Below are 144,179 nucleotides of genomic sequence, written 5' to 3'. Positions count from 1 at the left end.
ATGAAACATTTTGATATCTTCAGTTTTAGTTTTTCTAGTAGAAGAAGTGTGTGTATTTAATACATAATTAACATAATGATAAAAGGATTGGTCATCACCTATACCTTGCTAAGATGGATTATCTCCTGTAAATATAAGAATTTTACCTGTATTATTGGTATGACGCATGCTGTTTGCTCATCATATGGTTTCTGTACTATTTGTACCTTGAAATCTTAAAAAAGAACTTCGATAAATAGTATAAAAATATTGATTACTAGTTATACTCTCTGTATCATCGTCTTGTTGATGATCAAAAGCAATAGTAGGGGGTAAAACCAGATTTGGATTAAAATTTATTGATGCATGAGGATTTTTAAAGTAAATTTTTTTTTCTAATGAGAAAAATTATAAACTTGGTACTTTTTGTTTTTCAAAAGTAATAGAAATATCTTCGAGACACCATTCTTTTGGGATAGATAAATCTTCGAGATTGACCAATTTTGGTTTGATTTCTGAATCAAAACTATTTGGTTCAAAAATTTTGATAATATTGGAATCTATCGGTTTGATAGAAGTATTTGTGGTGTTAGTAAATTCATATACTGCTAACCAGTTGATTGAAAGGTCATGCGAATTGGATTCAATATCAGAATTGGTTATTTTAATACGAAGACATAAACATTTTTCAATGTTTTCATCAAAAATAGAAATAAAATAGTTTGGTTTAACTTCAAATAAAATTATGCCTGCTGCTAAATTGGATTGGATTCCACCAATTACAACATTAGTAGGGTTTTTAAAATGGTTATCCATTAAAACGGCTATGATGGGAATATCTTTTGTAGACAAAAATAACGATTTAATGGTGATCAAAATCATTCCTATATGGATATATTTGACTTTTGGATATCTAAAAAAAATGGTTTATTTTTTTTTTAGTAAAAAGAAGAATTTCTATCGATCCTTATTTAAAATCGTTAGCAATTGTATCACTAGATAGTTTTTCTATATGGTGTTTATACCAAAGTTGGAATTTTTTAAAACAAATTGTTTTGTAAATCTCCTCTGGTTTGATGAACTGTAATTCTTTAATTTTTTCTTCAGAAATAGAATGAGTTTTTCTCATAATATTTTTTAGTTTAAGCATACTTTCTCCTTCAATAGTTGTTGTACCTGCTGAAGAGGCAACTAAAACATTATCTTGTTTAGATTCAGTATTCAGCATAAAAATGAAATCAGATTCATCGTCAGAAGAACTATAATCGGTTTTTGAAAAAACTTCATAATAAATTTTTTCGTCGGATAATTCATCTGCATAACAAATTTGAAAAAAATTTTCATCAAGTTTTTTATCATTTTCTTGGCACTTTTCCCTTTATTAGGGCAACTGTTTGCATAGTGACCTTCTTAATCACAAAGAAAACATTTGCATGTTTGTTTGGAAGATTTTTTCTTCTTTTTAACAACAAATTTACCTTTTTTAGGCTTAAAACTTATAGTGGGTTTCCACTTTTTTCAAAGATATTTTCGTTTTTTCTTAAAACAATTTTTCTTTGAAAAAGATTGTTTATTACAACCAAATTCAAATTTCATTTTCCAAAATCTTTGTACATTGTTTATACGAAAATTTAGATTTTATATACTTAGTAGCTTTTTGCTTGAGATAGTATTCTGTGATCTGAGACTGAACGTTGTGTATTCTACATTCAAGAGTATCGTAGAGTTCGATAATGGAATTGGTAGGATGAACTGTTTGAGTTTTAACTCTAAATAAATAGGGTAATTTTGTGAGCATAATTCATCCCATGGTGAGGGAAGTTTGAGAAATATTGTTGTAACCAAAATTTTGAATGTTTTTCATCCAATTTTTTATATTCAGAAAGATATTTTTTTAGAGAAATCATCAAGATTTTGAATATTACATAATTTTAATTTTGATACAATAAATTAGGTTTCTTAAGTGGGATCCAAAGATTTTGTACTACCACAAACTCATTTTTCAAGATTTGGGTTAAATCTTTCAGTAGTTGAGGAATATTTCATGCGACTAACAACGTTGATTTTTGCTATTCTTCGAGGGTTGTGGTTTCCTATTTTTTGAGAAATCGTAAGACATCACCTTGTCATGTGCCACAAAAATAGTTGAGGAATCATTCTTTATTCCACTGCTCCTTGTAACCTATGACAACAATAGACATGGATTGTGCCCAATTGTCTATTGCTTTTCCATAGTCTTTAAGAGGGACTTTGGTTAGATCCAAATAAGTACCACTTTGTGAAATCGTTCGTTTGTTTAATGAATCGATAACAAGGGTTTCAATCTTAACCTGACTTATTTAGCCAGATTCAGATGTTTGTTTTATCTCATCCTCGTTTAGGTGAGAATATTTTTCTTTTAGATAAGGAAGATATTGATCCATTATATCAAGATCTAGCAAATCTAAAAATCTTAAAGTATCATCAATATCTGGGTTAGATATTGCAAATGCTTTTATCTTCTCATACTCTTCTATTTGAGGGATAAGAATTTATTCTAGATTTGATTGATCATCAAAACTATCAGTATCTTCTGATGTGATTTCATCTAATGAAACTGGTTCATCTTTGACTACTATGTTAGTAACAAGAATTTCAAAGTTATCAGTTACTAAATCATTATTTGCTTCTTTATCATAGATACTAGTTGTGCCATAATTAAGCATATAATGATAATTATACTTAATAAAGAGTCATTTATATTCTTCATAAAGAGTCTCTATAGCTTGAAGATAATCAATCCATTGTTGTGGATCTTCAATTTTTTTCATTTTATACTTAAAATTTTCAATAATATATTTATAAGAGTTAAAATCAAGTTTTTCTTGTTTCTCCTTTGCTAAGGAAGATGAAGGTTTTTCATCGTTCATCATAACATTACCATAGTAAAAAGGTCCAAAGTCTGTAGATGTGTATGGAGAAACATGTCTTTGGTCCATCTTTTCAATAAGCATAACTACTATATCTTCTATAGTATCTATTTTTACAAAAAGTTTATGAAAAAAAGAAGAAGTTAAATCTATTAAATCATTTACAATTCTACTTATGCTAATATTACTAAATTCATACTTATGATCTATATGTAAATCATGATTATAAGACTTATCTTTGCAAATACATGAATTTTTTTCATAAGTTTCCATGTTTCTGGTGCTTAAAACCGGTGTGCTATTCTGAAAACGCTAGCAAACAAGGCAACTCAAGTTTGTACAAAGGTTTGATGGCAAGCTAAGTCGCTAATGAAGAAAAAAAAAAAGAAAGCTAGAAAAAGGGCCAGCAAAAATTGGTAAATAATTCTTGATTTTTTTTTTTTTTTTTGCATCTTTCATGTTTTAGTTTTCTATTATCTTTGATTCTTTTTTTGCCAATTTCTCTTTAGATTTAATTTTTTTTTATTTACAAATTTGTTGCAAAAAAAAAGCTTGACAAGTTTTTTTATAATTCCTCATTAAGTTTTTATATTTTATGATTTTCTATTATTTTGGGTTTTTAAATAATTTTGTTTCCATTCGATTTTTTTTTTGTATTTACATATTTAGATTTCATTTTGATGATTTTTTTTTTACCTTAATCAGGTAATATATTTGATTTTTTATTATTTAAATTATCTTTTTTATTATTTCTTGGGTAATATGTGAAAATTACACAAAGAATATTTGTAATTTTTTATTTTGTATTTATAGATTTTGATTTTATTTTGATGATTTTTTTAATTTTAATAAGACAATATATTTGATTTTTTACTATTTAAATTATCTTTTTTTATTATTTCTTGGGTAACATGTGAAAATTACACAAAATATTTGCAATTTTTTATTTTGTATTTACAAATTTTGATTTCATTTTGATGATTTTTTTATTTTAATCAGACAATATATTTGATTTTTTACTATTTAAATTATCTTTTTTTATTATTTCTTGGGTAACATGTGAAAATTACACAAAATATTTGTAATTTTTTATTTTGTATTTACAAATTTTGATTTCATTTTGATGATTTTTTTTATTTTAATCAGACAATATATTTGATTTTTTACTATTTAAATTATCTTTTTTATTATTTCTTAGGTAATATGTGAAAATTGCATTAAGAATATTTGTGCTTATTTTCTATGAGTATAATTCAATTATTTAATTACTTAATTTTATTTGTTATACTTATAATTTTTTTCTTCTATGTTGTTTTGAGATATTCTTACTGGTTGGTGATTTTTTGTTAGCTTTCTCATTGTGGTTTCATTTTCAATTTGTTCTTGATTGAAGTAAACTTTACAACCTATTTAATGATAGGCTTAAATAGAAATGTCTTCTGGGTATTCCTTCATTTCACAATTGTGTTGGATTTTCATTGATTAGGAACTTTTTAATTTTATACCAAGTGCTTAATTATGATATCATCTTTTGTTTTAAAGATGGAAATATGCCACTAACTAAGTAGGTTAGCTAAGAACTTAAAAAAAAAGGCTATAAACCAAAATCCAAAAATGTCCATCTTGGCTAATTGCTAAGCTATCTTATGTTAAAAATATCAGTACATATTAGCTTAAGCTTACATATGATACTAAGACAAAAAAAAATTAGAGACAACCAAAAAAATAGATGATCATGTTACTAAGTCTGAGAAATTGCTTTAGCAAGTTCGTTAGAAAGGTAAATGTCATGGCAATAGTTGGTTGATCATAAATTAATTGAAAAAAGGTATACTTAAAATGATAGCAATACATTAACTCCAAACTAAAAAAAATTTAAACTTGAAAGTTGAATAAGAAGAAAAGTAATAAGTTTATATGAACTTCAGTTCATGTTGCAATGCAGATTACGTCCCTAAGCTATTAAGTATCTCCAATAAAAAGGTCAAATAATTTATTTGATAAGATATCAATCAATTCAAAAAATTTTATGTAAGAAAAATATATGTTACAAATGCTTTTACCTATTTTAAGAACATGTCATAAGGTTTCACTCACCTAAAATGTTATTGTTAAAACATATATATAAGAAAATTACTACACTGAACAAATATTATTTCACCCTTAAGTTGCACTCCTTTCGTTCTTATAAGAATAACTTCAATAGATTAGTATATGTAATAGCATGGTTGATCGTGAGAATTATGCCAAGCAAAACTTTAGGCTTTGCCTTACTTGAAGAATGTTTTTTCCCTTTATTCTTGATATAATACTGATGCATTTGAGTTGAAACTAGGAATAAGAAATAAAAAAAAAAATCTAAGCCAAATTTTACTAACCAAATTTGAGTAGCTACTAAATGAAAATAATAGTTAAAATAAATAAAAGTTTAAGATATCATAAATTATGTCATTTGGAATTAGGAGTAAGTTGATTTGATAGGATGATCAACCACAATGCAAAGTTGATGACATGATGTATATATTAATTCAATGAACTAGGATGTATGTCTTATACCTCATCACTAGTTTTAGGAATGATTAATTCTCTTTTGGGGAGCATCATTATCTTACAAAAATTATATATGTTAGACAAATCCGTTTGAGAATTTTTAATTAGATTGGGAGGCTAACGTATACAAAAGTTAATTTAATGGTTCAAGAATAGCTATGGTACTCCAAAACAAAAATGTCTTAACATTAAAACAAACTAATGGTTCAAGAATAGCTATAGTATTTAGTTTGATATCCTATCATCATTGATATCAACTAATGAAAATATTCAAATATTTTCAATAGTATAAATTGGCATATTATTATTTTTCTCCTCATCATAATTTAATATTTAAATTAATATCTATAAAATACATATATAGTAGTCTCAGGCATTTTAAATCGATTTTGACATTTTTTTTGGCTTAATTGGGTGACAATTGTCACTTAATTATAAGCCACAATAATTTTTTTTTACTTAATATTATTAATGATAAAATCATCTTTTAAATCTCAATATATTTTGCAAAAAACAATTGTTGAAAGGTAAAAAATTATAATGTGCTAGAGGTTGAAGCTTTAAGTTTATATCCTAAATGCTTTGCGATTTAAAAAAATAAAAAGAGAAAAAAGAATGAAAATTGGAGAGAAGTGGGATAGAAAAAGAAAAAAAAAAAGCCAAAGTCTGCAATCGATGGCCACTAACTTCGATAGGCAAAGTAAGTCTATGATGGCTAGAATTGAGACAGAAATAGTGGAAAGAATAACAATGGGAAAGATGAAAAAAATAAAAATATATAAAAGAAAGCTGAAAGTATTTTTTATGTTTTTTAGTTTTCTTAAGTTTATTTTTTATTTTTATTTAGCTTTTTTTCATAATTAATTTGATTTTTTCTTTCAATATTTACTTATTTCTTTTAATGCTTAATATGTTAGAAGAAAGCAATGGGTTCCTCTTTTTTTTTTAAATTAACTCAAGCGTTACGGCATGAGTACAAATCTAGTTTTATATGTGAAAAGAATCCCTTACGCTATGTTTGGATAAATATTAATAAAGAAAAGGAAAGGAAAGGCTAAGAAAGTTTTTTAAAGGAAACGAAATGATATATGTAATCCTTGTTTGAATAATTAAAATTAATAAAGGAAAGGAAAGGAAAAAAATTTTAACAACCATAAAGAGTGAAAAAAAAAAAGAAATGATTCATTGTAATGATTTTTTTCAATTATAATCTTTCATTGCCTGTGATTTTAGAACACTCCTAAATCATGATATATTTGTTATCTTATCTGATCACACAATTTCTATTATATCAGTGGTTTTTATATTGAAAGAGACATGTGAAACTTACTTGAAAAAATAAATGGCTTTGAAAAAATTATAAAATGATTGTGATATGTTTAAGTTTTTTTATTAGGTTTTTAGTATTAATAAAAAGATGGATATAATAGTCTTTTTACAAAAACAAAAAATTCAACTTTCCTTTCCCTTGCTTTTCCTCTAAATTGAAATATTAAAAAAATTAAGTTTACAAGGAAAATCAAAGGTTATTTGGTTTATAAAGGAAACCATCTCTTTCCCTTTATTTAAATTAATAATTTATCTAAACAAGAGGAAGGGGGTTTTGTTTTCTTTACTTTCCTCTATTTTACTTTTCTTTCCTTCCTTTCTCTTTAATCAAAACACATTGTTAATGATTCTATACTTGACAAATGTCCATTATGCAAATTACTATTTTACCTTGAAGAAATTGAGTAAAGAATAATAAAAAATATAGTTAAAATCACAAAAAGCCTCACCATTGAACTGTCGTCACCAATGCACTGTCAAAGCCCATCACCATATCACTAACACCCATATCACAACCTATTCTCATTAAAAAAAAAAAGAAAAAAACCTCCCACAATTAACGTACAAGAAAAAACCTTCCATTATCACAATCACTTAAAAAGTAACAAAAAAAACACACTAAAAAATTCAGTCTCATCCCCAATAAAAGAAACCATAAAAATAAAAAACAAAAACAGATCTCATACAATTTTGATTTAAAACATTTAAAATGTTTTGGACTTTGGTTTTTAAAGGAGAAGAAAACAACATAATGAGAGATAGAAGCATTTTGAGTGATAGAGGAGTTTTTAAAGGTGACAACTACAAGTTTAAACTTAAATTGAGGTTAATTTTTAAGTTTTTGAAAAAAAAATGATTTGAGAAAAGAATAGAGAAGATCAAAAGGATTTTTTTATGATTTTTTATGATTTTTTATGTTTACAAATAGTGGTACACAACAATGATCATTTGAATTTTGAAATAGAATTATGGTTTTTTGTTTGTTTTGTTAAAAAAAATGTGTTTGAGAGAAAAGACGGTTTAAAAAAATTATAATAAATTTTTTTATCAAACTAAAAAAATAATGTGAATTTATGCGATGATTATCGAATCCCCAAATCCAACCATAAATATTTTCTTTCTTTTTTTGTTATTTGTATTTTTATTTATTTTAAATGTTTGTCTAATGATTTTATTTTTAAAAAATTCACTCGATAAAATAGGTGAAACTTGCTAATGAACATGAAAGGATGGTTTACAACAAATCTTTGAATTTGATGCCTTTTATTGTAAATGAATGGAAAAATTAAATCATGATTCTAGATTTTTTATTCATCAATGGTTATACTTTAATTTAATTTACAATTAAAAAAAAAGTATATTAATATTTAAAAAAAAAATTAGTTCCATTTTAGAATTTTATGTAAATTGGTTACTATTAAATGATGATTTTAATTTAATAAAATTGATTGATAGATTTAGTCTTAATACGAGACAAGCATAAGAACCCAATTAATTTAATATGATCACTTAAGTGTAGGCTTTGTGCATCTTACAAGGTCAGGTATGGTAGTAAGCTTTTGATAAGAAAGTTTCTAAAGTTATTTAATTAATAAGGTTAAAGTCTCATTTTTACTTATTATATACGGTAACTACCTATTGAGAAATCATTAATGAAAGAAGTGTGAAAAGGATGATTATAGTCATTTTAGGGACTATTTCGCCTTCACGATTTCATGATGACTACCCAAACAGGTATGTCTAATCTCTTCGATTCATGTATGGTGTTCTAATTTTCACACAATGAAATTGGGATAATGCTTACATGTGATGTTAGAACATGATTGTGTGAAATTAGAATCCTAATTTCAAGTTAATTTAACTAATTTTTGGTGGATTGTTTGTTTGGGGTCAAATCTTATGATTGCCGTAATCCAACTTTGAATTCTTGTTTTCCTAAAATTGATTTGGCTTTTTATTCTCCTCTCCAATAGGACTAAAACCATGTATGGATTGTTTTTTAATTCAACCTATAGACAGAGAAATCAAGGTTTAAGGTTTAAAGTTTTTGGTTCAAGATTTGAATCAAATTCAAAATTTTATTAAAACCTTGATATTTTATGTGTTTTAATCTAAATTGACACGTGATTATTGTTATCCATGTGTTTTAAGATTGAAACATTTGTTTTAATTGCATGAAATTTGAATTTTAATTAATAAATTGAGAAGAAACCATAAACAAGTTATGTATGGGTTTTCCATCCAAAAAATTTGGCTCAAATTATGTTGATTCATGGTGTTTTGATGCAATTTGAAGCCTGGGCTTGGTAAATATATATACATTAATTAAAGTTTGGAAGATTCAATTGCATAAAAATCAAAGAAAACCATGAAATTTTGACAAAAGGCTTAAAACGGGTAAAATATGGGTTTAGCAATCAAGTTTCTTTTGGTCAATTGATTTTATTTTTATAGTTTTTGATACGATTTTTCACATGGATTTAATGACATGATGGCTTCATTGAGTTTCAAAAACTACAATTTCATGAAAAACATAAGAAAAAGTATCAAAATCAAGCTTAAAACAAGAAACAGACCTAAACGGGTCAAAACAAGATCCAAATAAGTTGGCTAACTCAATTAGAGAGAAAAAAAACTACCTTCCAACATATACAAACACTACCCACTTGCGGATGGTAAAGCATATAGAGGGTATCGCTTATCCCGGTGATAATTTTTGCTCCGGTTACTTTTGTTTTGCTTGAAATTTTATTTTTAATTTTTTTATTATTTTTCAAAAAATTTTTGAATTTATGAAATATTTATTGTTTTATGTTCATGCATAATTCATAATTATTATATGTATGCACATATTTCTGAAAAATTATTTCATGATTAAATATTTTAGCATACCGTGACTTATTGAAGGTACATACTCTCTTTATATATTATTTAAAATTTTTGTACTCTCGACCTAAAGTTATGTGTATAATTGAATAAATTTAATAAAATTTGTTTTTATAAATTTTTCGCTATCCATTTAAAATGCAACATGCATTATTTTAAAATGCAAGTTAGGTTTAAACTTTTTAAGGTTTTGGTATAATTTGTACAAACTAATAATTTTATTGGGTAGTTTCATTTAATGAGTAAAAAATTTTTTGAATAGTTATTCATTTGGAAAAATTATAGTTTATAATATTGCCTACACTAATTTATATTTTTCATGACTATGTTAACATTATGTATCATTGTTAATTTGTAAAATTTTTTATACATGATATATAAGAATAAAGTATTAATTGGTAATATTAAATTATCCATAAAATTTAAGACATTCAGTTTGAATACAATAAATTAATTTTGATATAATGAGACAAATTTGGTTAAGTATCTCACAAGAAATATCATATTTATAATAATTCATCGATATACACTTTAATTATTAGTGTCTCACATAGGAATGATTAGCTCTTTAAATATTTAATTATCTAAAAAGACACGTTTAGTTTAAGTATCTCATAAGGAGCAATCATATCTATAATGATTCATGAAGATATGATTTAGTTACTAATGTCTCACATGGAGTGATCAACTCTTTAAGAAATATATCATAGTTAAATATCTCACAAAGAGTGATCAAAATGCATACACTTAATTAAGTATGCAAAACTATAGTTATGAGCAATTTAAGTTTCTCAGTGTGAGAATAAATAATTGGTTAATTTGGATGTTTGACTGCCAAAATAGCTCATTCATTAAGACTTGTAAGATTTTCTAATACACAAGAATGAAAATATTTTCAAATTGCCTTACACAATTGCTTGCTCAAAAAGGGTTATTATGTTTGGTAATTTAAAGTGGACATAAAGTATCATGGTAGAGAGTATACTAGTCTAAAAAGTAATCTACCCAGAAAGAATAAACTTTTTGAAAATTAAGATATTTTCATATTAACTTCTTGTGAAAAATGCTAACAACATATTACATTCTCTACCCGAAAGGGGGTTTGTAATGATGCATTTGAATTTTCAATTATGTTACAAATAACTTATCATAGGCTAGAGCTATTTGTATGAATTATTATTCATATAAGAAAAGTTGTAATTTTTTTCTTGAATATTAAACTTGATTTAGTGAAAAAATTAAGTAACTCTAACTAAAAGTGATAAAAGTGATTTAGAGCTTAACTAAGTCATGGGTATTTTCTTGGACAAAATTGTTAAATATTAAACATTTTGTTGATTATTGTTTAATTATTGAAATGTTACATTTTATGATTATAAAATATTGTCTAAGTCATATGAATCTATGAAAATAATTATCTTATGCATGATTAGTAAGTATGTTATATTACTTTGTTTCATTATATCATTGTTTGATAAAGTAATTTTATGAATGATCATGCTTATGTAAATTGTGACATATGAAATTGAGTTAAGGTTCTTTTAAAAGCATATGTTATATGTTATAAATATGTTTAGTATACTTACAATGTTTTAATTTTGTATATATCACATAATTATAATTTGAAATTTTAGGCATTAAGTTTAAAGCCTAATAAAGTGTATATTGTGATATACATACATATATATATATATTTAAGAAACTCACATTTTACATGAAAATATGAAACATATTATTGGCTATAATGATTTATGAAAAATATTTAAATTTTATACTAGTATGTTGAAATAACGGGAGAGTGTTGTTGTTAAGGTTATGCAATTATGTTATGAGAGTAATAACATATATTAAATAATTGTGTAATAAATTTATTTCACATAAATTGTTATATTAGCTTTTAAAATATTTAACTTTTATAAAATACTTACTAAATTAAGTATACTCTTATAAGATATTAATTTTTTTATAATATTGATATTATAATATGTTGAGAGAGCAACAAGTAAAAGGTTATTTTTTTCGTAAATATTTGAAGCATGCTTTAGGTATCATAAAATTTAGTAAATATTACTATAAAGATTTTGGGTAATAAAAACAAATAAGTTGTGAAAGTAAATGGATATGAGTAAAAGTTTCGATCAATAAGAATAGGGAAAATTAGTTTTACAAATTTCAAAGTATTAAAGATTTTAACTGAATGTGTTGTTGTTAAGGCTTGTTGGGTTAATTAGCCTAATGTTTTTATCACAACTTGCATTTAGTAATATTGAAAATATTATATTCCTTACATGATTATGATATTGATTTATACTATAGTCATTATTTGTATATACATGATTATGATATTGATTTATACTATAGTCATTATTTGTATATAATTATCTAGAAAATATGCATTGTTGATATTCATCATATACTGTATGTTAAGATTTATGGTATAAAAATTATAGACTTTATTGAATCTCACATATAAAGTATCTACATTGGAAGATATTCTTTGTAGTCAATCAATTTTTTTATTTTGAAATTTCTTATAGTCACACTTGAAAGATTGAAATATCATAATAAAATATTATTAATTGTTAAGATAATTTACTTGGTAATCTAGCATACTAAGTATTAATATTGATTAAAAGTATGATTTTGGAGTATGACTTGAAAATTTTAAGATGCATAAAATGATAATGGGTATTTTAAGTTTTAACTTTTTAGTGTCTATAGAGATACATTTAAATTAGTATTTCGCTTGAAATGATCACATGTATAAATAGACATAAAAACTATAATGATAATAAAATTTCTTATATTGTTGTGAATTGTCTCTGCATTACTACAAGTGATTACTTGCACAAATTGGGTGATTATATAGTTTTAATTTACAAATAATTGTGAAACATTTTATGAAGTGAAAATATACATAGACCTAGGAAATTTATTTGCCCAAAGTGGATATATTTTCAAAAGTATTTTTATTTTTCATTATTTTAAAATGTGATCTGTAAACACTAAATTTGTCCGAGTTCTTTGAATTGGGCCTCGATTTTAAATTCATAAGCTTAAGTTTTTATGACCAAGGTCCAATTTCAATTTTTGTGACCCATAGCCCAAGGCAAAGCCTATAAGAGTGCCTTTTTTGTTATTTATATATTTAACCTGTTTTAATTTTATTTTTTAAAATTTTATTAAAATTAATAAAAATAATTTAATAATAATTAAAGTAATTAATTTTTTTTTTTTAAAAAAAAAGAGAAAACGAGAGTATAGTAGTAATGGGTGTCATGCACGACAATGACAACCTACTTGCCCAAGCCATTACCTACCCCCTGAAACACCTACCATACCATCACCTAACAATCACACTTGGCCACTACCAGCCACAACCACCACCATCACCCTTGCAACCTAGATCCTTGTCGGGAAATGTTAGGATTTGTCCAAAATTAAGTTTAATATATGGCACCTTAATTATTTTGATAAAACTAGTAAAGATATTAACTTGATTAAAGTCTTATCTGTTTAGATTATTTATTGGCCTTTGTTCTTAATTTCAATATGTTGAAAAAAATATCATCATAAGTTAATGTCTACTATGAGTGATAAGTTCTTGGATGTTATATACAACATAATAAACGTATAAATTTTAGTCACTTTAATTTATCACATTTGGGTATATACATTTGCTGTATAATATTTTATAATAGCCAAGAAGGTAAATTTCCACACGAGAAAGTTTTAAACTTGTTATGACATTTTAATTTCTTTTAAGTAAAATTGAAAGTTGTTGAAATATAATTTTATTTTGATAAATATTTATTTTGGTTGTTTAACTCTCAATTGAGATATTGGTTTGATTATCTTAGTTACTAGTATCAAACCTAACAATTATCAATTTTAAATGGCATATTGTTGTCATTTGTTGATAATATATTTTTTAAAAAAATTAATATTTTTTTTTAAAGAACTCATACGTGAGATGGAGAATATTATTTTACACTTATTACACGTGTTAAAGTTTTGAAGAATGGAGTATTATTCAAATAAGTAAACTATTTGTTTTGTTTTTAATTGGTTCAGTTCCTTTCTTGATAATCTTCCTCAAATTTTGTTGGCTTAATTTTGAGAAAGTATAAGAATTTTAAAATCTTCTTTCATTTCATTTCCCTTGTTTTGAATTATATATGAATTAATTTTGAGAGTTATTTTCAAAGAATGATAATATAAAAGTTTTGACATTTTTGCCAAAACTATTCTTTGAAAAGAAGTGAAAAATAGCGAAAAATAGTAAGAACTCATAAATGCCCTAAAGTTATTGTTTTGAAAATATCATATGTGTTAAGGTTAGTGAGAGTTAATAAGCTATTGATTAAGACATGTTTTAGATACAAAAGATTGATAATTCAATGAATTCCAAATTTATTGAAAATGATCCCATGTTAAAACATTGAGATTTTGTGCTATATGAACATATGAATATGAAATTTTGTTTATAATATGTTAGTAATTTGTAAGTGATTTATTAAAATGTTATCATGGAAGTCCAAAAATAATAATGGTTATCACATTTGGCATGATGACAGATAATAAATAATTTTATTATGACTCCATTTATTAAAATACTCCTTATTATTATTCAAAGTTTGAATGTATCATGTTTATGATTAGTTGGATCAATGGGAATCATTGTGATTTGATTACATTATAACCTATTTTCTCTATCCGAGGATAATAGGATTACCAAGCTCATAATATGGATATCTATAGGTATAAAAAATAGAACCAGTTAAGGTATTAGGTTGATTATGGCAATTGATGCATTTTAAATTTACTTGTGAAACCCTTACTGTTTTGGGTTTCTTTATTTTATTAAATGCATCACATGTAATTGCTAATTACTTATAAGATATAATTTGAAATGAATAAGTCCATAAGATACCATCAAATTAAGTTGACACAATTGTTTTATATATACATCATAGTTATTATTTGTATATATATTTATTATTGCATGTGCATATCTTATAGTGATATGTCAAATTATAAAATCTTGAAACTTGGTATCTATCTTAAGTATGACTTTAATATCATTTGGGTATGTCTCATAAATGATACTAACAAGTAACTTTGATGATAAAGAGGAGAATATAGGTACATTTCGATGCCATGGAAATTTCTCAGCAAGTTTTAAGAAATACAAGAGGACTAATAATGAAAATAATACATTGAAATCACATTTAGGTGTTATTTTTTTTACTATACAATCACATTGAGATCTATTGTTGATAGTGTCTTTAGTATTTGTAACAATGGATTAGCCTTGTGTCGATAAGGGGCATAATTGCTACCATGATTCGGTATTATAAAGTTTCATTGGACATGATCATTAAGATGTTGTCTCAAGGGCTAAATTATTTTTAAAATTGTGGCCTCATCAAAATAAAATAAATCATTCCGGAGTTTTTTTTTCAAGTCAAGTTTCTTAAAATCAAATGATCCAATTAATATTGCCAAATTAGGATAATGTTAGAATTTTTCATTAATGGGCTACTATTAATTGACGATTTTAATTAAATAAAATTGATTGATGGATTTAGTCTTAAAACAAGACAAGCATGAGAACCCAATTAATTTAATGTGATCATTTAAGTATGAATTTTCACATCTTACTAGATCGATGTGGTATAGCGGTTATGTAGGTCTTTAGCCTAGTAAGCTTTTAATGAGGAGGTTATTAGGGCTATTTAATTAATAAGGCTAAGGTCCCATCTTCACTTCTTATATAGGGTAACTACCCATTGAGAAACCGATAATGAAGGAAAAGTGAAGGGAAAAACTATAGTCACTTCGGGGATCGTTTCAATTCCATAATTTCATGATAACTATCCAAACAGGTATGCTTAATCTCTTCGATTCATATATTGTGTTCTAATTTTCACACAATAATCTTAGATTAATGCTTACATTCTAATCTTCTTAGATTGTGTTTATTAGCATGATTTTGAACCTGAAATGGATCAGGTTAAACCTAATTTCAAGAATTAAAAATAACCACCCAAAGTTAGAAGAAAAGGTCACTCGGGGCAAAACATTAAAATATTTTTTGATAATAGAAATGTTAATATACTTATGTTAATTATTAATGAAAAATATATCAATTACACACATAAATATATTCATAACATAAATTATGTAATTTATGAATACTTTCAATATTTTTAACTTTTATTTTTAATTTTATTTCATTATTAGAACTATCATTATTGGTAATATCATTGTTATAATTACATTTGATTTTTGCATATTTAAAATTTCTTGAATAATTTAATATTTTTCAAAATTATTTTAGATAAATAACATTTATCATAAATGGGATAATATCTCATTTGACTCATGAACTATTGTATTTTTTTTCTAATGTGATATTTAAACAAAAATAATTTATAATTAAGTACTTAAATTATATTTTCATGTGTTAATTTGTCTCAATAGTCAATACTATTAACCATAACATTAACGCAACATAAACATCCAATAAGATACACATGTCAAAAAATACAATCAACATCACATCATAAACATCCAATATGATAAACGTGTCAAAAAATACAATCAACACCACATCATTAATGCCAAATTAGCATTAAAAATTTTTTTTAAAATTCTAAAAAAATTGTTTTTTTTTTTTCATTTTTGCTTTTCTCTTTTTCTCTTTTTTCTCTCAAACATAAAGCCCCAAAATTTGAAAATTGAAGAACAAAGCTACCATATTTTCCCATTTTTCAGAAACTAATCACTAGCTATCGTCGTCACCATTATCGGCTGATTGTCATTGATCGACCTTTGTTGACACCCAAATTTTACCACAAACTTTTTTTCGACCCCCTCATTCTAAATCTGGACTCAGAATTTTTACAAATCAATCTCCAATGTCCCAAATCTAGAGCTAAAGCTGTAGCCTTTCCACTATCGTTTGAGCTTTTGTCCACGTTCGATCTTCGCGAGTTTTCAGTATGTCATTTCCTTCATCACTCTTTTCCTTTCCATCATTCGGATCTTCAAGCACTCAAGTTGCAGCTAGCCCTATCCCCGCATGTAAAAGTGTTCCTTCATCAGACAGCCTATGGATCCAGTAAAGTAAAATGATTTGCTCATCTGAAATTGTAAAATCCATACCTCGCCTTCCAAAAACCACCTCTAACACAACAATCCCAAAACTGAAGACATCAGCTTTAGCAATAGCCACATTTCTTTTTTAGAAGCTATCTCGTGGCGGATACCCAATTATGCCACCAATGTTTGTTGTGTCAGCCAAACGAAACTAGTGCCTTTTTGTTGCTAGTGTCTTGAGTTGGTACTTGAGTTCATGTTCAAGCCACCGTGCCAAACCAAAGTCACCTAGTCGTGCATTATATTATGAGTCAAGCATCATGTTGCTTGTCTTAACATCCCGGTGTATAATCCAAGTTTCCAATTGTTCATGGAAAGAGAACAATGCCGTTGCCAGGCCTCCAACAATTTTCCTCCTGCGCTTCCAGTTCAAAAGAGCTACACCCATGTTTTTAGGCCTTCTAAAGAGTACTCTTTCAAGGCTCCGATTGGGTAGTCATAAACCAAGAGCAACTAGTCTTCATGTACATACCAACCCCTTAACCAAACAAGATTTCTATGGCGCAAACCAGCCACAGCCACCAATTCTGCTACAAAGGTCTTCTTAAACCTCTCCCCTGTCTCTGTCAAACATTTAACAGCAACCACTGTTCCATCACTGGTAAAACTGCTTTATACACTTCCCAAAACCCCCCACTTCCAAGAATTTCATCTTGGAAACTGTTTTATAGATTTTTTTTAATTTAAAAAACTTTTTTTGAATATTTTAAATTTTTTTAGAATTTTTTTAGAATTTTTAAATGTTTTTATAATTTTAACTTTTTGGAATAATTTTTTTTTACTTTTTGAAATTTTTTTATATTTTTATGAATTTTTTAATCTTGATATGACTTTAATTATGTGATATTAATTAAAATTTTTTGTACATGTAATATTTTATTAAATATTTATATTACGTTTAAGATTAGTGGTATTAAATATTGAAATAATTTAATACATAAAAATATAATTTATGTTACCGATTGAAGTTTCTTTTATTTAATTACCATATTACAAAAATAAAATAATTCAGAAACCAAATGAAATATTATCCCATCATAAATTAAATTTTATTTAAATAAAAGAATTGACTCTCACCGTTACTTTACTAATTACCAAAAAATTTTAAAATAGGTTTTTCGATCCTTTTTTCCTTCCGCAGCATCACTTCCAAGTTTCAACAAAACATACTTTTGCTCCCACAGTACCATCACCACCGCTGGCCGCTCCGTCGCCACTCTCCTTCATCGCGTTCGGTCGCTTATATTCATTTTTCTGTCGCTTCTATTCGCTTCGGAGTCCCGAGAACCACCGGTTGTTCGTTGCTCCCATTCTCACCGATCTCTCCATTGATTTATTCCCTTCAGGTTTGTTTTCTTTGAGCTCCTGAAGTCCTCCTTTTTGTTAATTTTCCTCATTTTGATTTCTTCTATGAGTTCTTCATCGATCCTTGTCACTTGTATCGTAAGACATTTCTCTGCTTAATCCTATTAGATATATTTGGAGAGAGAGAGAGAGAGAGAAAGATTGTTGCTTTGTAATGCTTGTGTCTTTCTTCAATTTCTCATTTTCAAGGTTTGAACATCAGCTCTCACTCTCAGGTTCACGGCTTTCCTTCAAGATTTGTTGTAGATTTGGTCTCTTTTAATTGATTTAAGAAAAAGATTGATCTTCGAACTCATGGTTAAATTGAGAAATTCAGCAACAAGATCTGAAAGTTTAGAGTATATAATATTCGTAGGAGTATTCCTATTTATTTATTTGCTTTTATGATGTTTCATGACATGTTTTAGTTAGCTTCCATTGGTCATGCTCTAGGCCTTTACAGCAAGATTTTCATTATGATAAAGATGAGGCAACAAGATGCATGAGAATGAATGAATGTAAAAACAAAAAAAAAAAAAAATCCATCATCCATTTTCAGTTTACTAAAAACAAAGCGCAATGACATGAGCAATGTGATTGCACATGGCCCTCCAACTCAAGATAATTACAAAAGCTTATTATGAACTTCTTCAATAATCTTAACAAGTTTATATATATCCAGTTTAATAGGTCCGAATTCCCCATTATTTTAGCGTTGGCCCATATGTATGAGAAGTCTTAAGTGAATGATTTTGTGTTAAAATATATGAAATGGATGGACACACAGAAATGGGAATACAATGTATAAATATAAAAATAAAGAACTATGAGGCAAATAAATTCTATCCTTGAGACATGAGAAGAGAGTGACTACTTTCGTTCTTAATTAGGGATATCAAACTTGAAATCACGTAAGTTAGTGGAAAGCTAGCTAAGTGTTTCTAATTTATGTTATAGTGATTTGACATTTCTTTGTAAGAAGGAAACAACAGTTCTTAATTGCATTATTTTTGCATCCGATAGATGGTGAGTCAATTTATTGTGGATATTTGTATTTCTTCTATAGCTTAAGATTTTGTGTTTTTTTTTTTTTTTTTGGAGGGGGGGGGAATAATTTACGTCCTGCAGTCATTTTTTTTGCTGATTACACCAAGAATCATGGCTTAATGATTACATTGCATGTAAAAATTCAGAACCTCAATATAGAGCCCATTTGTTTGCCATTTAACCCTAGCTATGGATCAAGGTTTTCCACTATCTTTAATTATTCTCTTATTCTTGCTTTATTAATTAATTTTCTGTTCTTTCTTTCCTGTTCGACATAGTATTTTTCTTCCTTTTCACCATAGTATTTCCTTATTCTTCTTTCTTTAATTACATCCTTTTCAACAATTCTTATTATTGGTGATATTCTTTTTAAATGTGTCAGCAACCTCCTCCGCCTCTACCCTTCAACTTATTGCTTCTTCACAACCCAAAGGTAGATGGACTACTTCATAAACCCAAGTTTGTACATTGCTTTTCTGTGGGTTTCACTCAATCCTAGTTGCTGATTAAATTAAAGCTACAATATATTTATCATCAGATATCAATTTTAGTACCATAATCACTTAACTGTAAGGAGGATAATGAATCATGTTTGTCTCCAACTATGTAACATTTTTGTATTAAATGGTGGCCTCCATAACTTGAACTTCTGCTTCTACTCTTGTCAGCTCAAGACTTCTACCATTTCATTGGATAACAGTTCTTTCTGTAGATTGATAGCAATCCAACAAGATATTTTATGTATTTATTTTACTAACAAAACGGATTTGTTTGGTTGTGAATGAGTCTGATTGTTATTTTTGGACACAAAATGGTTGCTCAACATGTTGATATCTTTCCTTTCTGGTCCAGTGTTTCCTTCTAAAATAGAGCTAATGTTTTATTTCTGTTGACTTTACAGCACAACTGGAGAAAAATATCACATTTTGTGTGTCTTAATCTTGCGGCCAAGATGGTAATCACAATATAATGTACTTGGTCAATTCTTTTAAATTTTTAATTTCACATAATTGTAGTCGACTTTTGAATGTTCAACGAAAAGTTTTCTCCCTTCCTCTGCAGCAGGTTCAGTAGGCAAAGGAGGGGGGGGGGGGTTTATAATGTACAGGGCCTCGCATACACATGTGTAGACAATACACCCTTGCTAATAGCTAGACATGGTAATAACATTGTGTTTTTTATTCTTGTTAGATGTCTAAGGATGTGGAGCGTCCTATATTCAATGGTCCCAAAGACTCTGCTCTGTCTGGTGAAGCACAAGTAACATGGTATGGTAGTTTACTCAAGCAAGTATCTGTCTATGGAATAGCAGCAGGATACTGCATCTCAGCTTCTCTTCTCTCCATCATCAACAAATGGGCTGTCATGAAATTTCCTTACCCAGGGGCACTAACTGCTTTGCAGTACCTGACAAGTGCAGCTGGTGTATTCCTCTGTGGATGGTTCAAGGTCATAGAGCCTGATCCACTTGACCTTCTGACAATGTGGCGATTCCTACCTGCAGCCATTATATTTTATCTGTCTCTCTTCACCAATAGTGAGCTCCTCCTACATGCTAATGTTGACACTTTCATTGTCTTCCGTTCAGTAGTTCCCATGTTTGTTGCTATGGGAGAGACCCTTTTCTTGCACCAGCCATGGCCTTCCATGAAGACATGGATCTCATTAGGCACCACCTTTGGTGGCAGTGTGCTTTACGTTCTTACTGATTACCAGTTCACATTAACTGCCTATACTTGGGCTGTTGCATACTTGGTAAGCATGTCTATAGATTTTGTCTACATAAAGCATGTGGTTATGACTATCGGTCTAAATACATGGGGTCTTGTACTGTACAATAATCTTGAGGCTCTCCTATTGTTTCCTCTTGAGCTACTTATAATGGGGGAGTTGAAGAAAATAAAGCATGAAATCTCAGATGAGTCTGACTGGTACTCTTTTCAAGTGATTTTTCCTGTGGGTTTATCATGTTTATTTGGGTTGGCCATCTCTTTCTTTGGGTTCTCATGCCGAAGGGCAATTTCTGCTACAGGGTTCACTGTTCTTGGTATAGTTAACAAGCTATTGACAGTTGTGATTAATTTGGTTATTTGGGACAAACATTCGACTTTCATGGGGACCATGGGGCTCTTGATTTGTATGCTAGGTGGGGTTATGTATCAGCAGTCTACAACCAATAAGCCCAAAGCTGTTAATGAAGCTGCAGTACAAGAGAGAGAGGAGGAACAACTGAATTTACTTGAAATGCAAGGCAACACAGAGGGCAATAACAATGAAAAGGAAGTCATTGAGATAGAAGAGAAGTGAAAGGGTTTAAAATAGGAGCATTCTGGGCCTTCTTCCATCTGCACATGAAAACCATTCTGCAATTCAACATGGCTGATGAATTCTTGGGGGAATTTGTCATCCAAACAACAATCTCTGTATGCACAGATACTTGAATCGAAGATTCAGGCTCAGGTCTAATGCATATATGGCGTTTAATCTGGTCAGTCTTTTGTCACCCTAACTCAAAACTTGACCTTTTCAAATTGATACATGATTTCTATTTCTCATCCAACAAACTAGGATGGGAGGGAGTTTTGCATTCTTTTGTTTATATTACTATCATGAACATTTATTAACCCAAGCAACCCTCACCATCTTACTGGTGCCTAAGATTATTAATGCCTTTATTGTATGAAGGGGAAGTCAGGCCCTTTCCTTTTACCGCATGTCATTGGCATATTGGATGGTTTCCTTTGGAAGAGTATATGGGCTGGTGTGTTGGGTGGATTCTTAAGGGATATTACCTGGGATAAAAACGACACCGTCCGGCTTTATTGATTCTTTATCAGGTATGGTGGTTTCGTTTTATCGGCTAAGGGGGTTGAGGGTATGGTGCCATTCCCATTTTCAGATTTCAAGCATTCACAATCACAAGGGTCATTGAGGGCAGAGGATTTACAAATTATATGGTCCGTTTTATTGGGCGTGACCTTTACCAGGAAAAACCTAACTTCATCTTCATGACATTAATGTAAAGGCTTAAATAAATATATAAAAAAAATTTAAATAAAAATTAAATAATTATCTGAGAATTTATCATTTTATTATAATTAATTCAATCTTTAAATATTTATTTTTGTTTAATTAAATTTTTAAATATTTATTTTTATTTAATTGAATATTCAATTAGATGAAAATTGGCTTTGATGGTTAATCAATTTTCATTTAATAAAGACTTAATTTAATGAAAATAAATGTTTAAAAGATTGAAAATAAATATTTAAGAGTTCAAGTTTTAATTGTAATAAAATGATAAAAATAAGCAGCAGCAGTACAGGTATTCAAAACATGCACTTTCACTAGTCAATATTCAGTCATCGTCGGTATAAAGTTATGTTCTAAAAATAAAAAAGAAGTCGTTGGTAAAAATCACTTTTCTTTATAAAAAATAAATGGTCCTGCAGTGAAAAAGAAAAAGAAGTCGTTGGTAAAATTATTTTCCTTTACAAAAAATTGTATTACTTCACCGCTAAGTGGATGACCTGTCTTGTCATTCCCATCGAGTAAAAGTTAGTTTTGTTCTGCTCTTTTTCAAGATCTTTCTTGACTTCTGTTACATATAATAAGGGATGATGAAATTGCATCACCAATATGATGATAGCAGTTTACAAGTACAAATACTTGAAAGCCATAAATTTTTTTAATACTAAATAAAATAAATGAGTAAAAATTCTCCCTCTCCCAAAAAAAAAAAAAAAAAAAAAAACCAAAGTAGATTCAATAACACCAATATAACTTCAAACATCATAATTTTGGGAAAATTAAAATGTTTCTTGAAAAAAGTGAGAAAAATTCTAAATCCAGATATAATACCATCCGTCCCATTAAAAATGTCACATATTGATTTTTTTTGTTGAAATGTTTTAAACTTTTACCTCTTATTATTTTATATTTATTACAAATAAAATATAAAAAATACATTTTTAAAACTTTGAATGAAGTAATTATATGTTTTGTAAAATTTAATTAATTAAAATCTATAAAATAATAGCAATCAAAGTTAAAATATTTTAACAAAAAAAAATGTGACAATTTAAATGAGACAGAGATATGCAACGTAAATATTACTAAATTTTATAAACCAAAGTGAAAAAGCCATAAAAAATATTAACTGTGTAACCGCAGGGAGTAATTAAACCACCTAATCCAAAAGAATTGGACATTAACACAAATGGTTGATTAGCAAATGCAAATGGAATTAACAGACGTGACTATCACTCCTACTTGCAATATACGTGATCTCATGAGTATATTGATATATCAATAAATTTATATATATTTATTTTTAAATTATAAGATAAAATTTTATATTTATGAACAATTCAAAATTTATATACTTAGAATTATGTAACGTGAAATATAATAAAATAAAATAAAATATTTTTTTTAAATATAACATAAACCTTAAGCTCCTTAACATATAAAATAAAATTAAAATATTAAAACATACATTTAATATCTTATACTCAAGTTACACAAAAAAACAATTATATATATGTGAGGAGATAAGCCTTAAAATAAAAAAATTATAATAGAAGTATAGGAAATAAGAAGAAAACAATTAAATTTTAGAATAATTTTATTCTTTGAGACTTTTTTTTTGTAAAATGGAGAATCTGAGAGAACAAATCGAAACTCATATGCTAATTTCAAAAATGAAGAACATGGGAGAATCAATCCAACTCAGATACTAGAAACAACGTAGATACTTCTGTGGAGCATGACTAAATATTATTGTTTTTTAAGTTGAACCATATTAGATAATATTTGTAATGTTAAAGGTCAAATAATAAATAGTAAATAAAATTAATTAAGAGAGATATAAGCTATTAAAAATAAATTTGATTAATTTAAGCAAAATTAAAATTAAAATTAATTAAAAGAAATTTAATCTATTAAAAGTAAATATAATTAATTTGATTAGAATCAAATTAATTAAAATTTAAAATTAATTGAGAGAGAAATGTAAGTTATTAAATATAAATGCAATTAATTTGATCAGAATCAAATAAAATTAATTTAAATTGAAGATATTAAGTAATAGATACATGATAATTATTCAAGCCTATCTACCTGTCAAAAAATTATACTGTCACATAAGGTAATTATCTTTTCTTTTTCCAAAAACTTTGGTATTTATATATTTACATAAGATTAGAATAGTTTGTTAAACCCTTGGGTTTCGTTCCTTTCATTACTTTTCTTTTGGTTATTGTATTTTGCATTTATTTCGATTATTGGGTTTCATCAACAACCATGGATTTTGCTGTAGTAAAAGGAGTAGCAGAGAATGGTTTAACTATGGAGTGGATCAAACGTAAGACTCTTGGCCTGGGTTCCTATGGAGTTGTTCATTTAGTGAAACCGATAAACTAGGTTTATGATGACGATCAAGTTTTTGCTGTGAAATCTTGTCTTCACCAAGATTCTTCTTCACTTCAAAAGGAACTAGAAATCCTTGAGCAATTTGCTGGTTGCGGTACAATTGTTGAATTCTATGGGGATATGTTGAGCATTGATCAAGGGATGTTGGTTTACAACTTGTTCCTTGAATATGCTCCTGGTGGTAGTCTTTTGGATTTGATGATCGAGAAATATGGGGGCTACATACCCGAATGCGAAGCCAAGTGCTACGCAAGAATGCTGATCAGTATGGTTCCATTAACAGTCTAAAGATTGCCGATTTTGGCCTGGCTAGGCTACCTGGAGACAGAGATATGGCAGAGGTAGGAACTTTTCCAGGTACTCCAGTTTACATGCCACCAGAAACTGTTTTTGATGGGAAAATCAGTGCTGCTTTAGATATATGGTCCTTAGGATGTATTGTTCTTGAGATGATCACCGGAAAAACTACCATGGGAATTTCAGGACCCCAGGAATTTGGCGATCAAGATTGCATTTTCGAGATATCCACCAAAAGACCCAAACCATGTCAAGCACAGGGAAAGATTTATTGATGAAATGTTTTGCAAGGGATCCTAGTGAAAGGTGGACTGCTGATATGCTGTTAAGCCATCCTTTTACCCTTCCAGAATACCCTTTGTGGCCATCTCCAACAAAATCTCTTCACCATGCTCAAGTTGATAGTTGTCTTCCTTCCATGATGGAACTTGACGATATGTGCCTAGCTATTTTTTGATAATTGAATTTTTATTATCCAAAAACAATAGTCCGGAGGGTACCATCAATCTCCTTAGCATTTTCCAATCTTTCATTTCCACCATTAATGTCATCCTTTATATCATTAAATTCACGATCTGTTGCAGACAATTTCTTTGGAGATTTGGTTTCATTACATGTGTCCTTGACCTCTGTATAAATGTATACTTTTTCCTAGTCTTAACCAAGCAGTTTCCTATCACAGTTGTAGTTTCTTTATTGAATGCTAAACCCCATTATCTTTAGACGGCTAGATAAATGGTTAATATTACGAATGACTTATGAATTATAATAAAATATTTAATATGATATTTAAATTTTAAAAATTTATAATGTGATATTTGAAATATAAATTTGTTAATTAATATAATATTTACTTTTAATATAATTAACTCCAAGTAATGACACATAAAGTATAAATAATTCTTTAAGTATCATATTAATTAATAAATTTATAATTCAAGTATCACATTAAAAAAATTTTAAATTTAAATATCATATTAAACATTTCACTTTAGATTAAGATCATTCTTAATATTATCTCATAAACAAATAAAAATACATTATTGTTGCAGCTGCTCCACATGGAAAGTTTATCAATATATAATTTACTGGCCAACTGAAGAAATCTGAAATGGGAGAGAAAGTAATGAACTGATATTAGTTGCTATTACTATGTTGCATTTCATATTTATTTTTTCTGATGCATGGAAAATGGAGTTCCCTGTAAGTTTAAGAACGTCATGATTTTTTTTTTCTTTTGTAACAATATACATATATATATATATATATATATATTCAAACTAACAGTTATTTATTGGTAACATATTTAATTATCATAAATAAAAATATATGCGTGTAAAAAATCGCTAGAAAAGGAATTACATTAATTGGTTTTCAAATTCCACCGATAAATTAGAGAATTATCATATATTCATTAGATTATATTTAGATATAATAAATAAATAATAATATTTTAATTTTATTTGTGAAATTTAAAAATTCAGACAACATTATTTAAAATAATAATTCAAAAAAAAAAAAAGACAATAAACCCAAATCAAACTATCTGGATCTTTGCTGAAAAGCAGGCTATATTCTGTTTTTAAGACAATACAATATCATTTCACAAATTGGCAAAAATCTTTTTACAACACCGAGACGGTTAGCTGAATTTTTCACTGAGGTTTCTTGTGGGAAATTCATTAACTTCAAACTGTACTACATACAGGGCCTCAATGGAAAGTGTTTCCAAACAAAGGAGAAATGTAGGCAGACTTCATAGCATCATGGATTAGAAGATTTAGTTCACAAAACCTCCTTGTCATAAAATGCAAGAAGTTGCTTTACATGAGTATGCCAAGCAGCAACATTTTGTCCATCAACTGTAACCCATTCTACAACGGTTGATGCAGGTTGCTCCCACCACTCGTCAAGCTGTGGCAGAATGTTCAATCCACAGGGTATATTAAAAGAAAATTAAAAGATCAATGCAGGGGAAAAGATGGAATTCTTGGCAGTAAAAGTTGATGGTTCAATAACCTTACCCTATTATCATCAACACTAGTTCAAACCCCAACACCCCCCCCCCCCCCCCCGGGCACCTCTGGCTTTTCTCCTCCTCTCTCCAAAAATAAATATAACTAAATAGAACTATAAACAAACAAAAAGGCCGTAATTGTGGCCAAAGCCCAGAAACATACTCCCCAATCAAACTATCAGTCTATTCCAGCTCCCTACCCCACCACCCACCTTATGATCTCACACTCTTAAATACGGGCAAATCAACCATTTCCTTCTTTTTTACATGAATAATACAGATGGATTGCATATAAACTGAAGAAAAAAGGTAGAATGTAGTGAGAGAGGTATGAATATGGTCAGCAAAATGATACAAGTTACTTACCAAACCACTCACATATTTGCAGTCCTCCAAGCACTTCTGAGCATTCAAAACTGCAGTTTTAAGTTCAGGTAGCCATTTCTTGATGACAATTTTCTCTTGCTCAGCAGCCAAATTCAAACAATAATTTGTTGTCCTGCATCATGTGGCAGGAAAGTGCACAACAAATCATAATAAGCAAATTCTACAAGAATAGTCCATGAAGTACAAAAATATGCATCTTTCTATATATATTCTGTCCAAAAATGCATCACAATCATCAAAATTTCAAGGTACTACTTATTCTCACTCCCATATACATTACAGTGCAAAAACTTTGGGACAGCTGAAGCTAGATATAAGATTCGTTGACATACTAATTGCTTCTTAAAAGTTAAGGCTCCGTCTCCCTCTTCCTTCTTTGCTTCTAAAAGCAAAGAGTAAGTTTGTTTGTTATGATATTAAAGCATAATATTTTCTAAAATTTAAAAGAATAAAAATTGTATTACATGGATAAGAAATCATGATTTTTTTCCATGTCCAAAAATAAATGCATAAATTGGTTTTACTTTTAGCTATGTCTTCATTTTAAACAAATTGGTTCTGCCTTTTACTATTTGCTACAGCATTATGGCTAAAGCTAAGCCTTCGTTGCCTGTTGCATTTACTATTTGTATTTTTCTATTTACATTTTGCTTCTTAAAAAGGCCACTTAAAGTAAGCAAACAATAAAAAGCAAAATCATAATTAATTAAAAAATGAAAAAAAAAATGACTAAAATGTAACAGAAATTCTAATGTAATATGAAAGTAAACTAATACATTTTGCTATTTAAAAAAATTACATTTTTTAATTCTTTAAAAAAAATTCTGCTTTTGTATCCAAATGCACTTTAATTTTTCGCTTTGAAAAACAAAAGGCAACTATAAAAGCAACAACCATATGATACCTAGGAAAGAAAATAGGAAAAAGCAAGATCAAAAGTGACAGCCAAATGGATTGGAAACTTTTTCAAATGGAGCACTATCTGTCTATACAAATGAAGAAGAGAGGTAAAAAGATAAATGGCTTTTAGATGGACATAACTTGGAAGAAGACAGAAATAGAAATTCATTACCTTGCATATTCTTGTTGAGCATGGTAAGCAAGGTTCAATAATGAATGACCACTTTCAACAAGATCCTGCCGAATATGGACCAAATTTATTGCCTTTGCCAGTTCCTCCAAGACACCAGCCTCAGAACCACGAAGCTTCAAACAAAAATCCAGAGACTCTAACACTGACGCTAAACCAGCATCAGAGCCCTCTAAACCTAACCAGACATTACATGTCATTAGCTTGAGAAACACAACTTCAACTGGGCTTCAAGATCATCCAAGTCATCCTCAAGCAAGCAAATAATCAAACTTCTGAGCACTAGAAGGTGTTTAGAAAAGGGGAACTAATTGAGTAATAACCAAAACACTACCTTTTTTGTTTTTGGTACAAACCAAAAATGAATGTTATTTAACATTTTATTCAACCTCACACTCAAACATCCATCAGCACAGTATTCAAGTCTACTCAAAATCAGAACCATTCCTAATAGAATCTAGCCTGCTTCATTGGAGAACAAAACTCACCAGCAGGGTATTGAAGAGCAGCAGAAACACGGCATATGGATGGAATTGCTGATGGATCCCTGGCACCAGCCCTTGCAGTCAGCAAGGCAGCATGCTTCTCTGCTGCGGCCACAGCTTCAGGTCCTGTAGATCCATTAGCACCCATGGACTCCAGAAGAGACTGATGTGGAAGTAATAAAATGAAACAACTGAGACATGAAATTGGAATTTGCACAATATTACATATAAGATACAGGATGCAATTTTATCTAAACCAAATTTTTACAATGTCTCCACAATTTTCATCAGATCCAGCCACACAAATAAGGAATAAAAAAGAACATAAAGTCCTTCCACTTGAGTCATAAACCATGCAAAAGCTTTAAAAGATGGACTGAAGAAGTCTAAATATCTAATAATTACATTATACAAACAAACAAGAGTCTTAATTTTAATGAAAAGACTGCAAACACAATTTTCTAGGGGCTTCAAAGATACTTTATATTTTAAAAATCACATCTAAATAATATATATAGCTGCAGAAACAGGTAGGGGTTAAAAAAACCATGATATCTCCCTTAACATGAAACATAGGATCAAAAGTTCCCAGATCCATCAGATCAGATATAAGAATATCTGCATAACTAAAATCCACCGAAACAACTGCCACCTGTTTAATATCAAGTGACATGCAATTGATCAGGAAGTAAAAAATTTGGCAAAATCATAATTATAGGTGACAACTCGGACTTCATTTCTGGTCACCAAAACCACCCATCCGCACTATGTTCTCATCCAGAAAAGGGCATGTTGCTGCCTATTTCATCATGGCATATTGCATCCGAGACAACACAAACAAACAACTTATTCAGAACAAAAAGAAAAATTGTATAGCACTAACTGGTCTATTTTTATTACATTTGTAATTGAAAATATGCATGCTGTCTCAGTCTTACAAACCTGTGGGCTAGAGGGAAGCATGTAGAGGGTATTATCAGGACTTCTATAAAATGCAGAAACTTCTTTATCAATAAAATCTTTTGCACTGTTTGAAATGTCTGCAACAATATTGCAAGCTGGAATAATGGTGCTGGAAGCATACTCCCTCGCAGCTAATGGCTGTTGATTCCAGAATGCAGCTGCATCCTTTAAAGCAAAAGAAATTAGAATGAATACTGTTAGACAATTTTAGGCGAATTCAATAAATGCTAAAACCAAAACCGAACTAATAAAGTGACAAAGCATCCAAGTCAAGAAAACAAAACAAAATACATCCACCACTTAAATCCATTGTTATGAAACATAAATGAGATTGTCTACACTGTCAATACTAATTCTATCATTTAATTGGAGATATAAATGATTATTATAACAGGTATAATCCTCAATATCCAGTAGAACATCCAAGTCCATTTTTTTCCCTCTGTTTCTTCTTGAGAAGCTGGACACAGATAAGAAACAGGGTATATGCTCCGATATTTATGACAAAAAGAATGAAACAAGATATACGTACAGGGAATTAAGTAATCATTAGACAGAAGAAAATGCCTTTTTTTATTTCTTTTAAAAGATATTTCAATAGAACACGGATATCTCCTAAAGAAAATGCTTTTTTTGTCTTTTCTCACAAAGAAGAGAAGTAATCCAAGAGAACATTGATAAAGGCAGGTTATTAACTTATTTGCTAAAATTAACAATATTATGCGGTGCAAAGTTGATATAAATTAATAATTGATATCTAATAGCACCATAGATGCACCAACATGCACCATGATCCTATTGTTGAGTTTTACAATGAATATGAAGGACAGAACACCTTACCATATTAGCCTTCAGTAGAGCAGTATATATGGTTTCAAGTTCAGATCTACGAGAATCAAACTCTTCAATCTTCTTCCACTTCTTTCTTAATGAATCTTCAGCCTCTTTTCTCTCTGCACACAATTTATTCAACCGTTGTATTTCAGACATTAATGTATTTAAGCTTGCCCTTAATCCAGCAGCTTCTCTCTCCTTGGCCAAAACCTCCAACTGAGAAAATTAACCATGCAATTTAGCATGCACTATCTGATTAAATAAACTTTAAGAGGAAAAAAGGGACATAAACATCTAATCAAAGATGCTTTGTTGAAAAGTTAAAACTCATAACCATAAAATCATTCAGGAATTACCTCAAAATGTCTTAGACTGCCAACATTCTGCATTGCAGCTCCAACAAGTGAGTGTGAAGGAACTACATCACTATCTCCTTCTAGACGCTTTATAAGCTTTTGACACAAGTCCTTAGCTTCTGCAGCTTTATTGAGCACTTCTTCAGTACCTAAAAATTGTTGAACATGTGCTTTCTGCAAACAAATACATATTTATAAATCAGCCAGAAAAAAAATTGACCAAGCGGAATCAACATAATTACAATAGTTGGGGGGAGCGGGGCTAACAAGTTAAGCAAAAGCAAACAGCCAACCTAGTTTCATAAGGCCCTTAGCATGCACTCGGGGCTGTGGGAAATAAATGTAAAAAGTTAATTTGAGTAAGTGATTTTTTTAAAAGGAAAAAAAACCTGTCTTTCAAGAAGTTGATTTTGTGTTCCTCTAGAAGGTACATCCATTCCTACTTTTCCATTACCATAAAGTTGATAGTTTAATGGTGAGCTCACATCAGGAGAAGAAACATCCATAACTCTGTTGTTCTCATATTTGTACCTGATAAAAATATTAAATAACATTTATCTAATACAAGGTGCATTAAAACCAAACAAGCAACCAAGAAACTTTACAAAAGATGTTTGCATAAATAAAACAATGCTTGCAAATATGGGCATAACCTGAAAAAGATAAATCCAGCCTCCCCTTAAACAAAAAACTTATCAGGAGTCTTCATGGCACTAACTTGACAGAATGCAACATTGCACTCAAGGCCCACCCACAAAGAAACTAAGAAGCTAGAGATAATTCAAGCAATTGGAGGTTTATACAGACAAGATGTAGTTTGTGACCAAAACAAAACCCAAGCATGTCGCTTACCTAAAATGAGAGAGCTAGAACAAAGAAACTATAAAAGTTATTCTAGTTGCAGCATTAATGATAAAATTTTTTTATTCATTCATTTTCTTCTTTTTAAGTACAGCAGGATCAAATCAAAGGAAAAACTAGCCAAATTATAGTATTTTCTGTGCAACACTAGAGCCAATAGTAACTAAGAAAACAAATTGTAGCTGTAAGATTCTACAAAACTGATCTGAAATCCTATAACTACCAACAAGAAAAACAAGGAAGTGCAAGCCTACCTTAAGGTTTCAGCATCAGCTCTAACATCAACTTTCTCTATTTCTCTAGAAACCAGAGTTTTAAGCCTCGAAGTGTATGTGGTAATTGCCTGAAGCAATTGTGGAGGACTTTTGAGGCAATTTACAATATTACTTCTAACTTCATCAGGGATATCCCCATCAAAATCAAAGCCTAATTTGGTAGCTTCTGATTGAGGACTCAAATGGATCCCATTTCCTTCATAAGCTGGAAAAGAATTGCGCACTTTTTCTATCATGCGTTCTGCAAGAGATTCACACGCCTTGCAAATATTTCTTTCACATGTTGTTTCAATAAGAATGACATCATCCGCAGCTTTAGTTCCCTTAACAGATGAATATACAGCTTCCTTCTCACTGTTTGCACTGAAGTTGTTAACCACTTCAATAGAAGAGTCAATACTTGACCTTTGAGCATCCCTCGCTTGATTTACATATTGATTAAGACGTTTATGATACTCTGCAAATATTTTTGCTGCTTCATCACACTGCTGATCATAAGCTTCCAACATCACCTGTTTGTGCCTGCAGTACAATAAGGCATATAATAAAATAGCTGCAAAAGAGATTTTACAAGAATTGAAATATACTAAGTAGTTTTAGTTTTCATGGATGCCAAGGTCATTCATATAATATCTGGAGTTCACAACAATAAGGACCATAATCATGCTTGGATTAACAAGATGCACATTACAACACTCATCACCAACATTCATAACTACAAAATAAGTCCTCTTATACGGCTTGACAATAAGAGCATATGGTCAACCTAGTCCATAGTTAACTCCAAATATGTAAAATTAAAATCAAGAAACAACAATATCATCTTAAGGGGAGAGCTAAAAGTCAAATCCATCAAGTAAAGTTCCTTGAAAGAATGTGAATAAAGAAAACCACAGAGATACTTTGACTTCCAAAGCCCCAAATCAAATACTACACTGTAAACAAATAAGATAGTCCATAATTTTTGAAAGAAAGTACTCTAGTTAGAATTAAAAACCCTATAGGGCATCCTCAGAGTCGTTGAAACTAAGCCTAGTTGACAAAACCAGATCAACCAACAGGTTAGTGAATAACCATTCAATACATTAAACAAACTCGGATAACATTAAAATGTGGAAAGTACATACAGAACCTCAATTTTACTGAGCGCACTGAAGATAGGCTCCTAAATACAGTACAGTCACAAAAAAATGTAATGGGAAAAGGCTTAGTTTGATCTTCTCTTTCCATAACATTAAAATGCCACAAATCCTAAAATGTAGTGAAAACTCACTCTCGTGAGTCGTGATATACAGCTAATAAATAAACTCAATGGTAAATCGACCAAATTCATTGGTGGACACTTCAAATTAATAATAAAAATGTTAAAGCTGACATTTTTCAATCCTTAAAAAATAAGGAAAAAAAAAAAACCTGTAATTGGCCCTTTCATCAAGCATCCTCTTCCTTTCAGCTTCCTCTCTAGAAATCTCCAACATCCTCGCCTTCAAATCTTTCCTTTGTCTCCTTACAATATTCCTCAACCTCTCCACTTCCTTCGCTGCCGCTTCCCGTTCCCTTATCGCTGCTTCCCTAATCTCAGCGGCACCCGAACCCTCCCTTCCACCCTCACCGACAACCTTCTTTTTCCTCCTCCACCCTCCTTTACTCTTCCCCTCCTCTTTCCCCGAGTTTCCACCACTCTCACTATTTCCCCCTCTAGCTTCTCCTCCGCCCCCGCTGGTGGAGGTGCCGCCATGAACGGTAATGTTTTTCCGGATATTTTGGACGGTTTTCTCGGATTTGACTCGGGTTAGCAAAAAATGCCAAATGGGTAACATGTTTCCTCGACAAATCTTACTAAGCGAATCGATTGATGGTAAGTTCGACTTGCTGGAAGAATTGTACGGTCCTAAAGGGCGGTAACCCATTTCCTTTTGCAGCCATTCCAATATAGCTTCTTGCTGCACAATTGCGCTCTGCATTTTGGATTCAATTTCAAAAATCCCAAAAAATTTAAATTTGGGACTACATTGACATCTCAGACTTTCAATTGAAACCCTAATTTAGCTAAAAAGGAACGGAATTGAATAGATCTAACAATGAGAAAGGCAAATGGCCGGCCAAAGGGAAGAGGAAGAGAGAGTCAGCTGGTAGAATGGCAGTGGTGTAATTTTGGGGTCATTTTTTCAACTTTTTTTCTTCGGATATGAGCCAAAAAATATGAAGCTTAAGGAGGTCCCGCTATTTCTATAATGGGCATGGGGAAGTTTTATTTTCTTTTGTATAAAGATTTTTTATTTATGAAAAATAAGTTAAAAAATTAAATTACTGAAATTATTATATTCTCCATTTAAAATTGTTTTAACGGTATTAATTTTTATAGAATTTAAAATTTTGTTTTGATTTTAGTATATTTAATATTAAAATTAAAAAAATTTTATAAAATTAAAGTTTTATGAGTCTTAATATCAAAAATTTTTAAAAATCATCAAAAACAATTTTAAAATATAAAAAATAAAAATTTTTAATATTAAAAAAATAATTTTACAACATTCTAAAAAAAATTAGACAAAATAAAAGCACATAAAGAGTATGCACATATTGTTTTTGTGTTGTTGCGATGTATATATATATTTTTAATAATGACTCGGACAACTTGAAATGTTGTTTTATTAATAAAAGATTAAACTGACAAATACAACTTAGTATATAATTAGAATATTTTATTTGTCAAAAAACTAGAAATTATAAATTTCATACTTTAACACTTTCTACATTCAATATTCACAATAATAAGTATTGTAAGATTCTTTTTAAATTAAAATTGATAATTTTAAATATGATATGATAATATTATATATAAAAATGATATAATTTAAAATTTTAACAAAAATTATAAATTTAATAAAAATTAAAAAATATTTTATATTTAATAAATTGATGTAAATTATGATATAATAATTTTTATTTTATAAATATTTCACACGTAATATTAGGGATGACAATGAATCGGATCGGAGTAAATTTTTATTCGTTTCGAATCCGACCTGACTTTAAACATACAAAACTCAAATTCAACCCGATTCGATAATTTTTTATTATTTTTTATACTCGAATCTGACCCGACTTAAAATTAATAAAATATTATTTTTAATATAAATATAAAATTAAATATATATAAATAATTATAAAATTTAAAAAATTATTTAAAAAATTATTTATATATATAGGGTCGGACCCGACCCTGACCTGACCTTGATTTTTTCTTCATGCCATCCGACTCGATTCGATACCCAATTTAAAAAAAAAATCAACTCTAAAAAATCGGATCGAATCAAAACCGTCGATTTCGAATTTTTTTACCTTCTTTACGTAATATAAATTCATAATTTATCAAATTTACTTTAAACTCTTAATGGATTAATCCTTCCTATTTCTCTTTATCATAAAAAATAATATAATAAAGCACATGTCAATATTATAATTCACCGTAAACATACTATTAACAGTAATTTCTCCAAAAAAAAAAAAGAAAAAGAAAAAGGCAATACATTTTCCAAATTGCGTTGCAAGATTCTCTTAACAACTCCAGCATTTCCCATTTAAAATTCACACTTAAATTACCAAACTAGTCTTATCTTTATACCAATGGAAAAGTTTTTGAACCTATTTATTTTGTTACCTTGATCCAATTTAAATAGAAAATTTTTCATTCTGTTTGATTTGTTTTACAATAATATAAAATAAATACCCTTGAATTTTAATTTTAACTTATGATATTAAAATTTTTTAAGGTATTTTCGAATTACAAATTTGGACAAAAATATCAACATTCTTTTTTTATATATTTAAAAGTATCAATATTCATAATATAAATATTTGAAAACTATTTAATTGTAAATTATAATTGTTTTTCATGTACAAAGAAATTCAAACATAAATTAATATAACTACAACACTTAGAATAATGGCTAAAATAATTTTTAAAAATCCTAAATTTTATCATTTTATTTAGATAAATTTTTATATTTTTATTACATCCAATAAACTTTTAAGTTTTATTTTACACTCAAATAAACTCTTAAATTTTTATTTGTATCTAAATAAACTTTAATCTTTAATTTGTATATAAATAAACTCTTAATATAAATTAATATTTTATTTAAAATAAAAATTGATTTGGATATCAATCAAAAAATAAAGATCTATTTAAGTATAACAAAAATATAAGAATTTATTTAAATAAGATAATAAAGTTTAGAGATTTTTTATATATTTATATATTTTATAAAAAAATCTCATATTGTTGGTGAAAATTTTACCAAAGTAGTTTGAGGGTTATCATACGTTTAAGATATAATTTTAATATTTATAATAAAAATATCAAAAACTTTCTACTATAAAACAAATAGTTTTTCAAAACCTTTATTATTTTAGGTCAAAATGTACTATAGATCCTTGTATTCTTCGAAATTTAGGAACTTGAACCCTTTATTATTATTTAAAAGAATTTAGTCCTTGTTGTATTATTTTTTAATGATTTTAGTTCAATCATTAACAGTGTTAAATTTGATCCATTAAATGGTTGACATAACTACTAACATAGCATTTTTATTAGTTTATAACATTGTTAATGCTGACATATATTACACATTCTGACTACATGAACAATTAAAAAGTCACGCCAGCATTAACACAAATATTTTTTAAATTAATAATATCTTAATATCATTAAAAAAAACTTTGAAAGTAAAAGAAAAAAATAATTAAATAGAAAAATCGTGAAACCTTCAAAGCTAAAAAAACTCTTCATGTAATTGTGAAATCCCCAAATCTTTAACCCTAATCAGAAACCAACAATCTTAGATTCAGCATTCCTCACTTGCTTTTCTGTTGGTTTATCTATTACTTTCCTAGTTCGATGTTGCTTTCCTACACTTCTTTACACCTTCAAACAAGAATGGGTTAGACGATTCAACATTCCTCACTTTATTTCCTCATATTCTTTGCTTGTTCGCACTTTAGGTACACTTTTCATTTGATTTTTTTGCTTCTTGAAATTTTCACAAAACTAAAAAGGGATTTTTTTTGAAAACCCGTAAACCCTTTATTCATACATTGAATACATTGGGTTGACAAGTTAGGGTTACACTTTTAATAAATGTGTTTGCTAAATATTTAAATTTTTTTTAGCAATAGTTGATTATAATGGTGTGGTCTTGTTGTTGTCTTTTATGTTTTGTCTATTTTTATTGCCTACTTGTCTAGTTGTATGGTCCATTGAATATAATTATTGCATAGTTAGATTACATATTGGTGCATAGTTAGATTACATAATTATGTAATTTACGTGTAATATTGGTTTCTGTATAATAGCATGTATGATTGTCTGGGCTATAAAATGTATATGTACCTTTATATAGCTATTTATTAGCAACATTGGTTTTTGTATAATAACATTATGTATGTGTACCATTTGTTGCACATTAGTTGTTTGGTTAACTATAAACATATATTTATTTTTTTCATTTTGATGTTGGGGTTTAAGGTTAGAATGACTTGGAAACCATGCCAAACACGGTACCACCATAAGGGGTAATTAAAAAAAATCATAATTTAATTAAATATGTGAATGGGTCAATGATTGAATTTGATGAAGATCCAAATTGTATTTGTTATTGGACAATATTAGGAACTATAAAGAGCTTAGGTTATAATTTGGGGCATAAGGTAAAAATTTACTTTGTGGAGTTTAGTCAAACATTAAAAACAAACTTGAAGTTGTTAACAGAAGATGATAACAGTGGTGTAGACTTAACTATTCAATTAAAGATGAGTAGGCCTATAAATATTTATGTAGAACATTTGGATTCCAAACTTGACAGTGACATTTTAAATGCTTTCCTTAATCCAATTTCAAATGATGATGATGATGAGGTTGTTATGATAGGTAGTAATGAACCTAATAGACAACCAAGATCTCTTACATCTACATTAGTTTATTTTCATAATGGTTCAGAAAGAGAAAAGTCTAGATAAGGAAGAAGATCAAGTGAATAAAGTTAATGATGCTAATAACACTAATGAAGTCACTATTGAGGGTTTAGGGTCTATTGAGGGATTTAATGTAGGAGAAATCAATGTGAATCAAATTAATGATGCTAATGAAGTTACGATTAAGGGTTTAGGGTTTGTTGAGGGATTGAATGTAGATGAAGTGAATGTGAATTAAAAAAATTATGCTAATGAAGTTAATGTTGATAGCAATGTTAATGATGATTCTACAATTGATGATAAGTTGGAGAAATCTAGGCCGAATGTTTGAGTTTATGTTGAGAAGAAAAAAGATTTTTGTGATGGTAAATTAGATGAGTTATCAGATGCTGAATCAAATAGTGATGAAGTTATTAGAGGTAGAGTTGAATCTGTAATGCAAAACTTAGAAAAGGTTGGGTACGTTAGTGATTACTTTGATTTATCATATCCTGGTAGTTATAATAACATAGTGATGGGTATGATAAAAATGATACATAAAGAGTGTATTCTAATAACACTTATTATAATCTCAGATTGCAAGTTGAAGATTTTATACTTGATCTTAACTCATTAATCTGAATTTGTTTAAAAAAGTACTTTGTGATTTTTCTATAAGAAAATGGTTTAAATTCACGTATAAAAAGAATGATAAAATTAGAGTTAGAGCTATATGTAATGCCAAAAGCTGTAATTGGACTGTGCTTTGCTTGTGATGCAATACAAATATGACATATATTGTGAAAACATATGTATATGAGCCTTCATGCTTACCTATTTCAAAGAATATAAAAATAATAGCCTTTGTTATTCTAGAAGGTTCGGGAAAAAAATTAATGTAATGCCTTTAATGAAGCCTAGGTATTTGACGGCACTAGTTAAGAAAGAATTAAGGGTTTTTGTGTCATATAATATCTGTAAAGCAATCAAGAGAGTTATTATTAAAAGAATAAAGGAAAAGTACAAAAAAGAATGTCTTTAAATGATTATGTTGAGAGGTGGAATTCAACTAACCTTAGGATCACCATTTTTTTGACATCTAAGAATTTAACCATTGATTTTATGCCTTTATTTAAGAAATTATATGTATGTTTTGAGGTGTTGAAGAAAGGATTTATTGAGGAATGCAGGCACATCATTAGGCTTGATGGTTGTTTCCTTAAAAGACTGGTTAAAAGTCAGCTACTTGTGACTAAAACGAAGGATAAAAATAATCAAATGTTTCTAATTGTATGGGCAGTGATGGAAAAAAAGAATACTAAAACTTGGACATGATTTATACAACAACTTTATGATGATTTAAGTATTGAAAATGGACTTAGATGGGCTATGATAAGTGATATGTAGAAGGTAATTTTTTTAATTATCCATTTATTTACTTTTTTATACTTGTTTACTTAACTGGTATAATTATTGTATTTTGATGCATTACTTATTATTGATCTTTTTTCAATATATTAAGGTTTTAATAAGATTTGTTAGCGATATATAACCACATATAGAACAAAAAATGTGTGCTAGGTAAATTTATACTAAGTGAAAGAAGAATCATAAAGGAAAAGACTTGAATTATTATTTTGGATATGTGCTAGTTCTCTTAATGATTTTGAGTTGAAAAAATAGTTAAAAATGATGGCAGGGATTGATGGAGGGTTTAGGGTAAAAGAAGAGTTACTAGATAAGTGATCAGTACATAATTGGTGCCAAGCTTTCTTTAATAACATCATTAAATGTAGTGTTATTGATAACAATATATGTGAAACTTTTAATGGTGTCATTTTGAAATAAGGTGCAAACCATCATTAGCATGCTAGAAGATATTAGGGTCTATGTAATGAAGAGATTGATGTAAAAAAAGAAAACAGTTAACAAATAAAAGACAAATTATGGCTCTAGAATTGTAGAAAAAGTTGAGAAGTTTAGGCAACTGTCTAAGAAATGGGAGGTTAATAGAATAGCAATAGTAGGCATGAAGTATATTAGGAGAATGTTGACACACAAGAGAGAGAGAGTTTCATTGTCTTATTACAACACCATTCATGTTTTTGTAAAAGATGGGACATAAATAAAGTTTCTTATCAATATGTAATGAATGCAATAATGTCTAAGAGATTAGATCCACTTAATTTTATATGTTTATGGTTCAACAAAGAAAAGTATTTATGTGCTTACAAGCACATGTGAACCCTATTAGATGTAAGCAATATTGGCCTAAAAGCATTAAAAGATTAGTTTTACTTTATTTAGTCAAAAAGATGCTAGGTAGACCAATAAAAAAAAGTAAAAAAAAAAACCCATTGAAAGAAATAGTGGGACCAAACTATTAAGGCAATGAATGAAGATGACATGTGGATACTACCATTAAAAAAGTCACAATAAGTTAAGATATCTAAAGAGATCAAAATTTGTAAGAAAACTTTTTTCATACTTGTTTTGTTATTATGAAAATCCTAGTATTCTAATTGTTTTACATATGTGCAAGTTACTAGTAATAGATATGTAAAATCAAAGTCAACCATTAGAGGTGACAATGTATCTTTTTTTCATTTCTACTGAGAGAAATGTAAGTTTATGCATTTTCTAACTTTATTACTATTGTTTGAGTTCTGATGTTGCTATTATTTAAGAATAATTTTATTAAGGTTTTGATGTCATTGACTGTCTTGTTAACCATACAAGCCATTTCTAATAGATCACATGAAAATAAAAAGAAAATCCTACTTGCTTGGCATAGGGATTTGTTCATACCAAGACTTAGATAATGGGATTTCAATATTTAATGTAAATTATTACTGATTTTATTTACTTTATACGATTTAAGGTGTTGAGACAAATACTATATATGTCATAAACATAACCTAGAAGATCTGGTGAGCTAATTATAAAAAGGGATGGCATGATGTCTGGTCAATACCTCATTAGAAAAAAAAATTCCAAGTAAAATAACAACTGATTGATCACTACATCACCATTTTTTGCATCTATATATTGATCTCACTTATTGTTTTTAATTTTCTGTTATTAGGCATAAAGGAACAAAAAGATCTTACAAAAACATATGTCAATAAGAGGAAAAGAACAAGAAACTACACTAAACTCAACACAAGAAAGTTTTGCACTAGCTTCAAAAAAGGATTAACTATAATGAGGATTATCTGTAAACATATTTTTTTACTTTTTAGGTTATAGGTCCTATAATTACAGTATTTAAAATAATTTTTTGTACTAGGTTTAATATCTGGTTTTATAGCTACAGGTTTTATAGTAGCAAACATTCTGGTCATTATTTGTGCAAACAGATTGATGATTTTTTGGGTTATAATTTTAGCAAACATTCTAGTAATTTTTGTGCAACCAGATTGATAACTTTTAGCTACAGGTTGATGTAAATGCAAATTGTCTGGTCATTTTTTTTAAATGCAAACAACAATATCTTATTGAACACATTGTGGTTAATGATTTCAAACAGAAATAAAAATATACAAATTCATGGTTGCAATCATCTTTTGTTGGTGGTATCAATTAATCATATCTATTCATAATAGGTATTACATGAAAGAAATTAAAATGCATGTGTACTATAATAAACCAAAACATAATTTTGTATTATATACACACTTTAATGACAGTAAAAGTATGCATATCATTAAACAATATATATCATTCATACATGTATACTTACTTATGACAAAGACAACATACCATTCCTAATCATATCATCCTTGTCCACTTCAAATACAAAATATAACAACATTAACAAACTAAACGTCAAAGTCATTTTGTATAACCTCTTTGACTTTGTTTCTTTTTTTGCATCTAACATAGCATTCTTCAATCTTACATTTAACTCATCATTTTTAGCTTTCAGTATAACAACTTCGTCAAATAAATCATCACTATTAAACATTGTTCTTTTACATTCATCATTGGTCTTCAACTCAGCATTATTCTTCTTAATGCTCTGTTTTCATCCTTTAAGATTGAATTTTCTCTTTTTAAACCTCTATTGACATCCCTTAAATCAATAATCCATAGTTTTAGATGTCCATCTTCAATTGGCTTATCATGTCAAGCAAAAAATTGACACTGATTTTCTTACATACATCATGCATTTCAATAAACTCAAGACCATGCTTTAGACAGATGTTTAAGACCATGCGTACATCACACACTGATGTTCATGACCATGCTTTAGACTCAATAATCAAATATCAAAATTATATATATATACGTGATAGTTGCTGTAGCTAGAAAAACGCCTTCCAAGGTTATCATTACTTATTAAAGTGACTAGATGAGCCTTCAATTCGTAATAACAGAACACAGACACACCTCCATAATCATATGTTAATGAAACAAATTTGAATCTGCTGTCAATTCAACATTTGGCCATAATATCTAAGTTATAAAAACAAATATCAATCTATTGTCAATTTAAGGGTTAATAGTTTTTAAACTCCTAACTTTTTTGGTAAACTCAATAATATTAAATATACATTCAAACTTGGATTTGTTGTAGTTTTCATCGGTTTCTCTCTTTTTTTTTTTCAACTTCAGACAAGCTCAACCCAATCAAAATGTGAAAAAAGATAGTCGGTCTAACATGTTACAATAAAAAATCACTGCATCTAATAAAAAATTAGTACATATGATCACAATCAATGAACATTGTAATCCCAATTTTTAAACAATAATTCTAATAAATAATATAAACTTGTCAACCCAATTTTTTTAATGTATTAATCAGGTTTTAGGGTTTTTAAATAATCCATTTTTTAATTCTATAAAAATATAAATAAGATAAAACTAAGAGATTGTAATCAAAATGCAACAAAGTTTTATTGATAAACCAATGAGAAAAATGATTCATCATCCACACCTGTTCTTGTTTCCAATCAGATTGAGAGAAATTGAACATTTTTTCTGATAGGATTTATTGATTCATCGAAATCGAATCCTTTTCCATTCCAATAAACTCTTTCAACTTTTCAATTCAAAGATTTCAATTTCGATTTCACAATTTTTGTAAACAATTGAGAAACCAAAGATTTGAGAATTAAGAACTTTGGATTCTTTCGGTTTCACGTTTTGTTTATTCAATCATTTTTATTTTTTTTTGCTTTTAGAGGTTTTTTTAAATGATATTCAAATATTATTAGTTTAAAAAATATTTATGTTAATACATATGACTTTTTAGTCATCCATGTGGCCAAAATATGTAATACATATTAACATTAACAATGTTAAAAACCAATAAAAATGCCACATTAGCAGTCATATCAATAATCAAATTTAACAGTATTAATTATTTGACTAAAATCGTTAAAAAATAATACTACAAAAATTTGTTTTTTTTAAATAATACTAAAACTTATTTCTTAAAAATTGAAGAGCATAAAGACCTGATCTTGATTTTATGATCAAGAATTTAGAATATCGGATGGATGACGCCGCCCACCACCCTTCATTAACACCAACAAAACACAGCAGACAAAAGGAAAGAAAAAGAAGCCTCTGTCGCTTTATTTCCGCGCTTTCATAGATTTTCTCGCCGCATAAAACTTGCAAACACTACACTAAACTGTCTCTGAGTCTCTCTCTCTTGTCTTTTTTTTTTTTTTGAGTTTTTATTTTCCAAAATTCGGAGCTCTCTTTGGTTCCCTGTCCTTCTCCTTGTCTTTTCCTAAAAAAAAAAAAACCCAATAAAAAATCTCTCCCTTATCACTTCTCTCAGCTCAATTTCCATCAAGGTAACTTTTATTTTTCATCAGTTTAAGATGTTTTAATTGTTTCCTTTCGGGAATATCTAAATTGGGCATTTTTCATTGTCATGCATGTTTTGGGCCAAATTTTGTGCTTTAAAGTTGTTTTTTTTTTTTTTTTCCTCTTTCATATGGTATAATCCAAAATGGGCTTCCTTTATTTGATTGATCCATGCTTGTTTCTGGTTTATCTTTTGGCTTTTGATGAAAACTTGAATTTTTGAATGGCTTAGTTGTTTTTTTTTTCCCTATTGAATTCAAGAGAGTATTAAATTTTAGCTGTTATCTTTGATTTCCCAAATTGATTCTCGATTGTTTTGTTGGTATTTTTGTTTCTTACTTTTAAAGGAAAGAAACCTTTTGCTAATTATGAACAAAGCCATAAAAAGATTGTCACTTCCATAAGAAAAAAAAAAAAAGGAAAATTGGACAAGCAATTCTTCAAAAGTATTTCTATTTTCTTTTACCTCGAGGAAAGCTAGTGGCTTTTTACTAGTGGCATTGTGAACTTGCTATGAGGATTGTTTTGTCGGCTTGATTTGGTTTATGTTATCCACAAATTTGACTTACATTTTTTTTTTTTTTTTTGCAGCTGAAGAAGTGCTATTTAGCTAAATTATACAAGGGCATTCGGCATTTTGTGAATAGAAGAGAGAGGGGATACTGGTTCGTAGGCGTGGTGGGACTTCTGCGAGCTCAGCGTCCTCTCTCATTGTCTTTTTTTAGCTTAGAGAGCTTTGTTCTTGATGCATATGCATAATCAGAACGTTGTGCTTTATTGATAAGGTTGTATAGAGGGTTTTAACTGAAGGAGGAAGCTTAAAACTTAATTTTATGGGTTCTGTTTGCTGCTGCTTGCACGCTGAGGATTTTGAGGACTATACAAATCCAAATAGTAATGTATGTAGAAACTGCGTGTGCCTTAGTTGCTTTGCTCAGAATTTCCTACACGTGGTATGTATTCTGATTCTTGTTAATAAGCATTGTTTTGGACTCTAGTATTATTTTTTTTTCAAATCACACTATTTTCATGTCTCACTTAGAGGTTATAAAAGTGATGGTTCTGTTGAGTATTTCTTTCGTAACACTTTTATGTTGTCAAAGTTTTAGGCTTTTAGAAATTTAACTCTTTTATATTTTCTATCCTTGGCACATGTGGGTAGCATTAGTGAATCATTTTTACAATAATGTTGTCAAGAGCATATTAATAATTTACACATGATCATCTCAACTATTAATGCAAGCAGGATCCTTTGTGAACTTTTTTATCCATTCCCATGCTTATATATTTGTGGAAGCCTCGACAGAGTGTTATAAGGGGACGAGGTTTGGTGAAGGAAAGAATGATGAAAGAATGAAATATAAGTTGCAGTGGGCTCTAATAAATATATGTGTGTGTGTGTGTGTGTGTGTGTGTGTGTGTGTTACTAAATGACTTAATTGGTGATTAGTTTTTCTAAATCAGGAAAAGTATCTTTTATTGTTATATTATGTTTTTTGTGGTAAGCTACTTGTGTTTTTATGCAATAAGCTGGAATAAGGTAATTAACATGCCAGTTTCCAAAATGCTTTTTTTTTTAAGAATCCTCTTAATGGGTTCTTGGAGCAACTGAAAACCACTTATAGTGTCCACACTCAGAGTTCTCAATCTAGGAAATTCCATCAGCATTTATCTATATTGGCTTTTAGGTGAACAAATTTCTACTGAAGTCAATTGTGGACCATTAAGTACTAACCTAATTTAATAAAATTATCAGTTGATTGTTTACATTATGAAGCATGTGTTCAATTAATAGAGTGAAGAAGTTAACTTGAAGGGGGTTTGGTGTTAGATGTCTCAGTGTTGATCAGAAAAGTTTATCTTCAATTATTTCATGGAGTTCTAGCTTTTGATACTTCTTTTTTTTTTTTTTCTTTTGCCCCTATAATTCTAGTATACCACATTATTTCGAAGAGGGGAGCTGCATTCTGTCCCTTCATCCATTCAGGGAACAGCATCTGTGGACTCTTCTGGATCACTAGACAACTCACTGTCTGACATGTACCGTTCTCCTGCAAGGCCCTTGCCTTATGATGCTGACACCAGATATTTCCGCTTACAACGTGATGGTCTTGTTTCAAGATGTGAGAAGGGTTCGAGTCATTCACAATAGGAATCAGAGCCTTTAAGAGGTGAAGATGCTGCTGATTCAGAAACTTTGAGTACAGGAGACAAATGGAATTCTTGTGAACAAGGCTCAAAAGAGCAGCATTCTAAATTCTCACAAAAACTCTCATCAGCAAAAGCAGCTGCTGTAATTGGGTACATCTATTCATCAGCAGAAGAGGAGGATGTCTGTCCAACATGTCTTGAAGGTAATCTTTCTTCACAGCTTTCACTGGTGTTGTAGCCCCTTTATTATGCTGCAAAAATTTGTTACTGGAGATTATTGCTAATCTGCTATGATGTTGCAATGGTGGTCAACTTGCTTTTCTTGTTGTTCACGAATACTTGTTTGGACTCTTAATCACTTGTCTATTTCTTGCTTATGAACCTGGCAGGGAAGTAATTTAGTTATCAGACCTGTTCATCCAAGCTCCAACATCTTTCATTTGTATGCTTGTGTGTTTTTGTGCTTTTCTTTGTGTTTGCACTTGCTTGAACCTAAAGTAAAAAATTTTCTCACCTCAAGATTATTTAAGAAAAGTGGATTCTTTATTTCAAAAAAAAAAAAAGAAAAGAGAACAGTGGATGGTTGTTTCCTTAATAGTTGTGAAGAATAGTTGGGCTATGTTCCTCTGCCTTTGGAATTTTGTGGTACTTAACAATATCATTAGGATGTCTCACTTCTCACATGATCAAAGTTAAGTTCATACCACCATTGACTTGTCTATTCCTTCTCCCAAACAACAAGGTTTCCTCAATGATTTGCTGAATAAGCCAAACTTTGCCAGAAGTTAGGAAGGAGGGATGCATTGAAATGCTAAATTTCTGCTATATCTTGCTTCTATACCTGGATGCATGCACCATTAACTAGGCCCAGATTATATTGATTGATGATTAAACAAACTTGATTTAATCAGGGAACTTGCAATCAATCCATAGTTTTATAGTATGTCATTCTCATTTACATTAGAAACAATCACTGCTATAAAAAAATTGATAAAAATACCAATCATATTACATTGGACTTTTAATAGATACATTAACTTCCTTTTAAGCTTAACATATCATTTATGTGCAGAATATTCTCTAGAGAATCCCAAGATAGTCACAAAATGTTCCCACCATTTCCATCTTGGTTGCATTTATGAATGGATGGAGAGAAGTGAAAACTGTCCAGTCTGTGGAAAGGTATCCTTTTTGCACTACTTAGCTTTTTCATCTCCATGAGAATAAATAACCCACCAACAGCCATGTTGTTTAAATTTTATCCTGCTTGATCAGCCATTTCTTTTCTTTCTAGACTTCGAATTTACTAGGATGTTCAAGGTTTACAAGCATTAGCTTTTTAATTTGCCTTTGATATATTTTCAAAGTTCTTATCTTACTTTCCCCTTTTATCAATATCTGTATAACCAATGTGTTAAAAGTGCATGTATCTTATTGGTTTGTTTATAAACACTCATGCACATTAATGGTTGTATTTTAGTATGTTATCTTTTCAATGAGTTCTCTTTTAATGGATTTGACATGTTTAGATGTTTAATGACAATATCATTTCTTTTTTTCTTAGATGAAACACTTACTCTTTGTTTGTTTGTAACAAAAAGTGAAGGAAAGAAAAGCTACTTAGAAAATTAACTGTTAAGAAGACTACTGAAAATGAAGTTCCTATCTTGTTTCCATGGGTAGGAAAAATGCAAGGAAAAAACTTTTTTCTTTACATTTTCCTTTCTGTTTACTTTTCAAGTGATAATCCAACTTATCCTCAAAGTTTCTTCCCACTCAGCCTCTTTGGTCAGAACTCAGAGGATTGGTTTATAGATAATTAGTCATGAAACAAGTAGAAACAGATAAAAGAAAAATAAAAGAAGATAAGTAATGAACTGTTGATAGTAACATGAGTTTGTCCTTTCCAACTTCTTCAAACTACCAACACTCTATGGGATGCATATGCAAAAACTGGCGTCTGGTAATTTTCAGGTCAAACAATTATTTGATCATTGGTTCTAGTTATCTGTGCAGTCTTCTTGGTTTCCTATCTTTATCTATCTTTTGGCCAATCTTGATGTCTTCCATTTTCTGCAATAAACTAACTTTTTTGATAGGTATATGCATTTTAGGCTCAGAAAAGATATTGCTTGGTGGACCACATGGTTTAGATGATACCTTTGATGTATATTTACTAGCAGCAGAAATTTTGAAATCTGTAGAAACAAAAAATGAATGGGAATGATTGTTATTAACTGGATGTTGATTGTGTAGATATAGGAGGTATTGCTGAGATTATTGGACTTTGAATTTGGTCAGCAAATGGTGGTCACCATGCATGTTAAGGCCAGACAGCAAAGTTGCTGTCAAGCCTGATTATATTTCCTTCTCACTTCCCAACTCGTTCCTCGACTTGTCAAATATTTTCAGTTCCAAAAGAAAAAAATAAAATAATAATAATAAGAGGATTGTGGGGGATGTGTTTTGTGTTACATCTCTGCTTGCTTCTCTCAGTGCATGCCAGGACTGTAAATTCGGATGCCTTATTGTCGGTTAGGTGCCAGGAAATAATTTAAACACTCTGTTTACTAGTCTATGGAGTTTAAAGTTCATTTTAGGAAACTCTGCATTCATTATATTACCTGAATTTTTATGGTTCACTTTTCTTTTTTCGGAATTCACCGGTTATCTTCTTTTCTTTCGATCTTGTGATGATATCGTTGTACTTGCAAAGCTTTATATCGAGTATAATACATTAGAAAATGAAAATACCTTGTCTATACTCTACTGTTACCTAAAATTTTCTCATCTCAACTCGCCATTTGTTTTGTTTGTTTTTTCAGGTTATGGTGTTTGATAAAACGATTTAATCTCGCTTAAAATGTTTCATTGTGGATGAAAACCAGCAACAACAGAAGACAGAGAACCAAAAAAAGGCATCTATGGTCCTTTGTAAATACTGCAAAGTAAAGTTTGTCACATACCGCAAATATGAAAAATGTTCTGTATAAAGATTGTAAGTTCATTCTCTTTGTAACCCTTTAAGTGGGGAAAAAAGAAATCATGCATAAACAAAAAAAAGGAAAGAAATCATGCATGATCGTTGAAAATGTCATTAAATGTTCGGAGAATAGTTTGTTATCAATGGGAAAATTGTGGATTTGAGGAAGCTAAGACGTATCCCAAGATTTCCTTTGTTATTAATTTGGAATCATTTAGTAATTTATGTGCCTGGTTTAAAATTAATTTAGGAAACAAGGAAGTATATAAGAAACAGATCTTTTAGTAATGAGGAGGCATATAAGAAACAGATCTTTCATCTGTTATTTACTTTGGAGTCATTCTGTAGTTAAAGAGGATTCAGTCCCCCATGAGGATATTTTTCCCCAACCATCCATTCCCTGGTGGATTTGTGACCGTCACACGGAGGTTTTCATGTCAAAGAAAGAGAAATGACATTTTCAATTATTACTCATCAAAGGAAGAAACAGTCTTACATCATTATAGGCATTTGAGATTTAAATTTCAAACATTTGTGATCGTTTTCTCTTTTGTACCAAAATTAACCGAGGAATTTTCTTTCGTACCAAAAAAACCCGCCTCGTTACCCTTGGCGATTTTGTTACTTTCTGGCCAATGGTTAGCACTGCAATGAACTAAGAAGGCATTCTATCATTTCCTTCCTGCCAAATGCACGGTTCGATAATTTCACGGCAAGAATTAAGGTTCCGTATGGCATCGGTTAATCACCTAGAGGAAGATATTGGAGTGTATTTCAGACTTCAATGGAGAAATCATATGCTTTAAGCTGTTTCTCTTACTTGTTCTCATCCAGAAACGTTCGGATACTATATCGGTGTTGGAGTATCAGAGGTGAATTATATATATTTAAAGGGAAAATGAAAGAAAGAAACTCCCTTGAGAAATCATCCACCCATCACACATGATCCAATCTATTAAGAACATAATGTGAAGGAACAGCCTGTTTTACAAATATACAAACTGTTTTGGCATGTCATGCACATAGATTATCCCAACAGGGTTTATTGTATCTAATATAGTAGTAGGGTTTGGGACAGAAGGGGCAGAATGTAGTTATAAGAGACAATTGTATACGACAAAGCCTACTGATATATGTTTTGTCAGAATACGCTCCTGATATGTATATAAGCATAAACACCAAGTGCTCAGCCAATAAAGAAAATCCATAAATACCTGGTATGGAATTGAGTTTGTCAAATGACCAGTTTATTGCTTTTGTATTTGGTTAATAAAGCTTGAAAATATAAGTTTCAGAGTCTGAGGCAATGTCAGTTTGCTACCGCTTGAAAAGCTCTCAAGAAGGCTTCAGGTGGTTGGCCACCACTCAACTGGTGCTTTCCATTTATCTGCCAAAAGAACAGCTTTTACTCTATGGAACTCAATGTTTTATCATTCCAAATATTTAAGTTAAAAGATGTGAAATTTTCACCTACCGTGTAATTTGGGACTCCAGAAATGTTTGCAGAGTATTTCTCCAGCTCCTCATTAACCTTCATTAAGTCAGAAAATGCAACCTCAGTTAGCTATAAAATATATCAGAACACAAGTTGCGGTTAATCTGGAAGCTGAGATTATGAAGGAATTTAATTTGGAATCCTTGAAATGAGAGTGATGGAATTCTTTCCCCAGATTTTTGTAATCTGTTACATTATTTTATTTATTCGTGGGGGTAGCTAGGAGGATGAGAAAGTGGTGTATGGAACAGACCTCCTTGACACCGTTATTGGGGTTTTCAAGAAACTCTGCTGCTCCTTCAACTCCAACCTTTCTAGCAGATTCCAGAAGAAACTCACTGCGTCAAAGCACATTGTTAGATGCCATTAATTGGGGATGCAAAGATGCATGAGTAATCAACTTTATACAGAAATGAATGCAACCACAAAATCCAATCTCACAGAAGGACATTATAAAAAGCAAGTTTTATTCTCCATGAGTCCATGTTGCCATCTCTGGTGATGGAATGAGTCATTCAATGAATCACATTACCTGTAAACCACTAATAATAACGAATATATTTGCAATTGTGTGAGACAAATACAGACTGAATTATTGTCACTATTATACTGGTTTCTGGTCAAAAGTAGTTGTCAAACACCTTAAATGCATGAAATGCAATATCAATGGTTGCTTTTTAAGCATGAACTACACGTACCGATCACCAATGTATTTTCCCTGGGTGAAGTAGCCTATAAAAAGCTCTTCCACAAGATTATGTTGCTTATCAAGACCTTGTTTTCCAGCAAAATATATCAGCCTGTGGCTCTCAAGAGTATTTCCCCTGTACATATCCAAGCCAATATTAGTGGTATATCTATTGGCACTGCCCCTCAGAGCTATCTCTCAATAGTCAAAATTGGTGAAACGATAAGTCAAACTTACGTGAGTCCAGACATGTCATATTCCAATCCAAAATTCTTAAAGATCTGCAATTTTAGGAGTGTCCACAATAAGTCAGGCAGTTAGGAACAAACTCAAAGACAAGGCAAATCAAGTCATAAAAATAGGAAGTTCAAAGAATGATAGTAAAACCTCTGTCATCCGAGCTACAATTCCTTGAGCTCGAGATCCAAACTTCCTCTCATAGAATTCTCTCTTATTGACTCCTTCCTTAGGTGCAGAAGGATCAAGAAAAAATGGATGCCATTTAATCTGCAAAAAGAATAATTATAGATGAGAACAATATGCATTAGACAAGCATTCATGTCTGTGCACGTTGAGAGACCTCAAAATCAAATTGATCCCTAGATTCAGCAATTGCTTTGTCCAGGTTTCTTTTGCCCACAAAGCACCATGGGCAAACACTGTCTGAACTGACATCAATTCGAATGAGCTTCTTTCCAGTGCTACTAGACGACTGAGCCATTATCCTCCCGTATCTGCTGTCTTTCTACATAAAGATAGCAAGTAAAGCTCCAAATCAGCAAACAAAGAAGAAGAAGTTATCTTTGAAAATTTCCATAATCAGCTCAAATGCAATCATATATGCATAAATATCATCTTCAATCATCCGTCCAATGCTACAATATCCAAACATGTGCATTCCAGGACCATTCCACAAACTTAATCAGGAATATCTATTTAATTCCCAGTGCATGAATGTCAAGTCTCATATAATTCAGGCCTCTTTGTTAGCTGTTCACAAAATTTTAACCCCTTTTATTCTGGCAATTAACCTATCAGTAAAAATTGGCCTATACATATTTCTTCCAAGATCCCTCTTTTTAATCCTTTTCTGCTCTCTTCTATTTCTCTTCACATCCTTAATTGATCAGGAAATGAAATAAACATTTAGAAATAACATAAACACATGCTGCTTCCCCTCTCTGAAACATATTCTTATAGCTTAGATTTACATAACTTAAATTTGAGGAAATTCAAATGAAAAATAAGAAAGATGACCTAAATAGATACAATAGATCTGCACTTTCACCTGTTTGAATCTCATTAGTTAAAAGGTTGAATTGCTTAAAAGCCAAAATATTTTAGATCCCATATCAAATCTGACATGCTACAAACAATTCTTAACAGCAATTATAAGTTATAACAACATATCATAATCTTTAAAAAGTGCATATAAAACATTTGAAGCAAAGCAAGAAAAACGAACTTTAAGTGAATTGCAAATATAGCTTTGCTTTATTTCCATCAACAAATCTAAGAACAAAAAAGTTTAAATTTACAAAAAAAAAAAAAAAAAACTGATACCTTCAAAGCTAATGTAATATACTTTTGTCATTAAAAAATTAAAGCTTGATCTCAATTATGGTAGATATCAATAAAAGGTATCAGCCAAAATTAAAAATTGAAAAGATTTAAAGAAAAAAAATAGTACAGGTTAGATATTAATAAGAATGGGGAGTGGGAACTGGGTTTTGTTTTGTAAGAGAAAAAGGGTTACCAGGAAAGGGAAACTGAGACTCTTGTGAACAGCAACCAAACGCATTGGACGTCGGAAATTGGAAGAAAAATAGAGTTCATTTAGTAGGAAAATATTGGACTTTTCATTGGTCAAAGTATCAGTGTTTCATCATTACCTACCATCGTAGGCAGCCTTTTCAGCCGTCCCTTATAAAGTTGCAATTTATCGATTTTATTATAAAATCAAGAGATATTATGATATATTACGAGAAATTAAAAAATATATAAAATTAAAAAAATAATAAAACAAGTAAACAGATTAATTAAAAACTTATAAAAATAATTTTATTTATGTTCTTAATTTGACAAATAAAAAATAAAAAATTACATATTTTATATTTTTATTTATTTATTTTTATAAATGTTAACATTAAAATAACAATTCAACTATAGTTATATCATATATTATTTTAATAAATAATATTTTGTTATTTCTTTATTATTAACAAATAATAATTTTATAACAATAATTAATACAAATTTTAATATTCATCTTAATAATTTTTTATTTTTTTAAATTCTAAAATATCAATTATTTTATGTGATCTTTTTTAATCTTAAAATCATTTTTTAGTTATTTATGTTATATATTTTACAATTTTATTTGTATAATTTTTTTTAATCTTAAAAATTTATTAACATAAATCATAAAAATGAAAGCTACTTATATCATTTTATTGATATGCTTTTTTCATATATACTTTGATTGCAAATTTTAGTTTTTTTTAATAAAAAAATAACATATTTGAAACGTAACTAAATTAAGATGTGATATTTTTATTACTCTACAAATATTTTTACTATGTAATGAAAATAAAATTATTACACAAATATTTACATTAATAAATTTTTAAGACTAAAAATGGTATAATGATATGTTAGCTTTATAGATTAGATAGTGATCCAAGATTGGGGTGAATTGGATTTTTTCAAAGTCTTCTCAAACAAATAATTTCAATATAGTTGAATGAAAATTAAAACAATAAGCACTTTTGATGAAAATATAATGCAAATAATAACAATTAATAAATCTAAAATCAAATATAAACAACAATAAATTGTAAGGAGATAGGGATAGAGAATTCAAATACAATGATTTATAGAAGTTCAATCATTCTCTACAAGGCATCTACGTCTTCTCTTCTTGGTTGTCCACACCAAGGCTTCAATCCACTATTTTTGAATTGAAAATACAACCTATCTTTTTCTTTCTAAGGCTTAAGATAGAAACCTCTACCATTTGTAGTAGTTTATCCAATCTCACTACAAAGCTTTCAAGATGATACCTCACATCTTGTTCTCTTGCACCATTGTATATCAAAGATAATTTTGCAAACAATAGAACAACCTCTCTAAGGCTAAGTGTTTGCTAAGTTTAAGTACAAGAAAATGATGAATGAACAACAAATAAAAATTGGATACAATAAATACAAAGATATGGACTTTAAAGCTCTAAAAACTCTTGATTCTTTGAGAGAATGAAAACGTGGCTTATTAGATCTTGCTCTCTTGATTCATCAATCCTCTTGGTGTGTTTGAGTGCCCAATTTATAGAGAAATTGAAGAGGTAGCTGTTGGAAGTGTTTGGGAGAAGAAAATAGCCGTTAGAAACATCAAAAAGTAGACATTGGAGTGTTTCCTCCCAGAACTAATCGATCCCTTCCATGAGGGGATCGATTGGTTCATATTTTGAACTAATTTGCCTTTGAAAATCACGACCCGATCGATCCCTTCCATGAGGGCATCGATCATGTCAGTGGCTAGGTGGTTATCTCTTATTCTGTACTCTACTTACTAATTTGATCATATATTGAGTTATACAAATCCAAATTACAAACCGTTTAAAGATTTAGAAACTAGACTTAAAGGGCTTTCTATCCATATAAAGTCATCACCTAATTCACTGTGTAAGAATTATAGTGAATTTTCAAAATTATGCTTTGTGTAGTTTTTCTGACAACTACAGAGTGTCTAGTAAAAATTCAAAATCTTTTCTTAGAAAATTTGGATTTTCATTTTGTTTAATCCATTAGAAAGTAGACTTAAAGAGCTTTCCAACCATATAAAATTCAAATATCAAGACTTTGTGAATTAATACAAAAAAATAAAACAAGTTCAATGTTGAAAAACTTTGTTATTGTAAAATAGCTTTCTTAAGTTAATCTATTTCTTAAAACCAATATAATCAAAATTGTATTAAGTCCAAAACGAATAACTTCACTTTAAAAACAACAATAGGACTTTCATTTAAGCTCAAATAAATAATCTTTAAAGGTAGATTTGGTTTGAGAAATATGACAGCAAGAAAGGTTTGTTTAAACTTAGAAAATCATATTATTTATTTAGTACCAAAATATAAAACTTAAAAACATGTACTAAATAAATCTTTTTCAAGTTTCAATCAAGTTTATTTAGCTTTAATGTTTTGTCATTTCAAAATAAGGATCAATTCAAGACTAACAATCTCCCATTTTTTGATATGACAAAACTTAAAGATAAATTTGCTTGATGAAAAACTTTCTTTGAAACATTTAGGATTTTGAAAAAAACATTTTGGAAAACTCTCCCTCAATTTGTGCATCCTAATCCAATGGCAAAACTCTCCCTCAATTTATGCATCCTAATCCAACACAACTCAACAAACATATGTTAGAGCATATATAGCAATTAAGCATACATAAACATATGTATATCAAGCAGAAGCAAATTTGTCTATATGATATTTCTCTCCCTTTTTGTCATAGCAAAAACGCATGAGCATATTAATAACCAAATAAACACAAAGAGGCATCATTAACAAATATATTCATAAAATATATCTTCTCTTTTTTGTTTATGCTCTTTATACCAAATGTTTAAGCTCCTATATCAATTGTTATAAGCATACAATAAGAGATATCTCTAAACTCTCTCTCACTTTTTGTCATTTCAAAAGAAAAAGAAATCAATTCAAGGCATGGGATAAAGTGCTTAATACCAATAATATCAAGAGTATTTTGAATGCATGTAATCAAATGTAATATGCACAATGAAGTTCACATACATGTATTCAAGCACAAAAGCATAAGTGTTTCCAATTTTAGCATTTTAGCACAAGTCATCAAATTTACTACATGAAATTTATGAGCAAATGATAATGAATGATATGCAATCTACTTATAAATCACGTTATCATAAGATGTGTGTAAAACCTAAAACATCAATAGCAATTAAGCATAAATTCAAGCACATGCATACAAGCTCATACAAATTGTTATGGATACCAATTGTTATAGATATGTCATCAAGAAGAATATCAATTGTTATCACAAAACAAATCAAGCAAAATTATATTATAAGATTTCTCCTCATTTTCAAAATAAGGATTAATCAATATAAGGCACACACAATTTTGCATGAGAGGTATAAGCTATGTCATAACGTCTAGATCCGGGGATCTATCGCTAGACATTGACTTTAGGGAGTCACCACCAATCTTTTTTATCTAGGTGCGATTGACCACCTAAAGAATCTGTCCTTTCAGGGAACACCTAAGCTTAAGGGTTCCTAAAAGAATAGGTTCAGGTCTGCTAACCAGAATATGGTTCGGGAGTTCGGTTACGTGTGAGGAAGGTTATAGCACCCTCACAACGCCCATCAAAAGATGGTACCAGCTTAAATTTATGTTATCCAATAAGCCTTAAAATTTTACCAAGTAATTAATTGTTGAAAATTATTCTCAATTGACTCTAATACTTTTAGCAGAAAATTGAGAAAATTCTCTCACCTCAGAAGTATATAAGAAAAACTACTGTTTTACTTGCAGAGGCTCCGTCGTCGGATTAATTAAAGAAAAAATCAAAATCAAAATCAAAATAGAAAGGAAGGAAAGAATGATTGTTCTTGTATAGGGAAAATTGATACTTTCAACTTTTCTCCAAAAATATATTTTGAAAATTTTGATTTTCAAGGAAAATTGATACTTTCAACTTTTCCTCAAAAACATTTTTTTTTGAAATTTTATTTTTAAGGAAAATTGATACTTTCAACTTTTCCTCAAAAATATTTTTTTTTGAAAATATTGATTTCCAAGGAAAATTGATACTTTCAACTTTCCCCCCCAAAATGTTTTTTTGAAAACTTTGATTTTCAAGGAAAATTGATACTTTCAACTTTTCCCTAAAATTATTTTTTTTTGGAATTTTTGATTTTTATTTAAAGAAAATAGAATAATAAAAAAATAAATAAAATTAAAATTAAAAAAATAAAGAAAAGTAAAAAAATAAAAAAATAAAATAAAGATAAAAAGAATATTAAATAAACCTAATCTAATAAATTAATTAATTAATTAATAAAAAAAAACCTGGAGCGGCTCGGCTATCGGCTCGGCTCAAGGCAGGAAAACGGCTCGGAGGGGCGGCTTGGCAGCTTGGCTCGACTCGGAGGGGGGGCTGGCACGCGCGGGTCAGAAAGCGGGTCGAAGCTCGGGTCGGGTCGGGTTTCGACAAAAAGCGCGGATCATCTGATTAACTTAAAGCCAAAACAACGTCGTTTTGGAAAGGTATAAAAGGCAGTTCCCTTCGTTTTCCGACAGAACGCTCCTCTCCTCTCTCTCTTCTTCTTTTTTTCCTCTCTCTTCTCTCTAAAAGCTGAGGAACTCCGGTGAGATTTTCGCTGAATTCTGGAAATTATCGTCGAAATCTGGAAAATTTCGTCGAAAGTTCGTCGAAAGTTGTCGAAAGATCACCGGTTTCTGGGATTCTTCGTCGAAAACTGGGCAGGTCACCGAAAACTTCAAATTTGGCCAGAATTCTTGCCGAAAAATTCAACCCTTACGGAAAATTCGCCAAAATCTGGAAATTTCCAAAAAAATTTTCACCAAAAATTTCTAAAAAATTATTTTCGATCCCTACAGCTATCCTAACTCTTCTCAACCTTCTTTAGCCTTCGAAAACTCTTCTATACACCTCTTTTCTCTCAAATTCAGTAGCTTTGCTCACTGTTTTCTCCCTGTTCTTCATCTGTTCCAATGAGGTACCTTTTATAGGGGTTGATCAGGAGTTCCTGATCAATCCCAATTCCTCCTTGGACGGGGATTCAATCTTTGAATCCAATTGGACTCTTCTGATTGAATTCTCCTCCACAGTGGGATTCTTCAACTTTTAATCCCAGCCATCCAAAAAAAAAAACAAAATAATAATAATAATAATAATAATGATAATAAAAAAAATCAGATACGGATCAAGAAAAGAGAAAAAAAAGATTATTAACAGATAATTAGGGATACAATAAGATAAACCAAAAAAAAATTACAAGAAAAAGAGAAAAAAATTATTATAATATAATAATAAATATATAACAATATAAATATATTACATATAGATATTAACAGAGAAAAAAAATAATAAATAAAGATATACATATATTAATATATAATAATAATAAATAATAAAATACATAAAATACAAAAAAAAAATTGACTTGAGCCTTACCCATTTGGGCCAAGCCCAATTGATCTGGGCCTGGACCCAATTGGGTGTCTACAGCTGCCCTTCTTTGCACATTTTCTGTGAAACAGAAATTGCGCAAAGACGTAGACACCCAATCAAGACTCAGCTCAACATTGTCATTTTTTGTTTTTTGTTTTTTTTTTGTATTTTTTTTTGTTTTTTGTTTTTTGCTTTTTTGTGTTTTTTACCAAAGCTCCTCTAAACGGAGGCTCAACGACTTTGAAAAGTAAATTGCTCCTCTAAACAGAGGCACCACAACTTTGAAAAATAAATTGCTCCTCTAAACAGAGGCACCGCGACTTTGAAAAATTAAATTGCTCTTCTAAACAGAGGCACCACGACTTTGGAAAATAAATTGCTCCTCTAAACAGAGGCACCACGACTTTGGAAAATAAATTGCTCCTCTAAATAGAGGCACCACGACTTTGAGAAAGTAAATTGCTCCTGTAAACAGAGGCACCACAACTTTGGAAAGTAAATTGCTCCTCTAAACAGAGGCACCACGACTTTGAAAAGTAAATTGCTCATCTAAACAGAGGCACCACGACTTTGAAAAAGTAAATTGCTCCTCTAAACAGAGGCAACGAAACTTTGAAAAGTAAATTGCTCCTTGACAATCATGTCCAAAGGAGTTGAAAGTTGTGTTTGAAGGAATTTCAAGAGATTATGCCCAAAGGTCTTATAAATCAACCCTGATACCAAAAGACATCCTATTTCAAGGATTAGGGACTTACCTGACAAGCTTCTTCTCAAACTTGTAAAATATCTTCATATCTGTCTTCTCTATGTGGGATATTGGAGCACCCCTACTTCTTGAATTTATACACTATATTTTCTTGAAAGTAATGTATGATGTGCAAATGCATGAATTTCAATGCATGCTATGCAAATGTTGGCCAATTAATTCATGTTCAATGTATGGTACTCAAGTTTCTTAAGCTTTTTTTTCTTTTTTTTTTCTTTCTTGGGTGTCAAGCCCTTTGATTCCTCGTGGATCCAATTGCACTGCTCTTCTAAGATCAAACTAGTGTAGCTCTTAATTGTCTTTTTCACTCACATTATTCCTTATTCAGTTTCTCAATACTTTGGAATAAGCTTCATCAATCGATCATCACTTGACCATCATTCAATGAATTTCTCAACATTAACAAATTTCAAAACAAGTTTGATCGACCATCACTGGGTCATTACTCATAGGTGTTCCAATATTAACCATTCCAAAACAAACTCTGTCCACTGATTGTCTTCATCATTCAATCATCACTTACAAGTCATATCAATCAATTCATCACTTTTCAAGATTTGCCCCATTATATTCTTCATTTGATCACATCATATATCCTTCAAAATCATCTCTTTTAGGTCTCTACCATTTTGTCACCACCATCATCTTAGATTTCTTTTCAAATGAATACAAGACTCTTTTAAGCACATATTCATTCATTCATTATCATTTCAAATCTTGATAAGTACAATGCAATCAAGCATTTTCTCAATTCATTTTAGGGGTGAAACAATAAGAGAATAGAAGGTGAACTATGGCAAAGATAATCAATGAAGATCTATTTTGGTACAGAATAAATGGGAAAAGAAATGTCATTGGGATGGATGGTATGTCCAAATGATGAATATTCAAACAATTCTCAACATTAATCTAGGATTCTTTTTCAAAAACTCATTCCATTTATTGTTGAAGTCAATTTGAGCTTGGCGAACTTTGCTCCAGTCTTTGAGAGATCTTCAGATGTCTTTGATCTTTCATTCATGTGAGCCATTTGACCTGGATTTTCTTTTTTTTTTTTACCAAAATCACCCTTTCAGGTTTTCAACTTGAATATCCCTTTTATTTTTTCTTCTTTCTTTTTTTTTTCTTTTTTTTTTCATTATCTTTTTTTATTTTTATTTTTCATCCATTGTTGATATCTTTCATACATCAAACTTTAGAGCAATGTAGCATGATTCCGTTGCTTCATCATGAGTATACCTTTGCTCAACATATGATCCTTCAAGTTGAGTATTCATACTTGATCCAAATGGACTTTTCAAGGTTATAATGTAGGTCAAGGTGATGGGTCATAAAAAAATGGATATAATAGGCTCAAAACATGTATTAAAAAGGTTCAAGACCGAAGGATCATTTGATGCAGCTTGGCATTTTGCCCCCACATCATTTCACTATTTTTTTTTCCTCACACAAAGGATTCTCATCACTTTACCCTAAGTCATATGTGGCATTTATTTTTCTTTTTCTTTTTTTTTTGGGACCTTTTGTGAAAATTTTTTTTTTCAAAAATTACCCCCCAGTGTAGAGGGTGATCCTTGGTTAGGGTTTTTCCGAAAAAATTGTAACAGGCTCAAAAGGGTAGCAATAAATGGTTTTCCAAATGGTAAAAGAAAGATGGTCATTTTTCATCTCAATTGTGAATACCTTTTTTAAACATCATCTATTGAACAAAGCTCATGAATCTGTATAAAAAATTACACATCTTCAAGACATATCTATTTCACCTCCGGTAACAGCTTATTTTTGCTCAAATCATCTTCTCATGAGTTCTCAAAATTAAATCCCATAATTATTGTTATCATTGTCTAAATATTCATCATCTAAAATTTGAGAATGGGAGTATAAAGTTATGAAAGGTAACAGAACATGGAGTAATGGTCAAGTGAAAGAGAAAAATGTAATGAAATGCATTGACTTGCCTTTATTAAAATGATAACAAGTGAAGTCATATTGCAAAAAAGAAATCTAATATTACTCGAAAAGAAATCTTAAAATGACAAAAAAAAAACTTTCAACCAGCCTTATCTCTTTTCTTAAAAATTATCCCCCTATATGATCAGGTGAAGAATCTCTATTGACATCTTGCCCCTCAATTCATTGTGACTGTTCGGCCCCTTTCTGCTCTTGACTTTCACTCAGAGCGCTAACATTAGATGTTGTTACTTTTTTTTGATCAAAACTTACCATTCCATCATTGATCAACCGTTGCACCTTATATTTTAAAGCAGTGCAATTTTCAGTAGAATGACCAATAATTCCATAGTGATAGTCGCAGTGGGCTGTAGGATCATACTACTTTGGGTAGGGTGGTTTAAGCGGCTCCACATGGCTGGGGGTAATCAAGTGGCTATTATAGAGTTTTCAATATAACTCTGTATAAGTCATAGGGATTGGATCAAATACAGGTTTTTCTTGAGTAATCCGTTGTTCTCGTGAGCCACTTGCTGGGTTAGTAGGGCGAATTTGGGTTCTTACAGGAGCTTGAATGTTAAGGCGGTAAGTGGATGAATAAGATGGTTGTGGAGCTAGCTGGTATGGGTAGGATGAGGCATTATTCACAGCAGGATAGTATAGAGAGTAACCTTGGGATGGATAGGGTTGATAACCCCTGAATTGTTGTCTATCAAAGCTCACAGCTTAAGCTTCAGCTTCTTTCTTTTCTGATGTCTTCTTGGTTTTTCCTCTTTTTAACTTGCCATTTTTTATAGCACTTTCAATAATTTCTTCAGAGATTACCATGTCAGCAAAATTTTTTGTTGCATTCCCTATCATCTTTTCATAATAGGGAGGTTTTAAAGTGCTAACAAACATCACTGTAGTTTCTTTCTCGGTCAGTGGAGGTTGTACCTGTGAAGCTATATCTCTCCATCTCTGGGCGTATTCTTTAAAAGACTCATTTGCCTTTTTCTCTAGATTCTGTAAAGACAAACGATCGGGAGCCAAATCGATAATGTGTCGATATTGACTGATGAAGTCATGAGCCATATCGCTCCAAGAGTGAATGTGGGTCCTATTCAACTGAACATACCACCTGGCCGCTGAGCCTGTAAGGCTATCCTGAAAGACATGCATCAAAAGTTTTTCATCATGTGCATGAGCTATCATCTTCCTGCAATACATGGTGATGTGGGTTTTGAGGCATTTTGTACCGTTATATTTTTCAAATTTTGGTACTTTGAACTTATAGGGGATAATCACATCAGGAACTAGGCAGAGCCCAGCAGCGTCAACTGACACATAAAAGCTAAATCCTTCCACAGCCCGTAGCCTCTGCTCTAGCATGCTAATTTTGAAGCTTTCTTCAGCTTCCACCCTTATCTTTTCCTTCTCATTCTCTTTTACATCATCTAGATCAAGAATTGATTCTGCTGCCTTTTCAGTGAAGACATAATTTATATAGCTATTATACTGCCCTGGGTTGAAAGTTGATGGCATTCCAGGACATGTTGGATATGCAAAATGTTGTGGTGGGACCTTTTGGGCAGACTGGGCTTGAGGTGGGCCAAAACTTGAAGGGTACAAAGGGTCAGCCACTTCTTGCTGGCTTGTATTTCCTTCAACTCCTTTTCCTTTATTCATGTTATTAAGAGCTTTTAAAATCTTGCTTAGTTCACTTTCAATCTTCTCTTGAGCTTTTTCTAGCTTTTCAAATCTATGAGAACTTTTTTCTTCCATTTGCCTTGCTCTGGATCTTGTGTTGTATGGATGAGCAGGGTTTTCGCTAGATGGAGCTATCCTCGGACCTTGAGTACCATACTTATGATTAGAAATGTTATGCTGTGCCTTATGTATGATGCTTTGATACACAAATGAAATGTACATTTTTTGAATAAAATCTAGTATGAAATGAATGCAAATGATTATGTTAAAACATGATCATGAAAATAATGCAGATGCATACAATCAGACAAACAACATAATGTTACATATGATAAAAATAATACACAAAGTTAAACAATCAAAATGATTAGACAAATACCCTTTTTGTGTCCTAATTTCAGGGTATATCTATCATTGGGTAGAAAGGGCTCTATCTTAGGTGTAGGCACTCTTAAGGTTCACTACATGCGGTTTTAAGGTCAGATTCTAAAGGTCCTCAAATTGCTCCTTACATCCCTGTCATCACAGACTAGTAAGGCACCCTAATCCTCACTCATTACAGGCTACAAGCGAAAAAAGTTCAATTTGAGTGGGAGTATTTCGCTAGCCACTGCGGAGGCATTAGACCTCACGAAAGCAATAGGTACTTTACTCTCTCCTAGAGGGACGGAGCTCGGGTGTAGAGCTCATGTTATGCACATGCATATGAATGACATAATTAACAAGGTAAATAAACATGAATGAATAATAACACATATATACAAAAAGGTTCAATTTTATTAGGCTTTTGGATAACACAAATTATTTGCTGGCCTGACTCTCAAAGTCTCCAACGGAGTTGTCAAGCTGTCATAACATCTAGATCCAGGGATCTGTCGCTAGACATTGACTTAGGGAGTCGCCACCAATCTTTTTTTATCTAGGTACGATTGGCCACCTAAAGAATCTGTCCTTTCAGGGGACACCTAAGTTTAAGGGTCCCTAAAAGAATAAGTTCAGGTCTACTAACCAGAACAGGGTTCGGGAGTTCGGTTACGTGTGAGGAAGGTTATAGCACCCTCACAATGCCCATCAAAAGATGGTACCAGCTTAAATTTGTGTTATCCCATAAGCCTTAAAATTTTACCAAGTGATTAATTATTAAAAATTATTCTCAATTGACTCTAATACTTTTAGCAGAAAATTGAGAAAATTCTCTCACCTCAGGAATATACAAGAAAAACTACTGTTTTACTTGCAGAGGCTCCGTCATCGGATTAATTGAAGAAAAAAATCTAAATCTAAATCAAAATAGAAAGGAAGGAGAGAATGATTGTTCTTGTGTAGGAAAAATTGATACTTTCAACTTTTCTTAAAAAATATTTTTTTTTGAAACTTTGATTTCCAAGGAAAATTGATACTTTCAACTTTTCCTCAAAAATCTTTTTTTTGAAAATTTATTTTTAAGGAAAATTGATACTTTCAACTTTTCCCCAAAAATATTTTTTGAAAATTTATTTTTCTTTTAAGGAAAATTGATACTTTCAACTTTTCCTCAAAAACCCTTTTTGAAATTTATTTTTAAGGAAAATTGATATTTTCAACTTTTCCCTAAAAATATTTTTTTTGGAATTTTTTATTTTTATTTAAAGAAAATAGAATAATAAAAAAAATAAATAAAATTAAAATTAAAAAAATAAAGAAAAGTAAAAATAAAATAAAATAAAGATAAAATGAATATTGAATAAACCTAATCTAATAAATAAATAAATTAATTTTTTAAAAAAAAACTTGGAGCGGCTCGACTATCGGCTCGGCTTAAGGCAGGGAAACGGCTCGGGGGGAGCGGCTTGGCAGCTTGGCTCGGCTCGGAGGGGGGCTGGCACGCGCGGGTCAGGAAGCGGGTCGACGCTCGGGTTGGGTCGGGTTTCGGCAAAACGCACGGATCCTCTGATTAACTTAAAGCCAAAACGACGTTATTTTGGGAAGGTATAAAAGGCAGTTCCCTTCGTTTTTTAGCAGAACGCTCCTCCCCTCTCTCTCTCTTCTTCTTTTTTTCCTCTCCCTTATCTCTAAAAGCTGAGGAACTCCGGTGGGATTTTCATTGAATTCTAGAAATTGTTGTCGGAATCTGGAAAATTTCGTTGGAAGTTCGCCGGAAGTTACCGAAAGATCACCGGTTTCTGGGATTCTTCACCGGAAACTGGGCAGGTCGTCGAAAACTTCAAATTTGGTCGGAATTCTTGCCGAAAAATTCAACCCTTGCCGAAAAATTCGCCAAAATCTGGAAATTTCCCAGAAATTTCCAAAAAAATTTTCGCCAAAAATTTCTAAAAAATTATTTTCGATCCCTACAGCTATCCTAACTCTTCTCAACCTTCTTTAGCCTTCGAAAACTCTTCTATACACCTCTTTTCTCTCAAATTCAATAGCTTTGCTCACTGTTTTCTCCCTGTTCTTCATCTATTCCAGGAAGTGCCTTTTATAGGGTTGATCAGGAGTTCCTGATCAATCCCAATTCCTCCTTGGACGAGGATTCAATCTTTGAATCCAATTGGACTCTTCTAATTGAATTCCCCTTCACAGTGGGATTATTCAACTTTTAATCCTAGCCATCCAAAAAAGAAAACAAAAAAAAATAATAATAATGATAATAATAAAAAAAATCAGATACGAATCAAGAAAAGAGAAAAAAAAGATTATTAACAGATAATTAGGGATACAATAAGATAAACCAAAAAAAAATTACAAGAAAAAAAGAAAAAAAATTATTATAATATAATAATAAATATATAACAATATAAATATATTACATATAGATATTACCAGAGAAAGAAAATAATAAATAAAGATATACATATATTAATATATAATAATAATAAATAATAAAATACATAAAATACAAAAAAAAAATTGACTTGGGCCTTACCCATTTGGGCCAGGCCCAATTGATCTGGGCCTGGACCCAATTGGGTGTCTACAAGCTATATCAAGGATAGGCACATAAATAAGCATCTATGAAAGTTAAAAAATCTTTAACAATTTTGATACCAATTGTTAACAATTTTATTCAACTTTCATAGAACAAACATACTTTAACCATATGAAAGATTCATTCAATATATGTATAAATGATAATAGTAATCTTTCATAAGCTATCATATCCAAACAAGAACCAAAAGCTCATATGTATATAATAAATCATAGGTACGAATGAGCAATGAAGTTCAATTATCATCATGTCATAACAAAAATTATATAAACATGATTTTTCAAACATGATGAGCACATATGCTATAGCAAAGAAATAATGAAAGCATAATTGTTCAATTATAATCCAAATTATTTCAATGCATAACAATTGTACTTAATCTAAGCATATGCAAGTAATCAAACATAAATTTATTTCAAACAAAATCACACAAGCATATGCAAGAACATTTCAAAACATGTATAGCAATATACAAAAAAAAAATGCAAACATTTAGACACAATATGGTACATGCTATCTCAATGAACTCAATCAATGAACATGTTCAAAGAAATCAATCTATTTATCTCATATCCATGTCCAAAGATTCAAACAAATATTCATGCAATTAAAACTATTAATCAAAGCAATCAAGAACTAGGCATGAATATTAATGAAGGTGAATTAATCAATCCAAGCTTTAAAAAAAATATTAAGACAAATTTTATCAAGTAACATGGTGATTAATTTGTGTAAAGTGTTCATAAATTCAAACACAATATCTCATTTTTGCACCTATAAAAGCAAGAATTTATCAAATCATGCATTAAACATTATAAATCATAGGCACATAGCATAGATTCAATACAATTACCTCCATTCTTATCAAGCTATATTGTTGTGCTCATTGTAGTTGAGTGAGGCTTTAAATCCTCAATTCCACATCATTTGAGCCAAGTCTTTGATGCACATGAGCTTGATTGATGAAGATGACTTGCTTTACTTGTTCCACTTGAAATTTTAAAAATGTAAACTTATTCATGCTCATTTCAAGTTCTCCTAGCATAGATTAGAAAAATTTTTTGACAAAAGATTTTCATTAGAAGCATCAAGAAAATCAATTGATAAAAATTATATCAATTGTTAGAAAATAATTCCATATTCTAAGTCATCATAGGCAAAAGAAAATTTCTTCACTAAGCTCAAGTTGCCAATTGTAAGGAAGATATATACTTAAGCTAGAGGTCCTATATCAATTTAAACATCAAATAGCACAAGAATGGCACTAAAGCAAAAGTTCTCATGTAATGTGCAAAAATCAAACCTTTTAAATCATTCATGAACACAAAATAGACATATTCAATAAATCACCAAGGAATATGTCAAAAGAAATTTTAGGCCATATAAAAACTAAAAGCTTAAGAAAGACATATTTAAAAAAAAATTCAAGAAAATTTTAGCACAAAAGCATAAATATGTCTACACAAATTATAGGCCATATAAAAACTAAAAGCTCAAGAAAGACATATTTAAAAAAAAATTCAAGAAAATTTTAGCACAAAAGCATAAATATGTCTACACAAATTACAAGCCATAATCAATAATGACTTAAGCTAAAAATAAGCATCATAAGAAAATCACTCACTTAAGTCACGTTGGAACCATGTTATGTCAAGAAAAATCACGTTTATCATCTATGCACACACTTGACAAGAACAATAGATGAACTAACAACATATATCATTAAACACAATTAGTTTATCAATTATTAATCTCAAATCAAAAGATAAGTTAATTAAGCACAAGTTTCAAAATATTTCACAAAATTAATGAATCAATTCAGTACAAGAGCAAGTATATTTAAAAATATTTTAAAAATCAAGAGATAAAAAATTTAAGTATTTTCAAATCACAAGCATTAAAGTCAAGTTGAACCAATCATCATATGAGCACATGTCTTAACCAAAAACATAGATGAACAAAGAATCAATAGATATATCACTTAAGCACAAGGTGATCATCAATTTTTAAAATCACAAATCAAGAGTTAAAATAATTGAGAATAAAATAATCAAGTTTTAACAATATTTCATAAGATTCAAGCATTATAAATAAGTTAGGCAATTTTAAATATCATGGTCATATAAGCATGTTTAACAATCACAAATCAATAAAAAATTTATCAATAAAAGTATGCTCAAGCAATTTAATACCACAAACAATTTCAACAAGCATCTCAAACATACTTAAGAGCAAAATAAATGCATATTGAATGCAAGCTCACATTTTCTCAAGATTATGCAACATATGTCTTGTAATCAATGTTAACCAAATTTTGCATAATCAATCAAGCATTCAAATTTCATCAAAAATAGGTAACCAAATTCAAATTCTCTTCAAATAAAAGTTTAGAGGTTACCCATCTCCATTGTGTGTCTAGAGTATTCAATCTTTGTTCTCACATTGTGGCTCCTTGCTCTAACACACTTACAAGAGATAATCTCATTTGATTTTTGGTACCCAAATTGCTTTGGGTTCTTGAAAGTTAGTCACCAAGTTTCTTGTTCCTTTCGGAACCTATACTTGCCTAATTCTAAATGAAAATTTTCTTCTAATAGGATAAGTATGTGTAGTATGACCATGAAAATTATAAAAATTACATTTACTCATTTTAGTACTAAATGAATTCTTTAAAAGATTTTGTTTTTCATTCATCAAATCATCAAATCATCAAATTTCTTTTTCAAATCAAAATTTTCTTTTTTAAAAAATTCATTTCTACTTAGAGAGGTTTTTAAATCTATTTTCAACTTTTCATTTTCTTTTTCTAAAACATTTTTTGCATTCATCAAAAGATCATTTTTAACTTTCAATTTTGAAATCATTTTCTTATGTTTCAAATGCATATTTTCAAACTCAATTACTAAATCATTATAAGCATCTTGTAACTCATCAAAAGTATAAGAGTTTGAATCACAAGAGTTAGAGGTTACTTTTGGTTCCTCAATAGCCATGAGATATGTTGGATGTTGGTTGGAAATTTATCTTTTATGTAGCTTATCCAACTTTCTTTATATCTCATTTAAGGTTGAGCATTTTGAGACCAAGTTGAAGTTGTAATCATCTAAAGCTTTATAGAAAATGCACTTGGCCTTTGCATCATCCATCACTTGCCTCATATAGTTTGCATCATTTAAAAGAGTTCCAAGCCCTCTTTCTATCATTAACCAATTTTCAAAATCTTGGGTTATTGTGAACATCTTCATCTTCCTCCTCCATTCATAAAATTTAAATTTATCAACCATAGGAGCTTTGAAGACTGTCTCACCATCTTGGAACCAAAATTGAGTCATATGATATTTTCTCAATGTGGTTAAACCTACAAAAAGAGACTAAAGTTTTGATACCAATTATTAGCTTTATATGTTAGATAGTGATCCAAGATGGGGGGTGACTTGGATTTTTCCAAAGTCTTCCCAAATAAATGATTTCAATATAGTTGAATGGAAATTAAAACAATAAGCACTTTTGATGAAAATATAATGCAAACAATAACAATTAATGAATCTAAAATCAAATATAAACAATAATAAATTGTAAGGAGATAGGGATAGAGAAATCAAACACAATGATTTATAGAGGTTCGATCTTTCTCCACAAGGCACCTAGTCCTTTTTTCTTAGTTGTCCACACCAAGGCTTCAATCCACTATTTTTGAATTAAAAATACAACATATCTTTTTCTTTCTAAGGCTTAAGATAGAAACCTCTACCCTTTGTAGTATTTTACCCAATCTCACTACAAAATTCTCAAAAAGAAACCTCACTTTTTGTTCTCTTCCACCCTTGTATATCAAAGATAATTTTACAAACAATAGAACAACCTCTCTAAAGCTAAGTGTTTGCTAAATTTAAGTACAAGAAAATGATGAATGAATAACAAATAAAAATTGGATACAATAAATATAAATATATGGACTTTGAAGCTCTAAAAACTCTTTATTCTTTGAGAGAATGAAAACATAGCTTATTGGCTCTTGCTCTCTTGATTCATCAATCCTCTTGGTGTGTTGGAGCGCCCAATTTATAGAGAAATTGAAGAGGTAGCCATTGGAAGTGTTTAAGAGAAGAAAATAACCGTTAGAAACACCAAAAAGTAGACGCTGGAGTGCTTCCGCCCAGAACTGATCAATCCCTTTCATGAGGGGATCGATTGATTCATGTTTTAAACTAATTTGCCTTTGAAAATCATGACCCGATCGATCCCTTCCATGAGGGGATCGATCCTGTCAGTGGCTGGGTGGTTATCTCTTGTTATATACTCTACTTACTAATTTGATCATATCTTGAGTTATACAAATCCAAATTACAAACTGTTTGAAGATTTAGAAACTAGACTTAAAGATCTTTCTATCCATATAAAGTTCATCACCTAATTTACTGTGTACGAATTATAGTGAATTTTCAAATTTATGCCTTGTGCAGTTTTTCTGACAACTGTAGAGTGTCTAGTAAAAATTCAAAATCTTTTCTTAGACAATTTGGATTTTTATTTTTGTTTAATCCATTAGAAAGTAGACTCAAAGAGCTTTCCAACCATATAAAATTCAAATATTAAGATTTTACAAATTAATACAGAAAAATAAAACAAGTTCAATGTTGAAAAACTTTGTTATTGTAAAACAGCTTTCTTAAGTTAATCTGTTTCTCAAAACTAATATTATCAAAATTGTATTAAGTCCAAAATGAATAAGTTCACTTTAAAAACAACAATAGGACTTTCATTTAAGCTCAAATAAATAATCTTTAAAGGTAGATTTGGTTTGAGAAATATGACACCAAGAAAGGTTTGTTTAAACTTTGAAAATCTTATTATTTATTTAATACCAAAATATAAAACTTAAGAACATGTACTAAATAAATCTTTTTCAAGTTTTGATCAAATTTATTTAGCTTTAATGTTTTGTCATTTCAAAATAAGGATCAATTCAAAACTAACATGATAACATTCAAATATGAGCGAAATTTTATTGTTTTTTTCACTTGTTTACATAAATAAATTTTTTATTATTTATTTATCATTTTCTTATATTTTTTAAAAAATAATAATTAATTAAAATTTTACATTACAATATTAATTATTTACATTATAATAATATTTTCTTATAATTTGTCTTCCCTTTTGTTATGTTTAAAATTATCATAAAATTTTCTTATTATGTTAAGACATTTTTTACATATTTTAAGCCAATGATATGAATTTTACATTTTTTCTCGTATGTTTAAGTTACAAAATTTTATTATTATTATTTATTGAATTTTTTTATATAGTTACATGAATAATAATTAATCAAAATTTTATGTTATTAGCTTAATTATTTACATTATAATAATACTTTCGTATGGTTGTTCTTATATTCCAATAGGTTTAGAATTGTTATAGCTCTTTTTTAATATGTTATGATACTTTTAATCCATTTTATATTAAATTATACAGATTTTACACTTCTTATCACTTGTTCACATTGTGTTTATTTTTTAAATTTTATCTATTTTTCTTATATATTAACAAAAATAATAATTAATTAAAATTTTAAGTTGCTTACTTAATTATTTAAGTTGTGATAATATCTTCTAACAATTGCTCTTATGTTTCATTACATTTACAATTGTTATAACTCTTTTTTAGTCTGTGTTATGACAATTTTTACTCATTTTACGTCAAATAATACAAATTTTATAAATTTTTTCACTTTTTTACGTTACTTACTTATTTTTTATTTTTAGCTATTTTGCTTATATATTTACAAAACAATAATTAATTAAAATTTTACATTACCTATTTAATTATTTACGTTACAATAATATCTTTTTATAGTTATTCTTACTTGTCATTATGTTTAAAATTATTATAGCTTTGTCATTGTGTGTTACGATATTTTTTATCCATTTTACGGTAAATAATACAAATTTTACATTTTCCTTACTTGTTTACAAAACCTATTTATTTTTTTAATAATTAGTTATTTTTCTTATATATTTATAAAAATAATAATCAAGTAAAAATTTATGTTATAATAATATTTTCTTAGATTACTCTTACCTTGAACTTCATGGCCAAGTAATTTATCAGTAGTGGTTTTGAGAATCTTTTCTTTCCATTTGAATTTCGTGCGTTTCCCCTCTCCTTACATCGTCATACAAATGAAAATGAAGGCCAATTAGGCCCTTGATCAAGTGTAAAAGTTACAGGTTGAAATTGCCACCGTTATGCATCAAATCCTCCTATCTTCTTGTGTGAATGCATTGTAGAATACCAAATGGGAACAAAAAGAAACGAATCCATTGAAGATTGAGTAGAACATGTACTTCCCACTTTGATATTGCATTCAACATGCATATTCTTGGTCTCGGAATTGTTAAGCAATGTGCTTTATATACCTCTTAAATACTTCAGTGGGACAGCAGGATGCCGCAGTCTCAAAACAATTTTGAGTTTCAAATAAACAACTTATAGTTTTCTCATTGCATTTGAACTTTTTGCGATGGTACGTCAAGAATTCTCACTCTATAAAAACATTGTTTGAAATGTTTGATTCGAACTGCTCGTCTCAGCGTCAGCTTTTTATCTGTTTACATGACGAAGCATCCAGGGGGGTATCACAGTACTGATACTAGGCTGGGGTTGAGTCTCAGCCTCCTTGGTTATACCTTCTATGGCCTGGTAACAACCTCTGCATGATTCATATCAAAACTGGACATCAGTCTTATTGAATGAGTATTGGAGAAAATACTGCAGTTCAGTGCTGCATTTTGCTTAAGAAGTTTTCCCCAGGACCGATTTCTATAGCACTTTACAGGAAAAAAAAGTTTGCCTCCATTAATTAATTTCTTTCAAGTTAATAAAAGAAAAAAGGAAGAAATAAAGAAAATCCTAGATCAATCAAACAGCTAGCTAGCATGAAAGAGAATGAGAGATAGTACCCAATAGTCAAAGAAGGAAACTGTATTGTTGCTGGTGGCGGTGGTGGTTGTACTATGGACCATGATGAGTTTTGGGCATAGTTTTGATGCTCACATTGTGCATGCTCAGGTAGTCTCTTCTCATATTCTTTGAGCTATATCCATGGCAAAAAAATTAATGAAGTCAAAGATGAAGCTAGAAACTTAATATTTGAAAAACAGAATGCAAGCTTTGGAAGTTTGAGTGTAGAAGCTGTAGTTCCTACATTTTTTGCTAGCATGTTGTTCTGGTCTTGCAATGTCTTTTCCTGTCACAAGCTTCAATGTCAAAAATAGCATATACCAGACAATTGGGATTTTTATATGAACTCTCTTGGTTGCCATTTAACATATTACAATGTCTGCCTGTGTTAATGTTAAAAAAAAAAAAAAAAAAAAAGCTGGAGCAGTATTCTTTCATGAAATTTAATTTTGGATTTTAGAATATTAATCCAAGTCGTGATAAATGTTTCATCATATGCCAAAGAAGTATCTTACTTTCTTCTGCAGCTCTGAAATGGATTCGAGCATGAGTTTATTCTGCATGTCAGAACAAAACATGAGTGAGTAAAATAAAGCATTCATATAAATATATAACAGAAATTTCATAGAAATCATTGAACATGCTTATTTTACCTTTCTAGTTCGTATGCGCTTCAGAGAATTATCAATCTGTTGTTCCAAAAGTTTCAGGTCCCTCAGACTCAAGGGATCAAGCTCTTCTCCAAGGAAGTGCCTGCATGATAAATGTAAAATATCTCATTTGCTTGAGCTGATTTTAAGTTTTCCAGTAAATCCAATCCAACCCTAGACAATGTTCTATCATTCACATGAAGTTACATTTGTACCTCAAGTTCCTTTGCAAAGCTTCAACTGTTGACATGAGTTTGGTACATTCCAAAGACGAGTTTGCCTGTGTAGCATTCAGAAAAGGATTAAAGAATTAATGATTTCATTTTCCTTTAAATCAACAAGCACTAACAATCCAATTACAAGTCTCAGCCTAAAAGATTCTGACTATCAAAGGAAATTTCAAGAATTCGTAGTCATGGCTACAGTGGTGCATCAGATACAGTCATACTTATATAAACGAATTTTTTTATGTTTGGTGATAGAAGTAGCAGAACCAGAAACATGCATGGTTTAAATGTCTGTTCTTTGATATAGTGACTACTTTTATGGAAAACAAATACAGTACAGTAGAGATAAACATATACAGAAGAAGGATATCTTTTTGTTTTTAAGTAGGTGAATGAAGGAAGCTCTAAGACCTTAACAATGAATTGGTAAAAAAAAAAAAAATTAAGACAATAGAGAAGAGATACAAATGTCTACCTGGCTGGGGAATACAGTAAAGTAGCTAGTTTAGTCATTGTTACCATACTTTGCAAAATCTTTACAAAATATGATTTTAAAGGGTAGAAAGGGACCACAGGCTCTAGTCATCAAAATGGAATACTCGTACTCTAAGAATCTCTCAATCTAATACTCCTAATTCCAACTAGATTTTAAGGGGTTTAATTTACCTTTCTACCCTCTCTCAAACCAATGATGTAAATAAATAAAATATGAGTGAATTTTGTTATGTTTGAGATTTGATTATTTAATTAATGAATCTTAAATTATTATTTTTGATCGTTTGTTGAATTTAATAAATTAACATAAATAAATAAAAATTAAATATGTTCATAAACTTTTTTTTTGTTCATTTACATTATTAATATTAACGAACTAAATATGAATAAATTTTATTATATTTATAATTTATTCGTTTAACAAATAATGAAATGTTATTTAAAATCATCTGTTAAACCTAATAATCGAATAAAAATCGAATATGTTCACAAACTAATAAATAAAAATGTTATTTATTTACACCCACACCTCAAACACACTTTTTATGGCCATTTTTTTTATGGATATCCAAACACATTTCATGTATACGCAATGTGTGTAATACAGTTTTATACGTTCCATTATAAAATCACGAAATGGACACCTTAGCTTGCCAATTATTTTCAAAAGAATAAACGATTTGCTGCAACCTACAGTTGCAATGGAATAAATGATTTACTCTGACTATGTACATTTTGGATAAATTTCATGATTTGCAGCAAGACATACCTGTGATTCAGAGCCAGTTGGGACAAGCAGTCTCTCTGAATATGATTGTCGTTCGTATCGTTCCAGGATCCTCTCCATCCTGTAACAATACAAAAGCTAATCAAAGAAAAGACTTGATGCACTTTTAGTACATGAATGTCAGTAAGTGTTATGAATGCCATTGTTAGGATTTATGTTCATTGAATTCATCAAAAAAAAAAAAAAGACCATTCTAATTTTGCTGAATTCCTTAAATGTGTCTCACTAAAGTCATGGATTTATCAGAAATCCAAAACCTAATCAATTTTAAAGGTTGAGTAATGATGTCTAATTATGTTATTGCTTATAATCTAGGTTGTCTCAGTTGGTTTAGCTGGTATAATTAAAGACTACTGAGGGTTGTTTTAAACTCTGAATTGAATCCTAAATGCATCAAATGTTGAGCAAATATTGAGAGGTTTATGAGATAAAAGATGGTTTGTTTCTCATTGCATAGTCTAATATCATTGGACAAAAATGAAAAAACATAAAGGCCAAAAAAAAAAGAAAAAAAGAAACCTAAAAGGAGATGCAACACAGGAATATCAGGACTCGATTTTTAATGCAAATGTTGGACCAGAACTGGACATTTTTGTGAAGCCATTGAAATATTATACATGTCTCATGCAAGATTTCACAACTATATCTCTGTTGATGTTGACATGAACTTCATCCCAATCTAATGAAAATAACAGTTCATATGTACCCCTAAATTGTGGGTATATTGGGATCTTTACACTGAAAACTTAGGGTATAACAAAGTAAATAGCATTCTTTTAGGGGCTACATTCTGCTTTAACAGCTCATTCCTTTTCTTTCTATCCTTTTTTTTTTTCATTTATTTTTGAAGGTCTGAAATTGTTTGGCTCACACGATTGAAGAATTTCTGTCATGGTGCCTAATTAATAATATGAATGAAAGTTTTCTTTTTCATTTATTTTAAGAACTTAAATTGGTATCAAATTTGGATATCCCTCTAGCTCTTGGGAAGTTGATTGTTTTCAGCAGAATTTAACATTGAATTTAGAGCATTTCAAAGCTACATCAAGCAAATGATATTCAAGAACCAATGGCAGGAAAAATAATCATAAACATACACCACACAAGTCTGAGCATTACAATATTTTCATGCAAGATTTTAACTCTATTTTAATATATATATATATGCTATTACTAACAAATAAAAGATGTTTTTGTTATAGAAAATAACAAAAATAAAAATAAATAAATTATGAGTAAACATTTAGAGAAATGAACTATACCAATATAAAGTTCTAAGAAAATTTAGACAACCTCAAGACTTAAAAACTTACTGCAAATGCAAGAAATCATACATTCAACTAACGTATTTAATTTTCCCTTCAGTTTATGACTTTTGAGTATTTTTCTGGTAAACTAATTCATTTCCTTCTACACTTACCTAGTTGGGAAGTCAACGATTACAGTATTAAATATAGGATGGCTCTTGGGTTTACATTTGTATATCTCTTCATAAAATAAATGGAAATGAAAATTAGTGTCATATTCAAGAAATTGGGCTATTTTTTCACCAACCCCAGTCCAGTAATTTATTATCTTTTTAAATCTTTCAAATCATAATAAATATTCATGTACTCGTGAACATTTAAGCTTGAGAACTCAAGTCCAATGAATCCATTGCATAATTAAATACACTTCACCTCACTCAATTTAAAATTTTCTGTGGAAAATGGGATGGGAGTAAAACAGCGAAAACCATGTGTGAATATCTTGAAACAAAGTTAAAATAAAATTAAGTGAAATATAATAATTTAATTAGACACAACAAAATCATTTTCAGTCTGGAAATCTACAAAGTGAAAACCTGAAATGTTAGTAGCTTGCATGCCTCTAGCTAGTGGCTCGTACTGCTATGTTGAAATATCAATATGGAAATTGTAAATGACAAAAGTTACATTGATTTCCTCAGTATTCCAACACACACACACACACACTCGTATATACATACGTACATATAATATATATGCATATAATGCCTATGAACATAGCTAATATTATTAGGGGGCATTTTCCAAGGTGAATCAAAAACAAGTTCCAAATATCCTAGGTTAAAAACTAAATGCAAAAGACATGGGGAAAACAAAAAGGAGGAATGCTATAACACCAAGCCCTATGACACAAAGCTGTCTAAACTTAGGCTTCAAAGTTGAAGTAACGTGGTTTTAACAAATTTTTGCACAACCAACATTATAGGGTACTGCCATTTTCATTAATTTAACCAAATCATTCCATAATCTTCAACTTAATTATTTCCTGTTAAACTTCCATGAACATACCAGTATTACAGCTAGAGGTTAAACAATATGTAGCATTTTTCACATCTGATCTAACAAATCAATACAGGAAAAGATTTTTTCATATAATCTTAACAAATTAACAAACAAAAACAAAAATGTTAAGCAAAGTTTCTTGAATTAAAGGAAGAGACATATATAATAAACTTACTTTTCAAAGTTGAATTAATCTTGTTTAACCAATTTTTCATAACCAAAAATAAAGGTACTATATATCATTTGCTATAATATAAGCAAACTCATCCCATAATCTGCAACTCAAAGATTTCCTGTTAAACTTCTATATGAAAGTACACGCAGATAAAATTAAAACTAAACACATATTATTTGAGAGGTTAAACACAAAAACTATAAAATTAAGACTAAACACAGATTATTAGTGAGGTTAGACAACATATATTTCACTTCTATCTGACAAATCAATACAGAAACTTTTTATGTCATAAAATCTCAACAAACAAACAATAACAAAAACAAAAATTTACAGAAAAGTTCTTTAAGTAAAGGAAGAGGCAATATATACCAGAAGAAAAATGTTTTTGCGAAGAAAAAGACATCTAAAATGACAAATGAAAAAATTCCTATGTTTTATTCATGTTTTTTCCTTAGCCTTTTTATAGTGTTTATATGAGAGAAGGATAGATCAAATAATATCAGAAAGCTGAAGATTTTGGTGTAGTGCAAAGCCATGAACAGTGCAGTAATGAACAAAAGGAAGGAAAATAACAAAGACCCAGAACTTAAAAACAATCAGAAACTAAAAAAATATAAAAACATGCAATAACAGGCAAAACTAAGAGATTAAAAGTGTAAATTAAGTGGTTGAAAGAATTATTTGTAAAAACCTGGATTCAGATGAGTACTCAAAGAGCTTCCCTCTGTTAGAGAAAACAATCAAAGCAACCTCGGCATCACATAACACTGAGATTTCATGAGCTTTCTTTAGCAAACCAGTTCTTCTCTTTGAGAACGTTACTTGCCTGCTAGTATTGTTCTCGATCCGCCTTAGCTGAACCCTACCTCTCCCCATTTTTTGCCACTCTTAAAAAGAAAAAAAAAATTCTCACTAAACAAGCAAACAAAAATAAAGTTCAAGAAACGCTAAAGATATGAGTTCATTTAGTTTTTTTGGTTCTCTTTTGTTTTTGTTTTTTCTACATGGGAAAAGAAAACATGAAACTGATGCAAAAATGGAAATTCCGAGGTAAAGGTTTCTATTTTTTGGCGTTGTAATATGAAGCAGAAGGCTTTGATTTTATAGAATTGATAATAATACGGATCGTATTAAATTTGATTAGGTTGTTTAAAGTATTATAAATTTTTAAAATTTAATTTAAATTTGAGTCATTTTTTTGTAATTGATTTAATTTGAAATAAATTTTATTGGTTCAATTTATTTATTTTTTAAATTTAATTTTTTATTTTAATAAATTATTTTAATATATTTTTAATATATTCAAATAAATTAAATATAAACAATTATTTTATTTTTTAAAAATTTAAAATATATAAAAACTAATAAAATATACAATTTAGATTGCTTCAATTTTTTATTTTAATTTTTAATTTAAAATTTGATTTAAATATAATATATATTTAATATCTAAATTTAATTCAAATTGAAAAAAATCGATTAAAATTAAACTGAATATAGTAATTTTGAATTTTTTTCTCAACCTATTTATCTTTCCATATATAGAGAGATTGGGAAAAATAAAATAGAAAAAATGGGGAGTAGTAATAAAATATTATTTATTTATTTATTTATGGTAGTTATTTTGGCTTTTTATTGTAAGAGAAAAGAGAGTGTAGGGGGGAAGTAGTAGACTTAGGGGTCAAATGTTGTCGAAGATGATAGGTTGAAAGGCTGAAACAGACAAACAGTCGTTAGTGAGCGGTGACTGGTTTTTTAGCCACAGGTCGTGGTACTGCACTGCAGCAACAGCGTCGGTACATTTTCTTTTTCTTTGGCAAATTCATTGTGATTTGCGTGGGACCGAGGTACGTGTGCTGTGTTATGGCGACGGCGCTAATAGTCTCCGCTTTTAATTTTAAAATTTTATATTTATTTATTAAATTTAATAATTTATAAATACTATTTTAAAATTCATTAATTAAAAAAAATTAAAAAATTTATTCATATTTAATTCATTTATAATGTAAAAAAATAAATTAAAAGATCATTTTAACAAATATTTTGTAAATAAATTCAATTTTTTATTAAATGAACAATATGTTAATAATTTTTAATTAAATAAATAGAATATGCATGTAATAAATTTTGATTATATTCTATTTATTTACATCTTTATTTTTAAGGATGTTCATTCAATTGATTTAATTACTTTCGAATTGAATTATAAAAAATCGAATTAATTAAATTAAATTAAATTATTTTATTTTTATTAATCAAACTAATTTTTTTAATTTTAAAAATTAATTGACCGAAACTAATTCGATTATTCAATTAATTTTTTCAATTAAACAAATAATAAATACATTAAATTAAATTTTAAATTATTAATATTTTATATTTAAAATAAATTAAATAAAATTATCTAACAAAAACATTCAAATATCAAATTATTAAATTAAAAACTTTAATAACTTGAAATGAAATTGATAATTTCATATATTTTTAGTTTTTTATATAGGTTTTATTATATTTCAATTAAAATTTCGATTAATTTTGTTTAAAAATTGAATTAATTGAAAACCCAAAATTTTTTTAAAATTATTTTCGATAATCAATCAAAATTAATCAATAATTGATTAATTAATCGAATTAAATTAATTCAATGAATTAATTCATTTAAAACTAAAATTTGAATGCCCCTATTTATTTCTTTCTTCTCCCACTGCCTCCTTACTTGCCATAATTAATACTCTTGGGTTTGTTACTCATCTTTCATTTGCTTCCCCTTCTACCTAATTTATTTTTGTTTTTTTTGTCGTGGCCATCCTTTCTGCCTAATTAGGTCATACTTTCTTAGCTATCTTCTTCATCTTTAAGGTTTATTACGTTGCTATGTTAGGTAGTAGAAGATTGATGATCATTAAACATATAGGAAGGGATTAGGAATGGCAACAAATTAAACACGGTCAAAACGGTTTTTTGTTTGTTCTAAATTTCATCCGATTTTATATTTTTTTAATTTAAATTCGATTCGATTTGATTTAAAATTTATTTTTCTTATATTATTTTAGTTTAATATTGACAAAAATTTTATTTTAAATGCATTGAGCTGTTTACCATTTTTAGATGAGGTGTTTGATAGAAAAAAAAAAATCACCTACAAGGGTTGTTTCCCCAATCGACTAATTTTCGTCTCAATATTTGTTTAAAACTTGGAACAATTTAACTGTCTCACAAAAGAAAATTGTTACGTTCAATAAGAGAGATGGGAATTAAAGCAAATAAAAAACATTTGTTTTTCTCGTTTCATTTTTCCTATAAGAGATGAAGAGTATATGAAATAAATAGTTGCCTTCAGCTTCTTGATTTAATGGTTAAGAAATCTTAATAAAACATGTAAGGCATAAGTTCAATCCTTGCCATCTCCTTTCCTTAATCCGTATATATATATAAAAAAAGAAAAGAAATACATAGGTTGAGATTAAAATTGTAAGTAAAAAAAGGTTATGCATATAATTAGAGAGTGACTGTTTCCCATTTTCTAATTGTTAATTATCTTTCAAAAAATAATTGCATTATTTATTTGGTAAGAGATCATAGTTTAAAAATAAAAGATATATAAAAAGGTGCCACATATATATTTCATTACCTTTTAAATTATTATTATTATTATTATTATTATTATCTTAAAAGGTATACGTTACTTTATTAATTTTGTTTGTAAAATCTAAAAATTTCCCTGTCAATAAATATGATAATTTTTCTTAATTTATAGCTTTAAAAATTGAAATATTTTTATGCAAACTTCAGTCGGAGATGGGACCAAATATATGGTAAGATTTATATATATATATATATATATAAATAAAGCATAATACATGTTCTTGTGGTCCAACCCTTGGTACATGAATGAAATTAAAATATGAATTATTATTTGGTTAATGAGAGAATAGTACAGTACTATATTTTTTAATTTAATCTGTGAACATGGTTCTTTTGGAAGTGGTCCCAAAACAAAAAAATTTAAATAAGTTTATTTTTAATTTTAATTTTGAAGAAAGGTCCCATTTTACATAGGATCTTTGGGGACCATGATACCACAAACCCTATGCTCCATTCCACCATCAAACAAATTTATAATTTATCTCGTACTAGTCCTTATCTTCGTTAAAGATGGGGTCATTTACATGAATATATTCAAAAATTAATAATTTTCCTTTGAAAAATAAAAAATATTTGGCTCAAAAGGATAAATTGCATGCTATTTTAAAAAGTTTTTAAGTATTATTAAAAATGATGCACACGAGAATGTGATTAATTTTATAATAGACATGCTTCTTAAAAATACAAAATATTCTTAAATTTTAGATTTTGCCCCACTCTATTAATAGATCAGAGTGATTTTTTCATCAATATTACTAAAAAAATAAACAACTCTCGTCAACTTTTGAATCAAATTTCATAGGAAACGTGGAGTAATGTGAAAAATATAATCTCAAGATATCTTAGGGTTCAAAAATAAGGAGAGTGAAAGAAGAGAAAGAAGAACAATACTTGCCCTTTCCTTCAACTCATCCCCTTGACTTTCCCCACACGAATTTTGCAATCTCAAGGGATTATTGCTCTTATAGCCCAATGCAAAATTTGAGGCCAAATACATTAATATATCTATGGTGATGAGGAAATTCATGAGTGATTTTGACTGAATTTTCTTTCTCTTTTAGCTATGCTAGAAGAATTTCCATGGTTGTGGGAGGAATTAAAAAGGATCGATCAAATAAAGGATGTTGAAAAGATGTTTGATCTTCCAGAATCAAGCAAAATTTATGCATTTGATTAACTTTATTGCAGCAAAAATATCCAATTTTAAGAATTAATCCATGTTTTTATTTGCTGTTGACAAATCATTTAACCATAAAATTATTTAAAAAAGGGGTCAAATTATAGAAAATTATATTCAAAATTTCAAGACAGTGAAGAATTTATTTGTAAATGATCAGGAAAAATAATTTTTACTTTGTTTTGGGTTAAAAAGTTTATTGAATACCTATATCCATGCCATTAATTAAAAAAAAAATTTTTAAGTAGGATTTGATCCTTTGAGTTAATATTCCTTCTCCCTCATTTTATTAAAAAAATACTAATTAAACTGTGAAAAAGAATCTTTTTTAGTAATAAAGATTACAGCTCTAAAACAAGGTTCCCATTGTGGAATGTCTTTTCCCAAAGATTATAACTTGTTGTACCATAAACCAAACGTTATTAAAAAAAAGGACATATTCCTAACCCAATTAAACCATTTATTGAAGGGCAAAGATATTGTTGAAAATTCGAGACTTATTAATTTAATTTAATTCATGCAATTATATTTAAAAAAAATATTTAACAAGTTTAAAATTAAAATTCAAGCACTTATAATCATTTTTTTATTTTAAATTATGAATTTTTTATTAAAAAATATTACCAAAAATTAAAAAAAAAAACTATCCTATGTATTATATGTATTAGTAAAGTTTTTAAACTTCACATGAGCTATCATTGGCCAAAAAAAGCTTAAAGAGCTATCACATATTATTAAAGGTCGTAAATTAAATGTGAAAATTAATTAATAAATACAACTAAATGAATATGTGATAGTTGAGTTAAAAATTCCGACACTGATATATAAAGAATAATAATTCATTAATTTAGAAAAAAAAAAAGGTGAAAATTGTAGTACAATTTGAACATAAAAATGATTAAAACTTAAAAAAAAAAAAGAAATTAATTAAGAAGAAAAGTACCATGCAAGAGAAAAAGATTCTGATGACCTTCTCAAGAATTGAGATTATTGGGGACTTAATTTAATAATTCTTATTAAGAAGATGTTGTGCCTAACTTTGCATTCCAGGGTACATGTGTTAAAAATCTTCACAATCTTTATGCAGAATTTTGGTACTTTTTATAAAAGAACATAAAAAAAAAAAAGAAATATAAAAGCATTCGATTCTTTCATTACTGGTTCTTTTTCATACATTTCTCACCATGGTATGAATTGTGTATCACTGATATAACATGTGAATCAATGGGTGAATTTTGAAAAATAGCTAAGAAATGGAAAATTTTTCTTATGTGAATGATTTAAAAGATGGATAACTTTTTTTTTTTTATCATCAAAGGTGTTCTATATTGATACATGATGTCCTATACTACTTTATAATAAAAAATATTACTTTTGGCAAAGAAAGAAAAATGATTTCGTCCCTAAACTTTTAATCTAATATTTAAAGATATTAATCTAATATTTAAAGATATTTGAGGGAATACCAATGACTTGGTTTCGAACTAAACCTCCCTATTTTTCTTACTTATATTAAAATTTTACTCTCTTGATATAATTTAAAAAAAGAAAATGATTTCATGCCGATGAGACCTCGCTTAATATATTATCAATTAGCAAATTTCAGCAAAAAAAAAAAAAAAGAAATCCTTGGATACGAAAGTTCTCTTATCTTTATCTCAAAACATCATCCATGGATACTTTTTTGAATCCTTTTCCTGGTATTGTAAAACCTATATATGATTCTTGACCTAGAAAATTTTTTTTCTTGTGCAAGACAAAATTTTCATGATATCACATCTGTCAATGTGACTCATTTGTTTCTCTGTTCCTCCTTTTTTTTTTATGTTTCCAAATTATGTTCACATTTTTTTTAACACTTACAACTCTTGCTTTTTCTACACTTCAAAATTGATTTTGATTATTTTTTTATTTTTTAATATTAAAAATAATAAAATATTAATTTTATAAAATATTAATTTTAATATTTAATATGCTAAAGTCAATTTTTTTTAATTAAACTATGCATTTACATTTAAGAAATTTCAAAACAGAACAATGCGTATGGTTTTGACCTTTTAGGAGACACAGCTAACGGCTGCATGCTCTACGGAAGGATGTAGATTCGGCCTGGTTTGGAATGGCTTTATAATTGTTAATTTAGAAAAAGATTCGAACTAAGCTCTTTGAGCCATTAGCCATTTGGGCCAAATTGTCAGTTGACCAGCCTAGATTTCTACCTTTTCCAGCCCAAAACTTAGATACGAGAGGTGTGATCTGTTTTTAATGGTGAGGATATGTTTATTGATACAAATGCAACAATGATTTTGAAGTGAATTCTAATGAAAAAAAAAAATAAAGATATTAAATTAAAATTATATATAATAATAAAAATTTAAATTATTTAATACTTATAAAATTTATTTAAATTATTTATTAATATATTGTATAATAAAATTTGTTTACTATATTAAATTAATAAAATTGTTTTGTACCTTTTAAATAAAAATGAGTTTAAAGGATATTTTTGAGTTTAGAGTAAAAGGATAAGGGCAAAATTGGAAGGAAAAATAATTGAGGAGTGATCAACCACTTGACCAAAAAGTCCGATGACCAACTGCCATCAGCCTCACCGTGCTGGAGACCCATTTGGGTCTCAGCGCATCGGTGAGCACTTAAATTCATTGCAACCGTACCTCCATCGGAGGTTCAATGCAGTGCAATCCTAACGAACTTTAAAATTATTAAATTAAGAGGCAAATATCGCATTGATAGAATATTATATTTTTAATTTTAATGATTAAAATTTAAATTTTGATAATTTTAATTATAAAAAAAATTAATAAATTAGGATAGTCTCAATTTGCACCGTCAAACCCACAATAAATATTGGAAATTACAAAATATCTAGATGAAAATTTTGGATAAAGATATTAAGTTCATGTTTGTGGTGTTTCTGTCCTGAAATGAAGTTTCGAGTTTATAAACCTTTGAAATTTAAAAATAAAAAATTACTTTTTAAAATGTTTTAGGTTCGAATTTGTTGTGAGACTGTAATAAAGTAATTTTCATCAATTTATTAAATTTAATGTAAATAAATTTGTTTAAGCTAATCTAGAGAAAAATGTATTGGACAATGGCCAGAACCCTTTGCCACCTCAAAAAAATTTCTAGAGCTCATCAAATTCTTAATAAAATGGTAATGTTCCTAATGAAGATCTCATGCACAGAAAGATTAGATGATACCTGTTAAGAACTATGCAAGGCAGCTCATCTTCCTACCCATAACCAATATCCAGTCAAATTCTTAATAATGGATAAAGAATTTAGCTGTCTAAAAATGGATGTCTAAGAAGTCAAGGGAAGCAAACATGTGGTTATGCCCTGGAATATTAACTTTAATCCATCACCTAAAAACCGCTGGCAAGAATAACTGTGCTCAACAAATCTGGCAAGAAATCAGTACCGGTGGAGTAAGTGCTTAGCCGGTGACACCAGAAATATTTACATATAACAAGGGTTAATGCATGTCACGAATAGTTTCTAATGAAATGTTAATTAATTTCGTATTTGCTTTTAATATAATTAGTTCCTAATGGTATCACATGTCAGATAAATAATTTTTCAAGTATTATATTAATTAATATATTCATAATTTAAATATTATATTTGATATTTTTAAAATTTAAATATTATATTAAATATTTCAATATAATTCCATAATTATTTGTCTCTATACACGAAAGATCAAAGGAAGTAACAAAAATATAGTATTTGTCAAGTCTTGCAATATAATATATAAATTGATCGCACGCCCTTTTTGTCTATGGCTCAAGGTTTCAATAGTCTTACCACATTCAGTCACAGCTGTTTTTATGTCAATGCAGGTTATGCATGCTCTTGAAACCATGTACATATTTCCAACATCAAGAAGCATTTACCTAGTAGGTAAGCTACTAGTTTATGACCATTAACCATATTGGTGCAAGCAAAAATTTAGAGCGTCCATCCAGGGATAAAGCCATTGACTTGCTGGGCATGAGTTGTAGCAGCAGCTATATGGTTTGAAGCGACAGGATCATACCTTCAGCAGGAAATAAATCTAAGAGATTAAGAATTGTGATAGACAAGGTAGTAACCTATTGGAATGGGTAAAAATAATTAAGGAATTGAAATCCTACCCTATCTGCAAAGTTGGATTGCATTCCAATGGCTGAAATAAGCCCTGAGATTGAGCCTGCTGGTTACTGTATGTTACACTTTGCTCACCACCTTCCCATGATGCTTGAAACTGGTTTCTTGCACTAATTTCATTAAGCTGCCAAACACAGAAAGTTATGCATCTCACAATGATGGCAAATAGAGAAGAAAACAGAAAACTACTGGTAAGGGCTGAAGGCCAGCAGAGCTTGAGAACTGAAGAAAGTGTCACACTCTTTACATTTCATAGTATCAAAAAAGAATACAACTTCATATTCTTTTTGGGTCTTATAAGGAATTAAGTATCAAACCTTCAATAAAATGCTATATTTTCCCTATATAAACTAGCAATTTGCCCATGGAAGAGAGACTTGGCGGCTTGTTGGAGGGAAGTATTTAAAATGATCCAAGGTGCTTGATATTTGCTTGTAATTGACTCCTCTAAATGCTTGCCTAGGGTCACTTGTATATTATATATTTATATTACAACTTCGGCTAGGGCAAATTTAAATTTGTAAAACTCTTTCAAATTAAAGGAGGGTGGAAATATATACTCACAACAAAAGCAATTAATTTAGCGTGTAACTTTTACATCAGCTTACATACACAGGCGTTATGTGTTGTTTGCCCCATCCAGATGACAAATACATTCATAAATATATGTTCTTACATACTTGTTTGCTTTATATTTCCTGTGAACATCAACTGAATCTTAAAAATTTGGCCCAAATTTGAACTCTGGAGTTCCAATTCAAGTTTTTTTTTTTTAAAGCCCTTTACTAATTTCATTTCATAAGTTATGACAATAATGGTTGAGTTATTCAAGCTAGCATATCAGATAGTCAAAAGTTCATGAACAACAAGCTATAAATATGCCTTAGATGATATCAAGATACTATTGTAATTTAAGACATGATTTTACCTTTATTGACAAGGCCCTGTTGGCTTCCATCAACATTTGTTCCTGTATTCAAAGCCGGGTAGCCTGTTAGTATATTAGAAGCACAAAAACCTTAAGTCTGATGCTTTTTCCAAAATTCAAATACCTTATTCTGAAGATCAGAAAGCTGGTCAAGCATATATTGGGTCTGCAAAAGGGGTTGAAATAAAGCAAGTGTTAGAATATGAAAATTGTAAGTTAAAAACATTTGGAGCGAAAAGGGAAATGAAAAAAGAAATGCAATGACAAGTTAATCATACCGTAAAATTACTACATATTGTTACAGAAGGTATGATTAAATTTTTAATGGAAGAAAACTGTTATATGCTATGTTTTAAAAAGCTTCATTTTAACAGAATGGTTGTGTTACGATTTTGCATCCATTGTTTGATATACTATAACTATTTGCCAATTTCATGCTCTTGTGGAAGCTACTAATTGATCCATATATTTCATCATTAAGATTAATACATCACTGCAATAACTAATAAGAGGCCTGGAGCTGCAAGCTTGTAGGTTTTTTTACAACTAACAGTAGCATGGAAAAGAGGCAAGTTATTATGGGTCTATTACCATCAAATCCTATAAAATTGGAAAAGGAAACCCCATTAAAAAAAAAAGGAGTCGAACAGACAAAAGAATGTAGTGCAGACTGCAGAGGTAACCACATCAGTAGTTCTAAAGGCAAAAAGTTAAACAGATCGTAATTTAAATGGATCATAAAGAAACTCTTCTGCAAAAAGGATGGAAAACTTTGTTCCAAAGTGCAACTACAAGAGGGAATAACTTGTTAGAAAGAACCTGATTTGAGCTGAAGTCATGGCACCTATGATTGGAACATAGTAATAAAGCTGAAAAAGCTAGGTGAAAGTATTGAGAAAATTGGCTTGGAAATGATTCAATTTGCATAAGCCTCAAGCCAGACTTGCAAACACAAGAAACTTGCATAGAAGGATCAAATGTAAAGCAACTTTACACCCCTATTATCTTCAAAATTTTCCCTTCAACCTTATAGTTTCACATCTACTTCTAGCTGTCTTTTAAATTCATAATATAACCTGCCTTTTGACACTGCAAAGGACAGGAAAGAGAGAGGGAGCTATGCTAAGCTGTTGACGAACAGGTTATTGGATGATGTAAATTTAGAAACATGTAAACCCAGTTACCTTGGTGGAGCGGACATTTTTCAAGGATGACTCCAGTTGATGCTCAAGCTGCTCAAGCTCATTCGAGTTCAAGGGGCCCAATTCTTCACCAAGAAGATTTCTGTTGAATCAAGGACCAAACATAATTGCACATGAAATTGCTCATATTCAAAATTTTAGATCAGGAGTAATTACAATCCTAGAGTAAGTTGACTTCTCCAATTCTTCCGAAGGTATACCCATTCTCAAATTCACTTAGAAAAACAGTTCAAAACACAGATACAATGCAAGAATAGCCTACCCAATTAATCTAAAACTAAGGTAGGTATATATGCCTGTTAGACGAATTACCTTTGAGTTTGTTGTAGGGCCTCATATCTAGCTTTCAGTTTTTGGTACTCCCTGAAGCTGCTCTGCTACAGCAAAGATAAACAATATGAGAAACTATAAATGTAGTCATCATCCAAGGGGGACAGACTATAGTCACATTTTATTAAGGCGTTTTTAAGTCAAAATAAAGAAAACAGCTTATGAGCATGCCGTACTCTCGAATTCAGTTACTTCAAATATTGTGCTAGTATGATAAAATTATTGCCATCTCACCTCAAGCTCCTTGGCTGGCTTGCTAACTTCCACTGCTCCATAACTGCATTTCTGATATCTTTCAAGTGTCTTGTGCATGCTGGGAGGAAGGCAAAAGTGACGAGAAATTTATAATGATATGCTAAACTTTGACACATATCAATTTTTGCATTGAAATATTCAAGTTCACGTATACATCTTGGATAATAATCAACTATTTTTGTTGGTTACTTGCATGAAATATAAAGATTGATATATGTAGAAGTGGGTAGGTGCTTGGTTAAGAACCTTGAGGTTGTATTGGAGAATTCAATCCAAAGATAAAGGGACTGTAATTTTTATGCATGCACAAGTATGATTTAATGCATGACATTGTCAACGTGCTTGCCAGACGCCATGTTTATCACGTATTTCAAAATTAGCCGTTAATGTTTTACTTAAAATGTGTATATGCTTTATTTAACAAAAAAAATTAACTTTCGTTTTTTTTTTTTTTTCTGATAAATATAATGCAAATTTAAGGAAACACCAACCCAGAAGCCATACGACAATAGGTACAGATCAACCTAGAAAACCAAACACCAAAAGATGGAGATTATGAATACCTACATAGACATTTATGTATAAACAAACAGATAATGTGTTAGCAGACTTGCACATGCCCGTGCACGTATACGTATAATTAGTTAGAAATTAAGAATTGAAATGAATATTGCTATCTGAAGGTTAGTTTTTCCGTCAAGCTTGCTACAAAGGATTGTAAATATCCTATTTGGTTCAGGCTGGGCCTGGTTTAATAGAGTCCATATTATCAGGCCTAATTATTTATTTTCATTTTTATTCTATATTTTATTTTATTATTTTTGGTTATTTAATTATTTGTTTTGTTGATTTTTAGTTTTTTTTCCCATTTGATTTATCTTTAATTTAAGTTAAGTGTAAAATAATAAGATAATCATAATAATAATTAAAAAAAAGGGATAATACAAATTCTATTGTGGATAGGTGTTGGTAGAATTGTAGTTGATTTTGGTCTCTCTTATGATAATATAGAAATCTTATCAAAGGGAGTTATGGTTAATCAAAAATTCTTCTAATTACTCTCTATAAATTCGCACTGATCAAGCAGAGCAATAGACAGAAACACATAGATCACAGATCAGAAACACAACAACAGGACAAAGCAGAGATAGAAAACAAAGGAAAAGCACATAGAAAAGGCAAAAAATATATGACAAAAAGCAGAATGATCAGCAAAAATAAAAAAAAAATTTAAAGATTTCTAGAAAAATTTGAAAAATTTTCAAATTTCGACAAAATTTTCCAAATTTCAATGAATTTTTTGACACCAATTAAATTTTTAGTGAATTTTTTTACGCTGGTTAAATTTTTCAACAAGTATCCCAGAATCGAGTTGAAGATTCCGACAATGTTAAATTTTTCGATGAATGTCTAATGAACCAACCCAGATTCCAGTGACTATTTTTAGAATCCGGTGAAAGATTCAACCGGAGTTCATCGATTCTAAAGAGAGAGGGAGAAAAAAGAAAGGGGAAAAAGAGAAAGATGGAAGGAGAAATCTGATGAAGAAAGACTAGATTCGGGCTTTTATACTAGCTCCAAAACGACGTTGTTTTGGCATTTTAATTTAGCCCAGGATTCGTACGTTTTACTGTTGGGTGACCTGACTCAAGCGCTCGACCTGCCTTCAACCCTCGTCCCTGCCTTTAGCTTCAGTCGAGCCGAGTCGCAAACTAAGCTGTCAAGCCAAGATTCTGGAGCCACCTTCTACCTGAAGCTAAGTCGCGTCGAAGCCACCGAGTTGAACCGTTTCTATTTTTTGTATTTTTTATTTAGTTTTATTATTTTGTGTGATTAAATTTTAGGAAAAATAGAAAATATAAAACAAGAATAAAAATATTTTTTTGAGAATAAATAATAATTATCTAATGATGAAATTTTTAAAAATTTCAAATGGCAAATTTTTATAAAATTTCTAAATAAGAAATTTTATCTAAATTTATCCCAAATGATAGAATAATTTAGATAAAGTTTCAACAACAATAATTAATATTTATTTTCAATAAAAAAACCAAAAAATAATTAAATAGAAAATTTTAAATAAAAAGTTTGGAATTAAATACAAATCACCCAAGGATAAGGTTCTTAAAAATTTTAAATGGTAAATTTGTAAGAAATATTTAGGTGAGAAATTTTTTTAAATTTATCCCAAATTGTGGAATAATTTAGATAAAATTTTAATAAAAATTATTATATTTTTTTTCAAATAAAAAATTTTTTGGTTGAAAATATTTTATAATTATCTAATATGAGATTCTTAGAAATTTTAAATAATAAATTTTTAAGAAATTTCTAAGTGAAAAATTTCTTTAAACTTGTCCTAAATGATGAAAAAATTTAAATGAAATTTCAATAAAAATAATTATCATATTATTTTCTTTCCGAAGATAAAAAAAACAAAAAAATTAAATTAAAAAAAATTCTAAATTGATCCAAACGATGAAAATTTTAAAAATTAAAAAAATAAAACAATATTCTAAATTGACCTAAATAATAAAAAATTTAGAAATAAAAAATTTAATAAAAAAAATTCTAAATAAACCCAAATGGTAAAGAATTTAAAAATTCAAAAAGAAAAAATATTTCTGATTTTGGCCCAAATAGTGAACGAATTAGAAATATTTTAAATAAATAAAAATGTTTAAACTTTTTTTTCGGACAATAGAGCCTCTTTAAAAAAATAAATGAGATTTTTGAATACTTATAGAGGTGAGAGAATATTTTTAAGAGTTCTACTAGATTGATGGAAGAATCTTAAAGGTTATTTTCAATATTCAATATAAAAATTTAAGGCTATTAGAATCAAGATTTTAAGATAAATTTAAAATAAAATGGTACCATTTTTCGAATAGGCATGTGGGGGTGCTATAATCGTAACCATATGTAACTGAATTTTTAAATCCTGTTTTGATTAGTAGATCCGAACATTTTCTTTTAGGGATCTTTAGTCAAGTTTAAGAATTTCTTAAAAGGATAAATTCAATAAATAGTCAATCACACCTAGATAAAAAAAAATTGATGGTGATTTCTTAGTTTGTGTCTAGCTATAGATTTATGGATCTATATGTTATGACAAGGATGGGTACGGAAAAAGTATGCCTTTCAATTTGTTAGCCAAAATCTAAAATCCTAACAGCAAATCATGTTTGGGGAGGTATCAAGCATACAGAACATACTATTCCGTTCTGAACTAATTAGTGGAAAAATTAGTGAATCATTTATGACCATCAAGTGAAGGAGAAATATATATGAAAGTTGAAATGAAGCTAGTCAGCCACAACAATACAACTACTTGGCAAAACTCTATTTCATGAAATCTTCCACTTCCTTTTCAAGTTAAAAGTGATATCCATTTTCTCTCCCCCTTTAAAATCAACCCTTTTCTAGCGTCTTTCATCTCTTGCCAAGTATACTATAATCACACAAAACTTTCTTCATGACTTAGGATCCCACAACAACTTTTTGTTTCTTTTTACAATCAAGCCCAGGCTTTACTGGCATGATAATAAATATTATTTTGTTTTCCTAACTAGAGAGAAGCCATTGCTGACACTTCGTAAATCATTCTGTATTATTGATAGTATTCATAATTTGATTTCTTTTATATTAATAAAAGACATAACATAATGCAACATATTATCCAAAAACATCATGCTATGTTCAATCATGAGAAAGTATAAAATAATAAATTTAAGGAATATATCACCTAAATTGATTATAATAAAATTAACCAATTACAATTTAAAATTATATGAGATTTGTCAAAATTTTATATAAAACTCACATTTATAAATAATAGACCGTTATATTAATTTTTATTTTGATTGGACAATTATAACATTGTAGTAAAAAAATTTGTAGGTAATATACTCTCATAAATATAAGGTAGTTTTATCACAATATCAACTTTGCATGATATAAATTCGTGCATACAATGCTGCTTACAAAGTTGAACTAAAAAATTTTTCGTATATCTAAGGATTAAAAAAACAAAGAAAATAAGGAAAAGGAAAAACTGAAACTAGGCTACTGATTCACTTTAGGAATATCCATTGAGAAATTGACGTGAGGACATTTCAAGGCATGACATCTTATTAACCAGGGGTAAGATAACCCTACTGAGGACATGACTTTGTATCCTCCACTGTTCAAATCTTCTTTGGAAACTACTAGGAGTAAAACAATGGTTTTATTTGACTCAAATTCATAAAAGAACTGATCAATTAGCTAATAATAAAAGGATTTAACTGAATGCTATCAAGATGTTACAATATCATACATAACATCTGCTCACATAATTTCTTAAAAAATTCATATTATAGATTGAAACCCTTTTTGAAAGGTGACTTGTATAATTCTTAATATACAAATATATTAATTCATAAAACCTGGAAAACATCTAATAAAAGGACAAACAAGATAGTAGTACTGGATGCAATACTTCAAAATCTTCACCCTAAGAACCTCTGAGTAATGAAATAGTGTACTATAAAAGGAGATCTATATAATAAGATATCTCCAGAAGAAGCAATCAATTTACTAGTAAAAAACAAGAATATATATCGCTGACCTTGTTTTATGTATTTATTTAGGAGAATTTCAGTTATTTTGACAAATAGAGATTGATTTATTGAAAAAAGGGCACATAGGGGAATTTTCACAAAGAAACAACAGTAGGAATGAAGAACCTGCTGTTTTACCTAGATTCTGTCATGAAAAGTATGATAGTTCTACTACACCAACCTGAAAAGATATTCATGCACAGAATATTGCAATGGTAGACTTTTGGATAAATGTAGCTCATGAATAACAGTATAGTACTCATTGTCAACAGGGGAATAGAATCGTCAAGAGCTGAAAAAAAAATCTACTGAACTTATAAACAGTTTCTAGAACAAAACTTCAGAAGAAAACCTAGAAAAGAGAATCATCTTTTGTTTTTTACAAACATTGATTGGATACAAATCTTCATTTTGTTGCTTGAGATGAAAATTTGTAGCCTAATCAATAAAAAAATTTTCCAAAAAAATTATTAAGGACTAGGAACTAGATAACTACTTGAAATTATCATGACTACAGAAATAAAATAATTAAAGGTAAGCAAACAAAAGAAAACCATAACTCCAATTCAGATCTTATACCAAACCAAAAAAAAAACTAAACCCTAAACTCAAAATAATCACAAAAATGTAAAATATCAGATAAAAGAATGATCAGAAGTTCATAACCAGAAAAGAACAATAAAAACAAGCAAAAAGTACGAGAATTGTAAGCTAATGAAGCTCTAAATCCTCATAAAAAAAGTAACAAGGATCAAATACACAGAAAAAAAATACCCAAGTTCAAAATGAACAAAACAAAGCAAAGCAAATTAACAGATCTGACAGGTCAAACAGTAAAAAAAAAAAAAGAATGGAAGAAAGAGCAAAAGGGTTGATACCTAGCACTGCTACAAAACTCATAGAGCTTGCCACGGTTAGAGAAAATGATAAGAGCAACCTCAGCATCACATAAAACAGACAATTCATAAGCTTTCTTGAGCAACCCATTTCTTCTCTTTGCAAATGTAACTTGCCTGTTTATCTTGTTCTCTATCCTCTTCAACTCCACTCTTCCTCTCCCCATTACCTGCCCACAAAAAAGCTTTAAACCCTTTTTTTTTTGTTTATCCTTTATTTCCTTAATATATTTATGCTAACTATTCCTCCACAAGTATAGATTATCACTATTTCTCTTTGTATATAATAGTTTCTTCTTTTGTTAAAATTATGTTTTTTTTTTCTTTGTTCTTGGGAAGCAGCTGTTGGCTGAAGGGGTGATCTTTCTTTTGCTATGTCAGGGACTCAGGTCCCGCAGATGTAAACAAATTTGTGAAAAACAAAGAGAAAAGTTGGATTCTTGAGAAAAAGAAAAATCATAAGAGAGAGAAAATTCCTTAGAAACTTTTGGTTCCTTGTAGGTTTGGTGCTCCTCTACTTTCAGCTTTCTAACCCCCAGGTTTTCAATATGTAAAAGGTTTTTTTTTTTTTTAATTTAATTTTTTTTGTTGTTTTAGGGTTGTTGTTTCTTTTTCTGGTTTCATTTAATTTCTGCAAAATTTTCCCTTTTGAGTAAAAAGTTTCCCATTCTCAGTTTTAGCGCGTGATGTACACATACCCAAGAATTAGACACGTCTCACTGTCTGGAAGGTGTGTCGAAGCAGAATCTGCAGTATGACAACATGCGACAAGTCCGAGCGTGGTCAAAAGACCCCTTTAGTTTCAATTGAACTTTTTTCGACGAATTTTAGTTGGAGTTTATATTTGTTCATTGTTAATAACAACATGCTTTCATTTTATTAATAAATAAATATTATTTTTTAAAATAAATATATAAAAAATTAATATTATTTAAAAAATTTACTTACTAATAAAATAAATAAAATAATATCATTTTATTAATAAAATAATTTATTAATAATATGTAAAATCTATAAACACATAATTCATAAGCATCAGTATAGAACCTTTTAGTTTTCTTCACAAGCATCGGAACGTCGTCACCCACCTTAAAACGGATCCACACGTGTCGCCTTGATATTGGTTTGAAATATTTATCTTCGTCAAAATGCTTTATTTTTACTCAGTTTTATAATTTCTTACTTTTTGTCCTTACTAGGGTGACGAAATTACAAAAAGACTGTTGCAATTAGGACGAGACATAAAGCTTAAGTGAAGCAATAACGACGGAGCAACACATGGAACACTACCATAAAATAAAATAAAAAAAAAGAAAAAAAAAGGAAAATTTGAGTTTAATTTAATTAATTTATGTAATTTTAAAAAAAAAATTAATAAATTTAAAATTTAAAATCTAATATTGGTAAATTTTTTTTATATATTTTTTATTGTATAAAAAAATTTAAGAAAAGGATCGTGCTCGAATACTACTACAAGCAGTGGATTTAGCTAATATATGTGGTTTGGAATTTTATTGGCTTGGAATTTAAGTGATGAAGGCAAACTTTATTTTTGTTTTAAATTGCTTCAATTTGTTCTTTCAATGCCAAATTTGCGAAACAATGTTTGGATGAGTAATGCATGTTATTGAAATATTGAGAAGATAATAACGGTTTTTATTTAGTAAAAATTTGCAGTGAAAACACACATAATCAACCAGCTATCAAATGTTGAAAACAAGTAATAAAAAGTTTTCACATTGTTGTTGACAATTAAATTTTAACACAAATTATTTTTTTTTTTTGAAAATTTCTCCGTTTTTCCTTTAAGAACGAGATTAATGTTGAGTCTCAAATTCTAAAAAAACCAACATTATAATATTTCTTTAGCAGCATTAACTTTGGTATATGTACGTAAATAGCATTGGTGCTTGAAACTATTAAAACAATAGTCAATTTGTTTCTTTTGCTTATCTCTTTTGAAATAAAGTAACCCAAACAAAACAAAAAAAAAAAAATTGAATTATTAGTAAGTACTCTTGCTATGTAGGGCCATTAATGAGAAACCAAAGGCTCGTAAATGCTCTTGCTTTAAGACTATTCGATGACTTCAATATTCCAAGGGAATGGTGGCTAACCCTTTTGATCCTTTGTCCAACCACTTGTTCTGAAATGCAAGGACATGAGAAAACTTGCTTTAACCTCACCAAGTATCTTAAGAATAATTTTCCTTTCAAATCAGGATATATCCCTCTTGATGGTAACTGCATAAATTAAGTCAGATAAATTTTGGATTTTAAATCTATTTGTCTTTTATATAATTAGGTTATGATGAAAAGAATGAAAAGAAATAGTAAATTTTTTTTTTTAAAGAATGATAATATTTTCACATTGTGTTATCGTGGGTGTGCTCATTTTAATTCTTGTGGAAAGTTATTAAACCGTATAATTTAGATAAAATATGCTATGCTAAAAACTTTTCATATTCATAATTGAAGGATTAAATCACCAAACTCATAATTAATCTCACATGTCAGCAAAGAATAGCCTTTTAAGTGTTAGTGTTACGGGTCGAGATTTAAGCTTCGATCAGCGTGGTTTCAAGACCCGGATATTCACCCTTCTGATATTTCAGATCAACCTGACCGTCACAGTTCACACCCTTGTGAAGTATTGTCCGCTCTAGCCCCTGACCTCACGGTTTTATCTTACAAAAAGTACCTCATAAGGAAGAGGTGGTGTGAACCTTTATATACTCCAGTGACCTTCCTTTTTGATATTCGATATGGGATTCAGGACCTTTCTTATATCTGTGACATTCTCTCCCACTCAACCTCGTGATGCCCTAGTCACTAAGGTTGGCTACCCTGTCTACCTCTTTCGAAGTGCTTGACGTAAATCGAACGGTTTAAGGTTGGCTCTGATACCACTTGTTACGGGTTGAGACTTAAGCTCCAACCCGCGTGGCTCCGAGACCCGGACATCCATTCATCTGGTATCCCGAATCAGCCTACTTGTCACGATTCACACTCTTGTGAGGTATTGTTCGCTCTGACCTCTCTGCTCTCATGATTTTATTCTACAAAAAGGGCCTCACAAGACAGAGGTGATGTGAATCTTTATATACTCCAGTGATCTTTTTTTTTTATATTCGATGTAAGATTCAAGATTTTTTTTTAAGTTCGTAATACTAGTGCTTAAGACTTTTTAATGATAAAATAATATCTATCAATTATTTGATCATGACAAGTTATAATAACATTATTCACATAAAAAAGAAGAAGAAGAAGAAAAAAAAAATGTCTTGGTTAGTATGTCAATTAAAAAAGGCTAAATCACGAGGGTGAGAATTAAATTAATTAAGCTGAACAAAAGTAGAATTGAATTTTACAAACCAACTTTGGATACTTATTTTAAATTATATAAAACTCGTTAAACCTTTCGGATTTTATAAAGAATACGAGACTAAATGCATGTATTCTTTATTCAAAAAGTTTAAGTCAAATCTCATTTAATTAGTATACAATAAATTGATCTGTCTTATCTTATATTTAGATTTAATTTTACTATCATTTAAGTCTTAATATTAATTATATGATAAAAATTTTAAGATTGTTAATTTAAATAATTATATTTCTTTAATTCAATATTGTTCCCTAATTAATTTTCAATACATAAAAATAACTTTTTTTTTTTAATTACACAGCAAAAGGCTGTTGTAAATTGTAATTAATTTGTAACACACGTGTGAAAAAAGAAAAACCCAATCTTAGATTTTCCAAAGTCAAATTTGTCGGATTCCGTCCGAAAGTATCCAACTTAGTACACGTCAAAAATTACCTGTCGTTGTTTCATTGGCCTGTCAAAAAAATGCACGTAACGTTGCAAGCATCAAGGAGCCGTAGGAAACGGGTATGTGCAACAGCGACGGCGTAAATCCAAAGAGTACAAATCACTGAAGACACGTGGCGAGATTTGACAGCGGAAACATGGTCATTGTCAGTGAATTATTTTCTTTGATTTATTGTTTCTGGTCCGCGTGCCTAAATAAATTACAGTACAATAATTGGAGTTTGCAAAAGCGGCCTGTTTTTTCTACCGGTTTTTACTTTTCTTTACCCTTTAGATTTTTTGGATTTTCTGCTTTTATATTTATTTTTAAAATTTGTATTATAGCTTTTAGCCATCTAAAGTAAGATATATTTTTAAAATTATCATGATAATTTAATTATTTAAATGATTTTATTATTTGTGTTTTGAAATTAATTTATTTGATTCATAATCATTAATTTCTAAAAATTAAAAATTATTGTATTTGATATTATTAAAAATTATATATTATTTTGTTTGATTTTATAAAAATAATCTTGCATATTAGTATGATTTTAATGTTATTTAAAAATAATAATTTATAAAATATTAGTATGATTTTATTTATTTGATAATAAATATAATAAAATTATTAAATTATCAAATATATTTATTTATATGTAAACTAATTTTATAATATAAAATACGTAAAAAAATTAAAATTAGAAAATAGAACTAACTTATTAAAATTATAACAAAAAATTATAATTTATATATAAAACATTTAAAAGATTAAAATAAATTATATAAATTATTTTTGAATTTATTACAATAAATATTAGTTTGGAAATATAAAATTTATAATATAAAATAATTAAATTTTGAAAAAAAAAAGTAAAATTTTAACCTATATATTAAGATCATATTTAGTATACAAGATTATGATAGAATATGATAAGATATTATATATAGGATTAGATTAAATAATGTTATTCTATTTTATGTTTGATGCATGCAAGGATTAGAATAGGATAATTTATTTATTTGTTAAAATCATCCTTCTTCAAAGTTTATATAATTTAAATTATTAATATAATTTTTAAAGATATAATTGGATATATAAGTTTAATCTTATAGATTAAAAATAATCTTCTTCACTTGAAGATGATTGAATAATCCTATACTAAAAGGCTATTAATCATCTTAGCAATCTCTATCCTTTTCTTTAGATACAAATCAAATATAATATAAGATAATTATTATCCTATCTTATCAATAATTTTATGAATTAAATGGATAATATTAACTATTATTAATTTTATATGTCACTTCTTCTCAATCCACTTTTAAATGAGATTTAAATTATCTTCCAAGAAAATAATGTGATCACTTTTGATTATTCAAAATCAATGTCATATAAGATCATCAAGTATTTACCAAATATAGCAATCTAATCATTATGTATAAATCATAACTTTTGGAATGATTATCCTATACAAAACATAATAAAACTAGATTATTTTCAATCCATATAAAATCATATGTATATAGTCTCTTGCATCACAAAAAAAATTTATATTTGTCGACAATTATATAGTCTTTTGATAAATTATTATATTCTTAATTTAGTAATATGATTTAATTTTTAAAAGCCTCAAATATGAAAAAAAAATTTACATTTATTAGACAACATCAATTAGGTACTCAAATTAAAAATCTCTTAGTTCAAATTAAATAAACTAATCAATTAAATCAATAATTCATTTTTTAAATGAAATAATATTATTAAGAATGAAAAAAAAAAATCTTTTGTATGACTAATGAGCAAGAAATTGCCATAAGAAAAGGTAAATAGTTACCAACTCCAAAGTTTTCTTTTTCCATTTTTTTAGTTTGTCAACCATTTCATTTATATGAATATTTTGAAGAAAATTTTTTGTTTAAAGTAATATTCATATCATGTTTAAAAGATGAAGTGACAAACCATATATTAATTTATATTTCACCAAACTATACCGAAATAGAAACTGATTGATTATGAAAATATATTTTTGTAAATAAAAAGTTGTATGACAAATATTTATTTATTTATTTATTAATACATGGTCACCCAAAGAGAGAATATCATCAAGGAAAAGATCTGCTAATGAAAGTGGAGAAAGATATCCCAATTACACAATGCTACATTTAGTATCATCACTTCCACTTTTTACCCTTTTATTCCATCTAACTTTTGCTGAATCCGATAGCTATTTTAGGATGATGGGATTTTCAAATGGTAAAGAGCTAAAGTTGTTGAAGATCGAAATCATTATCTTTAAGGTGGGAAAATTTGAAGAGGTTTATAACAGTGATTAGAATTGAAAAGATTCAATGTACTCAACAAGTCACTGTGAAAACAAGACCTGTAAAATCATATCGTTCAATCAAACAACCGTTACATAAAGAATTAACCATGTATGTGCACTTATTAACCATGCTTTTTCATCGCCATTGTTCGATGATTAGCAGAAAATAACAAGAATCAAAAGGGAAAATCATGAAAATTTGATAACATTATAAAAGTTTCCATATAGTTGTAGGTCAACATCGGAGGGGTCTTAGTGAAAGCAGTGGCGATACCTTTGATGGTGGTAGATATCGATACCCACTTAAACACGACATGATCATCACCTTGGGAGTATTCAGTCAAACATGGCCATAGCATCACTTGAGAGCTTCTGAAATACAGATGAATGAGGTAGATGGTGCCCTGTCGATTCTTCAACAGCGTTCTCATTCCTTTTGGGGTGTGATCAGAATCGAATTCAACATAAGAAAAGCTATACATTAGTGATGGAAAAGCAAGCTGTAAAATGGATAATAATCATGTCATAATCACATATCTGGAGGCTTCGAGAGTAGTTTTTCAGACATTAGCTAGTAGTGATTATATTTAAAGCATGCCACAAGTTTTCTGCACAAAATATGAGCAGTAGTTGCAATTTTAATCTGGTGTCCATGACTAGTAACTTTTTTTTGGGGGGTGGCAACAGACAGAAATAATTAGCTAAAAGAAACATTATAATTTAAGTATATGTTACAAGATTTGCAAATGTACTCACATTTGCACCTGCATGGATGAGCAAAGAACACCCATTTTTGTTCCATGTTTATTCATGGAAAACAGTCAACATTGACTTCTTTCTGAAAGAACTTAAGCAGTATTGGTTAGCAACAAATGCGCTATGGTTTTGATCTACAAGCTTCTAATTACAATTTCAAAAGAGTGTCTCCTAGAATGGTTAAATCAGTAGATTCAAATTTGAAGTCAGTTTAAATCCTGGGGTGCGATTTTTGGGATCGGACACGGCAAGACCCCCCAATCATGCAGTAAGGATCAATGCATCTCCATATCTACCTAAAAAATGTTTCAAAAGAGTACTAGGAGTGAGCAAAATGCATAACATATCATTATTAATATTATTATTTTTTACATAAAAGACCGCAACCTAAAGTTATAGGATATTAGATTTGAATTTTAAATTTATTAAATATCATATTTTAAAAGTAATTACATGAAACAAGTAAGCTAAACTCCAAATTACGTACCATTATTATGTTTAACTCACGATGAGTTACAAGTTTCTACAAATTCTGATGTTGACCTAGTCATAGCCTGCTTTGAAATGGTGAGCATTTGTTTTGAAAGGTAGCGAGGGAGGAAAACAGTACTTTTTATGGAGATATCGTCAGCAGAAAATGGTTTATCAATGTCTAGCGTTTGCAGACTTGAGTGTGCCTTCGGCAAAAAGGATTAATTAATTACCCACCTTCCTATAGTGAACTTGAATACCATTATACATGCTTTCCTTGCTTGACACAAACCTTGAACAGCCAGGATTACATAGGACATCCATTATAACTTTGGGATTAATAACGAAACACGTGGGATAACAGAAGCCACTCTCACAAATATATATATCTACAAGTGGGATTACCAAATCCAGTGCATTCAGACAAAGAGGTTTTAAGTACAATGGTGGGAAGAGACAGGATTCACAACACATCCATTATAACATTGAGATTGATATATGAAGATAGTATAAATAGGGCCCCCAGTCACAAATCTCCATCTACGAGGGGTTACAAAATCCAGTGTATTAAAACAAAAATTTTAAGTACAATAGCTATGGGGAGACAGCTCATGATCATATATTAAGCACGAGCATAAGAGTACATATGTCTTCAATGGCATGATTGAGGATCAAACTTTAGGTATATTAGAGCAATCAGGACAGCTGAAGTGACCTCTAGCTTGACATTTTGTACATCCAATAGATTTTACCTTCAATTCAGCACTCCCAAAGGACTGATATAAGTCATCAATAAGGTTAAAACTGAATGGTCCATTTGCTTTGATTAATCCAGTTCCTCTGCATCTTGAGCATGCAATCATCCTTAGATCACCACACCTCTTGCACAAGCCCAAAGAACTGCGGTTTTAAGAGGTTGCACATCAGCATGTGCGAAATGATCCTAACTGTGTAGATTAAGGCAGTTAGGTGAAGCATATCCTGGAAATTTTCTTTTTCTAGCAAAGTTGAATAATATTTGGGGTCCTTATGATATTAGATAAGCCATACTACCTAACTTCATACAATAAATAGATATTCAATCTACATAATTATAATGTCAGCTTAATTTATTACAATTATCAATCATTTTGTTTTTTTTTTTTCTCATAATTCAAAGCAGGGCAAACCAACAGATTAAGTCTCCCTCAAAACTCTAGTACATGAATACCCGAAATTCAGATAATGAAAAGAAGATTGATCACTCAAAGACATAATGCTTGGTTATATTCTTTGTCACATGAAGAGTGAAGTTCATAAAGCTGATGTGCAACTTAGTTCAGAAAGCAAGGGATTTAGTCCATTCACTTGCACCGACCATTAGACACTGATTCTATACCCTTATCCCTTTTCCCCCTAAAGCATTTCTCAGAAAAATCAGAAAGGTAGAGCATCTTACTTGCTATTATGCAACTTTCACATTCATTCCAGTTTAGGTAGCCAAGCATTTCCTAACAAAAGTGAACCAACAGTAGTGTAGCAAGATACCTAAACCAGGAAGAGGAAAGCAAAGTTGAGGCTTCCGAAAGGATTCTGTTTCAATTTAGTCCAGTACTTCAGGACCAATTTTTCACTAGTGTAACAATAAAACATGACAGTAAAAGACAATGGTGGTCAACACCTCCCCGCAGATGCCATTTTTTTAGTTAGAATTTGCTTATGCCACCAGAATTTTCTGGATGGGGAGATAATCTTTTTCATAATTCTATGTGGGACCGTTCATTCTTTTTGAGATAGACCCCTCACAAAGAACAGAAATCACAGCATAAAGACATAGCAAACATTTCATAAAAGTCATAAGAACCCCGCAATTAAACTTTATCTTAAGAATGCAAAAGGCATTGCAATTATAAATTCAATTAAAGTATAATGATAGCACTTCCACAGTACATCCAATTGAAAAACCAATCAAGTTAGCAACAATCAACAGAACAAGAAAGACTAATGGTACAACATCAAAATCTACAATTTCTCAACACAACAACTGAAGGGGTCACAACTCACAATTTATGAACCAAACTAACAATCAAAATGCCAAAATTTACTCAAACCTAAAAACAAAAATGTTAAACTTTTGATTGTTTTAAGACTTTTTACAATCTGGGTTTTACTTACAAACTTCAAAAAAAAAAAAAAGTTTAAAACTTGTAACAAAAGAAAAATGGGTTTTGAAAAGTTCACCTTCTTTGTGAAGCAGAAATGAAAGCATCAACTTTGGGAGCAGCAATTGTAGCACATACTAACAAAGTGCCAACTCCAAATCCTGCAACTTCGCTTGCTGTCATGTGTTCCATATCTTGAGCTGGCTTCCTTAGAGCTTAAACCTTGCATCCCAAAAATCAATCTTATCGTTTGTGACTGGCTCTCGCTGTGACACTATATTTAATATTCTTTAAAAAAAAAATAACAAGGGCCTATTAGCTCAGTTGGTTAGAACGTCGTGCTAATAACGCGAAGGTCGCAGGTTCGAAACCTGCATGGGCCATTTGTGTGTTTTTACCAATTTTTTAAAATATTTGGGCCACTTATTATATACTTACTCTATTCATTGGGCTAAACTCTTTGTTTGGGCTTGATAGACTGATTTTTTGGACAGTATTGACAGTTTCATTTATACACGAAAACCATTCATTGGTTCTAAAACGATTCATTGGTTCTAAAACCACTTTGAGCACTTGAAATTGAAAATTTTATTTTAAAGATTTCCAATTCGAATCTTAAAATAAGTGATATGAAATTTATGGATTGAATGAGATTTACGGTACGGGAGAAGATTACTTTTTATTGTTTAGTGTAATATATTTTAAAACATTAATATTACTAGATATGCAAATTTAAAAGAATCAATTTTAGAAGTACAAATTGTGAAGGATAAATATATTTTTAGTAATTTTTAAATTAACTATTTTATTCCTAATTAATAATTTTATTATGAGATCAAAATATTAACAAATTTTTATTTATTTCCTTATTAACGTTAATATTTATTAAAGTGAACTTTCCTTGATTGATTATTTTCATATTGAATTAATTTTCATTTATTTATTTACTAGAGATAACAATTTTAAATATAATTTGATGGTATAATATTAAAATAATACGAAAAAATATGAAAGTGATATGATTTAAATTTCAATAAAAATTGTTTATGAGTTTACAATAGTAAATAAATGTGTTTTATTTTTTATATCGATATAAATTATGACATAATAATTTTTATAGTTTACATATATTAAATATAAAATATATAAATATAAATATACAAATTATCATATCATTTTTTTTTTACAACAGCTTGAAATGATTTATCTAAGAATCATATATTCACTGTGATGGATATATAAATTAGCACAAAATTAGGAGTAAAGTTTGAAAAAGAGGTTTAGGGAAAATTTTAGAACACTATTATTTATAGAGGAAGGATCTGATTATATCAGTGTAAATGTTAATTTTTTTTTAATTCTAAATGATTAAATATAAATATATGAATTTAATTTTAATTTAATAATAAAAAAAATGCAACACTCGCATCAATATAAGTGAATTCCCAAGAAACTATAATAATGGGATTTCTATATTCCAGAAATGCATGTAATAAACAGGCAACTACTTGGTTGAGAAGAGCAAAAAAAGCATATACTGATACACAGGACCAACACCAAGGATGCAAGTACTGAAACCAAATCCCCACTTATTATAATTACATGGAAAACAAAATACAAACAAATTTTCTGCAACCGATCATCATGAATTTAATGATTTAAATGTCAATAATACAATTGAAAGATTGGAAAATGTTTATATTATCACACACTGTATCCGAGTAGAGACAAAAAATAGTAGCATTAGATAAAGAACTATCCTAAGTTTCTTCGATCCATTGTTGCAACTAAAAGTTGCTTATGTTAATTTGTTAACGTGTTTGGTGACTGGAGGTTTGTTGGAAGGTTGACTAGAAGATCGATCTAGCAATTAGGGTGACTTGTCATAAAGAGAATGGTTGGAGAGCATTGGGGGTAGAATTTTAGAGCGCACTTCCCGTTTTAATTTAAAAATGTGCAGAAGATGAGGGAGAGCATATAGAAGAAGGTGAGGGAACGGATTAGGGTCGGTAGAAGGAGTGTGAAGGATTAGAATGAATTATAAGTGTGTCGATCTTATTTTTTATATTGAATTTATATCGATGTGGTTAGTCGATTTATCCAATATTAATTAAATATTGAACCATTTTAATTGATCGTTAATATGACAATCAATGGATGCTGACTTAATGATATAGTTGTTAATAGAAAGATTAGGGTATAATAGTTAATTAATTTATGAAGAAAAATCCATAATCATTTTTCCCCAAACTGCTGCTAATTTTTTTTATTGTCAACGTTCAAAACAGGTTTGTTAATTAAAAGCAATTCACCCTACTAATTCTTTCTTATCAGTCATATGCTTCTTGTCAGGGAATCCCATTGCATTAATTAATATTTTAAGTTTGCTTAACCTTACATGGGCTGTTGTTTTTTATTTATTAATAAAGTTTAGATTGGACGTCGTCATTCTGATTTTATTTTTTATTGATTTCTCTGAAATTTTTTATCATATAAATTGAAATTAAAAAACTCATAAAGCACGAATGAAGTATAAGGAATAGACATTTATCTCTTTTGTGGGAAAATTTCAGCATATGAAGCAAAATTAAGCAAGACATTCAACTTATTAAAGAATTGATTTTGGAGCAAAACCAGCCTATATTGTTATATGCATAGGGAAATTTAAAAAAAGAAAAGAAAAGAATGATTATGCATCTGTTACATATATTAACTGCTTTGCAAACAACGTTACACATCATAATTCATAGAACAGGTAATCAATTCAACATTAATTAGAATTGGAGAAGTTCCAATTACATATGCTCTTCTTAATTGGGAAATACATCCTCAAAAAGTACCAACATTATGCTTAGATAATGTGACCTCCTCCATTGTATACATTGATTGCATCCCCTCCAACAGAATTATAAGCTGTTGCTTGATTTTGCATGGCAAAAATCTTGTTGCAATTACCAGGCTGATAAGGATCATCCAGATTCCACAAGCCACCACCCCATAAGCAGCCTTCATCCACCAAATACCGGTCTAACCAAGAAGCAGCAGCCTCTTGAGATATAACGGGCAAGCGTTGATCCTCTGAAGTTAGGTGCATGAAAACCGTCTCTTGCTTCCCTTGTGCCTCATCAGTCACTTGACTATTTATATGTTTGCCATCTCCAACTGCTGCCGTCTGATCTTTATCTTGTTGTGGCTCCCCATCCTGCTGCTGCTGCTGTTGCTGTTGTTTTAGCTTTAGAATTTGAGCTTTTCTTTGTTCTTGCTTCTGAGAGGACCTTTCCTTATTCTTAAAATGAGTTCTCCAATAGTTCTTTATCTCATTGTCTGTTCTACCTGGCAAGTATCCAGCAATTGTTGACCATCTGTTTTCACATACAAACACAATAAATTTTACAATAGAAAAACATAACATAATTAATTTTAAAGTAGAAGTGAAGAGAAAAGAAGCTTTACTTGTTACCCCAAAGGGCATGCAATTTAAAAATGATCCCTTCCTCCTGGGGTGTTATACGACCTCTCTTAAGACCAGGCCTTAGATAATTCACCCACCTAAGCCTGCAACTCTTTCCACTTCTATTCAAACCTGAAATAAACTCCGTAATTCAATTAATATTCTTAATTTAATTTAGCTGGTGAATGACGCTAGGAGAAATGAATGATACCGAATCTAGAGCTTAACTCAACTGATTTATATAATTATCTTTAAGAGGTGGTATCTGGTAGATTTAGAATTCAAATTTTAATAATTGTAATCCCTTCCTTATCCCCAGATTTACGGGCTCATTTGTGAAAAAAAAAAGAAAAAGAAATGAATGATCCCCAAAAATTAAGTAATAAAATTATACCTGCAGACCTAGCTAATGAACTCCATCTTCCTTCTCGGTGAAAGTTAACATATTCAGTTAACAGCTTATCTTCTTCAGGAGTCCAAGGACCTTTCCTCCATCCTTGTTTTGGAGCTTCCCAACCCGTCATTCTAACCATTATTACAAGTTTACAACTACTTTCACTTTATAAAAATTGTTGTCTCCAAAATTGTATGGCACAAAACTTCTCAGCCTTGCCCTCTTATATATGGCCTCAATCATGTCAATTCCATTTTTTTTAATTTAATACATTGATGATCTCATTACACCACTAAGACAAGATCTGTGAATCAAATTTTTGGTTGAGCTCTTCCTTCTTTTATGATCCTTCCTATCCTCTCACTTTAGCACAAGTGTTAAATGTCTAGGTGCTTACCAGCTCAATCTTTTACAACCAATTATATTTTCACATGTCACTATGCCTGCGATAATCGTGATTCTTTAACACAACTCGAACTACATTGTCTTGTCCGGCTCTTTTTGAGGCCAAAAACCAGTCGTCTAAAGACAATAGTAGTGAGGATGTTTTATTTTTATATCTTATTTCGATCTTTCACTCCTCAAAAAGTAGGAATGTTTAACATTTCGGAATAAGCATAATGATCTCTGGAATGAGCGAGAAAAAGCTAGTGGGTTGTTGATGTTTTCTTGAAAATGGCTTATGATCCATTCCACATGGAACACTTGTTTCCATAAGCAATTCTTAATTGCATGCTTTAGGAATTGTTTATTGTTAAAGAATGTTGTAGGATGCCATTTAGCGTAATGGGGTATATTTGAATATATGATAAGGATCATTTTTTTTTCTTTTACGTCGTATGTGTTTAGCATTTTTGGAATGTTAGGGCATTAACTAATTGGAACAAGTCATTTTTTTAATGAACAATGCCTCTATATAGGTATTGATGTGTAAGATTGAAACTATTTAATTACTATTATAAAAAAATTCGTTTTTGATACATTATCATGGTAATTTTTTAATTTTATCAAGGAAATTAAATGATGGACATGCATTTTATTTTTTTAATAAATTATCTATTTGTTAATATATCATAAAGAATATGTGTCATTTCATTAATTTCATTTATGAAATTTAAAAATTTCATAGGTAAAATAATTTTTATAAAAAAAAATATTAAAAGACATATTTTAAGATCTTATTCTAGAAGTTTTAAGATCTATTAGTGAGAAATGCTTGATTGATAGTGGTGAAAACGATATAAAAAAGCTATAATATTTATCTTCTCTCTTTTTGAGTTCCTCTTTAGGACAATGTAGGTAGGCAATTAGATGTAGGTTAGGCATATGTTTTATTGTTTGTTCATTCTCTTTCGTTTCTTTAAGTAGTTCAAATCTACGGTTAGAATACGATATTTCGTGAAAATATTCTTGGAAGCTTTCACATGTATGTGATAATTTGAAGAGATTAATGAAGGGTTTTTCTATAGGAAACATGTTAAACTTTCCATGGTGGAATGTCACGCTTCTAGATATGAATCACATTATAAAATTATTATTAAGAAAAAAGTAGATCCCATGGACTAGATGATAATTTTGCTTCATAGTTATCAAAATGCTACGCAATCATATGATTTGATTCAATATAAAATCAATATATATATATATATATATGCAAAACCCATTTTATCATGAATTGGGAACATTTTTATTTATAAATAAATTGATACGTATCGTTAGGTATATACAATATAATAAATTCGGATTATGTTCAATTAAAATTGAATCAAGTCCAATTATCTAAAAATATAATTTTAATAGTGTATTTGATAATTTTTTTTAAAACATATTCTCTAAAAGTTTTGAACATATTCTTATATCTATTCAAAATATATATACATATTCTTATATGCATCAATTAAGGGAGAATGTCCATTATTTTTAGTATTGACAAGGGCCTTTAATTTTCTTCAAAATGGAAAAAAATGTTTAATTAAGAATTATTTCAAATTTCATTAAAATTAATATCTTCAGCTTATGGATTTAATGATGTAAAAAACTTTAAAAAAAAATTTAAAACGTGAGTTTGAATTTCACTATTTTCATTGCTTAACCCCTAGCTAGTGGACAAAAAATATTGAAATTAACTTTTACTATTTTATTTTTTTTTATGAACCTATTTTAATTTTTTTAATGACAATATTTTTTTTTCGATTTGTAATTTCTTTCTCTATTTTATATAGTCAAACTTGTCGGTAATATTGGCGATCCAAATTTATAATTAAGCATTTTACATTTTCGTAATGTGTGATCCAAAATTTAAGGTCCATTTGAATGGACAGTAAGATTGACTCTCATGATATAAAAAATAGTAATAAAAGTGAGATTAATTACTGCAACTATGAGATTGAATATTTTAGTTATGAGATTAAAATTAATAATGAAATATATGTTTAGATGTAAAAGCAACTATGACGGTAAAGTGAAAAAAAAAAACCATTAAATATATTAGAGTAAAATTTATATTAATAAAAATTTTAAATTATTTAATTTTATAAAATTAATTAGAATTTTATTTATATATTAATTTATTATATAATAAATAAAACTTATTTATTATAATAAATTAATAAATTTATTTTATAATTTTTAAATAAAAAATAAAAAATAAAAAATAAAAATATAAGGATATTTTTGTCTTTGTAATATAGAATAAAGGATGAAAAAAAAATTTGAAACTCGATGCGTTTTTTCAACTGAAGCTAAATCTTCCAGTGAAAAAAAGTAGACAATCATGCCATAGCTTTGACATCCAAATAGATGTTGAACACTAGTGGGCACAATTTTTGTTGGCAACTGCACCTCATTAGAGGTGCAATTGAAACCAAATGCAGTCTTCAGACATTTTTTCATCTTAGCAAAAGCTTCTCATTTTGTCTTTTTTCTTTATTGCTTAGTAGTGGTGGCTTAGGTGCGCTAGCTAGGTCTTTATTATTAAGAATTGAATTAAAAGACTCTGAATTTCGATAATCAAAATTTAATCTATGATAATTTAAATAAAAAATTAAAGAAAATTTATCTTATATTTAAAACTATGCAAAATAAAAAAAATTAAGGTAGTGTTTGATTTTAAAAAATAGAGTTATTTTTTATTTTTATTTTTTTGAAAAATAACAAATATGAGTGAAAATGTGTTTAATAATTGAAAATAAAAATAAATTTTTAAAAAATAAAAATAAAAATAATTAAAAAATGAAAAAAAAATTTCAATTAAGAAAATAAGGGATGTATAATACTTTTTATATGTTATTATATTTGAACACTTTTTAATGTCATTAATTAATAAAAATATATTATATTTATAATTAGATACTATTAATAGTAATATGATTAAATATTTTATTTATTTTCTTATTTTTGCATTTTAGAAAATAATTTTTATTTTCATTTATCAAATACATCTTTTAAAAAATAAAAAATAAAAAATATTTCTAAAAATAAAAATATAAAATATTTTCTCAAACTATATAGAGTCTAAAATTTTTTAGTATTCTTGTTGTTTTTATGAAAAGTATGCCGCATCAAATAAACCATTGTATTATACTTGTTTAAGAACTGAGCTACCCGTCTAAGCCCAAAAACTCACTCGAGTTTTAAGAGGGCTTGGATAAAAAATTAAAATAATTAAACGGCTTGTATACAATTTTTAGACCTGTTTAAATTTAGGGCCTAACCTTAGATAAAATATTTAAAACCCAAACTCGACCCAATCGGAATTCACATATATATAAATTTTTATTTTTATATATAATGTGAATTATATATAAATTAATTCACATATATATAAATTAAAAATAAAAATTATATATTTTATTAAACTTAATTGTTACTTTTATATAATTTTTATTTTTAATTTTTATATATATGTGAATTAAACATAATCTCATTAAACTTAATTTAATAAAATTTTTTAATTTTTATTATATAAATTAAATTTAAAAGATGGACTTGAGATTTAATTTTTTAATTAGGGCTAGGCTTGTAAAAATTTTGTGGCTGAAATTTTAGGTTGGATTGAGTCTAGGCAAGCATATAAGCTAATAATATTAAGCATAAGCTTGATTCAACCATACTCGACCTATGAACACCTCTACATGACGTAAGATACCTTTATTTTTTCATTTATAGGCTAACAAACCCACCATTCATTGAAAAAAAAAAGGTTACCATATTTGAAATGTATTACACACATAGCTGAAGCTGATTTATGAAATATAAAAGAATCAAGAACACATTAAAACTTGACATTTCTTATATATTTTGTGTGGAGATTTATATTCAACTTATGAGAAAGGAGAGTAAATAAAACAACTCAATTGTATCTTTAATTATTAAGAAATCCTCAATTATGGACTTTTAATATATTAGTCCTACTAACTATAATATATCTCGATTAGGTCCATTTTTCTTTGTATGGGCATTATATTTTCACCAACTTATAAAAAATTTTGTCATCAAAATTTGACTTACCTTTATTTTCAAGTAAGTGAGGATGTTGTTTTTTTGTGTTTTCTTTCATTTTTCAAGTTGTTTCTCTTGGTGTATGATTGCTCCATTGAATTTTTACAAAAAGAATAGTTTTGCTATAGACACATAATTTTATCTGAACCGATTCGAGTTTGTTAAGTTTTATACTTGATTTAAACGTTTTGATTTAGACCATTTTAAGCATTTTTAATTGGATTTATCTAATTTAACTCGAATGAGTTTTGTTTTGAGTTAATCATTTTTGTATCATTTTTGCTTAAATTTAGGCCTAATTCAATTTCATTATTAGGTTAATTTTGAATTAAGATTTGAGGGCCTATATTAAAATACCCAAAGTCTAAACTATGAGTTCAAATTCAATTTTTAAAACCCAATCCAATTGTATTCAACTTAAGGCCCAATTTGATTTTATTCGACTTAAGGCCTGATTTAAGTGATATGGACTTAAAAGCTCAAAAAAAGTCCAAAATCTAATTTTAAGCTCAAATTAAGTTTTAAAGCCAATAGTTGTTTTTTTTTTCTATGGTTAACTGAAATGAAATTAACAAAAACTAAAATGAAATTAACAAAAGAAAGAAAAAAAAACGGGCTTGAAGCTTAGAAAGCCAACTTCTTAGGTTTCCCAAGTCCCTCTTACGTTGCAACCCTTAAATCCAGCTTCTTAGTTTTCACTCCCATTTTTACCCAATTTACCTTTAGCATACATTCATGAATCAAGCATAGAACCCAAAGATATAATATGCTACACCTCCCAAAATGAGTAATGGAGCTACAACGAGACTCCAACAACAATCAATGACCAAGTATTTCTTTGAAGAATGATCTACTTCTATAAAATAAGAGAATTCACATACCATCAAAAGAGATGAGGGGAAAAGACATCACCAGAGGAATAAACAATTTACAAAAAGGAATATTCAAATGAGAAAAGCAAAAACATTTTGACTACCTTCCATACCCAAATTACCATCATTCGGTAACCAACCTTTTTACTATGATCACACTGTCAACCAACTGAGATCACTTTACCAAAAAAACCCTTATTTTTGCTTCGAACTGAAACCTAGATTTCATCACCTTTACAGCATCAAAACCCTTAAAAAAAAATTCCCAGCCTTGACTGAATAGACATTCACCTATGACCAAAAACCACTCATCACCAACATCACCATAACTCAACCTATTATTAACCTCTTTTAAATGACCAAAAAAACTTTCTACGATCATTGCCACTAGTAAATCACCAACAAAAACCAACACTATAACCAAAACCAAACCTACACTATCACTCTATGATCGAGCGTCACATCATTTGCCTTCATTAAAACTGACCCTCCAAAATAACAAAAACCCAACAGCCCACCAAACCTTTCACCGTTGTTAGCCACTTTCCCTTAGTAGCTCTCATTACCATATTCTAAACACCTATAGCAACCATTTCGTAAACACTAATAGTGACTAAGACCCATAAGCAATAAAAACATAAAAAAAATTAGCAAAAAAAAAAAATCAAACATATTCCCTGAAGCGAAGAGAAATAACTCCAAAAAAAAATCACAAAAGTAAAACACAAGAGAAAAAAACATAACAGTAAAAGAGATGAGTCTTGGTTTGAGGTTATTCTAAAAGGACTTCCGCTTGGTTATTTGGTGAGGATAGAAATTAGGGCTAGGTAAAGGACATATTTTAATAGTAACATTTGGAATGATGATGCTCGACTTTTTTGGCATTAACAACTTTAGGTTTTGGCTTAGATCTTGGAAAATTTACACAATTTTTACGAAAACCAGTTAGAAAAATGAGAATGATAAGAAAGAGAGTAACTTTATAACGAAATTTGTAAGAAAATTGACGTCGATTAATGGCGCCACGCAATGACAGTGTAAGGTGAGATTAGGTTCAAGGTAGGCTATTTGGTTTTTTTTATAAAGAATAGAGATTTTTTCTTTTATAAACTAAGAGGAAATGGTTTGAAAAAAACTTTGGCTTTTAATAGAAACAAAAAAAAAAAAAAAGAAAGGAGTTGATTGGTTCAAACTCAACCCATTTACTGCAACCCACGATAAGTCCAACCCGTCTCGATCTATTTTTGTACTAGCCTAATTTAGATCAAGTCTAATTTGTAACCCATTCTAATTTAATCCCTTCTTAGCCCTTACTTCTACATTGGATCAATACCTAAGAGTCTCATTTGGGTATGTTTGTTTCTCTTTTAGCTATTTATTTTGTTACATTTTGTATTTAATTATTTTAATGCTTGAAATTGTGATTTTGTTATTTAAAATTATGTGTTTTCTAAAAATGGTTATTTGTGAATTTTATGTTGTTGTAAAATTGTTATTACTAAATATTAATAATTGAAAAAAAAATAGAGGTTTTTATCGATGATTGGACTCCGAGAAGTCCAAATAGTGGCTCGAGAGAATTCCCTAGGTGAAAATTTTCTTTAAAAAATTGTCAGAGTATTAAAATATTTAGAAACCATTTTCAATACGAAAATTCTTATTTATTTTTCTCTTAACTCGAATAATCATCTTAAAAGAAATAAAAGTATAAAATATTAATAATACATGTTGTGAAAAGATAAATATATTCATGAATTGTGAAAAGATAAATATATTCCTGAATTATTATATTTGTTGTATTGCTAATATATTCATGAATTATTATATTTGTTCTATCGCTTTTAGGGTGAAATAATAATAATAATAATAATAATAATAATAATAATAATAATAATAATAATAATAATAAAATATAAATTTTTGAGAATGAGATCCTAAAAAAGTTTGAGTAGTAATTCTTTAGTAATTTATAGATGAAAAGATTTTTTTAAAATGCCCCAAAAATATTAGAGCATTTAGAATAATTTTCAATAAAAGTTTTCATTTATTTTTCTTTAATTAATAAAAAGGTTAAGAAATGAATTTTTGTAAAAAAATATATTTAGGATAAATCATACGTATTTTATCATATGTATTTTTTTAAATATTAATTTTGAGGATAAATACAAATCATCAAGAATGAGATTTTTGAGAAGTTCGAGTATCGATTTTTAAAAAGATTTCTAGGTGAGAAAGTTCCTCTAAATATTACTAAAATATTGAAATATTTTTTGAAAATTGTCAATACACAAGGTTCTTATTTATTTTTTAATAAAAAAACAAAAAGATGGTTTTTTCCTAATAAGAAAAATTAAGGGAATCATTGTTTAAATATAAAAAGTAAGATCATTTTCATCAATGTTAAGAGATAACACGCAATAAATAAGTAGTATTTTTAAAATGGGTGCTGTGAGGGTGTTAATTCTTCCTCACACGTAATCATACTCTCAAATTCGACTTTATTATTCATAGATAAAAAATTATCTTTTTAATAATAATTAACTTTAAAATTTTATTAAAAAAATAAACTTTTTAAGTGGCCAACCGCATTTAGCAAAAAAAAAAAAAGTGGCAACTCCTCTTTTTTTATATATTTTTAAAATTTTTATCTAATAGTCTTTAAAACTATTATGACATCTACCCCTTAAGGCTTATTCATTTTCATCAATTATTCGGATAAGATATTTCAAGTATGTTAAATCCTTTTAAACTTCTAAAGGCTTATACTACACTAAATGTTTCGAGATAGAGACATTTTCTTAACATAGACAAATGAAATACATTATGCACCCTAGATAGATAAGATGGCAATGCTATCTTGCATGCAACTTTTTCTACATTACCAACTATTTTAAACTGTCTTATATAGCATGAGCTTAACTTTTCTTAATTTTCAAATTGCATAACACCTTTTATAGGTGACACATTTAAAAAAGATATAGTCATTTTGTTAAAACTTCAAGTTCTTATCTTTTTGTTTGCTCAACATTTTTTATGATCTTGTCTTGCTTTAAGTTTCTCTTTAATCATTTTGAATTTTGCCATAGTCATTTTTTATTTTCTCTATAGTCATCTACACCATTTTTTGTCCAAAAAGCTTTCTTTGCCCAACATCTTTCTAACATAAAAAGGGATATACATTTCCTATTGTACAAGGCTTCAAAAAGAGCCATTCCAATGCTAGATTGGTAATTATTATTAAAATCAAGCTCTACCAACAATAAGTAATCATCCCAACTACCTTTTAAATGAATTACACAAGCTCGAAGCATATATTCCACAATTTGATTTGTTCTCTTTGTTTGCTTATCTATTTGAGGGTGAAAAGCTATTGTATTTAATTTCAAATTTATTCATATAGCTTGTTACAAACTTGCCTAAAATTTAAATCTAAGATCTCTATATGACACAATACTTATTGGAATTTCATGTAATCAAACTATTTCATCCATGTACAATTGTGCTAGTTTATCAACTAGAATAGTCAACTTGATAGGTAAAAATGAGTTAATTTGGTGAGTCATAAAAAACCATCCACTTTGCATTATTCTTTTTAATGACCTAGGAAACTTTATTACAAAATCAATAGAGATATGCTCCCACTTCTATTTTTGTATTTCCAAGGGTTACAACAAGCCTAATTGTCTGTGTTTAGTTTTAATTTGATGACACACTAGACATTATGACACAAACTAAGCTATTTCTCATATCATGTTATTTCACTAAAAATTTTCTTTCAAATCTTTATATATCTTAGTGCCTCTAAGATGTATAATGAATCGATATGTGTGTGCTTTTTTCAAAATCTTTTGTTTTAGCTCAAAATTATTTAATACACATAATTTATTCCCAAAACATAATGTGCCATTATTGTGAAGCTTAAACTCTAATCATAAGCCATTTTGCACACCTTTCTTGATTCCATACAAGCCACTATCATCTTTTTGTGTAACTTTTTTCTTTTCGATCACAGTTTGTTGAACTAAAAAACTAGCCAAACAATACCTTTTTTCTTGTATAATCACCTCAATTTGCTATACATCAAGTTTTTCTAACAATTTTTATTACAAAGTAATCAAAGCAACCACACTCTTAATGGATTTCCTACTAAAAGCATATGTAACTATATAGCTTTACCTAGATGATAATTGATACTTAAATCATAATCTTTGATTAGTTTTAACTATTTCCTTTATTTTATGTTCAATTCTTTTTGCGTGCATACGTACTTTAAGCTCTTATGAACTATATAAGTTTCATGAGGGTCCTGATACAAATAATGTCTTAATATTTTCAAAGCAAATATGATGGCAACTAAGTTTGAGTTATAGGTGGGATAATTTTATTTGTAAGGTTTTAATTACTTAGAATTATAAGCAATTATCCTATAGTTCTACATTAACATGCAACCCAATCTTTTCTTGTAAGTGTCACTATATATAGTAAAATTACCAATATTAAAAGGTAGGGTAAAGATAGACGCCAACATTAATTGCTCCACTCTTGAAAATTTTCTTCATATTTTTCAGTCCATTCAAAATTCACTCATTTTTTAGTTAAACAAGTTAAAGGAACAACAATTTAAAAAAACCCCTTACTATATCTTTTATAATAACCTGTCAAGCTTATAAAACTTTTTATTTCTATCATATTTATTGGGCGAGGCCAATTCACAACTACCTTAATCATTTTTGGATCAACAAAATTATTGTCCTTAGAAACGATATGGCTTAGGAAAGCAACATTTGCCAACCAATATTTACATTCGCTAAAGTTTGCAAAAAGTTATTTATCCTGCAAAGTTTGTAATACAATTTTCAAATATCCTTCTGCTTCTCTTTACCTTTAGAATAAACTTGAATGTCATAAATGAAAAGAATAATAAACTAATCTAGATAGGGCTTAAAAATTCTATTTATCAAGTCCATAAATGTAACATGTGCATCTATTAATCTAAAAGGTATAACAAAAAATTCATAATAGCCATACCAAGCGAGATTGTTAATCTCATTTTGGTACCAATTGATACACTTCAGTTATATCTAAATACAATACATTTAAGGGTGATTTTTCATATCAAATTTAGTATTGGATAATATCAATTTTTTTCATTAGTTTTGATTGATTTTAGTGAATTTTAATGGATTAACCATTTTCGGCTGGTATGTGACTGTAAAATATGATTTGTAATTTTATGACTTATCTTTTATTCTTTGACTATTTTTAACCTAATAAAAATAAAAAATAAAATAAAACCTTTAAAAGATGAAATTTAAGTTGCATTTTTATTTTTTTTAAAGCAACTTTTTTCACACATTGTGTTTTCAAACCAAAGGTTTATATTTATTTCAATCTCTACAAAAAAAAAAAAAAAAAAACTACGGTCCCTCTCTAAGATTTAAAACTCATAAACCTAAGGTCATTTTTGTTTTCATCTTTTTTTTTATCTTAATATGTTATTTTCTTTTTCATATCTTTATTTTTATCTTAATATTTTTACATAAAAATATCTATCTAAATGTCATGTGATTAAGTTACATGTTTAAAAATATTGTGATAACTTGATGATATTATTTTCTATACTTTTAAATTTATTTATTTAATATTTGAAGATATTGCATATTTATTTTACATATTGTTAGTAGTATTGTTATGTAAAAATCCATGAATATTTATAAATATATTTGTACTAAATAAAAAAGCTCAACATTATATACTGAAACAATTGGTACCAATTAATTTTTTTTTCAAAAAATTAAAATATTATTCTGTACGATATTAACGACCTTGGTACCTAGTCCAAAAAGCAATCTTAGGTATATCACTTGCCTTGATTTTCAACTATTGATATCCAAATGATAAATCAATCTTTGAAAACACTTTTGCACCTTGTAATTGATTAAACATGTCATCCATTCAAGGAATAGGATTTTTTTTTTTCATAGTCACTTTATTTAACTCCTTATAATCGATGCATAAACGTAAACGTCCATCCTTATTCTTACAAACAACACAAATGCTCCCTAAGGTGACACACTAGGATGAATGAATTTATTATCTAGCAATTCTTGGAGTTGCACTTTTAAACAATGCAAGTCAGATTGAGCCATATGATAAAAAGGCATAGATGTTGTTTTAGTTTTAGAAATAAGATCGATCTCAAATTCAATTTTCTGATTAAAGGGTAGGCCAAGTAAGTCTTTAGGAAAGACGTCGAGAAAATCCTTAACAACTAAAATATTTTTTAATCATGAGCCTATATCCATTTTAGTGTCTTTCACATGGGCAAAGTAGCTTTGGCAACCATTTTTCAAGGATTGCATGGCACTTAAGTTCGACATAACTCGAAATGGAATGATAAAATGGTTGCCTTCATGTACAAGTTTAGGTTGTCTTGGATATTGAAACACCACTTCTTTTCTATAACAATCAATAAATTCATGATACATAAACAACCAATTCATCACCAAGATCACATCAAATTTTATCATCTTTGACTATAATAAATCTACTAGTAGTTCTCAACCCCTTATGTACACAACATAATTATTATAAATAATATTAGCACATAATTTTTTCAAGAAAAGTAATAATATATTAACGCTTATTCATCTTTTTAGATGAAATATTTAAAGATGCAACAAATTTGACATATATAAAACTACAAGAAGCATCAAAATCAAATAAAATATTGAAATTAATATGATTAATAAGAACAGTACCTGTCACTATATTGTCACTTGCATTAGCATTTTATTGAGTCAAGGCAAAAACTTGAGCATTACTGTTCCATGTTTGATCCATTAGTTTAGCTTTGAAAGCATCATTTTTCTTGCTAGGGCAACCTTAAACAATAATCCTAGTTTTCCCATATTCAAATCAAACTCTTGCTTTTTTAAGATATGATCCATAATGAAATCGATTGTCATAACCGTATCTCTCAAGGTTAATACCAGATTTCACCTTCCATTTTTTAATTTCATTTCCTTTTACATTCTTCTTGCAAGTACTCAGATATCCCTCAAACCTTAAGCATTTTCTACCTATAATACCCGTAAAAAAAAACTATTTTATGTATTTTTATAAATGGAGGGACTTTTTGATAAAGAATGAGAAATGCAAAGGACCTATTGATAAATAATCTATTTTTTTTAATAGGATTAACTTATTCTATAGTTTTCGGTTGATGACTAATCGGAAGAAAAATACAAGCTTATTTTTTTTCTATTTTTTATACAAAAAAAGACAAATCAAAGGATTCCAAGTGAAGGATAACAAAAAAATATGCAAAGAGAATTGTCTGTCATAGATGAGTAAATAATTTTCTTTAATTTTGGAGTGTTGATTATTAACTTTGGAGGTGTAATTTGTAATTGAAAAATCCTAAAATTTTAGGGTTTCCGTTATCCCTCTTCAAGATTAGTTTGGGCAAATAATTTAAATTTTAATTAAGGTCAAATTAAGTATTAAAAAAATTGGTAATATGGTTTTATTGCTGTATAAATAGGAAATAAAATTTGATGAGAATAGAAAGGAAACTTTTTGTTTCGTATGAACCCTGATATGAACCCTGATGTTTGTAGTGATAGATTAAGGTTATATTCTATATTAAAAGATTAAATACTGTTATGATTATTATATATCATTGGAAAGCTTCCTGAATTTACTTTCCAATGAAATAAATGGAAGTTAATTCCAAATTTTCTATGAAGAGTAGTTTAATATTTACTTAAGGATGTGCAAGTTACCTAGTAGCAATAGTAGAGAGGAATTACGAAATGTTTCTTAATTTTTATACAAGGATTTATAGATTAATCCATATATTTTTGGAAAGCTTAATGAGTTTACTTTCCAACAAAACAAATGAATTGAATTTGAAGTTTCTTATGAATAAATATGTAATTTTTATTAGAAGGTGTATAGGCTATTTAGCAACAATATCTGATGTGGATTGCAAAAATTATTATAATTAATCCATAAGGAATCATAAAATGGGCCATATATGGTTAGAAAGCTTATCGAGTCTTGTTTTTAAAGCATTAAAAAATTTTTAATTTTGAATTGGATATTTTGAGATATGGTTGTTTTAGTGAAAGTAGTACAAGCTACTAAAATTAGTTACTTGAGTTAATTTTTGTTTAACTTAATTGTTTTGGTATAAGTGGTCTCAAATGAGTTGATTAATTACTGTTATGCTGAAATTATCTTGAATAGGCCACTAATTATTTGGGAAAATAAAACTAAGTGGTGGAATAAGAAGGAGGTAAGTAGAATTTTATACACTTTACTTGTTTTCAAATCCATATGTATGTATGTTTCTAAATAAATGAATATTTTATTTCATTATTTTTTTATGTATAAAATAGGATCAAGTATATGATTATTTTGCATTTCTCTATATGAACGATGGATTATACTTATGAATGAAATGAGAAAATGATTTATATTTAAAAAATGATTTTATGATAGCTACGTTTTTACATCCCTGAAAAATAAGATCATTGACACTAGAACTAGTTCTACGACTTTGGCTAATGAGTAATAGTAATTAGCATAGACATGATTATACAGCCCTGCTAACGGGTTATAGTAGTTAATATAAGACCATGGCTAGTGGGTTATAATAGTTAGCAATAATCATGATGATGAGATTATCGATACGGCTAATGTCATGGGTTATTGCAATGATTGTAGCTAAAAATAAACTAATGATGAACTAATAATAAACAAATGATAATGATAATTTGTGATGAATAATTTTTACAAATTGATCCATGATTTGGTGACATGTTTGATATTGATTTATGATCTATGAAATATTTGATATAATGATGATTTTGGAAATATTTTGATATTATGATTTGATGAATATTTTGAATGATATATATAATATGTATGAAAGCGATGTTTGATTCAATAAAGTGTATGAGCCTATACTTACCGAGCTATAGTTTGCTTATTTTCATTTTTTTTTATAGATTATATGAATAATAGGTATTGTCGTAACGGTTTTGAGACCGCCAGACGTAAAAACGAGTTGTTTTAAAATTGAGAAAAATAAAAAAAAGAGGGAGTCGCCACCAATCTTTATTAGGGTGTGATTGGCCACCCAAAAGTTTATCTTTTTAATAAAACTATAAAAACGGGTTGTTTAAAGTTTATCAAAAAGATATATTTCGGTCTACGAAAAATCAGGTTGGGTCCGAGAGTCGGTTACGTGTGGGGAAGGATTAGCACCCCCACAACGTCCATAAATTGGTACCATTCAACTATGCGCTATTTTCAATGTCGGATAAAAATGGTTTTAATTTGAAATTTAACATTAATTTCCTTTATTTAAAAAAATATTTTTTTTTGCTAAAATTTTTATTTAGGAATATTGAGAAAATCTTTAAGTTAAAGAGTTATCTTAAAATTCTCCAACATCTAGGCAGAATTTAAAGTAACCATTTTCGCTTAAAATTTAACACAACAATCCTTAAAATGAAATAACACTCTTTACAGAAAATTGTTGGTGACTCTCCAACATCTAGGCAGAGTACCATGAGTAAATTAAAGAGAGAATAATGCAGACAATTATTAATGATAATACGATAACGTATGTATGCTAATGAATGTCATGTAAAATGAAATGCAATTTAAGAGTTGGATTCTTAAATATAATGAGACCACCCCGACTCTCCAACATCTAGGCAAAGCTTAGGTGCGACTGTTTATATTTAAGATCCCAATTTTATTATACTTTTTTATTTATTAATCTTATTATTAATAAAATGCAATTTAAGAGTTGGATTCTTAAATATAATGAGACCACCCCGACTCTCCAACATCTAGGCAGAGCTTAGGTGCGACTGTTTATATTTAAAATCCTAATTTTATTATACTTTTTATTTATTAATCTTATTATTAATATGAATTATGAACTCGTGTGAAAAGACTTAATGAAGTAAAATTTCCTAAATACCTCATCATTTAGGCGGCATTCGGGAACAAATTACTTCCAATAGAATTTTCACACGTGTCCTTAGGATTTTTCAAACTTTGGACTTCAAGGATTTTGGATTTCGAGCGGTTTTGGATTTAATGGATTTTGGATTTTTAAGGGTTTTAGAAACCTAGGATTAAGAAATAGCGCTTAAGGTTTCATTTTTTAAGAAAATATGAACATCTCTAAAAATCTCCAACATCTAGGCGGATTTTTGAAGCAAGTTCGATTTTAATAATTTTTGAAAATTAATTAAAAATTTCTTATGTTTATTTATTATTAACAATAATTCCCCAACATCTAGGCAGAATTATTGTTTTAGAAAAATATTTTTATTCCCTCCAACATCTAGGCAGGAAAAATTATTATTATTATTTTAAAGCATTTTAATATATTTTAATTATTATTTGTTTTTAATTTTATTATTATTAAAACGATTAAACATTTATTCTAACAAATTTATAAATTTATCATGCATAAATATAAAAATATATTTAAAATAACAAAAAATAATAATAATAATAAAAAATTAGAAAATTAAAAAAAAAAAATTTTTTACTTGAACCGGACCGGTCAACGGTCCGGTCAACGCTGGTCCGGTTCGGCGGTTCGATCGACGGTTCGATTCGGTCTGGTTGGTTCGGCGGTTCAGTATTGGTTCGGTTTGTCTGACGGTTCGGTCCGGTCCAGTCAGACCGGGCAGAACGGATGAAGGAAGCGGGTCGCGAGTTTGGCGCGCGGACCCCGGGTCGGGTCGCGGGTTGATGCGCGAATCTTCGGGCTTAAAACGACGTCGTTTTGGGCCTTTAATGAAACGACGTCGTTTTGATTTTGGCAGTTTATATAAAAGGTTCAATTTTTTTTGGTCAGTTTTTCATTTTTCCAAAAAAAAAAAAAATTTTTTTTTCTTCTTCTTCAGCAGATCGCCGGTCAACCGTTGGTGCCGCCGCCGTCCGTCGTCGCCGTCGGTTTCCGGCCGTCGTCGCCGTCGGTCTCCGGCAGTCGTCTCCGGTGGTCGAAAAATTCTAAAATTCTCCCACAAGCTCTTCTCGACCCCCTGAATGTAGATCTAACCTCTTTTTCACCAAAAGGAGTCTCAAAATTCCTAGATTTGTCTTCAAAGTTTCGGCAAAAAAAAAATTTTTTTTTCTGCGTTCTTTTTTTTTTTTTTTTTTGAAGCTGACCTTTCTTTCTCTTCTTCGTGCAGGAAGCTTGGCGCTGAGGTTCCTCGCCGTAGGCGAGGACTGTGTATTTTTTTATTTTTGTTTCTGTTTTGGTTTTTTTGTGACGGTTCTGTTTGTGGTTGTTTTCGGTTGGTTTTTGTGTTTAGGTGGGTAGATCGAAATTTTTCGTTCTTGAACTCTCAAGCTAGAAAAATTTTTTTTGTTTCAGAACTCTCACCTGAAAATTTTTTTTTTCTTTTCTTCCTTTTTTTTTTGCGTTTATGTGTTGATTTTATAAAGTTTCAATTAAGTGGGATTTTGCTGGCTGTAGGGTGGTTAGTTGGTAGCTGTAGGGTGGCTGGCAGGAAGTTGGTTGGGGGACTGGTTGGGTTGCTGATAAGGAGTTGGTCAAGGAGTTGGTCGAGGCAGCTCGACATCGCACCAACTCCTTGACTTCTTTCTTTTTTTTTTGTTTATTTACTTGTTTTGTTTTTTTTCTGTTTTGTTTTTTTTTTTTGTTTTGTTTTGTTAAATATTATTATTATTATAAAAAAAATAAAATAGTAGACCCGGATAAAATCGGTGTATTCTATATTATTATAAAATTCAGAAAAAGAAAGAACCAAGTTATAGTTAGTGTAGAACTTAAGTGTTCTTAGCATTTACGCTAATAAGATTCAATTATTTCATTTTGATCGCTTATGAACTATTTTTGTTGATACTAATTTAGTGAGAATGAGTGGCAAAAATGTGACATTAGTAGACTTTGCTGATTGAAGAAAAAAATTGACAGAAAAAAGAATGAATCTGAAACTACCAATATTCGAGATGAGCAAATTAATATTAGAAATGCTCTTAATGCTTCGTAACGTAAGATGATTTAGATGAAGTGTGTCAGGTAGTGTTTAATTTGATACAACAACAGCAACAGACACAAAAAAATCTATAACAACATGAGAAACTTATGATTAATTTCAAAGAGTTAACACATTTTAATTTGAAGGCGACCTTGATCCTTTGGCTGCAAAAGCTTGGGTTAAAGAGTTAGACAAACCCTTTGAGGTGATGCAAATTTTTGAAGATTTGAAGTTAAGCTTGGCTGTCATTCAACTAAGGAAAAATGTTGAGTACTGGTGGGATATTATAAATCGTACTTTTGAAAATTTAGCTGAGCCTTTCATTTGGGAAAAGTTTAAAAAAATTTTCTTTGATCAATATTTTTCAGAGTCAATAAAAGTAGAGAAGAAGAATGAGTTTCTACAGTTACAGCAAAAACATGATATGTCTATGCTAGAGTATGCCAACAAGTTTAATGAGTTGGGATGTTTCTGTACTCATATCATTGATTCAGATAAGAATAAGGCGATATGATTCGAGCATGGGTTGAAACTAAATTTTTGTCTCGTTTGTCTTTTTACATAATTGATAGTTATAAAAATAGTTATAGTGAGCATTGAAGATTATGTTAGACATGAAAAGATATGAGCAAGAGAAATGTGATAAGAAATGCCCGAGGTTTGAAGAAGATCAAAGTAATCGCCAGAAGACTGTAAGAAAAAATATAGGTAAGAAATGAAGGATGAGAGTTTGTGCTTATGCATTGATTATAGGGAGTTAAATAAAGTGACTGTGAAGAACATATATCATTTTCCTTGAATCAATGACTTATTTGATCAGTTACAAAGAGCAAAGGTCTTTTCAAAGATTGATTTATGGTTTGGATATCATCAGTTGAAGATTAAGGCAGGTGATGTACCTAAGATTACTTTTTGGACTAGGTATGGCCATTATGAATTTTTGGTTATGCTTTTTGGATTAACAAATGCACCTGCTACATTTATGGACTTGATGAATAGAATCTTTAAGTAGTATCTACATCAGTTTGTTGTTATTTTCATTGATGAAATTTTGGTTTATTGTAAGAGTGATGGGGAATATGAAAAACATTTGAGGATTGTACTACAAATCTTACAGGATAAATAACTTTTTGAAAAGTTTAACAAATATGAATTTTGGTTAACAAGTGTTGCTTTCCTTGACCATGTTGTTTCTAAAGATGAGATTTTAGTTGATCTGAAAAAGATTGAGACAATGGTGAATGGCCTTGCCAGACAAATGTGACAAAAGTAAGAAGTTTTATAGCCTTGGCAAGTTATAAAAGATTTGTTGAGGGGTTTTTTCAAATTATTGTGCCTTTGACTCATTTAAATCAAAAGCAAACGAAATTCGAATGGACTAAAAGATGTGAACAGAGTTTTTAAAAATTAAAGCAACGATTGGTGTCAGCATATATCCTTACCTTACCTTCTAATATTGGTAGTTTTACCATTTACAGTGATGCTTCCAAGAAGGGGTTGGGTTGTGTGTTAATGCAAAATGATAGAGTAATTACTTATATTTCTAGGCAATTAAAACCCTACGATAGAATTATCTGACTCATGACTTGAAGTTGGCCGCTATTGTGTTTGCTTTGAAATATGGAGACATTATTTGTATTAGGAGCCTTGTGCAATTTATACAAATTATAAAAGTTTAAAGTATTTGTTCACACAAAAAAAGTTGAACATGAAAAAAAAAAAAAGATGGTTGAAAATAATCAAAGATTATGATTTGACCATCAATTATCATCCAGGCAAAACCAATGTAGTCTCTAATGCTTTTAATAGAAAGTCCATTGGGAGTATAGCTGCTTTGATTACTTTGCAACCAAAATTGTTGGAAGAACTTAATGCACAACAAATCAAGGTGAGTATACAAGGAAAGAGGTTGTTATGGCTAGTTTTTTGGTTCAACCAACTTTGATTAAAAAGATAAAATTGGTACAAAAAGAAGATAGTGAGTTGTACAGAATAAAAAAAGATGTGCATAATGGTTTGTGGCCAGAGTTTAAGCTTCACAAAGACGGCACATTATGCTTTAAGAACATATTATGTATACCAAATGATTTTGAGCTGAAATAAGAGATCTTAGAGAAAGTATATGAGTCTCGATTCACTATAATCCTGGAGGCACTAAAAATGTATAGGGATTTAAAAGCAAGTTTTTGATGAAATAACATGAAACATGAAATAGCTTAGTTTGTGTCCCAAATGTCTAGTATATCAGCAAGTTAAAACTAAATATCAAAGACCATCAGGGTTGTTGTAACTTTTAGAGATACCAAATGGAAGTGGGAGCACATCTCTATGGATTTCATGATAGGATTACCTAGGTGATCAAAAGGGAATAATGCAATATGGATAGTTATTGATAGACTCATTAAATTAGCTCATTTTTTACCTATCAAGTCGACTATTCCACTTGATAAACTAGCATAATTATACATGGATGAAATTAGTTGATTGCATAGAGTTCTTGTGAATATTGTGTCAGATAGAGAATCTAGATTTGTCTTTAAATTATGGATAAGCTCACAGCAAGCTATGGGGATAAATTTAAAATTGAATACAACCTTTCACTCTTAGGTAGATAGGCAAATGAAGAAAATAAATCAGATTTTGGAAGATGTGCTTTAAGCATGTATGATTGATTTAAAAGGTAGTTTGGATGATTACTTACTTTTAACAGAGTTTGCTTATAATAACAATTGCTAATCTAGCATTAGGATAGCTCTTTTTAAAGCCTTGTACTATAGGAAATGTAAATCCCTTTTATGTTAGGATACTGTTAGGGAAAAAAACTTCTGAAGTCGAAAATGGTGCAACTAACCATGAAAAAGATCAAGGTGATTAGGGAGAGACTTAAAGTAGCACAAGATCATCAAAAGAGTTGGGCAAACAAGAAGATAAGGGAGTTGGAATTTCAATAAAAGGACTATGTCTTTTTAAAGATGTCACCCACAAAAGGTGTTATGTGATTTGGAAAACAAGAAAAATTAAGCCCACATTATATAGGACCGTTTGAAATTCTCAATAAGGTGGGAGAAGTTGCATATAAGATAGCCTTGCCACCTCAGTTATCTGGTGTGCACTGTAGACACTACATTTTGTTCAGGTGTATTTTTTAGAGTTTAACTGTAGTTGAGAGATTTTGGGAATTTAATTCTAGAATCAATTGACATTTGATGTGGAAAGATTATCGGGATTTAATTCCATAATCAATTCACATTAAAATGATAGGGAGAGATTTTTGTGATTTGATTTTAAAATCAATTCTCATTAAAACGAAAATCAAACAAAATCATGGATTTAAGGAGAATTGATTGAGTATGAACTTTTATATAAACCTGTGATCAAAGAAAGAAAAGAAGGGGAATAATGCAAAAAAAAAAAAAAAACTTTTAAGAAAAAAAAAGAGAAATTATGCAAAAACTCTAGAGAGAAAAAAAGAAAGAAATTTGTTTAGCAACCAAGAGGTTTTAGGTCCTGGGTTTGATCTGTTTAGATTTTCTAGGATTGGTATTTGGTGTTTTTAGGTTTGAATTTTTGTAGGGTTTTTGCAATCCAGGGATTTCTGGGTTTAGCTTTCTAAACAATTTGTTAGGTTTTCGAAAATTCTCTGTCAATATTTAGAATTTATTCGTCAATTTTTGAAAATCAGTTAGAGAAAAGATAGAAGAATAACCATTTCAGAAATATAGGCATACTCAAATAATTCTAAAAAAAAGCTGAGTGGTGTGGCTTTTATATTTCCCCAACACGTCACCGTTTTAGATAACCCAGGATCTGCGCGTGACCCGTTGACCTACATTCTGACCCATGTGTTGATCCAATCCAAATTGTAAGTTTTTCTTTTCTATTTTCTCTTGATTTTTTTATTTTATTTATTTTTTATTTTTAACTTATTTTATTTTCAATTTCTTTTATTTTATAATTTATTTTACCTCTTTTAGAAAATAAAATAAGAGAAAAAAAACCAAAAAAAAAACTTTTCAAATAAAGTTTTCAAAATAACATCAATAAAAAAAAAACCTTTTCAATAATAATAATAATAATTTTTTCAAATAAACAAAAATAATTTTTATCCTCTAAACTATTGAAAGATTGCTTTGAAGTAAGCCCTACCAAACTATTAAGAGGCTTACTAATTTTTCAGGAATAAAATTAATAAATTTGACGACGAAGCCTTTTCAGAGTGGAACACTAGTTTCTATGAATACTCCTGAGGTGAGAGAATTATCTTAAATTGTTACCAAACTATTGGGATAATTTTAAGATTAATTTTCAATATTAAATTATTTGGTAAATCATAAAAATGATCAAGGCTTGGATAATTTGAAGTCAAACTGGTATTATCCTTTGGATGAGCGTTATAGGGTTGCTACAACCTTCCCCATGCTTAACCGGCTCCCAAACCTAATATTTGTTTTGCATATCAAATTCAATTAGGTGGCCAATCACACCTAACAAAAAAGATTTGTGATGACTCATTCTAACTCATGTCTAGCAGTAAGTCCACGGATCTATACATTATGACACGTACAATATTTTTCATGTGTCTATTTTGAAAATATATGTCTCTGACCTAAGCCATGTGGTAGAGTATGAACCTTTAGAAGTTTAAGAAGATTTAACATACTTGAAATATCCTATTCGAATAGTTGATCAAAAAGAGCAAGTCTTAAGGCACATAACTATTCCCTTTATAAAACTTCAATGGAGCAATCATACACCAAGATAAGCAACTTGGGAAATGGAAAATGATATGAAGAAATAACATCCTTAGTTATTCAAAAATGAAGGTAAATCAAGTTTCGATGATTAAACTTTTTATAAGTTGGGAAGAATGTAATACCTATAAAAAAAAAAGGACTATTTTAAGTATTTTTATAAGTAGAGACACTTTTTAATAAAGAATGAGAAATGCAGAGGACCTATTGATAAATAACTCAATTTTTTTAATAGGGTTAACTTATTTTATAGTTTTCGATTGACAACTAATCGAAAGAAAAATACAAACTTATTTTTTCTCTCTTTCTTATACAGAAAAGATAAATCGAAAGATTTTAAGTGAAAGGTAACAACAAAATCTACAAAGAGAATTATCTGTCAGAGGTGAGTAAATAATTTTCTTCAATTTTAGAAAATTGATTTTTAAATTTATAGGTGTAATTTGTAATTGAGAAACCCTAAAATTTTAAAGTTTCCATTATCCCTTTTCAAGATTAGTTTAGGCAAATAATTTAGATTTTACTTAAGGTCAAATTAAGTGTTCAGAAAGCTGGTAATGTGATTTTATTGCTATAAAAATAGGAAACAAAAATTTGATGGGAATAGAAAGGAAAATTTTTGTTTTGTATGAACCCTGATATGAACCTTGGTGTTTACAATGATTGATTAAGGTTATATTCTATATTGAAAGATTAAATACTGCTATGATTATTATATGTCGTTGGAAAGCTTGCTAAATTTACTTTCCAATGAAATAAACAAAAGTCAATTTTGAATTTTCTATGACTAGTAGTTTAATATTTACTTAAGGATGTGTAGGCTACCTAGCAGCAGTAGCAAAGAGGAATTTCAAAATTCTTCTTAATTTTTATACAAGGATTTACAAATTAAGCCATATATGTTTGGAAAGCTTAATGAGTTTACTTTCCAATGAAATAAGTGGAATTGAATTTGGAGTTTCTTATGAATAAATACGTAATTTTTAGTAGAAGATGTACAAGCTATCTAGCAGTAGCATTTAACATGGATTGCAAAAATTATTATAATTAATCTACAAAGAATCATGAGATGGGCCATATATGGTTAGAAAGCTTATTGAGTCTAGTTTCTAATGCATTAAAAAGATTTTAATTTTGAATTGGATATTTTGAGATATGGTCATTTTAGTAAAAGTAGCTTAGGTACCAAAATTAGTTACTTGAGTTAATTCTTGTTTAACTTTATTGTTTTGGTATAAGTGGTCTCAGATGGGATGATTAATTATTGTTATGTTGAAATTATCTTGAATAGACCTTTAATTATTTAGGAAAAAAAAACTAAGTGGTGGAATCAAAAAAAGGTAAGTAAAATCTTATACACTTTATTTGTTTTCAAATCTATGTATATATGTATGTTTCTAAATGAATGAATATTTTATTTCATTATTTTCAATGTATGAAAATATGATTAATTATTTTGCGTTTCTCTAAATAAATGATGGATCATGCTTATGAATAAAATGAGAAAATAATTTATGTTTAAAAAATAATTTAATGGTAGCTACATTTTTACATCCCTGAGAAATGGCATCATCGACACCAGAACTAGTTCTACGGTCCTAGCTAACAGGTAATAGTAGTTAGTGTAAAGTCCTGACTAATGAGTTATAATAGTTAGCAATGATCATGAAGATGAAACTATCGATACGGTCAATATCACGAGTTATGACAGTAGCCATAGCTAACGATAAACTAACGATGAACTAATGATAACGAATGATAATGATGATTTGTGATGAATGATTTTTACAAATTGATCCATGATTTGGTGACATGTTTGATATTGATTTATAATCTATGAATGCTTAATAGAATGCTGATTTTTTAATTATTTTTGACATCATGAGTTGATAAATATTTTTGAAATAATCTATATCGTATGTATGAAAACGATGCTTGATCCAGTAAGGTGTATAAGCCTATACTTGCTGAGCTATGATTTACTCATTCTACATTTTTATTTCTTTTACAGATGATATGAATGATAAGTATGATTAGTCTTATGAGGATCTAGAAGAATCTGAGCATTGAAAAACTACTTAGATAATAGGATTTTATGAAGTATTGTTTCTTTTAGTTGTAATACTTGACATTGAATCTTTAGAGACTTGTTATTTAGTTATTTTACATATATTAAAACTTTTTGAGAACTTTATTTTATTTAAGGATTTTTCAATTGTTATGAATTAAACTTCGTATTATTTTAGGGTTTTACTTCAAAGCAATGTGGCCGTGTTATGTCTCGATCTTGGGGTGTGACATTATCACCCCTCTTTTGCTCATATCATTTTATGTTTGACTCAATCTTTAATGCTCGCTACAACAAATCCTAATAGTAGTTACTATTATAAAAAAAATAAACGAGATCAAATATTGGGCTTTAAACCATGCTCGAATTGTATAGCTTTGTTCTGATCCAAGTCAATGATGTAAATATAGAAGTGTCCCAAATCATTCTTGTTAGCATACTCCAACATAAGCATATTGTGCTTTTGTTGCAACTGTAGAAACTCATTTTCCTTCTTCACTTTCATCGACTCGAGAAAATATTGATCAAAAAATTTTTTTTTAAACTTTTCACAAGTCAAGGGCTCACTTGAATCTTCAAATATGGGATTTACAATATCCTATCAATACTCAGCATTCGGCTCAATTAGGTAACAATTAAGTTCAACTTCAAATCTTCATGAATTCTCATCATCTTAAAGAGTTTTCTAACTTTTCAACTCAAGCCTTTACAGTTAAAAAATTAGGCCTACCTTCAAACTAAGGTAGTTAACCCTTCAAAATCGTTCATATTTGTCTTACGTTGTTGCACATTTTCTTGTGTTTGTTGTTTTTTTTGCATTAAATTAAATACCACCAGACATACTCTAACTAAATTATTTTGCTTCATAGGAGCATTAGGAGCGTGTCCAATATCAGTTTGCTCCACTCAAACATTGTTGGTTTCATACTCATTCTTTCTTCTGCTAGTCTTTTTTTCATTTTACTAACAAAGTTTGCCAATGTGTCATTTCTATCATTCATTCTTACTTATAATTAGTACCAACAAAAATATTTTGTAAGCAATCAAAATGGAGTAAACAAATCTTATTGGATAATATGCCAAAAATACTTAAATTTTACACTTAACTATATCTAGGTTTTTCTCTTTCTCGGATAATGTAATGCCTATATAAATAACAAATGGACCTAATTGAGGTATGCTATGATTAGGGGGGTTAATATTATAAAAGTCCATAATTGAATATTTCTTAATAATTAAAGATAAGATTAGGTTGTTTTGTTTTTTCTCTCTTAATAAACCAATTCTTTGTCGACAAAAACAAGAGGATCACATTTTCTCTTTTTCAGTTAAGGTTAGAGAGTTCTATAATTTAAAGCTAAGCATTAAGATTAAAGTTTACAATTGGATTAATATTTCAAAGGTTAGGTACATGTCTTTACAATTGGTATCAAGGTTATTATCAACCAGGAATTAAATATTACACTTTAGGAGCCACCTTTATAATTTTAGTGAGTGAAAGCTAACTAATATATGGTGAGAGTCACTTTTAAAATCTTAATGCTTAGTATGGTTTTGATTTTATATTAGGCTTGATAAATACATCAAGCTTTAACAGGGAGAGATTATGACGTTCTAATCCCACTTTGGTTAAATATGAGGATAGATATGATATATAAATGTAGACTTAAACCCATATTTTTTAAACATTTTTTGTGAAACAAAACTATAAAATTTTCAAATCAAAATGAACTTAATTTCGCAAGTTAGATGTGGATTTCTACACATTGATTAATTAATTGCATCCTAGCAACCTAACCTTATTATTTGAAACCAATATGTATAATTGATACGTATGTTTATATATGTACCAAGAGTAGATTTGTTCATGAATTCGGTGATATCAAACCTGATTTGGTTAGGTTGAGTCTTGAATAAAAATATTTAAATTCAAATTTGATTTTTGTTGGATTTGATTTTAAATATTATTTTATTTAATTTTAACTTTAAAATATATTTAAAAATATTTAAAATTTTAATATAAAATACTTTTTGAGTATTTTGATAATTTTTTAAATAAATAAATTTAATTTGACAAATTTGAATAAACCGAAACTTTACATTTAAAGATATTAATCGATCCTAATCCGTCCATGTGTAACTTATGGACACCTCTAATCGAGAGCTTTGGTATCAATTTAAAAAAAATACTTTGTTAGACGAATGACAATCCCTCTACATATGCCCAAAAAAATGGTAGTAAATATCGATATGGGGATTCAGCGTATTACTACATTTATACCTTGATCAGTCTATAACACTTCGGTCAAAGCCACTTATACTAGTAATGCTCTCGGGGTGGCTCAAATACCATTTGTCCAAGGTGAGGATAGGTCCTAAGTAACACCAAAATTTCCATCTCTAATTTTAACTCAACTTCATTATTCAATAACATCATATATATATATATATATATGTGTGTGTGTGTGTGTGTGTGTGCGCGTGTGTGTGTGTGTGTCAGTGTGTGTCAGTGTGTGTGAGTATATACATCAAAACATAATCTCTACATATGAAGGCCCATGCAAATACCTTAAAGTAATTGTACATTGAAACTCACGATTATTTAGAAATTTGGGTTATCCCACATAATCCAAATGTTTTAGTTTGAAAAATGAGTAGGCATTATAGCATTTATTTTAGAAATTAAATAAGTGACATGTGATGCATAATATTACAGGTCAGACGCTTAGAAAACCCTTCTCCTTCAAGCTCTCAATGCTGTGCCTCAGACTCACGACCAAAGGAATGAAGCTGGCAATCAAACTTTTTGCTTTCTCCTTGGATACCTGATAAGTTTGCTCAGGAGGCTTGTTATTATCTTCATATCTGTCGTGAATCAAAATGTGGACTTGGTTATGTATAACAATTCTGACCATCCAGCAGACCAAAAGATAAAGCAACAGTCTGAAGCACTCTATCTATCTATATATATATATATATATATATATATATATATATATATATATATATATTCCAATTTCGATTTCATCTTTATCATTGCAATTGGATACAAATTTAACAACTTTCCCCTCCTATGTTTCCTTTATCTATGGTCCATTTGGGAGTCCAATTGGAAAGCTCCCACCCCAAAGAAGGGTGTGTTGTATGGCTGGACCCTTTAATCGGGCTACCGAATGCAGCCCTATTATGAAAAGTTTTCACATTAAACATAAGTAACATGATTTAACTATCCAGCTCACTTTATTATTGCACCAACTTACCAAGTTAACAGACAAATGAAAGACTAAACAAATGCCAAAATCACAATTAGAACTGAAAAAATGACAGTTTAAATTGCATACTTGCATTTGCCAATGGGAGCTATGAGTGACAGTAGATAGCCAGATAATAACAGTTGCTTACTTTTCATTAATTTGCAGAGTAGGGTAAAGTTCATACAACATTTTCAGAACCTCAGAATATGGTACACTTCTTTCCACTAGGCAATATCTGCCACAAGCAGAAGGATCCTCGAATGCTTGAATATGTGCATATGCAACATCTCGAACATCAACAAATGTACAAGTTGAACTTGGGAAAGAGTGTTCTCCTGCATCCAAAAGATTTCCACTGTTTTTGCGTGAGAAATATATATAGCTAGCAGAGACAAATCCTTTGAAGGATCTATGTCATCTAAAAGGAAATTGTTGGAACATTTAAAAACTTATATGTTTTTTAATGGTTTCTCAGATGAAATATAAGTTAGGAAATATAATTTCTCATTGTATTTTTCCTTTTGGAAGGTGGCTGGTTGGACCAACAAATATGAGATGAAAGGTGCATCAAATCTTGGAGGAAAGTATACCTTTTATGAGGTTTAGAATCACCTCTGATGAGGAATTCAAAGCTGGCTGTAAAAGAGGACCAAACACCATTCCTGGATGTATTGTAATCAAATCGATTCCATTGTCTTTTGCAAACCTCCAAGCAGCCTCCTCGGCTAAGGTTTTCGAGAGCATATACCATAGCTAGAAAAAACCAATAGATTTTGCAGAAATAATACAATGGATCCCATCATTTCAAAATGCACATGCATGTATCTTTTTTTTTATCATCTATACCAAATCAGATTTCATTAGAGGATCAGATCAAAAAGGTATCTCTTTGTGAAATATGTGATCAAAAAGAGGAAAGTTCGGACAAGCATTGAATCAAAAGAAAAAAATTGAGAAATTACATTGGCAGTTCATGCATAGACGATAGATCAGTGAAATTCACCAACAGTGAGATTAGAATAAGAAAACCGTACTCATTTCTTGTGTCAACAGACAGGATGAACATGAGCCATGAAACTTGAAATAGACTGATCAATTGCTAAAAATTAAGGCAAGTTAAGAGGTTAATTCACATAATTGGTCAGCCTATATCTAGCTAGCATCTTTGGCAAAGATGATTATAAATTTATGAGATTACAAAATTGTAGAATCTTTTTAAAAAAATATACATTTAAAGTACACACCTTGCCTTCCTCACATAGAAGTGGATCTGAAAACCAAGTCTCATCAACAACCACATCAGGAGTCAAAGGTTTTCCATTGCGTACGACTGAAGACATGGAAGATGTTATGACAACTCTCTTGATTGAAGCAACTTTGGCACATGACTTGAGAACATTAAGTGTGCCCTTGATGGCCGGACCAATTATTTCTGCCTGAAATTGGGAGAAGCAATGAAATGGTGGCATAAAAATTTGATGATAAATAAGTAATACTAGGCCACACCCACACATCATCTTACAATGACATCAAACAATGGTCAGATTACATAGTTGTACCATAGAACAAAACTCTATCACATTAAGTGGATTCATCATGATTCATGAGTACCAAAATATTAAATTTGTAATGCACTCCTAGTTCAATCAGCCGACAATGGAAATGTGCATGTTATAATAAGTATTCAGTGTTGTATTTGAACTGTCCCCAAGGGAATACCCCATTAGTTAAGAATTTGAGATTCCAATTCGAAAGCCTCGAGTACAAATTCTAAAATCGGATAGAATTTTAGCCCAAGATCTATATGTATATAAAAGAAAAGTACTTCTTTTGATTTTTGTTAAGTGAAATTTATCAGAAAAGTGGAAACATATGTAAAAAAGATGGACCTGTGGATCAGCAGCTGAAAGGAAGACAGGGGATGCTGCATGGAATACACCATGGCATCCATCTACTATAGAGTCAAAGCATCCTTCATCCACCAACTCGGCTTTGAACAAATGAAGTCTTTCCTTAGCTCCATCAAGTGAAAACAAATGTTGTGTCTTCCTTGCATCATCTGTTGCATGTTTTCAAGCATGAATCTTTAATATGCCAAAACAAGTAATATGACAAACTTAAGGGTTGAATTGGATCAAACATTTAAAACCAACTGACAACAAGTGAAGAAGTTTCAATTAAACTGAAAGATTAAACCAAACATCCCGTTGACTTTTAAAACCAATCAACAGTAATGAAGAAAGTTCAAATTAAGTATAAAATCACATTAAACTCAAGACTTAATCGAGCGAGAAAAATAAACAAATTAACATAAGATTCAAAATAGAAGAAATTAAGAGGAGCAGTAGAACTGACTTGGGTCACGAACGGTGGCCTTGACAGTGTAGCCACGTTGGAGTAATAGCTTAACGAGCCATGAAGCAATGAAACCAGATGCTCCGGTTACACACACCACCTTCTCTGCTACACTCATCGATCGCTCTCAACTCAAAGTTCATATGCTGGAGCTGAACTCAGTAGAATTCAGCTGAACTTTAATAACTTTGAATACATGATTTGTCTCCCCGATACACATGGGGTTTTTGCCACTATAATATTAAAAAACAAAATTGCTGTCAGGAGTCCCTACTTTTATTGTTTTTTTATACTATGACTTTTATGCTTTCAAGTAAATGTTATTAACATCAATTTTTTAATAGATTTTTAATACCGCAATTGCGCTTGCCACTAACCTCAATTATTGTAACCAACTAGAAAGTAAGTCACCAAACTTGTTTGGCATTAAAAAAAAAAAACGATATATTGACTTATCAATCAGCTGAAGCCCTAGCTATACTTTCCTTCGAGTGTACTCAGAGACATGATGGGTTCATAATTCCCAATCACTCTAATAGGATAAAACCTGGTACGATGAATAATTTTGCAATAAGTACGTACCTAGTTTTGGCTCAGACCAGAACATAGACATATTTCTATGACCTTGCTACTGTCCAAATTCTCATCATAAAACTGGCATTCACCATGTTCAGGATCATAAAGAACAAGGGCTTGAAGAGTAATGGAGTAGATAAAAATTTGCTGATGCACTTCAATTTCACCCTGTAAACAAAAACCACTACCTCCCCAGTCTTTCCAATCTGTCCAATCTAACAAGTTTTCGAATTAAGATCATAAATCCTACTCCATGGAAACTCTTCTTCGTCATGAGACCTCCCACCCATCAAAAAAAGGTAGGAAAAAAAACTAATCCCCGGTTCAAGGCCCATAATCAGTAAATGGAAGATCAAAGAGTAGCAGCATGCCAGCAACTTTACCATGTAACGTCCTATCAAGAATCCCTACCTGGTGAGGTAATTCAAAAACTTTTGGTCCTTCATCCGTATCCTGAATCAAGTATCAATTGTTCTTATATTTAGTATTGCCAGAGTTATCAATAGCGGAAATCGCATTGGCATAAATTTTTTCTTTTGTTTCAGTAATGGGCGGATAGGCCTAGGAATACATAAACCTGTTGATGTCTCTGCCTCTTCATAGAAGAATAGTGAGTATTGAAGAAGACCCAGAATTAATTGAGTTCAACATATGCGAACAAAATTGAATTAAGAGACAAAGAAACGGCTGTGTTGCGCTCCCTAGGGATGAAACATAGAGCACAACAATACAGGGTAGTTCTAACCCTATTATCTATTGTGTTTGCTCTGCTTCGATTAACAAAATAATGAAATATAGTGATAGCTTGATTGGATCTAGAATTTGTTCATGAGTCGATGGAGTAGGATCAGATCGGTTGACACTTCTAAAATTTTTATCTAGTGTAATCTGTGTCCTAAAGAAAGAACGTAAAACAAATCCCAGAGATTATGGAGAAACTATTTGATAAGTTTGATGGATATTTTCTAAATGTTATATCAAGTTGAATGATACATTTAAAAGTATTTTATAAGTGTTTTTTTTTTTTTTTAAGAAGAAAGAAAGGATTCATTCATTCAAGAAAATGCATTACAATCATCCAGTACAGCGTCGGAGATAAAGTCAGGGTGTTCCTCTAACCAGAACGTACTCTCTGATGCCTCTAGACTCTTTTTTGCCAACTTCTTGGGCTGTGCTGGACATGACAAACATGAAATTGATTCATTTTTTCCTTTACATCCTCTGTGATATTCCCTACTAGTGACAAATCAGCCTGTTGTCTAACAAGCGATTTGACATCCCCTTCAAGAGTTATCCTCGTGAAACCCATTTCAGCTGCAAAGTCCAATGCCAAACAAGCTGCTCCGGCCTTAGCGTTAAAGGATCCCCCTTTGTCTGATATTGGAATGGAAGTTGCAGCTAACACTACTCCCATGTTATCTCGAATCACTATTCCAGCCCCTCCATTCTGGGATTGTTTGCTTATGGCACCACCAAAGTTGACCTTGACTGTGTCATTTCTGGGAGGCTGCCATCGCGTCTGTGTATGATGGGATGCAGTGTTTGTAATCTGAATTGCTTGAATTTCCGCTACATATCTCTGGATAAAAGTCAACAGGTCCTGCAAACTCCTCTTTTTTATTCCCAAGTAGTACGTTGTTTCGTTCGGTCCATAGTGCCCATGCGGTTATCATACGCGAAGGTAAGGTAGATGACATGCAAATCTTCTGTACCCATTCTGCATACTCATTGCATCTGTCTGATCAATATGCAAAGCTTCCTAGACTTGGTTCGCAAGCGGGCATATCTTGATGGCATGCAACACAGTTTCATCCGACGCACCGCATATGTAGCACGATTTGTTCACAGCTAGTTTCCTCGTGAACAAGTTCACCATTACCGGTAGGAAGCCATGGTAGACTCTCCACATCAGTGCTTTGATTTGCTTGGGATTTGACTGCCCACATTGTGGTCCACATTTGTAGATTGTTTGTGCCTGCTGTAACTGGGGGAAAAACCTCCTACATTGCTTTCTTGTATCAACAACTTGTAACCACTTTTGACAGTGTAGTGACCCTTGTTGTGGTAATGCCACACTAGTTGATCAACTGCTCCCATTCTTGTTATTGGAATAGAGCATATGGTATTTGCTTCTTCAGCCGAGAAAATCTGATTGATTAGCTCAATTTTTTATGGTAACCACTTGTCCTTCCAGATCCTCGCCGTACACCTCTCCCCTATTCCCCACCTTACTCCTTTCTTTAATAACCCACGGGCTGCCCATATGTTCTCCAAGTGTATGAAGGATTACTACCTAGTTCTGCCTCCATAAACAAGCAATGTGGGAAATATTTGGATTTGAGTACAAGGTGCACCAGGCTACCCATGTATGCTACAAGGAGCACCAGGTTAACCTTGTTTCCCAAGCATTGCCTTGTTAAATAGTTCCATATCCTGAAAGCCCATTCCCCCATTGGATTTTGGTATGCACATATTCTCTCATTTTGTCCAACTTCTCCCTGTTTCCACCAACACTTACTGAATATTCCATTCAGCTCTTGAAACAATCTCTTTGGTAGCATGAAGTAATTCATAGAGTAAACTAGGATTGCCTGGAGGATAGCTTTATGAAAATCTCGTTACCTCCAAAGGACAGTCTCCTATAGCCCTACCCTTGCATTCTTGTTTGGATCCTTTCTTTTATTTCTCGAAAAACTTTTTTCCTTCCTCGACCAACCATAACTGGTAAACCAAGATACTTTCAAGGATTAGCCGTTGCATCAATGCCGAATAGATTCTTTATCAACTCTCTTTGCTGGATATCAGTGTTATTACCGAAGAAAAGAGCTGATTTTTCATAATTAATTTTTTTTATCCGAACCTTGTTCATATGGCCTTAGCATGTCCCTCACCCTTTCGCCTTCCCTACTATTCGCCTTAGCAAAAAGTTAGCTGTCATCTGCAAAAAATGAGTGGTTTGAGGTCTATTACGGCTAGCTCAAACCCCTTACACCAGTCCATCTCCTTGGGCTTTTGTGCCGATTTATCGATAGTCCTTCACAGCAAAACATAAAAAGGTAAGGTGATAATGGGTCACTTCGCATGAGGCCTCTTCCTGGATAGAAGAAGTTAGTTATCTGGCCATTTACAACATTTGAATAGGACACAGTTCAGACACACTTCATAATAAGTGATACACAACGCGGATTGAACCTTAGCCTATGCATCATTTGTTTCAGAAAATTTCACTCAACCTTATCATAAACTTTACTCATATCTAATTTTAGAGCAAAATGATCAGTTTTACCAGATCTCCTATTTTCATAGAATGAAGAAATTCATAGGCCACCAAAATATTGTCCGTGATTAATGGCCTCAGGAAAAAAGCGCTCTGGGTTTCAATAATACAATGAATAACACAACTTTAAGTCCATTGGCAACGGTTTTGGCAATGATTTTATAGAACAAGTTACAAAGACTAATTGGCCTAAACTGGGTCACCTGTCTAGGTTGTTTGGTTTTCGGGATTAGGACAATATTAGTGTGATTAATCGCCCTAAGGTCATCATTTCCATTTAAAAACTATAAATAGAAATTAATCACATCGCTACCTATAATATGCCAAAATTTTTAAAGAAAAGGGCAAGCAAACTGTCTTGTCCTAGTGTTTTTGTGAGGTGCATCTGTTTTAAGGCAGTGAGAACCTCCTTAACTCTGAACTCAGATAGAAAAAAGTCATTTATCTTGGTTGAGACTCAGTTTCCTATTATTTCGAAAATAGCACCACATTGATTTTGCCTTGAAGATTGAAAGAGTTGTTTGAAATAACTAGAGTATGTTTTGAATATCTTCCTCGGTCTCACACGATACCCCCTCATCATTATCCAGCCTCTTTAACAAATTCGTCCTCTTTCTTTGAGATGCCTTTGCATGAAAAAATGCAGTGTTACGGTCCCCTTCTTTAAGCCATTCTTTTCTTGAACTCTGTGCCCCAGAAAACCTCCTCTCATTCAAACGCTTTGTTTAACTAATTTTGATCTGCCTCACCTTTTTCATGTTCTGCTCTTCGGCCCCACCATCATTTGCAACTTGGAACTCGTTGGTAAGTCTCTGCACATCATCATGCATGCTCATAAATTTTCCTTTGTGCCACTTAGCTAACCATTTGCCCATGCTTTGCAACATCTCCACGACAGTCCCACTGTTTGAATTACAGTTTCCTTCCCACGCCGCATATACCTCTTGCTCACATTCTGCCTTTTTCACCCACATTGCCTTGAAGCAAAATCTTCTTGGTTGCCTATTAACTGGTCTTCTATGAAGCCTTCCTTCTGTATCCACCAATATAGGACTATGGTCCGACACCGATGGTGTAAGATGATGGACTATAAACGTAGGAAACTGCTCCCACCATAGCTAATTCGCTACCCCTCTGTCTAACGTTTCTCTTACGTTGTTCTTAGGTCAGTTGCCTCTCGCCCATGTATACCAAGTACCTTGAAAGCCCAAGTCTTCCAAACTGGCCTTCCCTAACACCTCCCTAAAATCCTCCATCTGTTTTTCATTTCTAAAGCAATGGCCTGTTTTCTCATGGGACCACATGATTTCGTTGAAATCACCAACACACAGCCATGCCATATTGTTTTGTGATGCTAGGTTTCGAATTAAATCCCAAGAGTGCTGCCTTTGTCTTGTTTCGAGTTCACCATAAAACATCGTGATTCTCCAACTATCAGCTCCATTTGATCTTTCCACCATCTCATCTATGTGGTTTTTGGAAAACTTCCTAAGCTGAAGATTAGTATCTGTCTTACACATCATGGATAGCCACCCACTCGAACCTATTGAACTTACTCCAATACACGCATTGAAATCACATTTTCTTTTTATTCTTTTCAACTTCCTTTCATGTAGTGTTGTTTCACTGAGGAAAACTACATGAGGCTCTTTTTTCTTCAACAGTTGTTAGAGAGCTTGAACTGCACGAGGGTTCCCAAGCCTCCGGCAGTTCCACGCAAGACACCTCATTGTTCTTGGTGGGACTAAGACCCAGTCTCCGCCGTTGGTATGACCTCCATTGTTGTGTCTCCTTTAAATTTCCCTCTCTTGGATTGAATTTTTATCTCAATGTTCTTTTTTATTTCAACTGTAATCATTGTTTCATCAATCCCTCCCTTGCCCAGACTTGTCTTAATAGCATATTCTTGCCTATTTGCACCTCTCGCCTTTTTCTTCCATGTCGTTCTAGCACTATAATTCGATGTCGGGACTCCACCCCCCTCGGTGACTTTATTGTACCCAGCTTGGCTTTCAACAATTGTGGAGGGTCCCAGCTTCTTTGCTACGAGCTAAACAGGTTGCACTTCTCCTGCATGGCTATATGCATCCCCATGCATGGTCATTAACAGGGACTGGTACCACTCGTGTCTTCTTGTCATTCATTATTCTGCTCATCCATCTTGTTTTTTGTTCCACCGTTGACACCATTGGATTGTGGACCCCGCTGTAAATTACACTCAATCTTCTTCAATGCTGATTCAAAATTTAAATCTGCCCTCCTCTTTTCTATCCTCTGAATCTCGATTGTAATCTCACCCTCGCTGATTGTGTTATCCTGGCTTCTCGACAGATCTGTCTCCACTGACTATGTTCCCTTTCCAATCCTGCTATGGTGAGGTCAAAATTTGCTGTGG

At 29.7% G+C, this 144,179-nt stretch overlaps 9 protein-coding genes, 1 non-coding gene and 1 pseudogene across 20 annotated transcripts; 4 read left to right on the top strand and 7 right to left on the bottom strand.

Moving 5' to 3' along the window:
• The first annotated feature begins 17,897 nt into the window (after positions 1–17,897).
• Positions 17,898–21,917, top strand: LOC111314600 (GDP-mannose transporter GONST3-like). 4 transcript variants are annotated; one of them, XM_022916110.2, is made up of 4 exons: positions 17,899–18,163; positions 19,591–19,641; positions 20,110–20,163; positions 20,400–21,917. In XM_022916110.2, the coding sequence occupies exons 3-4, from the start codon at positions 20,161–20,163 to the stop codon at positions 21,513–21,515; spliced, it is 1,119 nt and encodes a 372-aa protein (XP_022771845.1). In that variant the 5' UTR covers positions 17,899–18,163; positions 19,591–19,641; positions 20,110–20,160; the 3' UTR covers positions 21,516–21,917. The 4 variants fall into 4 exon arrangements, with proteins under 4 accessions (XP_089609081.1, XP_022771845.1, XP_022771844.1 ...); XM_089752955.1 differs by lacking the exon at positions 20,110–20,163 and having other exon boundaries at positions 17,898–18,163; XM_022916109.2 differs by lacking the exon at positions 19,591–19,641.
• Positions 21,918–24,512: 2,595 nt separating this feature from the next.
• On the top strand, positions 24,513–25,213 carry LOC111313569 (mitogen-activated protein kinase kinase kinase 20-like). The gene is made up of 3 exons (XM_089752212.1): positions 24,513–24,573; positions 24,682–24,883; positions 24,925–25,213. Exons 1-3 carry the CDS (start codon positions 24,513–24,515, stop codon positions 25,211–25,213), a joined length of 552 nt encoding a protein of 183 aa, XP_089608338.1.
• A 1,252-nt stretch (positions 25,214–26,465) lies between these two features.
• Positions 26,466–34,428, bottom strand: LOC111314599 (AUGMIN subunit 5-like). Of its 2 annotated transcripts, none has more exons than XM_022916106.2 (10): positions 33,620–34,428; positions 32,186–32,728; positions 31,460–31,601; positions 31,071–31,244; positions 30,721–30,930; positions 29,860–30,045; positions 28,921–29,080; positions 28,415–28,610; positions 27,322–27,454; positions 26,466–26,852 (listed from the first exon to the last, which is right to left on the bottom strand). In XM_022916106.2, the coding sequence occupies exons 1-10, from the start codon at positions 34,168–34,170 to the stop codon at positions 26,724–26,726; spliced, it is 2,424 nt and encodes an 807-aa protein (XP_022771841.2). In that variant the 5' UTR covers positions 34,171–34,428; the 3' UTR covers positions 26,466–26,723. The 2 variants fall into 2 exon arrangements, with proteins under 2 accessions (XP_022771841.2, XP_022771843.2); XM_022916108.2 differs by having other exon boundaries at positions 28,415–28,604; positions 33,620–34,390.
• A 9,289-nt stretch (positions 34,429–43,717) lies between these two features.
• Positions 43,718–49,291, top strand: LOC111314598 (E3 ubiquitin-protein ligase At3g02290-like; annotated as a pseudogene). The gene is made up of 5 exons (XR_016332488.1): positions 43,718–43,971; positions 44,576–44,937; positions 45,918–46,338; positions 47,208–47,317; positions 48,961–49,291. The product of XR_016332488.1 is annotated as an E3 ubiquitin-protein ligase At3g02290-like (transcript).
• Positions 49,292–50,035: 744 nt separating this feature from the next.
• LOC111314597 (oxidoreductase bty37-like) lies at positions 50,036–53,215 on the bottom strand. Of its 2 annotated transcripts, none has more exons than XM_022916101.2 (8): positions 53,058–53,215; positions 51,882–52,046; positions 51,689–51,808; positions 51,539–51,582; positions 51,312–51,437; positions 50,867–50,951; positions 50,593–50,649; positions 50,036–50,505 (listed from the first exon to the last, which is right to left on the bottom strand). In XM_022916101.2, exons 1-8 carry the CDS (start codon positions 53,100–53,102, stop codon positions 50,428–50,430), a joined length of 720 nt encoding a protein of 239 aa, XP_022771836.2. In that variant the 5' UTR covers positions 53,103–53,215; the 3' UTR covers positions 50,036–50,427. The 2 variants fall into 2 exon arrangements, with proteins under 2 accessions (XP_022771836.2, XP_022771837.2); XM_022916102.2 differs by lacking the exon at positions 53,058–53,215 and adding an exon at positions 52,865–52,981.
• A 19,087-nt stretch (positions 53,216–72,302) lies between these two features.
• On the bottom strand, positions 72,303–78,586 carry LOC111313568 (agamous-like MADS-box protein FUL-L). The gene is made up of 8 exons (XM_022914244.2): positions 78,222–78,586; positions 75,026–75,104; positions 73,750–73,814; positions 73,538–73,637; positions 73,400–73,441; positions 73,129–73,170; positions 72,884–73,017; positions 72,303–72,633 (listed from the first exon to the last, which is right to left on the bottom strand). The coding sequence occupies exons 1-8, from the start codon at positions 78,404–78,406 to the stop codon at positions 72,525–72,527; spliced, it is 756 nt and encodes a 251-aa protein (XP_022769979.2). The 5' UTR covers positions 78,407–78,586; the 3' UTR covers positions 72,303–72,524.
• Positions 78,587–86,099: 7,513 nt separating this feature from the next.
• On the bottom strand, positions 86,100–95,273 carry LOC111314594 (agamous-like MADS-box protein MADS2). Of its 2 annotated transcripts, none has more exons than XM_022916094.2 (8): positions 94,720–95,273; positions 89,220–89,298; positions 88,968–89,032; positions 88,638–88,737; positions 87,578–87,619; positions 87,454–87,495; positions 86,513–86,649; positions 86,100–86,415 (listed from the first exon to the last, which is right to left on the bottom strand). In XM_022916094.2, exons 1-8 carry the CDS (start codon positions 94,902–94,904, stop codon positions 86,328–86,330), a joined length of 738 nt encoding a protein of 245 aa, XP_022771829.2. In that variant the 5' UTR covers positions 94,905–95,273; the 3' UTR covers positions 86,100–86,327. The 2 variants fall into 2 exon arrangements, with proteins under 2 accessions (XP_022771829.2, XP_022771830.2); XM_022916095.2 differs by having other exon boundaries at positions 88,968–89,029; positions 94,720–95,271.
• A 7,217-nt stretch (positions 95,274–102,490) lies between these two features.
• On the bottom strand, positions 102,491–104,471 carry LOC111314596 (chaperone). Of its 4 annotated transcripts, none has more exons than XR_016332783.1 (3): positions 104,322–104,458; positions 103,540–103,628; positions 102,859–103,048 (listed from the first exon to the last, which is right to left on the bottom strand). XR_016332783.1 is itself a non-coding variant. In XM_022916099.2 (2 exons), the coding sequence occupies exons 1-2, from the start codon at positions 104,432–104,434 to the stop codon at positions 102,773–102,775; spliced, it is 342 nt and encodes a 113-aa protein (XP_022771834.1). In that variant the 5' UTR covers positions 104,435–104,471; the 3' UTR covers positions 102,491–102,772. The 4 variants fall into 4 exon arrangements, 1 of the variants encoding a protein (XP_022771834.1); XR_016332784.1 differs by having other exon boundaries at positions 102,862–103,001; XM_022916099.2 differs by lacking the exon at positions 103,540–103,628 and having other exon boundaries at positions 102,491–103,001; positions 104,322–104,471.
• Positions 104,472–104,551: 80 nt separating this feature from the next.
• TRNAI-AAU (transfer RNA isoleucine (anticodon AAU)) lies at positions 104,552–104,625 on the top strand. The gene has a single exon. It is a non-coding gene; the product is annotated as a tRNA-Ile (tRNA).
• A 2,342-nt stretch (positions 104,626–106,967) lies between these two features.
• LOC111313159 (uncharacterized) lies at positions 106,968–108,226 on the bottom strand. The gene is made up of 3 exons (XM_022913845.2): positions 108,088–108,226; positions 107,696–107,825; positions 106,968–107,604 (listed from the first exon to the last, which is right to left on the bottom strand). The coding sequence occupies exons 1-3, from the start codon at positions 108,224–108,226 to the stop codon at positions 107,094–107,096; spliced, it is 780 nt and encodes a 259-aa protein (XP_022769580.2). The 3' UTR covers positions 106,968–107,093.
• A 26,662-nt stretch (positions 108,227–134,888) lies between these two features.
• LOC111313567 (phenylacetaldehyde reductase-like) lies at positions 134,889–138,193 on the bottom strand. Its single transcript, XM_022914243.2, has 6 exons — positions 137,932–138,193; positions 137,466–137,635; positions 136,821–137,012; positions 136,167–136,329; positions 135,725–135,911; positions 134,889–135,187 (listed from the first exon to the last, which is right to left on the bottom strand). Exons 1-6 carry the CDS (start codon positions 138,047–138,049, stop codon positions 135,040–135,042), a joined length of 978 nt encoding a protein of 325 aa, XP_022769978.2. The 5' UTR covers positions 138,050–138,193; the 3' UTR covers positions 134,889–135,039.
• Positions 138,194–144,179: the final 5,986 nt, after the last annotated feature.

The sequence above is a fragment of the Durio zibethinus genome, chromosome 23, assembly GCF_047325235.1.
Source record: "Durio zibethinus cultivar Kanyao isolate XHJ-2024 chromosome 23, ASM4732523v1, whole genome shotgun sequence".
Taxonomy (NCBI): domain Eukaryota; kingdom Viridiplantae; phylum Streptophyta; class Magnoliopsida; order Malvales; family Malvaceae; genus Durio; species Durio zibethinus.
This window is presented reverse-complemented; position numbering and strand designations above follow the sequence as displayed.

What these genes read in the sequence shown, in the direction of transcription:
- LOC111314596 (XM_022916099.2), bottom strand. Translation starts at nt 104,434, where the DNA reads ATGGAACACATGACAGCAAGCGAAGTTGCAGGATTTGGAGTTGGCACT. An exon ending in ATTTCTGCTTCACAAAGAAG is followed by an intron (nt 103,002 to 104,321) that starts GTGAACTTTTCA and finishes TTAAAACCGCAG; the next exon opens with TTCTTTGGGCTTGTGCAAGA.
- LOC111313568 (XM_022914244.2), bottom strand. Translation starts at nt 78,406, where the DNA reads ATGGGGAGAGGTAGGGTTCAGCTAAGGCGGATCGAGAACAATACTAGC. An exon ending in GAGTACTCATCTGAATCCAG is followed by an intron (nt 75,105 to 78,221) that starts GTTTTTACAAAT and finishes GTATTGTTACAG; the next exon opens with GATGGAGAGGATCCTGGAAC. An exon ending in CAACTGGCTCTGAATCACAG is followed by an intron (nt 73,815 to 75,025) that starts GTATGTCTTGCT and finishes AATGCTACACAG; the next exon opens with GCAAACTCGTCTTTGGAATG.
- LOC111313159 (XM_022913845.2), bottom strand. Translation starts at nt 108,226, where the DNA reads ATGGTTAGAATGACGGGTTGGGAAGCTCCAAAACAAGGATGGAGGAAA. An exon ending in TTCATTAGCTAGGTCTGCAG is followed by an intron (nt 107,826 to 108,087) that starts GTATAATTTTAT and finishes AGTTTATTTCAG; the next exon opens with GTTTGAATAGAAGTGGAAAG. An exon ending in CATGCCCTTTGGGGTAACAA is followed by an intron (nt 107,605 to 107,695) that starts GTAAAGCTTCTT and finishes ATGTGAAAACAG; the next exon opens with ATGGTCAACAATTGCTGGAT.
- LOC111314599 (XM_022916106.2), bottom strand. Translation starts at nt 34,170, where the DNA reads ATGCAGAGCGCAATTGTGCAGCAAGAAGCTATATTGGAATGGCTGCAA. An exon ending in TGCTCTTCAATACCCTGCTG is followed by an intron (nt 28,611 to 28,920) that starts GTGAGTTTTGTT and finishes ATGTCTGGTTAG; the next exon opens with GTTTAGAGGGCTCTGATGCT. An exon ending in GCTCAACAAGAATATGCAAG is followed by an intron (nt 27,455 to 28,414) that starts GTAATGAATTTC and finishes CACATGATGCAG; the next exon opens with GACAACAAATTATTGTTTGA.
- LOC111313569 (XM_089752212.1), top strand. Translation starts at nt 24,513, where the DNA reads ATGGATTTTGCTGTAGTAAAAGGAGTAGCAGAGAATGGTTTAACTATG. An exon ending in AACTATGGAGTGGATCAAAC is followed by an intron (nt 24,574 to 24,681) that starts GTAAGACTCTTG and finishes GTCTTCACCAAG; the next exon opens with ATTCTTCTTCACTTCAAAAG. An exon ending in ATACCCGAATGCGAAGCCAA is followed by an intron (nt 24,884 to 24,924) that starts GTGCTACGCAAG and finishes TTCCATTAACAG; the next exon opens with TCTAAAGATTGCCGATTTTG.
- LOC111313567 (XM_022914243.2), bottom strand. Translation starts at nt 138,049, where the DNA reads ATGAGTGTAGCAGAGAAGGTGGTGTGTGTAACCGGAGCATCTGGTTTC. An exon ending in TTCTATGTGAGGAAGGCAAG is followed by an intron (nt 136,330 to 136,820) that starts GTGTGTACTTTA and finishes GGTTTTTTCTAG; the next exon opens with CTATGGTATATGCTCTCGAA. An exon ending in GATTCTAAACCTCATAAAAG is followed by an intron (nt 135,912 to 136,166) that starts GTATACTTTCCT and finishes TTTTGGATGCAG; the next exon opens with GAGAACACTCTTTCCCAAGT.
- LOC111314597 (XM_022916101.2), bottom strand. Translation starts at nt 53,102, where the DNA reads ATGCGTTTGGTTGCTGTTCACAAGAGTCTCAGTTTCCCTTTCCTG. An exon ending in TATGACATGTCTGGACTCAC is followed by an intron (nt 51,438 to 51,538) that starts GTAAGTTTGACT and finishes GGATATGTACAG; the next exon opens with GGGAAATACTCTTGAGAGCC. An exon ending in CTGGAGTCCCAAATTACACG is followed by an intron (nt 50,506 to 50,592) that starts GTAGGTGAAAAT and finishes TTCTTTTGGCAG; the next exon opens with ATAAATGGAAAGCACCAGTT.
- LOC111314594 (XM_022916094.2), bottom strand. Translation starts at nt 94,904, where the DNA reads ATGGGGAGAGGAAGAGTGGAGTTGAAGAGGATAGAGAACAAGATAAAC. An exon ending in AGCCAGCCAAGGAGCTTGAG is followed by an intron (nt 89,033 to 89,219) that starts GTGAGATGGCAA and finishes TCTTTGCTGTAG; the next exon opens with CAGAGCAGCTTCAGGGAGTA. An exon ending in GCCCTACAACAAACTCAAAG is followed by an intron (nt 88,738 to 88,967) that starts GTAATTCGTCTA and finishes TTGATTCAACAG; the next exon opens with AAATCTTCTTGGTGAAGAAT.